The sequence below is a fragment of the Rousettus aegyptiacus genome, unplaced genomic scaffold, assembly GCF_014176215.1.
Source record: "Rousettus aegyptiacus isolate mRouAeg1 unplaced genomic scaffold, mRouAeg1.p scaffold_m13_p_11, whole genome shotgun sequence".
NCBI classification, from domain to species: Eukaryota; Metazoa; Chordata; class Mammalia; order Chiroptera; family Pteropodidae; genus Rousettus; species Rousettus aegyptiacus.
In genome coordinates this window covers 3,833,732-3,974,253 of record NW_023416286.1, presented here as the reverse complement: position 1 = coordinate 3,974,253, position 140,522 = coordinate 3,833,732, and the positions used below count along the sequence as shown (strand labels likewise).

The 140,522-nt window shown below is 55.6% G+C and overlaps 2 protein-coding genes, 1 long non-coding RNA gene and 1 pseudogene across 4 annotated transcripts; 2 read left to right on the top strand and 2 right to left on the bottom strand.

Moving 5' to 3' along the window:
• Window positions 1-31,560: 31,560 nt before the first annotated feature.
• B3GLCT (beta 3-glucosyltransferase) lies at window positions 31,561-89,370 on the bottom strand. The gene is made up of 15 exons (XM_036228420.1): window positions 89,238-89,370; window positions 79,301-79,350; window positions 74,767-74,806; window positions 72,009-72,118; window positions 60,483-60,559; window positions 59,838-59,949; window positions 55,872-56,008; window positions 52,048-52,111; window positions 47,972-48,091; window positions 47,350-47,419; window positions 43,826-43,939; window positions 41,913-42,012; window positions 39,265-39,384; window positions 35,275-35,419; window positions 31,561-32,006 (listed from the first exon to the last, which is right to left on the bottom strand). Exons 1-15 carry the CDS (start codon window positions 89,299-89,301, stop codon window positions 31,839-31,841), a joined length of 1,491 nt encoding a protein of 496 aa, XP_036084313.1. The 5' UTR covers window positions 89,302-89,370; the 3' UTR covers window positions 31,561-31,838.
• Window positions 50,664-50,782, top strand: LOC118609441 (annotated as a pseudogene).
• A 5,063-nt stretch (window positions 89,371-94,433) lies between the features above and the next one.
• On the bottom strand, window positions 94,434-98,210 carry LOC118609339. The gene is made up of 2 exons (XR_004953296.1): window positions 97,699-98,210; window positions 94,434-97,469 (listed from the first exon to the last, which is right to left on the bottom strand). It is a non-coding gene; the product is annotated as an uncharacterized LOC118609339 (long non-coding RNA).
• A 9,160-nt stretch (window positions 98,211-107,370) lies between these two features.
• Window positions 107,371-130,365, top strand: HSPH1 (heat shock protein family H (Hsp110) member 1). Of its 2 annotated transcripts, XM_016151870.2 has the most exons (18): window positions 107,373-107,756; window positions 110,114-110,171; window positions 112,041-112,181; window positions 112,851-112,973; window positions 114,555-114,654; window positions 115,751-115,884; window positions 116,266-116,510; window positions 117,121-117,349; window positions 118,716-118,822; window positions 119,050-119,183; window positions 120,793-121,001; window positions 122,486-122,617; window positions 124,899-125,036; window positions 125,825-125,950; window positions 127,041-127,148; window positions 127,232-127,351; window positions 128,220-128,381; window positions 129,478-130,365. In XM_016151870.2, exons 1-18 carry the CDS (start codon window positions 107,650-107,652, stop codon window positions 129,682-129,684), a joined length of 2,580 nt encoding a protein of 859 aa, XP_016007356.2. In that variant the 5' UTR covers window positions 107,373-107,649; the 3' UTR covers window positions 129,685-130,365. The 2 variants fall into 2 exon arrangements, with proteins under 2 accessions (XP_016007357.2, XP_016007356.2); XM_016151871.2 differs by lacking the exon at window positions 122,486-122,617 and having other exon boundaries at window positions 107,371-107,756.
• The last annotated feature ends 10,157 nt before the right edge of the window (window positions 130,366-140,522 follow it).

Here is a 140,522-nt window from a genome sequence, read left to right as displayed (position 1 = left end):
ATGAATGTCAACCCCACCCTGCCTCTTCCAGGACACAGGAATGCGCGTGGGGCCACACGGGGTCGCCGGCACACTGGGTCCTCGTGAAGGAAGGCTTAACCGAAAATCGAGTCCTGTCCCCCTCTCTAGGAGTTTCCCACGGGGAGGCACAGAGTCTGGAAAGGGCCGGGCCGGCTCTTGGACCCACTGGCGACGCTGCACATCTCCGTCCCCGGCCTGAGCAGCGCCCGGTCAGGGGACACTGTCACGGTGTTGAGGCGTGTTTACCTTTATCCCCCGTTGCTGTCATGTGTGAACCTCACAGCACTGAGGAAGGGCCACCAGATTCTCCAGGGGGGAGACGACGGGGCAGAATCCAGCAGCGGGGTTTCTCCCGGACTGAGGCAGGGACGGACGTTGCCGGTCCCGCCGTGGCCGAGTGCAAGGCCGAGCTGGTGCCACGTCTCTGGGGGCTGGCGGGCCCCGGCGGGAGATGTGGCAGGCAGGCCCCAGGTTGCCCCCGGCTATTCCAGCCTCGACTCAGGCGTGTGCCTCAGAGAGCAGCGCGGATGCGCGTCAGGGTGGCCTCGGGGTGGCTCACGGACGCAGGGCCGGGAGCAGACGCGTGGATTCAATACAGGGCATTGCCTCAAGCGCTCGCGGGGCTGACCAAGCAGTCTCCGCAAAGCGGTGCCCACGTCTGTCACCGGAGCCCGGAGCCCACGGGCTGCTAGGAAGGAGGGCCATGCGCAGGCTGGAATCCCACACGGCCAGCCGGCCCACGTGGCTTCTCGCCTCTGCCCTCAGTGACAAGAGGATCCCGCAGAGGCCAGAGTCCCTCATCAAGCGCCTCAACACACACTCACGACCCAGGAGTCAGAAACGGGAAGCAGCCCCAGGGAGCAGGGAGAGCAGCCGGGGCCGGGCTGCGCCGACCGGTCAGAAACAACGTGCGTGCACCGCGGAAGGGCGGCCCCCTCCCTCCCTCCCCGTCCCCCGGTGGCTCCTGCCCACCGGAAACACCCGCGAGGGGCCCCGGCAGCTGCAGGCCGGCCCGGCCAGGGGCAAGGCCGTCGCGCGGCACAGCAAGGCACCAGCGCGGACGACGACGCAGGCACCGAGCGGTCTGCTCTGCGGAGGGGAGGGCGGCCCAGCCACGACGGACGTCGCGTCCAGTGCCGGCCAGAGCACAGGCCGAGTTAGAATCATTTGGGTTTAAAGGAGATGAAGGAATGGGACCATTGTGCTGACATGCAGGCGGGGACACCCGCAGAAACGGGTGTGTTCAGAGCGCCTCAGACCAGCTCCCCAGAAACTCTTCATTTACCGTGTGGACTTCTCGTCGTCAGTCGGCAGAAGAAACAGCACCGCGGCCGCCATGCCGCACTTGTCACGGGAAGTCACCCCACTAACGCCAAGGGCCTTACTGAGTTCCCTGTCCCCCCGTCAGATCTGTGTAGAAAACCAAAGTCAAAAATGGCCCGAAGACACCACGGGCCGAGGCAGGCCGGAAGCCCGTGGGCCGTTTGGGCTCAGAAACGCGCCCCTGAGACTCCTGAGCAGACTCCTGATGCCGAGTGAGCCGTGTGCTCTAACGTCGCTGGGGCGTCGAGTCCCTCCCCCCCGACAGCCGCCCCAGCAGTCTCCACAGTGCCTCGCGTGGGACTAAGTTCCCTCCCTGGCCAGGACCGCGAGACTGCCTTTCCGTCAGCGCCCGGCCGCGGGCCGCGTCCCGTGCTGCAGACAGAGCCTGTGACTGTCCTGGGCCCCGTGTGGGACCTCCACGCGCACCTCCCAGCAAGGGGCCGCGCCCGGTCCATGCGCAGGAACTCCCAGATGGGAGGCCCAGCCTGCAGGCCCTTCTGGGAGACGCTTCCATCCCTACTAGAGCCCAGGAAACCCATTTCTCGGACCCCGAAAGCACTGGTTCGTCCCCTCCCTCTGGTACCCACCTGTCAGCACCAGCCTCATAACCCGACAAAGCCGATCACCCAGCTCGTCCAGGGAGAGGCAAAGGCCCAGCCTGAAAACCTGTGCGTTTCACGGAACTGTTTTCTGAACGCTGTCTCACGCCTCAGAGGCCGTGCGGCTTCAGGGTTGAGGGCTGAAGGTCTAGCCCAGGCCAGCGGGGACACTCAAGGACTTGGGGCCTGAGTGAGCAGAGGTGGGAGCTGAACTCTACCAGTCACCAGTAGGGTGACCGTGGTCAAGTCAGCGGTTTGCTGAGGAAACGTCTCTTCATCTGTGAAAGGGGCACATTAGCCGTCTCACGGGGGAGTAGCTGGTCCAGTCGGACACTGAGCGGCGCTCGGCTCATCGTGGTGTTGACACAGCCCCCCACCCCCCCGCGTGTGAGCGCAGAGTTAGAGATTGCATTCCTTCGAGAGCATGGTACATACGTGCCGTCAAATGGGAAACAGTTCTACGTAAGCAGGGTTTTATCACCTAGCACATAGGTATCCTTTCCTTGTGGCGATGTCTAAAGTCATGATCAAATATAATACTTCAAGGAAAGTCATAAATAATCTCTCAAGAAATGCCACCAAGAAGTAAAGAGACAAGAAGGAAAATCTCCTTATTCTCAGCAAAAAGATGATTTAGTGCCTGAAAGTATTAGAGTGGCCTTTTCAACAGTAGCATCACGGCTCCAAACAGCTGTCAGTGAGCGTTGACAAAAGTCTATTCGTTCCTCGCATCTATGAGTGTGTTTCTATCTTTTTCATTTATTCTGTCCTTTAGATTCCGCAGATGAGGAGATAATATGGTATTTGTCTTTCTCTGTCTGACTTTTTTCACTTAGCGCAGTATAAACTGACGGCCGCCGAATGGGAGGGAGTTTGCGGGACGGGGGTGAAAAGGCGACGGGATTAAGAAGCACGACTGGCAGTTACGAGGCAGTCACGGGGTGTGAAGTACAGCACAGGGAATGCGGCCACTGACGCGGCAGCAACTCCGCGCGCTGCCGGGTGGGGGCGGGGCTCCCGGGAGGGTCGCTTCCTGAGTCGCGTGAAAGTCTCACCGCCGCGCCGCACACCTGAAACTAATATAATATTGTATGTTGGCTATATTTTAGTAAGTACCTTTTCCAAAGCCAATGTGCTTTGTGTTGCACGCTAGTGAGTGGTGGTTCGTGGGTGGGGATGGCAAGAAGGGGTTGACAGAAGACTACCCTAAAGGTCCCTGACAAAAAGGCGTTTGGCTTCGATTACTGGCACCCAGAGGCAGGGACAGCCCCTCCCCTGGAAAGATAACTGCCCTGAAAACCAGGACCGTGGGCAGCTTTGGCTGTGACCGTGACCAGGGCAAGGAATCCCCTGGAAAGTGACGCCCGGTTAGCGCAGGGCCCTGAACTGTGCTCGCTGCTGGTTTCTGAGGCGCCCCGGGAGCAGGGGGCCTCGCCTGGAGGAGGAGAGAGGGCCACGGGGTCCGCACGCGGGAGGGGAGATGAGGAGTCTCCGCGGCTCCGATGCTTCCCAGCCTGGCCCCAGGTCCTTGTGTCTGGGGAAGGTGGGGCAGAAGGAGAGGGCGTGGTCAAGAGCCAGTGAAGACTCAATGATCTTTCCTGCTCAAATCTCGATGAGGTATCCAGGGAGGCCTCAGGACGGGGGCTCTGTGCAGTTCGTGAATACAAAAAGTAAATGTGCAGGTGACAGGTCCTTTTCTTACTAGGACCAAGAACAGACACAGCAACCCGAGTATTGGTGACACAGTGATTGTGTGGAAGGAACTAGAAGTCATTGGATATGTTGTGTTTATCTAAGAAATTTGACTCAAAGGAAACTGAACTTTCTGGAGCTGCCTTTGTGAACTCTGAGCCTGTGTCCTCGTCCAGGGTGCCTGTCAGGATGTGCCAGGTGCTCTAACAGCCCCCAAATCTCCATGGCTGAAAACCATAGAAGTTTATTTCTTGCTCTCATTGGAGCCCAGTGGGGGTCTGTGGAGGGGGCTCTCTGCTCCACATAGTCACGAAGGCGTCTGGGCCCCTTGTAGCACGTGGCTCACGCACCGCTGAGACCTCAGAGTCCTCTGCTGAACCTTTGACTCCTGAGGCAAGAAAGACGGGGATGGGGCGGGGCGGGGGCGGGGGGGGGTGTAAGGGCCAGGCTCAGGGGCACTTTCTGTCACTCCCCATGCTCATGGGTACGAGGTAGGACGAAGAGACTCAGGTGCTCAGAGACCCTGGTTTCTTCTCCACTTTTATCTCAAAAATGAACTTGAAGTCGAGTCTTAGTTGGGGCCGCATTCCTGCCCGCTGCGTCTCTGCAGACCGACCTGCTGTCAGCTGGGACCCACGCTGCTGGACGTGGGTCCCCAGGAGGCTGGTGGTCCCTGATGGGCCCTGAAGTGAGAAGCGGCTGTGGGAACGCTTGCCCCCCTCAGCTACCCGCTGAACATCGGGGCAGAGCAGTATGGACCCCTCGTTGCCTGATCGTCACGTTTTTCAAGAAAAGTCAGAAATCTGGACTTTTACTTGAAAGCTCATAATGTTGTATGGGCTCAAACAAAACGCCCGTGGGCTGAGTTTAGCATTCAACCATTCTCTGTCTGCAGCTTAGATTCTGTAATGTGCCTCCAGGGACTCCAAATTCCTCCCCGCCACGGCCTCCAGAGGCCAGAGGGGCTCAGCCTCCAGCACCCCGAGTAGCTGGCGTCCTGGGGTACAGGGGAAGTGCTCCCAGAGGAAGCGCCTCGGATAAACCTGACCTTGAAACAAGCCGTCAGGTGCTAATGATGACCCTCGAGGTGCATGCGTCCGGAGTGTCCCAGGGTGAGGCTGGACGTGGGCAAGGCAGAAGCCCTTCCTCCAGGGGACCGCAAGCCCCCTCCCTACCTCCTGGTCCCGGCGTGCTTTGCCGAAGCGCCCCCATCCCGGGTCTGGCTCGCCCCGCTTCACTCTGAGCGGCGGCGCAGCTCTGCGCCTCTGTGACGTCAGCACGTACTCACGCACGACTACAGGAAGCCGGTCCCCACGGGGTTCCACGTGGTGTTACGCATCTGCGATACCGGGGCCGGCCATCGTGACTTGTCGCCCCAACTTAAATCTCGGTTGAAAACACGTAATGTTTGATCAAGTCGAGAGGGGATCTCCCCACCCGGAAAGGAAAAGGCTAGAAACTGCTGCAGCCCTGGATGGGGTTAGACGGCTGCGGCGGGTGTGGCAACCCCCCCTGACTCATGCTCGCAAGGCGGAGCCGGGTGGCGCCCCGCAGACGCGCAGGCTCGGCACGGGCGTGCGCACGCGCACGGTGTCGGCTCCGCGCGCTGCAGGCGCCTGGAAGCGGCGGGCCTTGGCCTGAGCGCGCGAGTCCAGCTTGCTCTCTAATCGGCACCTCCACCGAGAGGGAGCGGACCCTCTCAGGGCAGCAGCTGGGAGAGGAAAAGCAGCAAGAAAATGCAAAATGCTCGAAGAATTACGCAGGCAAAAAAAGAGGGGGGACAGCTCGACAGCCATCCCTCCCCCCACCCTCTGCCAGATGTAGAGAGACGTGAGCGTCTAATGTGTGGCGGGCGCGCCGCTGCCCAGCAGCACGGGGACCGCCCGTGAGCTCAGGGCCCCCTACATCGGGGCCAACGCCGACTTCTAAACACGTAAAGTGGCCGCAGAGACTCTCCAGCCACGCAGACAGTGGTGCCGTCGGGGAAAGGCGTGGGCGAGGACGGTCACCGACAGCCCGAGCGGTTTCGGCCCGAGTATGTCCGTGATGGCCGTGCGGGTGCAGTCAGGTGGGTGCACAGCCCTGTGCGCTCAGCCCTGTCCTCACCACCGCGCCAGACGGTCAAGACGCTGCCGCAGCCTGCGCAGGTCCACGAAGGGATGCGCCCCGGCTGCTCCTCCGCGCTGTCTGCATCCAGGAGTAAGGAAGCGATGTGTGGCCGTGAGACGCCCCTCCCTGCCCGCAGACTCCTTTCTCGCGCATGGGGACCAGCCTCGACCCGCTGTGATCCCTCCACTACTGAGGCACTTGCCTGTCACCCCGGGGACTGCTGAGAAGCAGGCCGTGGCCTGGACACTGTCCCGCGTGTGGAGCATCCTGCGTTCGTAAAGAAAAGCCCAAAGGGTGTGTGCGACGAAACGCCACCCGCTAACCGTCCTGCAGCCCGCAGCACGGAAGAGCTGCAGGCGCGCGCCACCCCGACCGCCCCCCCACGCCCCCTCTGCCCCCGCGTGCCGGCTGCCGCCGAGAGCGACGCGTAAGCCCAAGCAAAGATCGAAAATTCAGATTTACTGTCGTGATGATGACAAAGCCCCGCGCTGCCACATGTACCCTCGTGAGGCACGGCCCGCGGGGACAGCCCCCCCCCCCCTCGGCCTGGGCACCAGTTAATGGCCAGCGCCCTGCGCTGGGAGGGACGCAGTCGGTGCCATTTTCTGTTCTTTTTAGTTTTAAAAGTTGCGTGTGTTTAAAAGGAAAGCAAGTTTGCGATGATCTGTTGATAAATTTTCGGCCTAAATTGCTGAAACTGCTTCCTGGATACGCTCTGGAGTGTAACTTTGGACATCTAGTGGACCGTTTTCGAAGTTTTTTCTAACTCCTTTCGTTGATAAATAAAGGATTGTGCCTTTGGAAACAGTCCCGATGGGTTGGGTTTGTGATTACTTCCCGGCTTTGAAATAGACACACGGAGTGGATGGCAACCCACTGACGAAATCCTGAGCCATGGGTCCCCATGGGTAACGTGTGCCGACAATGACGAGTTACCCCCTGCAGACGCGGGACGGCGACGCTCTTCTTTCAGACGCGATGCCGACTGAGACGTGAGTGGGCGACGAGCGTCGCCGCCAGTCAGCAGCTGCCACAGCAGCCGCGCAATGGGCGGTCGTCCCCGCTGCTGGGCGGGGTGGTGGAGCTTTGGGGACCCGGGCGATTTCGGAAGCTCTCCGTGGAGCACTGCTGAGACGTGGGGGGAGACGGCGGCTCACGTGAAGAAGCCGGGCAGACCCTGACGTGTCCCGTGAGCACGATGCGCGTGCCGGGGACCCGCCCGCGCCGTGCACCTGCTGCCGCGATGCGCCGTTCCCGGGCCCTTCTTGCGGAGAGCACGGGGCCCGCGTGTGGTAGGGGACGGTAAGGCCAGCCCGGACCGGTGGCACGCCGCAGACCGTCCGTGCGCCTTCTGCCTCGCGGGGACGAGCGGGCGGGAACAGACGGAGGAGCTTTCCAGACCGAAGGAAGTGTGTGTAATGACCCCGAGCACCACGCGTGCTCCTGGACAGGCGGCGGGCGGGGCCGGGGGGACACGAGACGCAGGCGGGACACTTGGTGACACGCGAAGGGGCCTGTGGACCGGGCGTGACCTCGGCCCCAACTTCCTGATTGTCAGAGTGTCGCCTGGTGGCCCAGCGAGGCGTCTGCTGGAAGTCAGCCTGGACACACGGCAGGGGTCCTGCGGGGCGTGTGGCCAGCAGGGGACAGCATGCTGGCGGCCCTTGCAGCTCTTCTCTCGGTTCCTGACCTTTGAGAACGAGACAAAGGACCAGAGGGAAATAAAATCGTTCCGCGGAATCCTGGGATTACGCCTGATTCTTTCAACGTTCTGTTAAATTGTGCTCTGCTTTCCAGATACTCTACCCTGGACACACGTTTTATAATTGAGGGACATTGTCATAAAGTGGCTGCCCAGTTTATACCCTGCCACCCGGAGTTCCCATTATTCCAACTGCTGCTTTTCCTTTTAGTTGGTCAGTTTTTGCCTCATATATGTCGAAGCTATACTATTAGATGCATTCAAATTAAGAAAAGTTGCGTCTTCCTGCTAAATGTCCCTTTCATAGTTACGAAATGTTTTCTTTCCCCCTAGTAATATTTTGCCTCCACATTTACTTCGTTGATATTAAAATAGCAAACAAGATTTTTGTTTTCTTGGCGAATATGTACATGACGTTTTTTCTATCCTTTTATTTTCAATTTATTACAGTTCTTTGCGTTGAAAGTGTGTTTCTTTTAAGCAGTATAAAGTTGGATGTTAATTTTTAACCCAGTAAAACTATCTTTTTCTTTTAATGGAACTTTTTAGTCAATTTACATTGAAGGTAATTACTGATATAGTTCGATATAGGTCTTTTTAGTTTTATTCGTCCTGTTCTTGTTCATATCTTCTTCCTTTTCTGATTTTTTGGGGGAGTTAATCAAGTATTGTAGTGTTCCATTTTATCTCTCTGCTAGACTTTCGGTTTTACTTTTTATTACATTTCAATGACTGCCGTAGCAATTGCGACATCCGTCCTCACTCAAGCTCCACCCACCGTAAATTAGCATTCGCCTCTTCACGAATAGCTCAGCACGTTTGTAACACTGGACTCCATTGACCTGCCTCTGCGCTTTGTGTCTGGCCATCATGTTTCGTGTCTGCGTAGGCTTTGCCTCCCACGAGACGGTGGGGGTCCTGGTGCTTTAAACAGTAAATACTCTTCTACATTCGGCCCGTATTTACCCTCTGCCATTCTGTTTCCTTCACAGGCCATACCTCTCAGCCAGAAGAATTTCCTTTAGTGTTTCTTAACTATAGGTCTGCTGGCAGTGACTTATCTAGATCTTTAAATATTAGTTTCAGGGATCCATTTTGCTTTCTTTTCTAATGACTATTTCCACTGGATTAAGAATTTTAGCTTGACAGAGATTTTGTTTTATTTCCTTTCTTTTTTATCACCTTAAAGTTATTGCATTATCGTCTGAATTCCAAAGTTTCTGTTGAAAAGTCTGCTATCAATCTAATTGGAGTTAATGTGTCTTCTTTTTTTTTTTTTCGTTTTCCCCTCTGGCTGCTGTGAAGACTTTTTTCCTCCATCATCTTTGGTGTTCAGTGTTTGGGATGCATCTAAGTTTGACTCTTTTTTTTTTTTTCCTGCTTGAGAGTCACTGAGATTCTTAAATCTGTGGATTGAGGCCTTTCGCCGATTTGGAAAATTCACTATTACTTTTGCCCTGTTCTCCGTCTCCTCTAGGACTTGGGCTGCATGTGTCAGATCCTGTGTCAATGGTCTTCACACTCTTTACAAATCGTTTTTATTTTAAATTTATTTTTCACTCTGTGCTTAAAGTTGCATAATTTCTATTGATCTGATTTTAAGTTCACCAGCCCTGTCTTTTTGTTTGTTTGGTGGGCTGTTAGACACACCCAACGAGTTATCTGAAATTTTTAGTTTATAAGGTCCATTTGGGATACATGGCTAGGTAGATGGAAAGATTGGTAGATTCCAGTTTTCGTTGAATTTCTCTGTGTTTTCATCAGTTTTGTTGACGTGTTTCCCCTGTTTTCTTTAACATATTTACAGTAGTCGCTATAAAACCTGGTCCATTAACTACAACATGTGAGTCATCTGTTTATCTGCCTCTACTGGTTCTTTGAGCCCCATTTGGTCACATTCCCTGATTATGGTCACATTCCCTGCTTTTTAAAAATGTACTGTAATTTTTTTCCCTCTATGCCAGAAATTGCGTGTTAAAGCTGTGTGAAGACGGAAATAGATGGCGTTTTCCCAAGAGGCGGTCCGCGCTTTCTCCACCGGGCGGGCCGGGCAAGGCGTGGGCCCCCGGGACCCAGTCGGCAGTTGAACTGGGTGGGATGAGGCTGTCGGTTTTGCTAGGCTCAGCCCTGTGGATTCAGTGTCTCGGGTGTGAGGTGTGTGCTTGGTTTATCGCAGGCCCCTCTCTCGGGCGTCACCTGAACTTCTGAGGCAGTGAGACCGTGAGACTTTATCTTGCCTTTGAAGCCCAGCCTACACCCCTCACCACCGCACTCTGTACAATTTCCCGAGCATAGAAAACCATCCTTGCACACAGGAGTTTCCTAGATGTGACTCTTGCACGGGTCTTCAAAGCTCTGCCGTCTCGTTTTGTCCTAGCAGGACCCCTCCGCGGTGGCGAGTCCAGTTCTCAGCCCACCACACACCTGCCAGGTGCCTCGAGGAGGAAAAGGCTGTGGGTTGTGCTCACGTGGAAGGGGATCCGTCTACTCGGAAGCGCAGTTCTTCTCCACCTTTTCTTAGTCACAGTATTCACATTCGTTTACAAAATGTGATATTTTGTCATTCGTCCCGTTTCTCGTTTGTCATGGTGGGGGCCGTGGGCCGCTGCCAGCTTCTAGATCCTCGCCGAAGCAAAAGCCGGGCATGCATTCGCCCTATGATCAGAGCAGAGGAAATAATTCTCAAACAAGATTATTACTTTACAGAAAACACTCAAGATACATCATGTTCAAAAATTACTCCAAACATTGCAGCGTGGAAGATTAGTTTTGATAGCATCACCATTTCTAAACACGACGTGGCTTCTTCGTCCCTTTGTGGCTCCCTGGGACATGATGTAATCATCCTCTCTTTCGTCACCACTATTAAGTTGAAGACTGAACGCCCGCTCTCCAGGCTCCTCAGCAAGTAGCAGCGGCCACGGCACGGTTCCGACAGGCCTCCCTCTTGGTGTGAACACAGACGTGGTACCCGTGTTGGCAGCAGCCATTTCTGATCACGAAGCATGAGAACAAAAGCCCACACAGGATGTCGGGGAAAGGAGACAAAGAGGCCGGGTCGCCGATGGCGTTTTTGAGCCGCAAGCCCAACGCCAGAATACCTGTCGTACACACAGCAGGTTGGTTAAGCTTTTGTTTAAAAAGGCATTAAAAGGAGAGTTCCAGATTCCTACCACAGAAAAATTATACTGTTTTCAACTAAACAGAGAACTGTATCAGCAAACGTTAAAAAATGAACACTTGCTACATGACCGTCCCATTTCAAATAATACAATAATGAATAACCTGTATGTCTAAATATAACCATTTTCCCTGTTCCCTGCCTGGGTATTGACAGGGACAGGGCCGCTTCGGTCTGCAGGTCAAGGCCAAGGCCGCTCACAGGTGGGGACGGACCTAAGGCCCCCCGGAGGCCCGCAAGCACAGTGGAACCCCTCACCCCGCCAGTCCTCGTGTTTTGAAAGCCCACCGCGAAGACCGTTCTGTGGACGTAGGGAATTATCTGGAAGTGCTCCTGGTTAAGGCGGGTATCTCAGCCAGAAGGTGTAGCATGAATAACCATGTCCCAGGTTCGCGCTGGCCGACAGGCAGCCGCTGAAGGACGAGCAGGCGGAGAGGGAGAACATGGAGGCAGTCCGCACAGAGGGGTCTGGAAGGTAGTTTGGGAATGAGTGCAGCATGCTCAGGGAAGCCAGTGTGTCCGCCTGCTCAGGCTGTCAAAACAGAACAGCACAGCCTTAAACAACCGAAGTTCACTCACCCGCTCACTGTTCTGTTCCGGAGGCTGCAAGTCCAAGATCAAGGCACCAGCAAATTCAGGGGCCAGCGAGGCCCCCTTCCTGGCTCGTAGAGGGCAGCCTCCCACTGTGCGCGCAGGGCCTTCCTCGGTGCTTGTGGGGGAGGGACAGGGCGAGGGGGAGAGAGAGCCACAGAGAGACAGAGGCAGAGCGTGGGTCTCTTCCGTGAGGACACCTGCACTTCGGACCCGGGCTCCAGCCGATGACCGCACTTAACCCTGGTTACTTCCTGAGGGGCTCGTGCCGGGGGTTAGGGCTTCAGTGGGGAGCACTGGGAAGACCTGAACATTCTGTCCATAAGAGCAGGGAGCAGAATGAGGTTGAGCAGAAGGGGCAAGAGAAATACACGGGGAAGCCGTGTCGCATGGTATGTGACAGGTAGTGGCCCGACCGCTCCGCACACCCTCAGTTCAAGGGAGCAGAGCGGCTGGGTGGCCTCTGCAGTCAGACGCCAGAGGAGACGTGGAAGGAGGCAGCTGGCTGTTAGGTCTGGGAAGCGGGTCCCGGCCTCTGTCACCGCCCCTGTCCCTGCCCCTGCCACCGCCCCTGCCACCGTCCCTGCCCCTGTCCCTGCCCCTGCCCCTGCCCCTGCCCCTGCCACCGCCCCTGCCACCGTCCCTGCCCCTGCCCCTGCCACCGCCCCTGCCCCTGCCCCTGCCACCGTCCCTGCCACCGTCTCTGGGCGCTGCGACCGTCGCTTCTCTCCGCGGGCCCCCCGCGCCCCTTCCGGGGAGCCCTCCTCCTCCCCCACGCGCCTCCGTTTCGCCGAGAAGTCGTAGGACGAGGGGTCCCGCAGCCCCCCGCAGCGAGTCCACGGCCTCCGGCCCCGCAGGGGCCCCCCCCCCCGCGGCCTGGAGCAAGCGGCGACCGCTCACGCTGACGACTCACACCCTTCGCTCTTCCGTCCAGTGACCGTCTCTTCCGGCCGCCTGTGCCCCCGCCCTACGCAACAGTCCCTTCGGCGTGCTCAGACGCTCCGGTGCCTCCCGTCCCAGGAGAGACTCTCCTCCGACTCCGCAGCCCGCCCCGGCCTTCCGCTCGCCTCTCTGTCATCGTCCACGGCACACCGTCTGGGAGGATGTGTTCATTTCGTGACCCAGTGGCCTCACCCACTGCGCCTGGCTTTGGTCCCTGAGTCTCCAGATGAAACTGCACTTGGCAGGTCCCCCAGGAACTTACATGACTTCGAATCCAGTGGTCTTTTCTCTGAAACGTACCTTATTCCATTAATTTGGTAGCCTTTTACGTCAACTGCTGTTTCAAACACTTTCTGCCTCGGTTTCCCTGACAACGTATCTTCTCGATTTTCCTCCATATCGGGCAGATTGGCTGTGTAAACCAAAGATCAGAGAACATTTTCTGTTAAGGACCAAGTAGTAAATGTTTTAGGCTATGCAGGCCACAGAGGACACTTTCCTATGATCTTCTCTGTTTTTTTTTTTTTTTTAATGGTTTAAAAATGTAAGAAGGCATCTTAGCTCATGGGTGACACGAACCCAGACGACAGGCCGGAGTCGGCCCGCGGGCTGCCATCTGCCAATGCCTGGCTCGAAAAACAGAGGTTTAGTTTTTGCTCATGTCCTATGGGAACCAAGGGTCAGCTGAGGGCCCTGCTCCTCGTGGTGACCAAGACCCAGGCCGGCCGAACAGCCACCATCTCGAACATGGCAGTCACTGTGCCCGAGTGGAAAAGACTCCGGAATGTTCCATGTCGGCAGTGGCTGCTCACAGCTCCTTGGCTGGCAGTAGTCACACGGCCCTCCCCGCCGTGAGGGAGCCAGGGAGTCCAGCCCGCCGCGGACACGCTGGGCAGAAGCACGTTGCTGGGAGACCGCACGGGGCGTCTGCTCTTCCCGCACGTCGGACGGGTGGGCGCTGGCGGCTTCGGATCAGACCGCCCCTTCGGGGTGCTCGCAGGGCTGTGACAGAGCCTCGGAAGACAGGGACTGCGCCTGCCCCTGGAGCGCGGGGCGGATCTGTCTGCCGTCCGCTACCCCGGAGACGATGCCTTTCCGACGCAGTGGAGGGCCGGCTGGGCTGGGGATCCCGAAGCTCCGAGTCCCCCGGCGTGATGCGGGCCCCCGCGTGGGCAGCACGTCCTGACTTCACACGGATTCTGTGAAACGCTCTGTACTTCCCGTGGCTTTGATTTCCTCTCAGTAACTCCTACAAGTTTAGCTCCCAAATCATGTACCTGCCAGATTTGCTGGGGAAACAAAGAGAAAACACGGCTTCTTTCTAGTCGACCGGGATCTCTCTGGAAACCCCGCTCTCCTGTTCATCGCCGTTCCCTCCCGCCCTCTCCACGCTCCCGCCGTCCTCAGCTCTGCCGCCGGCCTCGCTGCCAGCTTTCCCAGGATCCACAGCATCGCCCCGTGTATGTCGGCATTTGCGATATCTCTTTTCTTACCTTGATTTTAGATATTGCAAACGGGCTTGGGGAGAATGACAGCCGTCATTACTAGTTACTTTAAATTGCAGCAATAGTTCAAAGGGTTTGGATTTCGATAGAGTAAGTCGATGTCTGGTTCTATTAATTCAGCCACTTCCTACAAACAGGAGAGTTTGCTGGCTCTTGAGTCAACACATCAATGATGGAATAACTTCTTCGAAGTGAGCTAAGCAAATGTTTACGACGAAGGGGAAACGTGAGCCTCACGTTTCCGAATCCTCGACCTTGGGTAAGACCGATTCCCGGAGAGATGGGCTGACGTGCGCGAGAGCTCGAATTTTAATAGTATTCTCCATCAGTTACCTGGGGAAAAGCTAGACGAATTACTTTCTTGATTTTAAGGGCTTTTCCCCCATTATAGTGCTTATGCATGTGGAAGCTGCTGCAGCTCGTCTGTGAAGAAAAGCCAGCAAATGACCGAATCTAATGAATAATCAGTAGCAAACGAATATTAACTGGAAATTCAGAACCTGGTGATCTTGCTAAATCTGATTGCATTTTTTTTTCAAATGTATCATTTTATATATCCGAAATGGTGCCTAGTGTCACGGGGAAATAAACTCAATATATGTGGATTTCTGAAATGGATTCTTTGATTTCTGGTTGCTCTATCTAAACACAGTTGTGACTTGTTATTCTTGACCCTCACACCGATCACGGTCCCCTCGTAACTGTGAAAGTGGAAAGAGCTGAAAATTCAGCCTTGAGCCCCCTCATGCTACTGATTCTGCCAGCGTCGGAATCCCTGGCTGCCCCAGCCAGCCCGGGAGAGGCTCGCCAAGGAGCACTGAAGGAGGCCGCGCGTCCGCGACGAGATTGTCCCTTCTTCCATCCGCTCTGCAGACTTTCTCATCTGGTTTCGCCACTTAGAACTGCAAAGTCAGAACGTTTATTCTTTTCTGTATGTGTCGATGAAAAATGGTGGTTCCTTCCTAGGAAAGCTTGGCTTGACGCCAGATGTACTTTGAGAGCTCGTTCCTTGCCGATGATTGTGCCAGCTGCAGATTTTTTCTTATCGTTTCTTATCAGGTGATGTGTGTGCGTGCGCGCGTGTGTGTGTGTGTGTGTGTGTGAGATTTCACACGAATGACATATAATTCAATCTCAGGCTGACACAATGATTTAAACCCCTATCTCTGTTGACCCATTTTAAAATGAAAACATATAAATCGGCTGCTATGAAGTAATGAAGGAAACATCACTTATCAAACCGTTATCCTGCCACGATGAGGCCGGACGCTGAGCCCGGGCTGAGAGGGATAAAGCCGTCTTAGGACATATGTGGCATGTGGCAGCCCTGTGCCCAGGCGTTTGTGGCGCAGACCATCGTGCAGGAGACCCTCGCCTCCACGGCGAGAGCTCCCCGGGTACTACGGCCCATCTCCGCCTCCGAGTTCGCTTCGTTTTTTACGTCCCCAGTGCTCCCGGTGTCGGTGCCCGTGAGGCCATGAAGCAGTGCTTGGTTTCCATGGCGATACTGTCACACTGCAGGTCCTGGCGCAGTGGCACGTTTTAATGCCGCTCATTTCCATGTTTGGACGTATCGCTAAATCGTTCGGATTCTCTTTCGCCAGGTGGCTCTGTCCAGAGTGGGCTCCTTTTTCCAAAGGGTAGTTGCTTTTAAAGCTGCCCCATGAGAAGGAAGGCGACACCTCGCCCGTACTGAAACAGATACCCGAGGCCCGAGGCCCCGCACCACGTGACAGAGAGGTGCCAGTCAACACAGCGACTCGGGGCCACCACTCCTGGCGATCCGGCTAGAACTCCAGGCCGCAGACAAAGCTCACGGGGTTTCCTGGTTACTTCCTGCGGCTCCTTGATCGGCTTGCCCTCCTCTGCCTCTGGGGACAGCCCCGCCGCAGGCCTCACCAGGCCAGCCTCCTTCCTCAACCCGCCCCCACCCCCCGAGCCCCCGCCACCGCTCTGCCTGGGGCCCTCGTCCTGACTGGCCCTGCCGCCAGCACCCTTCCTGGTACCCGCTGTGGTCTCTGCCCAGCGTCCACCCGTCAGGATCTGTCTCTGCTTTGCAGATTTCGTCACCCTTCCCCTTGGCCAACAGTCAGGACCTTATCGTCGCCCAGGACGAAGACTTAACTCCTTTCGATATCCACCAAGTTCTTCACAAATCTGGACCTTCGTTCTCAAATCAGCACCATCTCCTCAATTTCACCACTTTTGAGACGTTCGTTTTCACGTTTTATCAAAATAACAAACACGTAGTTTTAAAAATCGAGTAATACGGAGGGCCTGTCGTTGAAAGCGGTGCTTCCCCCAGCCGCCTCCTCCCCAGTCCCGATCCCCAAGGCGAGGAGGCCCTTCCGGCGCTCGCCCCGAACTCTCCGGGTGTTTACCCGTGTGTCTTTAGATGAAAGACCTTGGCCGTCGGATTTTACGTAGCAACTTAGGGATCCCCGCGCTCGCTCTCTCCGCCTGCTCCCGATACGGTGGTGCCGCCCGCCCGTTCATCTCTCCCCGGTTACCTTCTCAGCCTCGGCTGCCATGGCTCAGTGTTCATGCCCGAGGGCAGCCACTCCAGGCGGTGTCGGGAGCCCCCAGAGCGAAACGCAGGCCCGGAGCCTCCCGCCCCGTGGGCTGGCCGGCCGCCCCGCGCCCCTTTCCCACGCGCCCCGCGCATCAGTCTTCACGTGCTGTCTGGCGACGGTCGTTACCCCTCTCGCTCTCTGTCTCCGGGTGGATTCTTAGGGGTTTCGGTATCGAGGACATTGCTGTGCCAGGTAAGCGTCGCCGGCCGCACGGCCAGCGCGTCCGGCCCCACGTCTTGCCTCCGGCGTTCGGGTCCCGAACCGCCGAGCTGCCTTCCGAGGCCCCCGAACTGAACTCCGCAGTTCGTCCAGCCGCGCGGCGCCCCCGCCGGCCCACGCGCCCCTTGCCCTGCAGGAGCCCCGTCCTGAGTGGCCCATCTTCCCGCTGCGCCCTGTCACTCCGGGCCCCCTGCTGCTGCTCTGAGTGGGCGCCCTCGCCCTCTGTCCACTGTCCCTTGTGGCCGGAACGTCGGTAACTCCCTGGGGAGTAGTGCACGGTGATGAGGAATGAAACGGCTCCCGTCTCGGTGGGTGTGACGCTTCCCGGCTCTTCCCACTCGGTCCACAGCGAGGCGGGTGTGGATGGCGAGGCGGGTGTGGACGGCGAGGCGGGTGTGAGGCGGGGGTGGGCGGGGAGGGGGGGTGGGCGGCACTCCAAGCTCTGACCTCTCGCTCCTGGCACAGTGGGGGCCTCGACGGACCCACCTGCCCCGCTCGCAGGAGGCCTGCGGTTCTCTCCATGGACTTCGATCCCCTCTTCGCCCCCGGCCGGTACGCGTCGCATGCCAGTGTCTCAGCGTGGGAGGTCTCTGTGTTCAGCTTTATTATGTTTCGGTCTTTATTTCTTGTGCTAGACATAGAATAGGACCTTTTTATTGGAAAATCGAAGTCGTTTTGCAGCCCCGGCAAACTTTAGAAAAAAAAAATTGGGGGTAATTTCTCCTCTCCAATTTCTATATTATCATGGAAACCCCATTCATTCATTGGATGTTGAAAGTAATGACTTCATTTATATGAAATTCTAGAAAAAGCACAAGTTATCATGACAAAAAGCAGACGAGTGGCCGCCTGGGGCCCGTTACGGCAGATGGGACTCACCGCGAGGAAACGTAACGAGCACTTGGAGAGAAAATACTGTCCAGTGTCACGGTCGTGCCGGGAGTTTCATAAACGCCTACGTTTGTCAAAGCCCGTCCAGTTGCACACTTACTGTTGGAAAATCTTATACCTCAAGGTGCCTCGTGGCACCTATATGTCAAGGAAATAACTTTTTATAAAAGGAGCTGGGTCAGAACAGAGCAAGACGTGTAATGAGACCGATGCGGGGTATATCAGTGCAAAGGAAAAGTAACCGTGACGTAGCCGCACGTTCGAATGTCCTCAAGCATCGAGGCGTGCCGACCCGGGCGGCGCCGTGCGCGAGCCGCGTCTTCATTCCTGCTGAGCGAAAGGCCGCGTGGGGTGCGGTTCGGTTTTTATGGTGTATCCGGAATGGACAGACCCAGACAGACAGACAGCAGCAGCTCTGCGGTCTCAGGGCTGGGGAGAGGGAGCGAGGACGGATTAGTGGGCGGCGACCATCTCTAGGGGGCGATGGGACCGTCCTCTGCTCTGGCGGAGCCGGTGGTCACGCGCCGGTGTGAATCGCCGAATGCCGCTGAATCTACACACTAACGTGGTTAGAATGGTGTGTTTTATGCGTGTTTTCCCACGAGTAAAAAAAAAAAAAAAAGTGTATGTATATATTTTTCTGCTTGCAGCACTCAAGGGGTGGCTTATGTTAGACCGAACCTTCCACCAAGGAAACCCTCTAAAAGCAGAATAAAATCTAGGGGGGGAAAAGCCTTTGAATCTAGTGATCAGAAACTGGCCGAGGCGGGCAGGGCGTGGGGGGCGAAGAGACTTGCAGACGGCGCCCGGCGCGGCTCGTCTCACGGCGTCCACGCCTTCCGGTGATCCCCTCCTCCGGGGTCTGGTCGTGAGCAGGCCGCTGTGTCGCCGTCGTCCGTGCGGCGGGCGCCGAGGACGGCCCCTGGCCGCCAGCTGCCCGGGAGGTCAGGCCCTCGGTCCAGCAGCCGTCGGGAACCGAGTGCTGCCAGCGAGCACCGACTGCGCGCGGATGGGGGGGCCTCGCCTCATCCAGCCTTGGGAGGACATGCTGGCTCTAGCTGACCCCCCGATGGCGGCCTCGAGAGAGAGCTGGAAGCAGCGGGCCCGGCTGAGCCGTGTCCACGCTCCGCCCCTCGGACCCGTGAGATGGTAGATGTCGTGCGAAGCCGGTAAGAGTCTGACGAGTTGTGACATGGCAATAGATAATTAACAGAGAGTGAAGGACGATGTACTAAAAACAAACAAACAAACAAACAAACAAACAAACGAGCCGAGCAGAAAGCAGCTGCCTAGAGAGTTTTCCAGCTGGGAGGCAAAAATTAAGCCGCCGCCCCTCCCCCTCCGGGCTCCGGCGGTCAGAAGCACAGATGAGTGGGCTGCTTGGCGTGCAGCCCCAGCCTCCCTGACGGCTCTGCCCACCTCTGCCAGGGGGCACGTGGAGCGTCAGCGGCCCCCCGCAGCATCCCAGAGGCAGCAGGGGGCCAGCGTCTCATTCCTGTCTCAGCCGGGCTGACGTGGTGACCAGGGAGTCACAGTAAGAGGAGAAACCGCGCGGGGGAAAGTTGACCACTCGCCTCATAGGTGGAAGCTGCCGACTGTGGCTGGCAATGCACCTAGTCCACGGGGGGCGGCCGCGTCGTCTGCTCGCCAAGGAAATAACCTCACAGAGTCAGGGTGCGGGTAGATCTCACGACCCGAAACACGGAGCACGGCTATTGTCTGTCCATCAAGGACAAGTCTGCAAGTGAACCTAGCATGCCTTAGCATGAGGTTGGGGAGCTTTGTGTGTGTGTTACATGTATAGATATTTGCTTTTTTCTGATTAAATTAGCCCTGTTTTCCAAGCAAGGTTATAGAATGAAATGATTTGGAAATGGATCGCAACAAGAGACTGTAAAAGCCTATTTCTTTTACAATTTTGAAGAAGAGATTACAAACTGATTGCTTACTGAAATTTAAGTATAAACTCCTCGAAAGCTCATTGGGAAAAGAAGGAGAAAAGGGGGAAACGTATTTTTCTGAACGAATTTTCCAGCAAACGATCTCTCCGAGGAGGCTGTTCAGACATCTGCGTGTTCTGCTGACTCTCCTGGCTGACCACCTCTCTTCCTAGCACTGGGGACGCGATACGACATTTCTGCCTCTTCATTCTGGGTCAGTGCAACTTTCCGCATCAGTGTGTCAGAACCAAATAACATCATTAGCTTCTGACAATAGGGCATTTTTCATCTTTCTGGAAGTGCTTTAACTTCTAAAGCGCTTTGTCAAATACTGATGTAAATTTCCAGGTTGTGCTTTCTTGGTTTTGTGAATTTCTCTCGGACTCATGTAGGCAGGTGCGTATGGATTTACTGCCCAGCTGATACGGTGGATTCAGTTCACCCGTCCTGCGAAGTCCTTTAAACCAGGGGCCCCCAACCCCTTGTCCGTGGACCGGAACTGGGCTGCACAGCGGTGATGAGCGGCAGGCGGGCCAGCTTCGTCCGCACGCGCAGCCGCCCCCCAGCGCCAGCGTCAGAGCCTCACAGGGGCACCGGCCCCTGGTGCCGGACGGGTTGGACGGCACTGATTCAGACCCACTGAAAGGCTGGCGTTGGAGCCGAGGGGGGCCTGCTTGGCACCGTCACGGAAGCGTGGGCTGACTTATCTGGAGCAGCAGCCTTCGAACCGTGCAAGCCAGGCGGCTACGACGTTGGACAGCGCCGTGTGCACATCCGCCTTGCACCGTTCTCTGAGCGTGGTCCTGTAGGCTCGGGTCCCCTCGGCCCCTCCCCCTCCGCCGTCTCCCCTCACGCTCCAAGGCAGGCCTCCCGTCCTCACATCCCTGACCTCACTGTGACGCCGTGCTCTGGGTGGACGCCCGGGGGGCAGACGAGGGGTCCCTTCAGAATCTGGTTATCAGCGGTGGGGAGTTGACTAAGTAACAATCCTAATGTAAATCAAGTGGTTTCCAGCTCTTCAACGGAATTGGAGGACGGCGTCATGGAGTTCTTAGCCGGGAGATCATTAAACATCATTGTGAATGAATAAGTTACTACGTAATCGCTGGCCTGTAACTCAGAGGGCTTCGAAGGACTAAGTGACTATTATAATAATCTTTCTATCTATTTATTTATGTGTTTATATCAATAAAAATTTAAACAGCAATAAGTAATATTCGTCCATGAATATATTAACAATTTTATAAAGCTCTACCAACCAATCTCATTAAGTTGCATTTCCAGTAAAGAACTGTCTTATATTTAATACTTACCAAAAACCTAACCATTGTTTTAATCAATTGTCTTTACAATAATTTTATTGATAAATCAACCCAGAGTTCTTTAACATTTCAAGCCTCAGAGTCATACTTCTTGTTGCCAAGAAGTATGATGAATTATTAACAAATGAGTTTTGAGAATTCTGAGCATGAGTTTAGGAGGAAAAACCATGATTTAAAGCTTCCAATTATTAAAGGAGACCTTGTTTCTATATTTTTTAAATTGCCATGGCATTTGGACTTTTCTGGATAAATCAAGAAGTATTTAGCAGTTTTATTTAAAAATGTTTACAATATACTGTAACTACCTCTTTTATGACCATTTGAACCGTCAAAGCATAACTTATAAAATGTTAAAAACATAATTATCATACAAATAGAAGTAAATGTCATACAAATTGATGAGCCAAGGTTTTAGTTGGAACTTTGAGAAAGAACAGGCATGAGACAAGGAAGTTTTAAAAAGGACGTGAGGAACGGGGTTGTAAGCAGTCTGTGGAAGGGGTGGTAAAGGTTGCCGGATCAGAAACAAAACCCTTAAGGTAGTCTGCTTCGGCAGACCGAGAAGAGGAATCTACATACCTTACCATTTTTCTACAAGCTAACCTCTAATTTTATAGAATTAGAAAATGCGTGGGCCCTGGTCCGTACAAAATTAAGTCAAACTAACTTTCCTTGCAGGATCAGATTATCCTCAAACCGGATTATTAGAAAATGCTTAGCAAGACATGAAAATTTCACAGTTATTTGCAAGTTTTGCATAATTCTCTTCAGTAAAACTGGTGATGAAACATTTCAAACGTCAACTTAAAAAGATAAGAAGAGAAACGTAACTTTTCAAACTTCTTTTAGAGGCTGAGTAAAAACGATAACGCTGTGATCGAAGGTTAAGGGTGAAATCGTTTTTAGCTGTTTTAAAGAACAGGTAGGTGATTTCCACCGCGGTTTTGCGTGTACTTTCTAAGATCGGGAAGTAATGGCAGCGCGAGGGTCAAGCGCAGAAGGCGTAGCGTAGACGGCACTCTAGCGGCTTCTCCGCGGTCCGCACCCGGTGTTCACCGGCGAGGCCCCTCCGGCGGTTGTCCCCGTCCGGGGCGCCGCAGGCCCAGTCCTCGTGGGATGCACCGTGCGCTCCGTCCACTTCGGGGAGGCGGGAAGCGGGGAACGCCGGCGGGGGTGGCTCTCGGGGCCGCGGGAGCGTAAGGCTGGAAGGAGCCCGAAGCTGGGTGAGGCCAAAACGATCGAGATGGACTCACTAAGCGAAACTCTGGATTCGGCGTTTTCTCCTGAGGGGTTAGGACGGCCGGTGGGTCGCCTGACTGAATCATGGACCAAGGTGGCCGGGTGGCGGAGGGCCTTGGTGTGCGGGGGGCGGGGGGGGAGACTGTTCAAAGATTAGGGTCCTAGGAGCTTCAGGGGAGTTTCCCGTGTGAACCTTACTCCCCTGCCGTGGGAGGGGCCGGAGGAGACGGCTTTTATCGTGACTGTGAGAAACATGTGGGCGGGGACCCGGAGCTCCGAGCCGCTCTTCTCCGTGCGTCAGGAGTCACGGCAGCAAGTGCCACTGCCGAACTGGGATCCAAATGCCGTGTGGTCATGGGAGCCCGGGGGCCGGGGCCGCGAGGTGGCCCGTAATTGCCGAAGCCGGCGGGGGCGCGTCGCAGTAGTGGTCACAGGGCAGCCCTGCCGGCCACGCCCCGCGGGAGTGGCGGGGTGGCCTCAGCGTCCTCGGGGAGAAGGAGACGGGCACCCCCGGACCCTCGCTGGCCTGCAATTGGCAGCGCTGTAGGTCCTGGGACACACGTCTGACTCGCGCCACCCTCAAGGAGGCCCCAGTCTTCCGGCCAGAATCCGAGGTGAAGGGAGGGGCGACCACCCCCCTGGGGGCAGCACCTCCCTGAACTGCAGGACATCGACACTGTGCGTCTCTCCTTCAGCCTTCTGCAGAGGGCCCGCGGCGACCGTGCCCTGGGGAAAGGGACACACGTGTACTTTTCAGAGGTTCGAGGACACTGGCTGCGAACTAATTCCTGGTTCACCCGTCAGAACAGGGGCTTACGGAGGCCGGCTGATCGGTATCCTGTTCAGATCAGTGTCACCGTGGGCCCAGCGGGTCCCCAAACCCAGCCAGTTCCAGAACGGTAATCGGCATGGACCTACGACGTGACTGTGAAATCTACATGCCGGCACCTGGCCAGTGGGGTGAGGGCTATGTGGGGGCGGCTGGGACTCCGCCCGCCGGTAAAAACAGCAGAGCAATGCGTTTCTGGAGGAATCAACGGGTGGTCACCCGCACATCCCCACTCGACGTGCGTGTTTGGGCAGAAGGCGGACGGGTCCTGGAGGGTGACAGTGGACTGCCAGCTGGGGCTCTGGTCACGCTGCTGTCCCAGGTGCGACGTTTTCGCCCGAGCCAGTTAGCACCCACCCCGGTGCGGTGTCTAGCGTGCAGCCCTGGATCTGGCCGGCGCCTGCTCTCCACGCCTGTTGGTAAGAAAAGCCGGACGCAGTTTGCTTCCCGCCGGCGAGCCAGCAGCACACCTCCGTGTCCTCCCCGGGGGCATACCCGCCCGCCACCTCTCCCTCACGGAGTGGCACGGCAGGGACCTCGACCGCCTTTCGCTTCCGTGAGGTGTCGTGCCGGCCCATCTCGCTGGCGACGCGGTGCTGACTGGGCCGGTGACCGGGACGCACCGACTGTCCTGGATACAGCGGTAAGACTCTACGCGGCAGAGGCTGGAAACCCAAGTGTACAGGGGCCTCGCGCCTCGGTGACGTTCTAGGGGTGCGGGAAATGCCAGGACACCCCTTCTGAGGAGACACATGTCAGTGCACCTGGCTCCTCCTCCAGCCAGACACGGGTCCACCAGCTCGCGATAGTCCCACCTATTTAGTGAGTGACCCAAAATGACTTCTGCGAGACCGTTCTACTTGAACGCTGTATCTCTAGATGTCTGGGCGTCGCCAGCCAATTCACTTTGAATTCTCTTTGCAAGAATGTTAGTCACAAGCAAAGGGCCTTGGAAAGACGGTGACAGGGACTCCTGGAGCCTGTGTACTGACATTCCTTACACATTATGTTACCGTCACGGGGTCCTACAGACAGGGACATCCCTCTCCTCTCGCCAGAACAGCTTTGCTTCCAGTCCGGGGTAAAAACGTAAGGCTTTCCAGTAGCCCCTGCGTGACGGCTCCCGAAGGTCCCTGATCTCTGGGTCCTCCCCCCGACACTTGCCGCTGTACCCCTGCCTTCCCCGCACGGCCCAGTGGGAGTCGAGGCGCAGGAAGCAGAGACAAAACATGGGTCTGGCTACTGCCGTGGCTACGAGTGATAACTTCCCCGGGAGCCTCGTGTCTTTCTGCCCGAACCGGGGCGGGCTAACTCATCGATTGCACAGAGAATAAATCTCAGAGCTTTCGCAGTCCCTGACCTCAGAGTTGAGCAGATTATCAATTATGTTGAGCATCTTTTTATGTGCTTATCGGCTGTTTATTTATAGTCTTTGGGAAGTGTGTGTTCAAATCTTTTGCCAAATTAATAATTGAATTGTCTTATCACTCATTTGTAGGAATTTTAATATATTCTGGATATAAATAATTTGTTCAACACAAGTATTTTGAATATCGTCTCCTCATCTGGCCTGGAAAAATAATGGAATAAAATATGAAGAGGGTTGACACTCAGTAGGATGTACAGAAGTCAGTTTCTTCTAATCATGTATCAAAGAGCGTAGCTGAAATCCAGACTGCACAGATTTTATCTGCCCAAGTCAAGGGACGAAGGAAGTTGAAAGAGGTTACAGTGCAACCGAACGAGGCTGAAACCCACACAGCATGATCCACCGGAGGCGGAACGCATCCCCTCCGTAGGTTTCCATGGCCTTTTCTGGTGGCGAGAGCCACCGTGGAAACCTTCTGTGTCTCCGCCGCTGAGCATCTTCGGTGTCCACCCAGAGATTCTGCCGTTGCCAGCAGTAAGGAGGACCGGCAGGCTGCAGGAGGCGCCCCGACCACAGACGCGCACGCCGGTGCCCCGCGAGCCCCGCGAGGCGATGACCGCGTGTCGGCGGCCACGTCGCGAGCCGTCGCGGAGACGCCAGCCTCTTGTCCGTGGCGTCTAAACCTTCGGAGCGAAGACAGGGAGAAAACCGTCACTAAGCACAGCTCTAGGACGAGGCCAGTTACCGTCGAGTTGCACGTAAATCCACGCGGAATTGGTTTGGCAGAGAAAGCACTGGTCACACACCTGGCGTTGTCACACACGTGGCCCTAGGCGGTGGCGGACAGACGCACACCCAGGTCCATCCGACTTCCGGCCAGGTAAACCAGAGCCTAGGGCGGTGTGGCGGGCAGAGTCACGGCCCCCAGAGATGTCCACACCCCGATCCTCAGACGCTGTGACTCTGTTACTTTACTACACAAAAAGCGTGTAGATATGATTACGTTAAGATTTGAGGCTGGGAGAAAGCCCTGGATTCTTCGGGTCGGTCCAGCGTAATCATGGGGCTTTTACAGGAGGGAGGAGGAGGTCCAGAGGTAGGAAGAGGTCTGCCGGTGGCGTAACTGCTGCCTTCGGGGACGGAAGCGGCCAGGAGCCACGGGACGCAGGTGGCCCCCGGGAGCCACGCGGGATCGGGTTCTCCCCTGGGGGCTCCACGAGTACGACCGCCCTGCCAACGCCTGGATTCGCGGCCCGGGGCGAGATCTGTCTCAGACTCCGACCTCCGAGACCGAGAGAGTATACCCATGCCGTATGCCGGCGCCCAGCGTGGTGACCGGCCACGGCAGCGCGCGGCGGCCACCTCGGACGGCACGTGGCGCCCCGGGCGCACGCCCTTCCCGGTTGGCAGCGGAAGCTCCAGGTGCAGCGCGCTTTAGAGAAAAGGGCCCCAAAGTCTCGAGTATGTGTGCGAAGAGCTTCACGGTCCGGTTGCCCTCTGTGAACAGGACATCTAATTTTTTAATCAGCCCTCTGGGTCCTTGGAAAAGCCGCCGGCTGAACGACGCCCGGGCCACCTGTGTGAACGACGCCCGGGGCACCTGTGTGAACGACGCCCGGGCCACCTGTGCTGCACCGGAGGACATGCCACTAGCTGGATAGGCACGTGACTCGCGCCTGTGTGAGCTCGCGGGTGCCGCGTGCCCCTTCCCGTCGGGGTCTCGCCGGCGGCTTCAGGCGGCTTCACGTGGGAGAGGTGGGGCGTCCTCTGCTCTCTGTTTGTTTTTGTCAATAATAAGCTATTTACTAACAACACACAAGGCTTGTGAGATATGCAGCTCTTGCTAATTTTCTGTTCGACTAGGGAAATCTATCAGAATCAGGCAGATATGGAGCACATGGCGTGAATGATTTTTAAGCACGAGGCATGGTCTAGGTACAGACGCGCGTGTGCCCTGCCTGGAGTTGTGACTCACATCCCTCTCTCAGTGCATTTACCCCTCGCGACCCTTTAGGCGGGAACTGTTTTCACGCCCACTTCGCGGCCGAGGAAGCGGAGATGCAGAGAGGCGGAGTCACGCGCCCGGACCGCGCAGGAAGCCGCAGAGCCAGGTCCGCAGGGTCCCGGCGCCGCGACTCCGGCTCGGTCTTCACTGTCCAACCGAACCCTGCAAGTCCCGCTTCCAGGGAGCAGCTCGCGACCTCTGGCCGTCGGCTGAAGTAACTTCCGTTGGGATTCTGCTCAAGCGCCCACCCGCGCAGGACTGGCGGTGCGTTTCTGTCACAGTCTGCTCGGGCTTGGACTTCAGACCTGGACCGTCAGGGCGTCGGCAGGATCGGTTTCCCTCTGGGGCGGCCCCCCCAGGCTCGTAAACAGCCCCCTTCTGAGTCCCTACGCGGCCTTTCCGTGCGGGGGTGCGTGTATAAGGACACCAGTTCTGTTGGGTTGGGGTCCCACTTTTACGACCTCATCAGCCTTAATCACCGCCCTGAAGGCCCCGTCTCCAAACACGGTCACAGTGAGCCGAGGGCTTCCACCCGCAAATTTAGTAGGGCGGCGGTTCAGTCCGTAACGACGTCTTACGCTGTTGCTGTTACGCAGCTATAAAAGTGAAACTAAGTCACGAGGTACGTACAAACATTTCCAAGCCAGTAAAACCAACTGCGTTAATTCGGTGTGATGGATTTTTCCCCCTAAAATTTAATTGCTGGCATAAAGTTTAACAGCCGCAGAATGGAACCTCAGCGCTGGTTCTACGTAGATTCCGTCTGCATTCTGACTTCTGTACCTGTTGTCCAAGATTCTCGTTCTCCAAAGTATGTAGGAGAAGACGCTGTTAATCATCTCCAGACTTGGATCAAAGGGGCCCAGGGGGACAGAGACAGGAGAATAAAGGGAGAACGGAGGAAGCGGGGGGCATAAGAGAGGCGGGCTTGGCAGTAGAGGGGTTAGCATTTCGTTTCCACTCTCTTCCCGGTAACACCTCTGACAAGAAAAAAGGCGAAAGTTCCTCGACCCACCCACTCGATATGGCTCAAAATCATTGCCTCAGTGTGCGGTCTTAGCTGAGTCGTCCTGCGCCTCACGCTTTTGCTTAATCTCTTATAAAAAGTAATCGAAGGTGTGGAAACGACATACTGGTGAGACTCTAAAAAAAAACAAAGGTGCGAAATAGAAAATAACCAAAATAACCAATAATAAAGAATTCCTTGGAATTCTTTATGCCACCACAGGGCCTTCTGGCCCCTTTCCTCAGTCGGCGGCGTTTTATTATTTTTACATCCCAGAGCAAAGCGCATCAATATTTACGGAACGAGCCAGTTACCTTTTGCACTCATAAAAATATTATCTTAAAATTACCTTATTTCAGAGTTTTCCTATATTTGAAATTGATTATACTCATGGGACAAAACTGTCCAGACTGATAGAGCAGATAACTAATTCCCTGTCATTAAAGGACCTCGAAGTCGTGAGACGAAGGTCTGCTCGTAGCGGGGCACAGAGGTGGAAGTCACGCCTGGGGGTCTGCGGGTCCCCTGTTCGGGTGGTAGAATCGCGACATTTTCAAGTTCAAGCTGCGCCATTCCATGGCAGGTCTCAGGCCCGAGACACGAGGTGAGCCCCGGGTCGCAGCGCGAGGCCAGCGCTGGGGCCGCCTGCCCGGCGCTCAGGGCGACTCCATGCGCAGGAGCAGCCGCGGCCGGTCCCCGCCAAGAGGGCGGCAGCACCGGGCAGAGGAGTGACAGGAAGGGAGAGCGGTGAGCAGACGCTCTGGATTGAGACATGTCTGGAGCCGACCGGCAGGCCGGCGTGCAAGGAAGCCCCGCGTACCACAGGGCGGCCTCAGAACGTGCCTCGTGAGCGGATGACAGAGCCACACGCTCTTCTTGGTGAGGGCGAAAGGGCTCAGGGACAGGTGAACGAACTCTGGAGCCAGACTGCGCGGGGTGGGAACCTCGCTCCGCCCACCGGCTGGCTGTGTGACCTGCAGCTGGCTACCGAGTCTCTCTGTGCCTCCGCAGCCGCCGGTGCGCTGGGGGAGCCGTGAGCCCGGCCCCGAGGGCTGCTGGGAGGGCTGGGCTGCTGCGTGACACCGAGCAGCGCCCAGCAGGGCGAGCCGTCCTTGTGTCGGGACGAGCCAGTCCCTCTCAGCGGAGAGCGCCCGCCCGCCGTGATGAGACGCCGATTCATGGCGCCCGCAATCTCGCCCTCTGCCCACGCCCGCCCCCGCCCGGCGGTGGCTCCTGTCAAAGCAGGTCCCTCCGCTGAGCCCCGGGCTCCACTTCCCCGGGACGGCCGATCGTCACCCACCTCCTCCCTCTGCACTGACCGCTCTCGTCGCAGACATGCCCGAGGCTTCCATCCTCACACACAAACTCCCTCGGGCCCCGCGTCCCCCTCCCCCACCACGCTGCTTTCCCTGGTCTTTAAAATAGTTCATAAAAACAACTATAGATAGAACTATAGAGCCCCAACGTTGTTCAGAATTTCTCTCCGCAGTTTCAACACCCATTCTTCCCCATTTTGCTCCACTCACTGGGAGTCAAGGCCACTTCCATGTTGCTGAAGTCACGCGGTCACTTCCCTGTCCTCCCTCAAGGGGCCTCTGGGCACCACGGGGCACGCTCGGGCACGCGCCTCTCCCGGCGTCCCCGCCGCCTCGCTGGCTCCCCTGGCCCCCTCCCTGCTCGCGCTTGTGCAGCCCAGCGTTTCGCAGTGCTGACGACTCCGGCCCCAACTTCCCTACGGAGCTCGACCTCACGCTGCCACCACCAACCCTGATGACCTCGCCGCGGTCTGGACACGGGCTCGCCCTTCTCAGACTCGCCAGCCTCGCTCGCACCTCAGAGGCTCCGCTGCGGCGGGCGCCTCTGCCGAGGACGCCCAGAGCATCGCCTGACTCTTCCTGTCCAGCTGGGTCTTCGCTCTGTCCAGAGTGGTCCCCGACCCCACCCGCGTCTCCACCACGGGACCCTCTCCTTAGCGCCTTTATAGCAGCTCCCATGATCACAAGCCATCTCGTTCGTTAATTTTAGTTTATTTTACGTCCCTTACTCCCTCCAGGAATTTAAGTGTCTTTAAAGTGAAAATATGTTCTAAACGACTGAAAGCCAGAAACAAAGCCTTCACTTTCGCCACAGGAAGAAAACGCATTTTGCAGGCGATGTGTTTGCAGAATGCTTGACCTGAAACCAGGAGCCCTGTGTGCCGGGCGTCCAGGGACGCCAGCGGTGGCCTGGTGGACAGGACGGACGAGGGGCATCCTAGACTGTCCGGCACGCCGTCGCTGCCTGATACCGAAGAGCTGCTGAATGGATCCACTCATTTTCCTTCCCAGAAATTACATCTCTGATCATAAATGGAAGACAGGAGAAGTATTCTCACAAATGTCTGCCCTGCTGTTAGTTTTTGAGGGAAAATGCATAAACACGGATAACGGACGTGGCTGTGGAAGCCCAGAGATATTCAGTGACGGTACGGACCTGGGTGTCCCCTGCGGGCTGGCTTCCTGTCGTTTCATGCCCCGGTCTGTGAAGGCTGTGTTCGAGCCCGGGTTTCTGACTTGACACAAACATCCCGCACAGTCAGACAGCCTGCGTCGGCTGCAGCAGAAGTGGCTTAAAAGCAAAAGCAGCATCGCGGCCACCCCACACGCAACTCCTCGGTGTCGGCAGCCCGAGGGCAGAAAGCGCCCTCGGAAGTAAATTCCTATTAAAAAGGCGAAGGAAATGCGAATGGGACAGTGTCTGCCCTGGAAATTTCAGATTCAAGACTTAGTTCTTAAGATGTGAACTACACGGCGGTCACTTCCGAAATGGCATCTCCCATCCATCATGTGACCAGACCACGGTTTTACAGACTTTGCATAAACGTGTCTTCAGCGTCTCACAGTTTCCTCGTAAAAGGATATAGCTTTCTATCAGTCTTTCTCTCTGGAAACCGTTTACTGAGCTGCCTGCTTTTTCCCCGAGTTCACTAATTCCTTTCCCCCACACCCCTCCGCATGCCCACTGGACCAACGGATCCATTTAAGGGATCAGAACCTGTCACTGGTCACTATGCTCGCAGACGCCTGGGAGCCCGGGGCGGGAGCCCGGGGCGGCAGACGGCGCCGTGGGAACCGAGGACGCTCCGCGTGTGTCCTCGTGCACAGACGCTGGTCCGATCCTGAAAGACGAACCTGTTTTCTCGGGGTGACGACTGGGGGGCAGGCATAGGAGGAACTGAAGCCTGTCCTCCCCCAGGCGGCCGGCCAGGCCGGCCGGGAGCAGTGTTGGAGGTGAGTGATGTGACAGTGCCCGGTGGTGGCCGTGACAGCCATGTCGACATCATCGGCAACAGCCTGTCGGGCTCTGCCAGTCCTGAGGGTGCCTCCCACCCAGCAGGTGGTCCCTGGCCCTGCCTCGGACACACCGCGAAATCCACGCGCAGAAACACGGTCACAGCGTTTTCACAAGCCTCTGGAAACTCCCCAGTCCTGCATTTTCTAACTGGAAAAATGGTAAAGACTGTCGCATCGTCGCCTGGGAAAGGGGTCCCACCCAAACTACGCGAAAAACGCACCGTTAAAAAGCACACACTTTGGTGCTGTTGGCCAAACAATTTTAAACCCGTGCTTGGCTATAACGGCATGGCAAGCAGAGTTAATGAACCGCAGTTTGTATTTTCAAAGGGAAAAAAAGGAGGAAAGTATTTTACTGTACCAAAACTAGTTTGACATATCAACATCAAATTTTATGCAAATACCTTTAGGAAACTGAATTATAGTATTAAAACATGAAAAGACAGTACTTTTTACAAATTAATAATGAATGTGTTCAATTACTGTATGTTGAAGGTACGATTTGAAAGTGAGAGCTGTTTTGGAATAGTGTGTTCAAATCCCATTCTTTAAGAACTCAGGAAAATTGCCACATCACGGCGCTCCCCTGGTTCGTGGGTCGGTGCCCTGGGGGTCTGTTCGGAGTCAGGAGAGTCGCAGAGAAAAATAAGACAAAATATCAGGTCTGAGATAGTTTAACTCACTTCCTGAGACTTACATAGAGCTCACGGAGACTGGAAAAAAAACAGCTGGTTTTTAATTTTTAAATAGCGAAGGCGCGTTTCCGCAGCACCCAGCCCACCATGGGCTGGAGCAGGCGAAGAGCTGGACCACAAACGAGCCTCCGGCGAGGTGAGACTCTCCCCCGCACAAAAGGCCTTGTTTATGAGGCACCGAGAGAAACATAGATAAACCATAACGACCCTGACTGTGGACTGCGGGGGATACTCCCCAGCCAGACTGTCACGCTTTATGAGTCATCCTTTACGGCGTTACTCCTGCCGAGCGACCGGGATGCACTCTCCATCATCCACAACGTGGTTGAAGTCCCTGCCACTGTGATACGGCGCGAGTCCCCTCCGCGCGCCCGCCCCCACCCCCTTCCTCCCCTCCCCGCCCCTCTGCGGAGCAACGGCTCGGGACACGGCTCCATCTCATGCGCAGCTGACACTCCTTAGAATGAAGAGCCGGAACGGGAAGGCGACTCCTGGTGCCGTTTATTTCCCCGTGACAGTGACGAAGCTGGTGTGTCACGGCTTCACAAACACACAGGAGTCTGCAGTGCAGTAAGGCGTGAGGCCGAAGCAAGTGACTTTTCCCAGAAAAACAAAACCTGTTCCCCGCGATGGCCTGTCTTCCCCCTCAAAACACGGCACAGGCCGAGCCCCCGGAGCTGCGTGGCCCAGGCGGGCGGCACGCGGCACGCGGGCCCGGCCCAGGGGTGCCCCGGGGTGCCCCGGCCCCCGGCTTCATAACTCGTCTTTACGGCCCTTCCGCGTCTCCGGCCCGGCTTCGTCCTCCTCGCCGGGCGCCAGCCACGTGACGTAAGCCTTCACGGGGTCGATGTTCCAGTGCTTGTGGAACGACACGGGCACCTGGTGGGACAGGTAGGCCTCGGGGTAGTCCACGGGCCGGGCCTGCGGGGAGAGCAGAGCGTCAGGCCCCGTCTGGCCAGAGCGGCGGCGGGGCGCGTGACGCGGGGCCATCGCTTGAGACGGGACGCGGAGAGCGAGGAGGACCCTCCTCCCACCGGAACCTGCCCCTCCTGCAGGCTTTCCGCTTTTGCGCCTCCAGGGACTTTAACACCCCCAGCCTGGCGCCTTTCGCCTCTGAGAGGCACCGTCACGCCTCCGGGGACCTGAACCACGGGGGGACGAGCGTAAAAGGCTTCCCCCGGAAAGTCACTGAGTTGCTGTCGTGACCGGCAGAATGGCAGAAACGGCGGCCATCTCCCGGGCTGTCTACAGGAACTCTGGCCAGGTGGGCCGTGCGGGGTGGCGCAGGCCTCCCCGGGTCCCTCCGCCCGTCCCCTGCCGCCATGTCACTAGGAGGGTGCCCTCCAGAGGCGGGACTGTGGCACTCGGCAGGGAGCAGGGGGAAGCGACTCACACGCTCCTCCCACTGAAATGACTCGTTTGGTCCCAGAGGGTGGGACGTTCCGAGTGACGTGGGTGGACGCTGTGCGCAGGGGCCTCAGAAGTGTCTGCGTCGCCCTCACGTCAAAATTCTCGACACTTAAGGCGTGACATGCAAGCGGAATCAGACGCGGCCGCGATCGACAAGCGCGAGGAGGCCCCCAAGGTGTGGAACGGCCAGCAGACCCTGCCTCGTGGGCTCTACACAAAGCGTCCGGGCTCTCAGCGCTCACCTCGTTTATAAACTCACAGCTCAGACGCATTACGGTCACTCGCTGCGCTGTCGATCCTAAAAGCCTCGACTTTAGTAAAACTAGATAGGATACACTTTAAAAAAACAAGTCTTCTCTCGGCTCATATTTTATTACATTCTGCTTAAATTCTTGATATGCGTATTTAAATAACTTTCTGCAGGGGTTCACAGAATACCTTCATTAAATTTTATTTCCCCCGATCCTTGAAACGACCTCGCAAGACAGGGTACCGTGGCTCATCCCCCACTTACCGAGGAGACACCAGAGCTCGCAGGAGTCACAGGCCCCTGGGCAGCATGGCTCGCAGACGCCGGAGTCGGGCGAGGGCAGGCGGCCAGCTGCCGCCCCAGTGTCCGGCCGGGACACCTGCGGCTGGCCCTCAGCCCCAGGCTCGGCGCGTCAGCGTGGCTTTGGGCACCCTGGCCTCCTTGGGAGGCCTCGGCCAGGGGCGGCACACCTCTCCTCAGGTGAGGGTTCAGACACCACCACCCGCGAGGAAGCCTTCCAAACAGTGTAGGGAGCTTCGTATGGCCATTGTGTGGCATTCTAGGTGCCCATGGGGTTAAAAACTTAAGAAGACAATTTTAAAGGAAAAGACAGTGAGACGGAGTTACAAAGGGCAGTAGAATAAAGTCTCACTGCACTGGGACCGTTCTGGCTCTTCGCTGAGGGAACTCATGTTATGGGTCCCATGTTATGGTCAGCAAGGCCCCTGAGGTTGCCGCCAGGAGAAACGTATCCGGTTCCCTTCTCGGGAAATGCCATAATGGCCCCAGAGAAAGGGAAGCGTCACACACTGCCGCACCCATCGGTGGCGAATAGTTTTAAAAAGGCAGCGAGCCACACGCCCTAGAAACTTCGTTTTTAAACAGGGGCACGCAGGGGAGGCGCTCCGTCCTCCGAGGCCCCTCCGGAGCCCATCACGTCAGCGTGACCCTCCCTGACTCGCAGGGAAGGCAGGTGCCCCAGCGGCTCTGCACCTGGGACGGCTCCGCCGCCCGCGCTGTCCCTGACCCCCCGGAAGCCGCCATCCTTCGCCCTGTGCCGCCTGCCTCCTCCTCGGTGCGAGCTGCTGCGCCGTGTGGGTGAGCGCGCGCCCCTTACGAACGGCAGGAGCGCCCGACCGCCGCACGCCGCGTGGGGGGCTCGGGTGGGAGTCACCGCCGCGCCTGCTGGGGCAGGGGCCTGAAGCCAAGTTTACGATTTTGGAGAAGTTTAAAATTTATTATGTGAATCAGAGAAATCGAGAGTTTGAAAATGCGGGAAACAAAACTTTTTTAACGTTCCCTTCAAAGCACGTTTAAAGATTATTTTTTTTTAAACCAATGCATTCTTTTCCTAAGAATACATAAGCAGGCTGCCAACCAAATCTAAGACTGCCATCCTAACAGTGATGAATTACTCCCCTTAGACACCAGAAGCTTCCACCCCCTTCCCCTGTGATGGAGCAAGGCAGAGGGCAAGCAGGCATGAGTAACTCGCTTTCTCCGGCTTCGTAACAACACCGTGCTTCCGACGGCTGCGAGCACCTGGGCTACTACAAGATGGACCGGTTCCCTCTGACCGTGCCCGGAGGATGCTGCTCATGCACTCATCGTCAAAGGTCTATTTTCATCCTCCCTTGCGGCCCGTAGGGTGCGGACGTGGACTCTGCCCTTCTCACAGTGCAAACGCCTCCGCTGCCACGTTCACGCCCTTTTCCAAAGCGCTATTTCTGTCACGCCCAAGTCTCTGCAGCGCTACGATAGCTACCACTGCTGGTTACTAACAGCATGAAAACTGCATCTTCGACATGAAGGAGGCACTAAAAATACACATGTATTCATTTCAGCTTTCAAGAAACTTTGAGTGTTTTGCAGAAGAGCGTTAAATGGGTATGGGCTCTAGTTATTTTTAGTGCAAGTATATCTGCTTTTATTCTTAGAAATATCGGAATGTTCGCTGACCTGATTCCTAAAAAAATTATTAAAAACAGCGTAGAAGAATCTCCTTCTCCATCCCCGCACTGCGACATGCTGAAGCTGTGAGCACTGAGCGCCCCGGTAAGCATCCTCTCCTCTCTTTTCTGTGACCCCCGGAATATATGCTTATTGAGATACTTTGAAATTTAATGAAGTTCAGCCACTCAGTTTGACAGCATCCAAACTGGGGAAAGCCCGATAAAAAGGCAGTCAGGGGACGTCTGAAGACGGAGGGAAGTGTGGAGTCGCACAGACTTGGTGGCCCGCAGGACAGCGTGAGGTCCGTCCTGTCCGTTCCTAGAGGGCGTCTAGTAATTTTTAAAAGCCATCAGTTTTTTAACTCCTGAGAAAGGGGGTAAAAAAGGCAGCGTTTCCCTGATCCCGCACGGCGAGGACGCCCGTCAAACACCACTTCGTTTTCTGCATGTTTCCGCCTTCCAGCGGCAAGCTGTCCGTGTTCCGCACCAACCCCCTGGGCAGGGCAGGGACGGCCGCGGAGCCCGGCCGCGGGCAGGGCGAGAAGCGGGGACCCCCGGCGCAGCGCCGGCCGCTCACCTGGTGGAAGAGGGGGCTGTGCGTCACGGGGACGCCCAGCCCGCTGGAGCACATGCCCAGCACCATGTCGTCCGGGGCGTCGTTGCTGTGGCACCGGCACTGGCCGCCGAGCAGCCTCCTGACGGCTTCTCTGCTGAAGACCATCCTGCGGGAGGCAGGGCGGGCGCGTTAGAGCCCTTAGAGCCGCTCCTCCTCGGGTGGCTAACCCCCCCCCCCCCGCCCTCGAGGGCGGTGCCCTTCACTGTGACCCCGCCCCGTTGGTCCAGGCCCTGGGGACGCGCCCCGAGCTCTCTGCACAGGGCAGTGACTCCCCTCGGCGACGCTGGCCGAGCTCACGCACCTGCTGCTCTCGGCGCGTCCGCGTCAGGGATGCGGCTGGAGACTGGACCGAGCTCAGCTCCCGCCCCCCATGAGACCGGCAAGACGTCGGCACAGACACGTGCGCCTCGCACGGACGCGAGAGACCAGCTCTAACCAGAAAGCCACGCCCTGTCCAAGCCTAGAAGCTTCCACGCGGCGATTTACCGCATGGAGCTCTGACGGCGCGTGGCCCCCGTGCTGGGTCCCTCCTGCAGGGACTCGCTCTGCTCCTGCCTGTCCCGTGCCCCTCGCCCGCCGGTCCTGGCCTCGCTCCGAGGGCGAGGGGCACAGCACTGGGGCAGGCCATCTGCCGCCGGCACGGGGGGTCCGGGGCAGAGGCGGGATGGTGGCAGCCGCGGCCGCAGCAGGGCCTCGGAGCCGGTCCCGGGTCCAGCTCGCATGCGGCGCCCTGACCGACAGCGGCAGCCATGCTGTCCCCACGACGGGCTCCAGAAAACGGCGCTTGTCTCAGGGGCAGTAGCAGCCGCCTGTGGTGAAGCCACCTGCTCTAGGGACAGCCACCTGCCCCTTTCACCCCTCCTGCCCTCTCCACGTCTGCACCAAGTTCCTGCGATAAACGCCCCCGTCTTCAACACACATGTTGGTTGCCGGTTCCCACTCCGGTCCGAGTGAGTGGACCTCCTCACGTCGTGAATAACCCCATCACTGATAGGGCCGAAAGGACCGAGATGGTCCACAAGTTCATCCCCAATGAGCCATGGCTCCCTTAAAGGCAAAACTCCAAAACCTACCCAGACATTCCCCTCGCCAAGTACAGGGCCTCGCGCACAGCACTGGGCAGAGCCGCACACGCGGTGAGTGACAATGACGGGGCCCCCCCGAGGCAGACGGGTCCCCCCGAGGCAGCAGCGGCCTGTGGCTCGGTCGGATGGCAGGGGACAGAGCCCGGCACACTCGCTGAGGCAGAGGCGCTGACCTCGCGCTCGGCTGGGCTCAGTGCAGGGCAGTTTGACCAGCGCGCGTGGCCAGGCGCCCCGCCCTTGCTAGGACACCCCGACACCCCGACGGAACGCGGCCAGGCAGGACCGAGCGGCAGCCCTTCGCCTGGGGCCACACAGGAGCGCGGCTGCGCCCGAGGCCCCGGCGGAAACCGCAGGCGTGACCGCCACCAGCGGCCTCCTCAGAAGCCTGGTGCCCTCCCGTGACCCTGGTGTGACTGTGTCCTTCTCCGGCTCGTCTAAGGGACCCCCCCCCGCCCCCAGGGAAGGGCCTGGCGAGGGGACACGCGGCGGCTGCAGACGGGCGCCCCCAGCCCCCCGACACCACCCCAGAAAAGCCCCTCGGCACACGGCGCATCCGGCAGAGCTGCGGTCTCGTTCGTCAACGCAATTTAACAGAAACGCTTGTTTCCTTTGCCAGCATCTGGGAGAGCAAGAAAGAGGAGGAAGGCCGCTTACTTCAGCCTACTCTCGAGAAAATTAACTTTCAGGGAAGATAAAACGCAAGCATGAAATATCTACTGGTTAATGAGCACTTTTCTCTGAGCCTGCTCTCACAGGACGCCAACCGTCCGCACAAATGAAGTTCGCACGGGCCTTCGACAGCTCGGGTCTGTCCGCGCGCCGATGGGGTCTTTCGAGATGAAGTTGGCCCCAAAATGGAGACCTGCTGCTCACGTCAGAGTACGTCTGCTCCGCCTGCCAACGTTTAAACGTTAAAAAGATGCCAAACGGCTCTGCGACTTCCTGTCATATGCAGTATACTAATTTTAAAAATAAGTATGAATGGGAGGCAGGGACTTGCCCGAGGATGCGGCACCAAGTCCAGGACACACACGGGCAGTGCCTTGGACGCGGGCCCGCCGGCCCCCAGCACGGGCAGGGCCGGGGGGCGGCCCCTGTGGGCACCACGGGCCCGGCCGGTCCCGAGGAGAATGCGACCTCCTGACCACGGCTCCCTACCCAGACAGCCATGAATCAGTACATTTGAGAAAGAAAAGAGAAATCGGACCAACTGTCCCCAGAGTTCCCAGGAGTGAGCACGAAGCAGAAACAGACGCCTGGAGTCAGACAGCACACGGGTCTCCCCCAGACCGCACGGACCTCAGCGGGCGTGCCCGGAGCCCGCGCCCCCCACTTCGCTCTGCCCCCGGGCCAGACGGGCCGGGGCCGCCGCCCCGACCGGGGACCATGCGAGGGCGCAAACACGTGTCACCGCGACCACATGCGTGTCGTGCCCGTACGGACGGACGGAAGCCCGCGGACAGCCCCGTACGGACGGACGGGAGCCCGCGGACAGCCCCGTACGGACGGACGGGAGCCTGCGGACAGCCCCGTACGGACGGACGGGAGCCCGCGGACAGCCCCGTAAGGACGGACGGGAGCCCGCGGACATAAGGACGGACGGGAGCCCGCGGACAGCCCCGTACGGACGGACGGGAGCCCGCGGACAGCCCTCGGCCTTCGCCACGAGCCGCACTCCAGTGCGCCGCGCCCACCCGGTCCCGTCCGGGTTTTGCTGTTCAAAGCCGTGCTTAGGACCCGCTCGCGGCCGTCAGCTGACCCTGACGTGCAGAGGGCCATCGGCGGCGTCCGCGTGACACCGGAAACACCGCCGGACGCTGCGGCTGCAGCTCTCCTCGCAGGCCGACACGGGGCAGGCTCCTCGAGGACGTTCCTGCTGCTCCAAACACGTCGCCCTGGCCACTCGGGGCTCTTCCCCACAGAGCGCTCGGCACCCCCGGCCTCATCCCGGCGACCCCCGCAGGCCTGGCGCTCCCTATCTCCCGTTGCTGGCGACCTCAGGTCAGCGCAGCAGACCGGTACCCCGCCGGGCCTGGTCACCACTGTGAGAGCCACCTCCACGCCACGCCGCACAGGCCACCGAGCTGGCAAGGCCAAACCGGAGCGCCCAGAGCGCCACCCTCGAGCACCCGCAGCTGGAAGCCCAGGGCACAGCGGGGGAAAGCACATGGCCCAGCCCCTCGAGGCTCAGGGGCCACTGCTCAGCACGGCCGGCACCCCGCACGCAGCCGGCGCCCCACAGGCAGCCGGCACCCCTCACGCGGCTGCGGGAGGAATTCCAGGGCGCTGAGCACAGGCCCCCGGGGCCCCACAGCGCCGGCTGCAGGGTGACAGGGAGGACTGGGCGCCCCACTGACCACCCACATAAAGCGGGTCACAACCCCTCCCGATGAGAGGTCGGGCCGCTTCTCTTTAAAAACATTTGACTTTTAATTGTCATTTGAAACCTGTGACACCAGTCTCACTGAATTGCTGAGTCTAAACTTCTGCACTGGCCTTTCCGCAGCTGTGACTTATGAGCACAGGATAATTAAAGTCTAAAGACTTAGTTTCTGAAAACGTAATCTATGTCCCACTTGCTTTTTTCATTTAAACAGACGGTCAAACCTAACGGGCTGCCCAGCGGCGACCAGACTCACAGGGACGTCTGTCTGCACCAGGCGCCCTGCCGCGGTCTGGGTCGTCTCTTCAAGGGGAAGAACGTCACCTGCTGGGTTACCTGCTGGCGGCTCTGTTCGCCTCGGGCAGATTCACGGTCACCGTCCTCCTGGACGAGCCGCTGCCAGGCGCACGTGCGTGCACAGGGACCCGCTCCCAAGCGCCACCCCCACCCGGCCGGCATTGTGCCCGGGGAGCCCCTCATTACCCGCCTCCGCCCGTGACGTAGCTGTAGCCGCCGGTGCCCAGGCCGTAGCCGTAGCGTTCTCCCAGGAGCACGGGGCCGTCCGCGTCGTAGCAGCTGAGCAGGCGCCGGAGCCGCGGGATGCTAGGGGCCCGGGGGGGACAGAAGTGGCAGCTCGTGAGCGCAGCACGGCCCCCACGCCCGCTGGTCACACGGGAGGGCACGGGGCTGCGATCACGCGGAGGTGGGATTCCAGGCAGTTACAGAGGCAGGTTTGTAAAGAGGACTGGTGAACACCTGACGTCACTGGAAACGGGAATTGAAAGTCAAGGGGCCTCCTGCTGGGTTTAAGGGGCCCTGCCGGCCTGGCAGCCCAGGGTGGGCTGCAGGGTGTGAGGGCAAGGTGGTGAGGCCCCAGCGCTCCAAGGCCCACCTCCCCAGGCCCCCAGGGAGCCTCAGCCACAGGGCCCACCTCCCCAGGCCCCCAGGGAGCCTCAGCCACGGGGCCCGCCTCCCCAGGCCCCCAGGGAGACTCAGCCACGGGGCCCGCCTCCCCAGGCCCCCAGGGAGCGTCAACTAATTGCCACATCACCCCAGATGCACTTGGTGTCTGTCTGAATTCTAGACGGTCGAGGAGCTTTGAGGGTACGGACGAGGCCCCCGTTAGGTGCATGTGGAGTCGGGCTTGAAATCTAACAGCTCTGCAGGGGAGGCCGGGAGTGCGGGGGTTCCTTCCTGACACCCCCCAGTCACGGAGAATGAGGCCCCCAAGGAAACAGCAGCCTCTGGTCGGCAACAGCCTCTAAAAGCCCAAACCGTCGGGGGCAAGGTTACGTCCACCTCTTGACCAGAGAAGAGGGGGAAAGTAGCCCTCCTCCCCGCCTGTTGTGCAATCGTCAACTCGACCGCGACCTCGCATTTCTGGGGTTGAGGCGCCGGAGCGGGGTCCCTTCAGGGTGTCTCCGCCCGCGGCGTCCACCGCCTGCCTATGAGTCACAGCAGCGTTTTAAAGCTGAAGAAACAACCCGAGTCTAAAAACTATCGCACGCTTCACATTCGCTCCCAGCTGGGGCTGCGACCAGCAGGTCCCCAGCTCTGTCCAGGCGGCCGGACGGCAAACCCTGCAGTTGCTCAGCCTCGCGACTTCAGAGCAGGTAGGGGGTTCCTGGTGATCAAGGACAGTGTCCGTCTGGAAAGTTAAAGCTGACAGGGTTCAAACTCAGAGACGCACTTAAGACATCGCCGAGCAGCCGGAGGTTTTTGCCAGCGAAATGGGGAAAAAAGAAAGCTCCGCGAACAGCCGGCGGGACTTCCAGGCGGAGTCGATGTCCCGAAGGCGGTTGCCCCACGCGACGCAGCCCCAGACGCCGTCCCGCCGCACGAGACGCCGCCGATGACGTGTCCTCCGAGCTGGCCGCGCTGCGTGGACGCGCACAGTCACGCCCGGGGCTCACCGAGCGTCTCGCATCTGTTTATCGTTCTCATCGAATTTGGAAACTATCTCTTTAAACATCTGGCACGTGCCCCTTCTCTTTGGGGGACTCCAGTGGCATATGCTCGAAGCCACCAGGAATTGCCCCACAGCTCAGGGACACTCCGTTCATTGGTTCAGAACTATTTCTTCTCTGTGTTTCATTTGGACAGTTACTGTGGCGGTGTGTCCTCAAGGTCGGTGGCACTTTCTTCTGCGAAGTCTGTTTGTGTTAATCCCATCCGGCAGGTTTGCCACCTCGGACCATGCAGTTTTCATCTCTAGAAGTTCGATTTCAAGCCTGTGTACGCCTTGCAAGGCTCTTTTTTGAAGGTAAGGAATAGAATTAGGATAACTCTCGGTAACAGCTTAATAACCGCTAATTCTATGGGACGGTTTCATTCCACTGTTTTCTCGTGGTCGTGGGTGAATTTTCCTGCTGCTTTGCATGCCTGGTGACCTTCCAAGCATCGTGACTCTCACCCTGTCGGGTGCTGGATATTTCGGTAGTTCTGCAAAGCCTCTCGAGCTTTGTTCTCAGAGGCGGGCTCAGGAACAGTCTGGCCTTTCAGGTCTTGCTTTTAGGATCCATCAGGCAGGACGGGAGCCGTGCTCAGCCCGGGGCGAGCTGTGCGCCACCACCGTAGGGGGCCCCTCCTCGGGCTCCGCCCACCGCCCCTGCCGCTGGGCTGTCCCGTCCCGGGCTGGCGGGAGCGAGCAGGCCCCATGCTCGGCCCCATGTGTGTCAGGCACCGTCAACTCCCGTCTCTGGCTGGGCCCCTCCCCAGCCTCCGGGGACCCTGTCTCTCATATCGGTCTATGCCTAGGGGCGCCTCCACGGTCCCCTGCTCCTTCTGCCCCCTCCGTCCTGCACGTCGATGGCTCCCGTCTCTCGGCCTCCCGGCTCCATCTCTCCTACTCCAGGAGCTGGCCCGGCGGCCTCCCTGAGCAGTGACGGGGACACCGCGGGGCGGTCAGCTGGGCCAGCTGAGGGACTCGCCTCGCTTGCCTCATGCGTCCTCATAATTCACTGTCCTTTCTTGCCTAAAGCCCTCTTGTTGCCCTTTTGGGGGGCTGTTTCAGGCGTGAGGGTAATCCAGTCCCCGTCGCCCCACCATGGCCGGAGCAGAAGGACCCATCAGTGTCGAAATGTGGGTATGCGTAGAATCTCGAGCCACCCTAGGGCGAGAAGGGCGCCCACCTTATTAACGTGTCGTCATCCACGATGACTAACCACGCTATCTTGTCGTGGCTGAGATTCAGAAACCTCTCCAAAATGGCGAACGTCTTTCCACAATGACCTAAGAAAAGCGAGAAGAAAACTTGCGATGTATTATTTTCTTTAAAATACATTGAACTCATTTTAAAACATTTTTGTAAGCTCTAAAGTGTTAAAAGCAGAAGCTTAAATGCACCTGCAATGCACTTTAATAGTCTGAAGTTTTGGAAATTAGCTGTTTTTAACGTTCGCAGACGTAGTGAACCAGGGGGAGCTTCAGGGATGGCAGAGCCTAAGCCATTCGCGCCGCTCGCGACGGAATGGAGGCGGAGAGAGGGGAGGGGACGGCAGGAGGTGGCACAGCTCACACGAAGCAGAGACGGGACTTGCACCTTAGCTCCAGGCAGGCGAGAAAGTTGCGGGCCTCAGAGAAACCACGAAGCCTGACGGTTCCACAGAGCGTGAGAACCGCACGCGTCACGGCCGGCGAGAAACGGCGGTGCGCGGCGGCGGGCCACGCCGTCCTCCATCCCTTCCGGCGGCACCTGCTGCGCGGGTACCGCGTGCCCGGGCCACGTCGTCCGCCGTGAGGGCGCCCGGCTGACCACGTCGGCCGCGCCTCGTGGCCAGCGGATGCACGTGGGCGCTTTCGTGGCGGGGCCAAGAGAAGGATAAAGGCGGGGGAGCACCCCACTTGGTAAAGAGGAACACGCCCCTCGTTTCGACAGAGTATTTGGTGACACAGTAGAGAATGAGCTAATGTTAACTAATTCATATCAAGCCGCTCCGTTGGACCTTTATTTTCGTTATTCTTGATCTCTTTCTGTGTTTTTAACCATGATGGCATGTATTTTTGAAAGCCATCGCAAGTTCCTTTTGGAATAAAGGAGACTATAATTATGAGCGATAATAAGGTCAGGCTAAAAATGAATTAAGACGCTAAATAAGAGATGCCTGTTTCAATAAACGATTACTGAAGCCGACCTGAACTGAAGTCTACAGAGCAAGATTAACCGAAAAAAAAAAAAAAAAGCGGAAGAAAAAAATTCATCTGAAATTGTCTTTCTGGAACAGCGACAGACTCGGCACCTGATTCCGCATCACCCTTTATAATCAGGGATCACGGGTGCCATTACCGCCAAGATGAGTGACTGCGGAGCCAGGCAGTCAGCTCACGGCCGCTTTATTCCTCAAAGGCTCTGGGGGACCAGGATCAACGTGTCAGGACACCGGATACAAACGAGGGTGAGCGAAGGGCCTCGGAAGGCGTGCTGGGAAAACTCCTCCCTTCATTCGCTGGAATTAAAATCCCGCTTTTGTCAGGAAGCCTGCGTGCGCTTCCAACGACTTGCTACTTAAACGTTAGCCAATCTGACCACACACACACGTGTGCAGTGGAGCTCATGCGACAGAGCCAGTGTGGCATGTGGCTGAGGGCCACACAGAGGTGCGCACAAAATGAGCCCGGCCATGCGCTCCCCGGGGACCGTCCCCTGCCTGCCGCCTCCCCCGGCGTGTGACGGGCCCGCACACAGCCGTTGGGTGACCATCCTGGCTGGTCAAAGTGCTCCAGTCAAACGAGGGGACGCTTCCTGCGGGAAGACGGTAAGTTGGCGCCGAGCACGGGCTGGGCCCGCGGCGCGTGCTGAAGGCGTCAAATGTCGGAGCCGAGGTGCTCGGCGGTGCCCGCGTGGCCCGCAAAAACCTACAGCCTCGCTTCCCCTCGGACGCAGCTCTCGAGCCGAAGTAACCGGCCCACATCCGCGGGCAAGGATGTGGGAAGGGAGGAAGGAAAAAGGATGGTTCCCATAAACATCTGGCTTCGCGCCTCGTTGCACTTATGGTACGTGCAGGATGGACATGCCGGGTGACGGGGGCAGGAGCGAGGGACTCACCTCTGTCTGTGTTGGGGACCCCCAGGTCCACCGTGGGAATGGAACTGTCTGCGTGGTCGCTGTAATACTCAATGCGACTTGCCTGGCCCGCCCACGTCTGCTTGACAATGGGGACTGAAAAAATGAGACAGGCGACAGTCACCAGCACAGTACGGAGAGAAGCTCGGGGCGCAAGGGGGCAGCGCGAGCGCCTGTGAAGGAAGGGGACCGGTCCCTGTTCTCCGTCAGGCGTCCAAGCCTCAGGGCGCGCTTTCCCCCCGGGAAATGCCAAGGCGCGGAAACAGACCCTCTTTTCGAGGCATCTGCAAGATGCTCCAAAGCCGAGACTCTCCCTTCCTGGTGATAAACTCACGTGCTTCCATATGATGAGAAATGTTCCGATTATACTGATTGTGTTCAATCAGCACCTAATCAACGGACGGTCTGATTATACTGTTGCATTTAAATTAATTTCCACTAATGTTCCCCTCTTCTCAATAGGCTCCGTTTAAAATTCACAACTGGAATTTTAAAATGCCTTTTGATGGGTGAGGGATAAAATTACTTCCAAAAATTGGAAATTCTGTGTATTTCTGACTGAGATGCAAATGCGCCTCCCTTACAATGTGGGCCAGGCTGGCTTCTCAGATGACACTGTCCTCACCCAGATTCCAGCCCAACCCTATGAAGGGCGTGACCCCACAGCACACGCGCTGACTGACACTACCGTTACGCTTTGGGAAAATGTGAAAGAAATGAGCCCTTGGGAACCACTGCGGATTTTAAAACTCTATTGTTAACAGATCAATTGTTTTAATACAAGAAACATGAACAATGGAAAGCTTTCCTGGTTTCCTGTTTCCTGGTGAGATGCTCAAAAGTGGAGTTGTACATCCACCTGCAGAATCTGCCTGATCGCTAGTTGATATTAACTCATATGACCGACCATCCGAGTAATTACTTTCTTCTCTACTTTTTAAGTTACTGTCTGTGCATCTCTAAATTTTAAAGAGAAGGAAGTGTTTCTGTTGTTGTTTAAATAGAAAGGTCACCTGTCTAGATGTTATACTCTGTTCAAAGTCTCGATTCCAACGAATCAACTCTTCAGACCAATATTTTGAAACTTTATCAGGATATTTATTTATCTTTTCCTTTGTCCCAGTCCAAGTAAAAATAAATTCTATGCAAAAACTGCCTGTGCAAGGCCAAATTGGTGGTTAGCTCTATAAGTCAACCAACTCCGAGACAGCCCTTATATAAAATACAGGAGTGCTCCATCTTATAGTCTTTTAAGAAAGAAAAAGACCGATGACTTCTGGATATTTGCTATAATAATCTCTAAATTACCTATTCTACTAAATATTATTTTCACACATTCAAATATAATTCTCTACAGTCATAAAAAGGCAGATATAAGGATTTCTCTATGTCAAAACAGAGACAGATGTAGGAAATAATGACAAGGTTGCTGAGGGGAAACACTCCTTACTACTTCCAGATTCCAATGTGACAAAAATCTTCTCCTTGTTTTCCATAACAGCAGGTTAAGGCTTGATTTTCAGCCAGGGTTGATTCTAAATTACTTAACACTTTTAAAACATCGGTCCCTTTTATGAGCATTGTTTGAATTCTAAATTGAATTAATTCTATTATTTATAAAATATTTTATATTGTGTTGAAGCACTGCACTCCTAAAGGTATTAAACTTTGAGAAAATATTTCACAATAGGTTAACGTGATCTGGTATCTCATTTCCAATAAAGAGAAGCATAGTTCCCACCACGTAATAAAATAGTGAATGCCTCTTTCAGGGTTTGCCGCAAGATAACTTAAAATTGGAGCGAAGTAAAAATTGGACTATAAAAAAAGCCTACTGCATGGAAGGCAAATCTTCTACACAGCTTGGCAGAATCAATGCAGGTAAATTTACCTGCAAAACACAGATTATAGATGAACGTGACACTTGAACACTGCGCCACTACCAGATGGTCGAATGTGAACGCCTTGGTTTTCAGGAATATGCTTTTTTCGACAGATGGACCTGTCATCCCAGTTTGCAAGTCAGTGACCACAGAATCCAACCCTGGCGTCTGTCTGGTCTCAGGAGAGGGGAAGACGCACCCGCGGGATTCCCGATTTTAGGGAGGGGGGGGCGCACGTCAGCCAGAAAAGGGCCGAATGCTACTTATCGGGTGTTAGGTTTGTAAGACATGGAGGAGGTCGCAGCCTCACTGTGACTGGAGGACACAGGACTTGGAGCCGGGAGCCCCCAGCCGCCCCGCGCCACGGACCACGGGCACGGGGCCAACTGTGTCCCGCCCCGAACCCAGCTCTCTCCATAACGTCACGAGAAAACGGTGATGGTCACGTCACCAGAGTCGCCAGCACGAAACTAGGCGACAGCACGTATGCGAAAAACCCCAGAAAAAGCAAAAAAGGAAGCAGCGAGAAGAAATACTGGATAATTCTCTGTACCAAATGGTAGCTTTGGACGAGAATGCCACGGCAGGGCAGAGCCCGGGGGCCGGGGACGCAACCTATTTTAGGTAAACATATGGGTTTACAGGTGACACACTTTTGAGGTATTGCTGATCATAACCAGATTTTAGTTGATGTCAGTGTCTTAGACAACCTTTTAATTCCAAATTATACTATTCTTTTATTTGGCAAATACGTTTCCCTTTAAATTATAATGTGTAAGTATTACATGATCACATAAATCATATAAATGAATTTCACCTATAGCTTCAATCCCACGAAAATGACAACGGGTTAGACATTTCTCCTATGTAAATACCACGCTCTAGGTGAACTCGACAGTCTTTCCATGGGAAAAAAAAAACATTAAATATATGCTAAAGTTAGAAATGCAAAAGACTGTCTAATTTTCAGCTTCAGAAACGTGCTTTTGAAAGAAGGTGAAAGGAGAAATTATGTCTGTATATATTTAAAATAGGCTTTTTTTTTTTTTAACGTTATTACCATAACTTAGTAGAATTCCGTAGTGGCAGCAAAAACTTGAATAAAAACAGCAGCCATCTGCCTTCCAGGATTTCCTTAAGCAGGGTCCACTGCTAAGATACCTTCTTCCTTTTCTCTCATATCTACTCATGAGCAAAGACAAATCTCTATTTAAAAGTCCCAATGTGTGCATTTGAAATAAATGTGCAAATCATTCTTTCTTGTCATTCTGTCACCTTGAAACCCCCTCTCATAATTCTCATGCAGTTTGGAGACTGAGTGTGGACATAATAAGACATTGTTTTGCAAAATGGATCGTTATTCACGTATTGTCTCCGGGACTGCAACAGCTGAGTGTTTAAAACGCTGCTTTTGACGATATTTAGAAGGGCTTGGACCACCCGGGTCTCAGTATACAAGTGTCCTTTCTGAAGGCGTATGACAGGAATCTGATTAAATAACGACTTTCACTTCGACAACAGACATGTCGTTTTCCCTTTCTTGAGTTTCTATCTGGTCTGTACTTTTTTTAAAGGCAATATGGATTTTAGAAGTTCAGTAAAAACGAATAGCCCAAAACATACTTCGATCACCATGAAATTTCTTGCATGTTTTCACTGCAACAAAAATATCCTCCTTCTTCACTGGATTTCCCTAAAAAACAAGGAAAAACAGACACGCGCGTGAGTCCATATTACTGTAACTTCACACCTGCGTTAGGTCTCGCGGGCCCGAGAGGCCAAGGGCGCCAGCGTCAGGGTCACCAGACCTGGCTCCAGGAGGGAGTTCAGGGGAAGGGCAGCTGAGCCCACAACCCCGCCTCTGCCGTCCGCCGATGGGACCTGACCCCGGCCGCGCCCTGCTGGGGGATGGCACAGAGATTCCGAGGGCACAGGCTGCACCGTCGACAAGAGACGATGCCGGACGCGGAAGAGCTGCGGCCAGCGCCATCGAGATCCAGGGTGGGGGGGTGGGCAGTGGCAGCTCCTCACGGCCCCGCTCGCCGTGCGCGACGCTGCCCCTCTGTCCTCCGCGCAGAGTGACGAGGGGCTCACCTCCCGGGGCTGAGCTCAGTCCAGACGCGACACACGGTCTCGCCGGGCTGGCGCAGCAAACGCCGGCCCTCTCGGCGTGGGACGTGCTGGACGGTACTCGCACGCGGGCGAGCCCCTCCGGGGGGCAGGGGGGCTTCCTCCGGGTACTCACGCAAAGGGGCAGGGAGGAGCGGCCCGTGGTGGCACAGCGGGCGTCCACGCTGTCCGTACACAGCTCGGGCACCGCGGTGAGGGCAGGCCCGTCCCCTCTGTCCCAGACGTAGAGGGCGATCTGTCAGGTGACAGGAGACCGGCAGTGAGTGGGTGCACTCGCCCAGCCCCGCGAGCGTGCGGGGTGTGGCACGTCAGGCAAGGCGTGAGGTCGAAGTGCGTCCGTCTGTCGTCCTCGGCGGGCTTCCTGACTCACAGGAGCCGTAACTCCACGTGGACCCGTCTGACATTGTCAACAACAGACAATTAACTACGAATCAATATCTGGCCTCGGGACGCCTCCCCGCTGTCCTAAGCAACGGCAGGGAGCCTGTGTTAGGGGCTCGAACGTCGCGAGGAAGACGAGCAGAGCATCGCCGTGGCCCTGGCGTCCTGCGGCCCCGCGACGCCCATCCGGACTGAGCCACCTGCCGCAATCATCTAGAACGTCGGATAAAAGGTTTTTAAAATCACTGCACACAGATGGCACAAAGCTGTGGCACCTGTGGGGACGAAGACGCAAGCGTGAGGACCCGGGACGAGGGCGGAGTCCCCGGCGGGCCTCGGCGGAGCCCGGGGGACGCTAAGCTTCCGACAGGTTAGCAGGACGCAGCCCCTGAGCCCCAGTGGGCGGGGCCCGGGCGACTGCACCGACGGCTGGGGCTCCCAGTCATCTCCGGAGCCCCCCGGGGTTTTGTGACCAGGAGCCCGGCCTCCCCAGCTGTGCCGCCTGCGTGGTCCGGACACCTCCAGCAGAGGGGCTCACGCGGCCCCACGTCAGGACAAGCTCTGGCCGCAGAAGCAGGTGCAAGTCCTTACGGAGGACGCAGAGCCTCACGGCAGGACTCTAGAGGATTCGAGATAAAATGCCAAAGGCGCAGGAGCGCTCGGCGGAAAACACCAGACCCCGAAGAGGCGAGGGCCAGGCGAGCCCAGGGGACGAGGCCTCGTCGGACCCACACGCTCAGGCACCGGAATTACCAAACACGGGCCATCCAATTACCCTGCTTCATATATTTACAAAGAAACAGAAGACTTTAAAACATGAGCAAAAGATTTTTAAAGATTATACAAAACAGGAAAGGAGCAAATTTGAGAAAGAAATGACCAGAACGTCTAGAAATGAAAAAAACATAATCATTAAAATGAAAATGAAAATGAAAACATACTAATTAAAAAGAAAAACTTCACGGTGAGGAGAAAACACTATATTACACACAAGCTGAATAAAATGTCAGGGAAAAGATGAAGCCCCGAAATTATCTAAAATGTAGCCCGGCAAGATGATAAACAAGAAAGGAAGCTTCAGACTGGCAGCAGCAGGTAAATTCCAGAAGGGAATAAGGGAGAATGGGTATGAGGAAACAGTGGGAAAGACAATGGCTGACAATTTCCAAAAATTGCTTTGCAACCCCGTTACAGAAAGGGCCAGCGAGTCCTCAGCAGGATTAGAAAAAAGAGTGTACGGTCCAGACATCTCACAGTGACCATGCAGGACGCAAAAGACAGAGACATAACCGTAAAACAGACAGGGAGAGGGCACGTTCCCTACAAGGGAGCCACCTCCACCACGCTGGCCGCCCGGCTCCTCGGCGGCCGCAGAAGCCAGCACGGCACACACCACCACCGGGCGGCCGGGTGGCCGGCAGCCAACAACTGTTCACACAGCGCAGCAAGCCGTCACGGACAAAGCCGAGATCAGCGCTTTTAAAGAAAAAACAGCATCGACCGCCTCACCAAAGTAAATGCTAAAGCACGTGCTTTAGGAAGAATGAACACGATCCCCCCAAATCAGAAGCGAGATGGAACAGTGAGCAAAGACACGGGCAGATTCGTGGTTAAGCTAACGCAAACGTTAAATGCATAAAATAATGACAATATTTAAGTTGCAGAGTTAAAAAAGACACCAGAAATACTGGACGACAAGAGCTAAATTATTGGGACAGAGTTAAATTACTCCAAGGCCCGTGAATTTTTAGGACACCGATTAATTAGCCATTTTTAGTTCAGAATGCATGTTAAAATATTTTAAATAACCAATACGTACAGATCTAAAGATTGAACCTCCAAAATAGCAGAGGAGGGAAAAAAACGGAATAAAGAAAAATCTAAAAGCAAAGTTTTAAAAAGAAAAAAATGGGGGGAAAAGGATAAAGTATTGTATTGAACTATATTAGTAATCACGATCAATGTAAATGTAGATCTGCTGTCTGGTTTAAAGATAAAGACTGTCCGAGTGAGACAGATAACCAAGCAGTGTCCTCGTAAATGAGACATAGCCTCGAAGATGAGACCACAAAAGGGTGGAAGGAAAAGATGAAAAAGTTATGGAAATAGCCACGAAAGTGGGAGGCACGAAGGGAGGAAGCGACTCTATAAAGCACAATATTAATGGTCCTTTAATCAATTAACCTATTAGATTCTATCTGTTTTCCTTAATCTCATAGAGAATATGACACCCCCCCAAATCGGAGCATATATATCTTTTTCCCCATTTATGAAAAGTAAACGTGACCTAAGCTATGTACGCCTAAAAATGTTTTGAATCGTTGTTATTTATATAGACCATAATCATCGTGCTAGGAATCAGTGACGACGCACGCAAATATGCTGGCTCACAGGGAAAAATGCATTTTTAAAGTGAGTCATGGGCCGTCTGCGGCCACGCCACCCTGAACACGGCCGATCCCGTCTGATCTCGGAAGCTAAGCAGGGCCGGGCCTGGCTAGTCCTTGGATGGGAGACCACCTAGGAAGACCAGGTGCTGTGGGTGTGAAAAATAAAAATAACAGTAAAACTACGGTTTACGAGCCTCCACCCTAGAGGAACCCTGGCAGGTGGCAATCATGGCACGCGTCCAGAATGCTCACGGAGGCAGCGACTGGACCAGCGAAACTGAGCAAATGGCCGGCAGCCGCCAGGAAGCCCATCGCCGAAGCAGGGCTACAGGGAGTGAAAAAAAGTCCGGCAGATTTCGGATCGGAACGGCACTCAAGGCACAGTTTATACGGAGCCCAGAGGGCGCAGAGCCGCATAACACGCTACTCAGAGATACAGGCACCTGCCGTAAAACATGAGAAAAGGGACAGAGAAAATTCAGGAAAGCGTTTACTCCGGCGAGAGCGAGGGGGACCCGCCTAGCAGAGCCGCTGAAGTGGCCTCACGGCGACCGGCGGCGACTGCATCACATTCTGCCCTGTCTGGTCAAAACACGCCATCGCGTGTAATCCGCGTGTAACAGGTCCCCCAACCTGGGATCTCAACCGGGGCGACTTTTGCCTACAGACGTCCAGGCGGACCCTGCCTTTCCGCAAGCCACTCTCCTTCGTGTGGAAGAGAAGACTGATTTTCTCACTCGTGGGCTTCTCCTCCGCCGAGCCACTTCCTCGTTTAGAAACAGTCGAGGAGTGAGCGTCTCTCTCGCAGGTGGCCCTTGCTCCCAGCAGGCTGCCGGCGTGGACCTGTCTGCGCAGACCCCGGCGTCCTGAGACAGATTCAGGCTGCAAGGCAGGTCTGCTGTAGGCATGTGACGTGCCCATCACAAAGGGCCTTCTTAGTGATGACCAGGAAAAATTAGCAATGGCACGCCTGCCACCTGCCCCCAGGACGATCGATCACAGACGCCCCTAAGTGCCAGGGGTGCTGGGGGGGTGCTGGGGTGGCATGCCACGCTGCCTGCTTGGGACCAACTGGCTCAGCTCTGCCCCAAGGGTCCCCACAGGGACGTGGCGAAGGCCTCACGGACAACCAGGCACCAAACAAGACCACAGGCACTTTTAGTGACATTTCTGCATCTACCTCTGGACCCACCCCCTAGCTTTAAAAGCAGACTCAAGAATCACAAGGTGCAGAATTGTCCAGGGAGCCTTCTCACTCAATGACCAAAAGGGTTTGGAAGGGAAAGGGCCCCCCCAACGCCATGGACCCTGAAGACGCAAGGGGTGGGGGACACACTGTTAGGGGCGCCGGCCACCTGTCATGCCAGAAGACGTGAACTTCTGGCCACTAAGACTTTTAACCGAGCAAACTGTGACGTACCTCATGTTTTAAGTCTATCGTAAAGTCGGATTTCAGGGACTCTCTCTTCAACCGCTTGGTGAGCCTGGAAAACAAAATCGGAGGGTTTTTCACAAACTAGAAGAAACATCAAACAAAAATGACACATTCTTGGGACTCCACGTTTGAAAGCAGGCAAAAAACTTTAAAATAAAAATAAGAGTTTGAGTCCCTTGAGGCAGAGGACTGTGCAAATGCAATTATGTGTCGACCAGGACATGAACACAAGGCTTGTTATTAACGCTGAGTTCACTGTTATCACAGCCGACAAAAATGTAAAATGTAACAAATACAGTACAATACGACACAAAACAGTACATCGAATGTCCTTTTTATAAAAGCCATGAGGTTCGTTGACTCCTGATAATCCTTACACTAAATAACGTCAGAGAAAGAAAAAGGCAGACACGCAAAAAAGCTTGCATGACAGAAACAAACCTGCTTGTCACTCTCCTTTTAACGACCCAAATGAGCTGCAGTTTGTGGAGTTTGGGGGGAAGAGAGTGTCTGGTTTCGAGGAAGAATAAGTTTCCTTTCACATCATTTTCTGGCCTAAAGCATTTTCAGGGGCCCCTTGCAGTGCAGAACCAAGCTCCAGGGCTCCGGGCGTGACGGCCCCGTCCCCCTGCATGTCCGCAGCCCCTTGGCACCTCCTGCCCCCTGCAGAGCCCACTGCCGTCGCCCGCCACCCCGTACCCCTGCACCCCGCCTTCACTTGGCAAACTCTCCTCAAGGCCAAACTCCAGGGCGCCTTCCCTGTGAGACCTTTCCCGACCTGCCCGCCAGAACAGGCGGGAACTCTCTTTGCTCCCAAAGAGGAGCACGGCCCCGATCGCTTTGTCGCGTGATTACAACCCGCCGTGTGCGCATCCTTCTCCGTGCTGTGACCACTGTCCACTGCGCCGGCCCAGTGAGCACGCGGTGAGCGGCCCGCACAGGGGGCGGCGTGGTCCCTGAGCGAGGGAGAATGGGGGTGCTCGCCAGGCCTTATGGCCCCCTGTCATTACAGGGCTAGAGACGAGGCCGTCGGACCCAGTTACAGACCTGATAACACATGGAGTGACTATGAAGAAATAATAGTGATTGAAAAGGTAGAGGTGAGTTTCCAAAATCTTTACTGAGTTTTTAGACAGCGTGAGCCATAAAGATTTCTTGAAAAATGTCCTTCTTACTAGAGGAAAGATAGGGAAGGAGGGCGCAGGATCTAACTGACATTGGGGTAGGAAGCTCTCGTCGCACGGCTGGCAGGAAGGCCGCCTGGAGTCAGGCCCTGCGGGAGCCGCCGCGCGTCACCCCGGGCGCGCCTATGCTCGGGGCCCCCCGCCCCCCGCAGATTCGCGAGTCAGCGGGGGAGGGCGCGTGTGAGAGCGCGTTCTGGCGTGCACCCCAACCCGCAACCAGCAAAGACCGGGCCAGGCTGCGCTCATCGGGAGCCGGGAGTCGTAACTCCACGAGATCGAGGTAGCTTGGGGGTCTGGGCTCATGCTAAGCGCCTCCAAAATCTGATCGGACGATGCTCAGACTGCAGCGACAGAGAAGTGTCGCCGGGCTCACCGCCGCCGGCGGGGGGCCCAGAGCGGGGGGCCGAGAGCGGGGGGCCCAGAGCGGGGGGCCCAGAGCGGGGGACCCAGAGCGGGGGGCCCAGAGCGGGGGGCCCAGAGCGGGGCGCCCAGAGCGGGGGGCACAGTGCGACGGCGGCGACGTCCCCGGTGACGGCCATGCCCCGCGCACCCCTCCCTCGGAGACGCAAACCCCGCGAGCCGCCACCTGCGCCGGCCGCCTTCGCCTTCGGGGTTCCCTCTCGCTCGCGTCCTGGGAATTTCCCTTCGGGGTGAACCTCAGCGGGGGGCAGTGCGGACCACGGCGGAGCGTCCCGCAGGCGGACGGCGGCCGACGTGGGGACAGAGAAATGGGCGGCGTGTCGGGCGGCTGCGTCTCGCGGCCCGCGGCCCGCTGGTCCCCTCGGCGCCGCGGACCCCACGTGGGGGCGTCGCCCCCACCTGACCCCCCAAGCCCGGCGGACGTGCGGGGCGCCCCCTCCCCGCAAGCCGCCCCCGGCTGCACCGCGCGGGCGTGTTTCAAACTGTCGGCGACGCCGGAACAGTCGGGGCCGGACACCGCCACTGCTCCGCAAACGCCTCCCCGGTAGGTTTCGGTCCCTGCCGGACCGGACGCGACGTCTGACAGTGGGCGCCAAGGGCGCCGCGCCATGCGCACGGGGTCTCCGGGGGCCTAAAGCACGGGGTCTGGGGGAGGGCTGCAGCACGGGGTCTCGGGGGGCCTGTAGCACGGGGTCTGGGGGGGCTGTAGCACGGGGTCTCTGGGGGCCTGTAGCACGGGGTCTCTGGGGGCCTGTAGCACGGGGTCTGTGGGGGCTGCAGCACGGGGTCTCCGGGGGCCTGCTGCACGGGGGGCGGGGCAGGGATTGGGGGGAAGGGGGCGCTGCCAGCTTCCGCTTTAGCCCCGGGGGAACGTCACAGGCAGGTGACACCGCACCGTCCCTCTCCCAAGGGGCTCAGGTGGCGCTCCAGGGACAGGGAATCAGACTGATGGGGGGGCCGCAGTCACGGGACCCCCCGGAGGCGGCGCCCGCACAGGGCCAGGCGGGGGCGAGCGCGGCCGCACGAGGGGACGCGGCGGCCACCGGGGCCGAGGGGACAGGGACGGAGCTCGGCCTGCGGCGCGACGCTCACGGCTCCTCAGGCGTCCAGGCCGAGCACGGGCGGCCGCGCGGGCCGCAGACGCCAGGCCAGACGCTGGGGGGGGTCGTGGGGGCGCCTGGTCTCCGAGCGATAGCAGGCGCTGCTCCCCAGATTCACGCCACGGAAACGGTGGTCTTGGGGCTGCGGCCTCCGCCACCACCAGGAAGCCACTGGCTCAGCCCCAAAATGACCCCCCCCCGTCGTGACCTCTCAAGCCAAGTGGACCCCACGCGTGTCTGCGTCCGCGCACAGCTCGGCCCCCCGGAGCCTCGCGCGCTGTCCCCCCGCAGCGAGGGGCGACTCGGCAGGGGAGGCGTGGATCCGAGGGCCACACCGTAAGGAACCTGCGACTGTCCGGGGCCGTTTCGCGGCCACCAGTGGGTGACGAGGCACCTGCCACGTCTACACCTACAACCGGCTCCGCATTTTCAGGACCCAAACCCTGGGGACAGCGCCCGTAACTAAGGAACAGGCACCCTCTCATCTCCGAAGACACAAAGCCACGCTGCCTCATCAACTCCCCGACCCCCCGAAGGACAAAGACACAATAATTAACCCCGAGTATCCAGATCGAGGGCTCTGCCAGCTGCCACGTTTCTCCCGCATGCCTCTTAATCATTTTCACCTTCACATCCAAAGAAACGTCACTGCAAATCCACTCACCAGCGGCTGGGCACGCGGATCCCCAGCGCCCCCGACAGCCGACCCTCCCTCCTGGCCCTCCCTCCTGGCCCTCGATTCAATGCGTGTGCCCACTCGTCACCCGTTCCCATCCCCAGGAATGTCACTGATTCGTTTTTCTTCCTGGCGATCAAGGCACAGCTGTCGCTAACGAGGTGCAGTCACAGCAGTGACCGCAGCCCCAAGGGGGAGTTCTCAGAGCACTCCCGCGCCCTCCCTTGGTCTCGAGGTTTATTATTCACCTTGTTTTGCAGAGACTGAGCATGAGTCTGAGGGGACTGGCAGGTGACCCAGCGGGAACTGGGATCCCCCAGGAATCCCCGGAGCTGAAAACCCACTGGAGGGCCGTCCATTACCTATAACGCTCAGCAAAGTGAAAGCTGATCCACAGGCCGAAAAAAAACAAAACTAAAAAATTCTTACTTGTTTACAAGTGGAAGACTAAGGGCCCAGCCAGCTGCAAAGTCTGGATATTTAAAAACCGAAGGATTTTCAGAAAAGGCGTAATGGTGAATTATTGTAGATTCTTCATCATGTAATGCTTTTCCTAAAAACCATTCCTGTTAAATAAAGATACAAAATGTCATTTTCTTTCACATAAGACCAAAAACAGTCGTATCATTAATTTAAATATTCTGGGTGATAATTAGTTGAGATTACATATTTTTTAAATTTTTAACAAAAATATAATTTATACCCATGATGACAAACAGAGCATAATCTTGGTCTATAAAGAGAGTAATTCAATATCACATCAGGATGGACAAAAACGTTGGCCGTCATTACGCCATAAATATATAAAAGTACTTTACAGAGCATTCCCTATCGCAATACGATTAAGGCAAAGAAAGGTTTCCTTTATGCCCCCTGGGGTTTGCTAAGAATATGAAAAATTCCTTCCGGAATCTGTGCCTATTTTATTTCATTCGTTCATTCATTCAAGGAACATTTATTACTAATGATTATCAGCGTTTAACATTTACCCCACACCAGGCAGCTGACTTTTCAGTAGAAACACCAGAACCTGAAAGACAGTGTGTCCACGTTTACAGCGGCAGAAGACAGTCTCTGCCAGGCGAAAACGGGACATCGAGAGAGACCACCTCGGATGGGACACCCTGGACGTTTCCGAGCAGGCGAATGGCTGTCGTCTGAATGAGAGAGAGCCCGGATCGCCGGGGTGGCAAGAAACCAGGAGACCAGTTAGGAGGCTCTGCTGACGGTCCAGCCGAGAGAAGGCAGCGGCCCGGACCGCGGGGCCGATGCTCGATCTGGAGAGGTGAATGTGCTTTCGGAGGCTGGCTCGGCTGCCAACGCGGGGTCAAGGGACAGAGAGGGATCGGTCACGAGCCCTAGGGCTTTTGTGTGAGCGCCTGGGTGCATGGTGACACCTGAGACGGGGAAGACCGGCGACGGAAGGGTTTAAAGGGCCATCAAGAGTTCAGTGCTGAACGCTGAACTTGAGGTTCCTGTTGGCCAGATCCGTGGAGGCGCTAAGCAGGTGCTTTGATGGAGGAGGAGGGCGCGCATGGCTCGTCCCCTCTCAGGTGCTTCGTGCTCTGCTTAAATGTGACCTGTCAGCGAGCTGTTCCCCAAACACCCCACGGAGAATGGGAAGCCCGTCCCTCATCCGCCCCTTATCACCCGCATCCTGCTTCCTCTTCTCTGTAGCACGTACGGCTACCTGACGCATTATCTGCAGTGTGGCTTACGGCTTACCTCCCTGGCAACAGCAACGTCCCCTGCTCGTGGGCAGTGGTGTGGTCCCCTCCGCTCCCCGCTCGGCCCTCAGAATACGTAACGTACTGGGTGCTCACGAGTGTCGGTTAAATGAGGGAGCTTTAAAAGGGAGCCACCCGTAAGAGAGACACTAAAGCGTGCAATTTAAATCCAGTGCCCTAAGTCCTAAAAGTCCTACGTACTTCCTCTCTTCTCCAGCCATCACCACCTCCCTCCCTATTCCCCATCAGAAGACAAAAGTAAGAAGGATGGTACCATTTCTTACGAGCGAGCCCCCTTCTGCTTGTCCCAGAGTCTCTCTCAGTCACCACGGGGCAAGGGGAGTGGCCCTGGCCCAAGCGGGACATTCGACATCCTTTTTTAAACCAGTAAGATAGCACTTTATCAAACTCCTAAACATTAACCAATAAGAAAACCGTCACATTTAACATAGCATGTCCATATAGCTTATTTAAAGAAATAAACATTTTGGTGAATTTTAGCATCTTCCTTACTAATATTCACTGTTATAATTGCCTGTACCACACATAATTTTATGCCAAACATGTTTCTATGTTTTAACTCCTGACGGCAGTGTTCGGCTATCATCTAATATAAAAGATTGCTTTTCAACATTTCGGGTACTATGTTGCAAACTAAGAGAGAGATTAATATAGAATCTATGAAATCCTTAATGATTTTCTTAATGGCTTCATAATGAAGACAATTATCATCAAGATAAAGTGTAACAGAACAACCTAGATGAGGCTCTACTAGGACCTGAGAATTACTCTTTACCAGTACCAGGGTTTCTCCTCTAGTAAAAACAGAAAAGTCTAGATGTTTTGGCAAATGCACACTCATATTAAAAGCATTCAGCGGGAAAAAAAAGAAAGACTTCGTCAAGATACGGAAATTTATAGAACTCACCTAAAGGGGCAATTTAACAAAGATTCATTACTTTAATAAAGATTAAACTTTTCCATTTAAAATTAACAGCATAAATTTGCATTGGTAAGAATGATGGATATTAAAGGAAAAGAATCAAACCAAATGACTGATCCTTGAACACACTATTACATCGTCCCGTTTTTAATATAGTCTATTTGTGTCACTATCAAAGCCGGGTAGTTTTTAAATTTTTTTTTCTAAAAATTCAAATAGTAGGGGGCAAAAAAAACCACACAGGTTTGACCGAACTTCAACATCACGGAATTTTTATTCCCAAATGCTAGTTTCAGAAAGAAAAAGCATCTTAGGTTTCTTTGTCGCATGGCAGAGTTTAGGAAAGGGGGGGACATCTCCTTTTGCCTGTTCCTGCTTTTCATGAACTTGCTTTGAACTTCTGAATTTATCATTCCAATTTCCATCAAAATGCAGAGTGAGTCACCGTCCTCTGTACAGAACTAGAGTGACAGGTAATAGAAAAATCATCTCCAGGTGAAATGAACACGAGGAGGCGAGTAAAACTCCTACGTCCTCAAGACCGGGGAGTTTCTCCCAAGTCAAAGGGAAACATAAAAGCCTAACAAATGTTTTACATAAACCATGGCAAGAAATACATAGATGCTGGTGGGCGCCGTCCGAGAAGAGGGGATGAGGCAATCATAATTCTTCTCTACTCTGCGGGAATTATTTTTTTAACCTAACAAGTCTCCCATTCACTTATATCTTCCCAGAAAGGAGCCGTCATTCTTGTTCCGAGTTTAAAGCACCTTGTCAAGCGATCGGGGTAAAACCCTAACTTCTCCAAGAGAACAGAAAAGGCGGATCTTACTCTCACAGCGAACCCCCAACCCCCCCAGACAGCCCCCCAGCCTCCTGAGGTGCTGACCCAAGCCCGGCCACGAGGCTGTCATTACACGGCTCTTCAGTTGCCCACGAATATTTTATCGACCACCTACTACGTGTTTGACACTCTCATCAGATTTAGAGGTAAACAAGATCCAGTGGCTACATCACATCTGCACAAAATAAAAATTGAAAACATGAAGGTAGCTGAGAGTCTCCGGGCCCCCTCGGATAGTGCTCCCTCTGCTTAGAAGGCTCTCTTCCCCTCCCGTTAACTCCTACTCATCCTACGAGACTCGGAGTAAACGCCACGTCCGTTCCTGACCGTCCCAGGTTGCATCTGAAGCCCGGCTGCGTGCTTCTAACAGGACCCTGTGTTCCATCATTGAAAGATGCCTCGCTTTCCACTGTAATTGTATCTTTGGTCCCATCCTCTCCCTGCTCCCCATTGTGTCCACATGTCAGGATCCGTGTCCGTTTGTCCGAGCCCCTGCCGTCACAGTGCTTGATGAATAAATAGCTGGTGCTTACAAAATATGTCTTATGTAAGATAACGTGTGGTCAGCCTTCGTGAAGAGAAAGAACCAATTTAAACGTATTTCTGAACTCTGGGTCACAGTTTTTTTTAACTCTGAAATTGCGGGCACACATAAATGGATTTTCTTCCAGCTCGCTGTAAGTTCCAGAACTTAAAGAGGAAGCTACAGAACTTAAAAGAGAATTATTTAACATCGCTATCCAGATAGACAACTATTATTCTGTTCTTTTTCATTTTATGTTAAGTGTTTTTATTAGATCGGAAACACTCTCAATGAAAATTAAATCTTCTTTTAAGCATTTTTCCCAAAAGATAAATCCTGGTATCGAAATTGTACTCACCTTTGAAGGGTCATATCTTCTGAGTGTTTCTAAGAGTTTCGGAACCTGTATTCTCGTCTCTTCTTCACAGAAGAAGATCCATGATGAATTTCTGCTATACGTTACAGAGAAGCTGTCCAAAGGAAACAGGGTATAGTAATCATTTTATAAAGTGAGTTCATAATAAGGTTGAAAACTGATAGGCAGGAAATGGATGAAGGACATATAAAAGAGCAAGAAATCTATATTTTTCCCCAATCTTTTTCTTCAATTAATAGTTTCAGCTTATAGGAAAGCCATATACTAATGGTTTAGAAAATGGCTATAGAGTTCTTAAAGTTAATTCTCTCTGTAATGGCACCAGCTCAGAGGACAGATAATTTTCAAATACACAGACATTTTTATCTTTTAAGAAAGACGCACATTTAATAAGCTGCTCATAATTAGGAGCTGGTCATCAAGAAATTTGGTTAACATTGTAATTATAAAAAACCGAGTTCAAATTTACTTCATTTACTGACTCTTAGGATGAAACACACCCTCTTGATAAGAAAATTAGGGAGCTTACAAGTGGAAGCGTCAAGAGTTGACACAGTGTGAGTTAAAGGTACTGTGGTAACAGTACTACGGTAACAGTACTGAGGTAACAGGGGGAGTTAAACGTACTGTGGTAACAGCGGGAGTATGGTCCACGCGCCTTCCTGCTTGGACAGCTCGTGGAGGAGCAGGACCTGGGGCAGTTCCTAAAGGAATGGCATCAAAGAACAGAAACACATAAAAATACAATACGTATATTTTTTAAAAGACAATATCGAAACGCAGGAACTTTCAGAGCCCCGACATCTTACTCTTCTCACTGCTCTCTCCTCTTCTCTTGGGGAGCTACTGGAAAGGAAGGATTGAGGCTGGACCCACACGGCCTCCCCGGCACCCAGACCCCGAGAGCTGCGGGCCTCCTCCGGGAAGGGTCCTCAGTGACTCTCGAGCTGACCCGAGATTTGCATATTTGTGAGGGTGACAGGGAGGGAGGAGCCTGGGGCAGTAGTCAGAGAAAACGCGGAGGCATCAGAAGTCTCCCGTCTGGACACACCCAGGTAGCTCGTGGAGAATAACACACTTTGGCTAAACCGGAGGATATACTATCCAATCTACCTCAGGGGAAAAAAGCATTGTTTTAAAGTACCCTAAAAACACTCGCACGCCATAGTAATGAAGAGTTTAGGGTAGAAATACGAGAAATATAGTCCTTAAGTATTCAAGCAATGACAGTAATTGCATAACGATGAATTTCTAAATTTATAAGCATAGGAGGAACGAAGGTTCAGAAATGAGACGACCGTGGTCGAATAAACGTGCACACATACACATGAAGAGACGGCAATTAATAATTTTAAGGCTACGAGTGTTAGCTTTGAAGTAAAACCTTATTCAATACATTTCACGTTGTCACAAGCCAAAAGTCAGACACCTAACATGCTCGACCCCCCGACCAATGTATGTTCCGTGTTTTATACCATTTCCTGGTAACTGCTACCAACGGAAGACTTGAAGAACAGATGTCTAAGTATTTGAAATATTATGCACGGATATAGATTCCATCCCCATCTGAAAGTTCTTAATTTTCATTGTCTTTTGAAAAAATTTCTATATATGCACATACAAACATCTACACGCACATACAGGTACACGAGGGATTATACAAGAGTACGGTTCACGTGTGGAAAAAAAACTAATGATGTTAACATCTGCTTAAAACTTTCAAATAACTATGAGAGCATGCTAACATGACAGAGCTGGAAAAGAAACATGGCAGGTCTAAAAAACGTTTTATAAGACGGTACAGAGCAAATGAGCTACTGTGTAGCAATTAAAATTATAATAAATAAATGGAAACGCCTTTATGTTACATGGGAAAACACAGGATTTCAACTGTGTAAAACGAACTCGCACACGAGGAGAGACCGGAAAGGAACCGGAAAAAAGAAAATATCTGTGTCATGATGACAGACGTCGCTGCGTTAAAAACCCTTTAACGCAGTGAAAACGTGGTTTAGTTTTTTAAATGTCTTGAGGATAAACGAACACACCTCAACACTTCTCTCCTGAGCAAGTGCCGTGCTTCCTAGTCAGAGGGGACAGGCCCCTCGCCAGAAGAGGCAAAGGCGTTGGGACGACCCCTGCCACCAGGGACCGCGCCAGGCAAAGGTTCAGTCAGCACGAGGCGCAGCCACACTCCGGCCCGAAATAAATTCTGTGCGTGGCCAGCGGACTGTGCCCATCCCCAGCTCCATTGCGCTCTGTCCTTTGCGTCACATTTGTGGACTTCGTATTCGCTTCGGTTGGTGACCACGAAGACGGCAATCACGCTCTCTGACCCCACCAGCTCCACGCAGAAACACGCCGAAAACGGCCGTGCCGTCGATGGCTGGCTGTGTCCACGGAGGGCGGATGACTGCGCCTCAGGCATGGTCAGTTCTCCCTCGACACCCAGAGCCCCGTCTGGGTTAACTCTTGATGAAGCCGAGGTCGGTTCAATTACAAATAAATTTGTACCGACTTATCCTCAAAAGGCCCCAAGAGTATGTGTGTATAAATACGCTCCGTGTGTGAATAAATACACAAGATCCAAACAGATACGCGCACACTTAGATGTATTCGCACTTCTGAGATACCTTAATTTAAGAAGAGGTCACGGTACAATGTTCCATCAAATGATCTCATCCCATTCTCACACATGGAATTATAATAATCCACGTCCTTTCTCTCTAACACCACAGATGCCTAGATGGTACCATGTCACCAGCTGAAGGCCCTTTTAGATGCAAAGCGTCTTTTACATGTCATTGGATGAACGAGAGTTTTCGAGGGAAATGTCAAGGGGAAAGTAAGAAAATGTCACGTCAACAGAGCTGTGTTGGAAAAAAAGCCCTGGTGAAGACACTCGGGCGTGGGCCCTGTCGGCCGTCCGTGTCCACGGTGCCCGGTCCCAGACCCGCTCCTAACCTGAAAGGCAGGTTAGCAAGGAGCTGACCCCGCCGCACAGCGAGCATCGCGGGAGATCGCGAAGGACCAAATGCGGTACGTGGCAGGGAGCAGGAAATTCGTGCAAGACGCGGCCACAGCGGTCGGGACTTCGGCGCCGACCCGACCCGCCTCCCTTGCCCTGAGTCGATGTTCATCTCCGCCGTCGGCATCGAGCACGGGGCTGAGCGCTGCCTTCGAACGGCTCTGTAGCAGACCGAGGCGTGCACTCGCGTTCCGAGCCACACGTCCAAAGCCGACACTCCCGTTCCGTATCCGGCTCTCTCACACGTGTGCGTCGGGGGACCGGGTGCGACCCCGAAACCAAGCACCTGAGAAAGCTTCCAGGATGCAGAACGCCCGTCCTTCTCGACACGGAGAGAAAACCATGAAAAACGTAGAGCCGCAAATACTAGCGGTATAAATGGAAGAGCCTGCATCGGCACACGGATGAAGAGATCGACATTGAAATGATCACAAGTTCATTTCCCTGTCATTATTAGGGAAATCTGGTTTTGAACCACCCTAGTTTCTCTGCCTCTGTCTGGAAAGAATCCAGCTCGTCGACGCCACGCTGCTGGCCTTTCCCCAGCGTTCGTAACCTGTCCGTTCTCTAAGTTAAAACAAGGCCTAGCAGAGCATGAGCTCATGGTCTAACTCAGTCTCTCTCGGACCAAGAACGAAATCAGAACGCGAAACCCGAGGCGTTTTTTGTCCCAGCTGAAAGCCGGGCTCCAGTTCAGCTGCTGTTTCCAACTCTAACTCTACATTTTCTTAGTCACTGAACTGAGCTGTTCGACTGGCAAATAAATTAGGACGAAAATCAACATCTGTTTACTATTATCGTGTCTTTCATGAGATATAGGTATGTCTTACAAGGATGATAACGGAGACGTATAATATACTGTTTGAAACATGTACCAGACAGATTTATGAGCCTTTAAAAACCCGGTATTATTTATGGACTGGTAGTAACGTATCTTCCAGGAATCAGGGCCTCTGTTTAAAATTTAGGGGGAAAAAAAAAAAATCCAGCTATCTATCTGTCATTAACTGTCCTGTCTTAACTAGAGAAAAATATGACCTCATTATCTACAAAATTTATTTTTATACGCTATTTGCTGTGAAATGCATTACTATGTACATTTTTATAGCCCGTATAAATCTGTTTTAACTCATCGCTCATCCGTCGTGGGAGGCGGCAAGGCCTAGCTCGGAAGGGCTGATTTCTGGAGCCAGGATGGTCACCACGTCGCTGCGGGGCCCACGTGAGCTGGAGCCAGCCAGTCCCTCGCCTGTCTGCCTCCGTCGGCTCCTGTCCCACGGGGGGACCACGGCAGCCGCGGGGCCCGAGCGAGTTAACGCACGCCTCCGCTTGCCACGTGCCATGCATGTGGACGTCACCGTGGTTACTGAGGTGACGGTGTGTTCGCTGGGCAATGACTACGCGGCAGGCCGTCCCGAGAACACGGTAAACGGCTGCGAAAAGACAGGCCGAGTCCCTGCCTTCCCGGACTCAGGTTCTGATGAAGCAACCAAATCTAGAAGATGATGTCAGGGATAAATGGTAAAAAAATAAGGTAAGATTAAGCCAGGTGAGGGGTGGAGTGCACAGGACACTGGACTAACAGGGCACACGGCTGCGCCGGTCTGCGGCCGGGTCGCTACGGCCCCAGCCGCGTGTCAGGGGCAGCGGGGCAGACAGAGGCGGCGCAGGGCTGGCCGGGGCTGAGGCGCGGGCCTGGCCACACTGTGCGCCCGTGCGGTGATCAGGGGCGGGTCACTCGGGACGAGCCTCAGCCCCCTTTCTGCAACATGGCCACGAGAACGGTAACCAGTCACGGCCTCGCAAGCTCACACCTGCGCCCCGCCGCGTCCAGACGGGGCGCTGAGCACGATGAAAGAATAAGGGCGACGTGCGCACAGTGGGTCAGCGTGGGCCGCAGCCGCCGCTCGAGTCTGTCCCCAGCCGGGCCCCGGCCGCACACGCCGGACGGCCCGGGGCCCCTCCGTCCTGCCGGCTCGCACGGCCCTCGCAGCTGCCCCGGGCGGGACCCGGCACCCCCTCACTGTTCCTCCAGGCTCAGTGCAAACGTCCTAACATGAAAGGGAGCTCTGAAGGGACCGGCTCCTTTGGGTCCCTGGCTCCGGCCTTGGCATCCTGGGTGGCAACGTCCAGCTGGCCACACTCGATGGCAGGCCACCCTCCCCCGGGCCCGGGGCACCAGCGTCTGGCCTCCGGGGCTCCCAGTGGGGCGAGCCCCCGCCCCCAGCGGAACCACACGGGGTGGGGGTCTCTGGTACGGAGGACAGGCTCAAACGCCGGGCGGCCAGGGAGGGACAAGTGTCTGTGACATGCCCTCGCACACGGCGTGAAGAAGCATCGAGCTACCCGGGTCCCCAGGAGGGGGCGGGTCCGGCTGTTGTCCTCCCTCGGGCATCGGAGAAGCAGATGCCCACATGCTCACCCAGCAGCCACATCACACGGCCTCCGGGGTGACAAAGGCGTGCGGTGATGCCGAGCACCTGTCCGTTGCTATGGAAACGAACTTTTAGGAAGTAATTAGGCACCAACTGCTCTCACCTAGAAGGAAAAGTTCAATGACAGCAAATGGAGTCTAATGTAACTCGCACAGTCTCCCAGCCAATTAAAAACTCTCCAAACACAGAAAACCATCTGTTAAGAAAGGACAGTTAATGACCATGGAAGGCCATCTTTCTCAGCCCTCATCACACTGTCACCTATGAAAGGCTTTGCTCTGGCTTTCCTGTTATTTTATGACAATGAGGGTTTTGTTTGTTTGTTTTGTTTTGGAAACGAATGAGCCACGGCCTAACTCAAGAAAATAGTGAGTTCCACAACTTTCTGTGAGCGAGCAAGAAGAATCATTTCTTTGTAAGGCTGAGAGTCTGCCAAGTTTTAAATAAAGTTGATACCACACTAAAAAAAAAAAAAAAAAAGGGCAATAACATTGGGAGAGTCCGTTCCCTTCAAAAGCCATTTAGTTGCGGGTGGTGAGTGTGCAGACTTCTGAGCAGCTCCATTTGGCCTGAAGCAAACAAATGTGGCGCAGCATCCGCCAGGAAATGCGGGCGACGGCTGCACCGAGCCCCACAGCAAAACCTGATGGGCGTGTCCCAGCGCCGAACGTTTCCTGTGTTTGCAGGATGCCTGAAAACGGAACCGCAACTTCGCAGAACCTACTACGAAACGAAAACAAACCAACCAACAAACCAACAAAAAACGCACCAGGACGCTTTATCTTCTCTCCTTCCCCGTTCAAATCCGTCCACGTTTGGCAACTTCTTTGGGGAACAAACGTGGTTCCTACACTCCCCTGCGGCTGCGGTGACAATTCTCTCGGTCTAGGACCTCCCTGGTTGCGGGGCCCCAAGATCCAGAAGGTGAAGAAGGCTCCCGTGACCACCTCGCCATCGCGACGGCACCTCCAGACGCTCTGCCAGAGTCTGAGCCGTCAAGGGACGAGACAGACTTTCCGTGCAACATCCACTCCAGAAGGAATAGTTTTATGTTAAAAAAAAAAAAAAAAATAGAAGGCAAGTCGTGATCGACACACAGACGCTCTGCGCATAGTAGGCATCTAAAACGAGACGCCTGACTGTCTCGGAGGTCACCCCGCGAACTAACCGTCCTGTGGGGCTCCGTGAGGCCCGCGCTTGGCTTTGTGTTCCACACACCGCTAGTGTGATGTCACACGACCCTCCCGTCTGCCGCGCAGGGAGAAAAACTCAGGGGAAAACGGCACTTCTTCAAAATCTGCACCCGCGTGTCTACGGGTTTGTATTTAGGACATTTGTCGCCGACTCTGCTTTCCGTCCATCCCGACATAACAAGGTCCCGTCCCTCTGCCTACACGTGCTTTACGCACCCCCACGCTGTGCCCCCGCGAATGCCAGTCCCCACTGGCACCCCGAAAGTAAGCCCCTGCCACGCTGCCTTCGTCCCCCGGGCCCGGGCCCCAAACCGGCGCCCTCCAGCTCACACCTCCATCTGTCCGTCCCACCTGCCTTGACAAAGGCCGCGCCCCGCGCCCCGCCGGGCGTCACCACACAGCTGCTGAGCATCAGCTCCCGCCAGTCACGTCGCTCTGCTGCCGGAGCGGCCTCCGGCGGGCGCCGTGCGCGAGGCCCGTGCGCTGCCCACACGAGCAGGTCCCTGCCGCCCCCGCGGGTGTCCACGGAGCACTGCTGGGCGGCCACACAACACACGGCGCATCTCGGGCCCGGACGTCGGCCTCGTGACCAGCTGCACCTCGTGAGCAGCGCCACGAGCAGGGAGAGTGTCTGCGTCTCTCACACGGCCGCGCTTGTCCATGCCCTCGAGCAAAACAGGCCCAGGTGACGGCCGCCCAGCAGCGGACACGTGACCACGGAAGCCATCAGTCTCGCACCTCTGCTTCCTTGGCAGATTCGGTAGTCAAGGGCAACCGACCAAAGTAACGACTAGATAAACGGCGGCTCTAGACACCTGGGGGTCTGGGGGGGACACATATTTGGGGGCTACCAGATAAATTTTCAAGTGGCACAACTGACTGCGGGTCCCCCTCGCGAAGCCGCTTTCGTGAAGGCTCACGGCGGGCGAATCGAGGGAGAAGCCCCAAACCGCGACCTGACAAGGTCACCGTTCAGGTCCCAGGGGACACGCGGGTCCCACGGAGCCTGAGCGTTAGAGGCCCGGCGCACTCTCGCCGAACCACAGGCCTGCCCCCTCCTCCAGGAAGCCAGCGAGCTCCTCCCCACGGGGCCGGGGACCTGGTGGCGTCCTCCGCCTCGGAACCTCGGCTCCCGCGGCTGACAGGGCCCAGGGGACCGCGCCCCGCATGACTCATGCGCCTCGGCGCCTGGCTCCGAGGTGCGTCCCGCGCGGCCATCTCCCTGGAGTCCGTCGCTGCCCCGGGCGCGGTCAGCGTCCCGGCCCCCAAAGCGCCGCGCGCGGGATAAATTCGACTTTTAGTCACACAGGTGGCGTGAAAAAACCCCAAAGGGGAAAGAGGAACCGGGACCAAGTGTAGCTGCTCAGCCCGCGGTCTCTCTGGCCACGTCGACAGCCGAGTGACCTTTAGCCCCAGCACAACACGACCTGAGTCGCAACGGGACCCTCAACCTCGTGGGAGGAGCGAGGCCAAGGGTTCGTTTTCGTAAAACGACAGCAGGTCCTTGGATAATGTGCTTCGCTCAGTGTTTGTTATGACTTTGATGAGAAAAGTCCATTCCGGGTCGGGGCCTCTGTCCGCGGGGCCTCTGCCTGTGGGGCCTCTGTCCGTGTGTCCTCTGTCCGTGGGGCCTCTGTCCGTGTGTCCTCTGTCCGCGGGGCCTCTGTCCGTGTGTCCTCTGTCCGTGGGGCCTCTGTCTGTGTGTCGTCTGTCCGTGGGGCCTCTGTCCGTGGGGCCTCTGACCGTGGGGCCTCTGTCCGTGGGGCCTCTGACCGTGGGGCCTCTGCCCGTGGGGCCTCTGTCCGTGTGTCCTCTGTCCGTGTGTCCTCTGTCCGCGGGGCCTCTGCCCGCGGGGCTTCTGTCCGCGGGGCCTCTGTCCGTGTGTCCTCTGTCCATGTGTCCTCTGCCCACGGGGCCTCTGCCCGCGGGGCCTCTGTCCATGTGTCCTCTGCCCGTGGGGCCTCTGCCCGTGGGGCCTCTGTCCGCGGGGCCTCTGTCCGCGGGGCCTCTGTCCATGGGGCCTCTGCCCGCGGGGCCTCTGTCCGCGGGGCCTCTGCCCACGGGGCCTCTGTCCGCGGGGCCTCTGTCCGTGTGTCCTCTGTCCGCGGGGCCTCTGTCCGTGTGTCCTCTGTCCGCGGGGCCCCTGTCCGTGCGTCCTCTGTCCCTGTGGAGTGTGCGAGTTCTCCCGGTATCGGCGTGGGTTTCCTCCGGGGACTCCGGTTCCCCCCACGTCCCAGATACGTGCACGTGCGGGGACCTGGCCTGGCCCCATTGTCCCTATCTGAGCGGGCGCGGACAGGCATGGGAGGCCCTGGGATGGGAGGGCGCCCTGTCCGGGTGGGTCCCGCCTGGCGCCCTGAGCGGCCCGGTCGGGGACGGGCTCCCGCCGCCGCGGCCCTGACCGGCGAGCGTGCACTAGGAGATGGTCATCTCACTTCTTCTTCGTCTGTCTCGGATGGATGCGGAGCTCACGTTTCCTTCCGTGTTTAACACCAGACGTGATCGGGGTCTTCGTTTAGAAGCTGAGTGATGCTTCTGTCACCCGGAATAGGCCGTGGGGCTTGATTAACTCCCGTTTCTGTCAATGAGCCTTGGGGGACGCTGGGTTCATTACATGTCATTTCACTTGAAGCCAGTTTCCAAGACCTATGGACAGATCGAGGCCTCGCGGCAGCTTCCGTCCTCGGACAGAACCGCAGAATCGGGCCAACCGCGTTAGCATGAAAGAGAGGTTTCCTTCTCGCTTCAGTCCAAGTTCCGCTTATCATCACAGAAATTAAATGGGGGGGGGCCGGGAGAGGGGTTTGCTTAATGATAGTAATTAAGTCTTTAAATGCAAAACCAATATTGCCACCTAGTGGCAACCGGAGTCACCCACAAGGCAGCCTGCTGAAGGTCGGGGACAATAAAAACCAAAGGGCACAGGACGGAGCCCAAGGAAAGGCAAGCGCTTCACGCAGCCCAGCGTCCTCGAAGCTTTAAAAGCTCAGAACATGCTGTGGCTGGCGTGTTTGGCTCACGCTAGGTGCCCGGAGGCCTGGGAGGGGTACGGAGCAGGGCCCCCAGCTGCTGGGCCGTGGCCCGGGCTCCCCCGGCCGGTTGGGAACCGGCCTGCAGGGCAGGAGGTGAGTGGCAGGCGGGCAAGGGAAGCTGCTTCTGCGTTCGCAGCCGCTCCCCAGCACCAGCATCGCCGCCTCAGCTCCGCCTCAGGTCCTCGGGCCTCAGGTTCCCATGGGAGCCCCGGGCCTGGTGCCGAGAAGCTTGAGGACCGCAGGATTAAAGGAGAAAAGGCACGCAGGGGTGCCCGCGTAGGTCACGCCGCGGGCACTGCGGTACCAGCAAGACCAGGGCGGGGCGGAGGGGCCAGATCCACACCGGTGACGAGGTGTGGCCAGCCACGTGCTCCCGGCTCGTGGGCGGATGGACCCGGCGGACACTGTGCTCGGCGAAGAAAGCCCGTCACCCAAGACGAGTGCGTGTGACGCCGCGCGTGAGGATCCCACGTTGTATGCTTTCTACCACGATTAGAAATGACGACCGCGGTGCACGGGCACTCTGGGTGGGGACCCCGCCCGAGGCGAGGCCCGGGCTGCAGCTGCAGGCAGGGCCTGGCCGCAGGGGAGCGGGGCTGGGAAGCAGGGACTGAGCTCGCGAGCTGCCTGCCTCCGGCCGCGGGACACACGGGGCCGCGCCGGCCAGCCCACGTCCTCCGCGGCTGCACACGGCGACGAGCTCCGCGTCCAGGGGCCTGTGCCCACCCCGGCTTTAAAGCGCCCAGGCTCCCCAGCTGGGTCCTCCAGAAAAAGGGGGGACCCCGCCCCAGCAGCATCTCCCAAGCTTGGTGTCCCTCAGGGGACGAAAAGGAGGCCCACCTTGTACAGTGCATTGTTCCCCACCAGAAGGGCCCCCGGCCTCCTCCCCGCTGTGAGCCGAGTCCTAGGAGCAGATCCGGCCCCCAGGTCCCCGGAAGCCAGTCTCCGGAGACAGTGGGAAAGGCAGGCAGAGAGCCACGCCCGTGTGCACGAGCAGTCCAGAAGGGGGGGACGAGCCGTGCGGGAGTATGGGGACACCGTGCCCCAGCCTCGCTGGCCACGGCCGTCGGCACGGGCGTGCGGGGGACACTCCGGCCTCCGCCTCGGACACACTCCGCCTCTGTGGGACACAGGGGCCCTCCGGGAGCGCGGGCACACGCGTGAGTGACATGTGACGGACCTGACGGCCGCTGAGCACGGCCTGGGGTGACGGCCGGGCCCAGCGAGACACTCTGCATCGGCGCCGGGCGGCCCCCCATGGCAGCCGCTGGTGCCCGCTCCACCGGAGCCCCCGCGAGGCGGGGCCGCAACCGGGCTACAGACCAGAACCTCTCGGAGCTGGTGTCCAAAGGGGAATTTCAGACTCACCCAGCTGCTCCGGGGTCCACCCAAAAAGCCACATGCCCATTACAGGCAGTTCCGACACCCAAACCCACCCCACACCGGAGCAGGTACGACAGGCCCGGGGGCGGCCGGGGCCCTGTCCTTCCTGCGAGGACGCGGGGCTGGATGAGTCCTGTGTGGCCAGGACTCACCTTGGGCCTCCATCCCGCAGCGTCTCGGCCCTCGGCATCGTGAGGGCGGCTGCTGCTTCCACTGGAGGTCCAACCCGGCTGCCACCACCAGCAGGACAACAGCGAAGGGTCACACACACACACTGCCTGTCACCGTTCTCGCTGACACGGCCCACGTCTGTCCCGAGGGCAGTGTGGCAGCCCGGGGGGTGGTTATTTTATTTTACTTTACTTTACTTTATTTTATTTTATTTCATTTATTTTATTCATTTTATTTTATTTTATTCATTTTATTTTATTTTACTTATTTTATTTTATTTTATTTATTTTATTTTGTTTATTTTTTGCTTGGCTCAGGAAGAACACACCGGGGTGATAGCTTGAGAAGGTTGACCTTCCTTTGCCCTAAACCTCCAGCGTTCAAGCCAGTTCCTGCCTATTTTAAAATTGTTTTGAAAGGTGCCTGTACGTGTCTCTCTCTCTCTCCACCATCCATCTCAGATAATATATTATAAAGCAGATCAAAAGTTCAGTTAATGGTGCCCAATTAACAAGCAGGTTAAGAGACTCACAGAGGAAGCATCGCACTGAGGCTAATGGACACGTTATTTCAACATGAAAACTGCCTTAGGACACATTTCCGAAATTCCGAACATTAACTATCTCTGCTTTTTTAAGCCCCGCTTTTAAAAAGCTATTTCTTCCGCTCCTTTTTAAATCGTACTTTGCGACAAAACCATGACGGTCCTAGACGAGTGAATGACTCTCCTAAGTTAAAAAGTACACGATGATTTAGAACGCGATGCTTTGCGTGTTAGGAATTTCACGAGTGCGTTTTAAACCACAAATAGTCGCTATTGAACAAGCAAAACAAGTCGGAAGAGTTCTCTACACGGAACTGCTTCTCCCCAGACCGAGTGCCGAGCAGACATGCCGCCCGTCCCGACGTACCTGGGCAAGAGCCGCGGACTGCTTTAAGATGCTGTTTTTTGACTGTTCTGCTCTCTGTGCGTGAAAGGCATTACTCTGACTCTGGATGACAAAGACGATTTCTTTTAAATCTAGAACCAAAAAGAAAAAAAAAATGTTCAGATATTTATATTGCAATGAGAACTGAACCGAGCTTGAAAACAAGTCAAAAAAACAAAAACAAAAAAAAACAATAAAAACAGCTCTGAAGGCAAGACTTCGGAAAATAAACTTAGGGAAAAGAGTCGATTTGTATGCAATTCCAGTCACAAAGTCTCTCTTTTGAAGCCGATCTCCGAAACCTCCTTCCCAGAAGTCTGCAAGTCGACGGGCTCGATGACCTAGAAATCTGAGTGACGTGGGCAAGTGTGACAATGCCCGGAACATTCGCCCCCCGCGGCTGAAAGCCTCGTTCACAAACGGCCTTTCCGCAGCTCGCAGAGAGCCCCGCACCGTGCCGTGACCCGTCCCGGGCTGGGCTGTGTGCCCCAACATGCCCCACGCTGGGGGTCCTGACCCCCGGGACCTCGACCGTGACCTTCCGTGGACCCGGGTCTGTGCAGAGCTGACAGACACGGTGAGGTCGTGGGTGGGGGCTCAGACACACAGGGAAGACACAGAGACACAGGAGCGAGGCCCACGAAGACGCCGACCCGGCCTCCGGCCTCCGGGGCTCTGTGGCCTGGGCCGCAGTCTCCGTTTCTGCAGCCTCCGAGAATGTTCTGGGCGGCCCTTTGCGGGGACTGCATGTGTCCCAGCGTTCCCAAGAGCGGCGACCGCGCGACTCAGGCACCCCGGCCCCGCCGCGCGAGGCCCCCAGCCAGACCGAGTGCACTGTCCAGGACATCCACGACCCCACAGCGGCAGGGTTCAGCAGCACCTGGGCCCCTGGGTGGCAGCCCCACCGGACCGGGAGGGCCGTCAGGGGCCGTCCAGAGTGCAGATGGGCACCCAGGCCCCGCCGCGGAGAAGCGTGCCCGGCCTCCCCCAGTTCTGAGCTTGTAAGACATGTAGAAACAGCCGGGCGTGGGCAGACGCCACACCGATGGTGGCCTCCAGCCGGGTCTACGGCAGTGAGCGAGGGGACCGTCCCCCACCACGAGCGTCCCCTTCGACCGCCTCACTCTGGGACACGCGCTCCGTTTGAACCTCATTCCATCATCTTCTGTTGCCCTCAAGCCCGGCTCTGCAGTTCCGTTCGCGTATGCCCTCGCTCAGACATCCACACCACAAGCCACCCGGCTCCTAAAAGTCATCCAAAATGCTCGCAGTAAAATATTGTAAGAGGAAACACTTATCGACCCGCCGGGTGTGACCTCGCTCCGTCCGGTCGGAGTTCATACGAGCGTGAAGGTTCCACAGGGCCAGCTCGACACATCGGAGCCCCAGGCAAGGCGTAAACGGGGTCTTCTTCTTCAACTAAAGGGGCGTCTCCCACCCAGCACCTCTGGGACACTGACCCCGACCGGCGGATGAGGAGAGGAGGTTTGAAGACTCACCGGAACGAAGTGAAACGCCAGGGAATAACTTCTGCGATGTCAAGCGAAGTTAGGGACGCACTAAAGGACCCAGAAATCCTGCTGCTTCTCACCGTCCTGGAGAAACTCTCCCACGTGCGTAAAGGGGTCTGTGACAAGCACGCCCCCCGCAGCACGGTGTGCGAGGAAGAATCGGAAAGCAACTGGATACCCGCTCACGTCCAGGTGGCCCCCCGCTCCCAAGGCCACGTCCCGACGACGGCCGTCGGTCGGTTCAATAAGCCCGTCGCACGAGGAGACCCACCCGCTCCGCAGAAGAAACACGCGGACGAGCACCACACCGGGGTCGGCGGCACGTGGGGGCCACACAGAGGCGCTCGCGGCGAGAAGAAGGACAGCGAGGCCACGTGTCTCCTCAAACGAGGCCGTTGGGAGCCGGCGGGACCCGCACCCCGCTGCGAGCCGGGCCCCAGGCGCCCGCCCAGCACAGGACCCCAGCACAGGGCCCCAGCACACCGGACCCTCCTGCCTCGCTGGTCCTCGGACCCAGTGCCCAGGACGGGGAGGCCTATGTGGGAAGACGGGCCTTTTCCCTCTGCCCAGGCCGACCTTCCATGTCCCCACGGCCTGCGCCGAGATGACCCACGGTGACGATGACACCCCCTGGGGAGAGGCCACGCCCCCCACACACACACAGACATGTGGCCTTCCCCTCCCCGTCCACACGCTGGGCGCGTTCCCCACCGGGCGCAGGAGAGACTGACTCTCGGTCACAGCCCTGACGACACAGCACACGGGGGGAGCCGCCCCCCCATCCCGGGGCGAGACGTGCCGCGGCGTGCGGGCGGGCCGACGGCAGGGCCGGGGCGCCTGGGGCCTGCGGGGGCCCTGGGCAGAGGCGGGCGAAGCGAAGGCCACAGCGTGTCCACCGCTCCCGCCAGCGTGGCCTGTCCCCGAGGCGGCGCCCCACCCGCCCATCTCTGTCACCCCCAGAGGGCCCGCCTGGCACGTCCCCCACCCTCCAGGACACCCACCCGGCGAAGGATGGCGCCGGGGACTAAATCCGGCACGCGAGACGGGTGTCCTGCGTCCTCACGGGGGGGGGGGGGGGGCGCCGGCCTGGGCCAGGGCCAGGTATTTGGACAACGGCATTCACGCCACAAATAAAAGCGGAGAGAAAAATGCACTTCGCTGAAACATAATTCACGAGAAATACACCTGGGCACATTTTTTAAGTTCAAAAAAATAAAGTCATTACTTACCTATGCCATGCTCCCTTGATATATCACTTTCCTCCAAATTCTGCATTTTAAAGAAAAGAGAAAAAAGATAAATCTCACCACCTAAGGAAGCGTTATGTTCGGTACACATCAGCATTTTGGGGGCAAGAAGGTGGACAGGAACGCCCGGAAATGTCTGCCTAAGAACCCGGACCGCCGTGACGGCAGAAGAGCAGCCGCGACATCCTCCCGACTTGGGACGGACGCCTCCCATGGGGCCGCCCCTCGCGCGGACTCCGACAGCCACCCGACCAAGCCGCGGCTCCTTCCTCCCACGGGACGCGGAGCCAACACGCGACTGGCCCCCGTTCTCGGGGGGTTAGTTTAAAAGCCTGTGTGATCCTAAAAACAGCACCGTGGGAGGCAGCAGCATTTATTTGAGATCCGTACGAACAGCTACTCGGGAAGCGCTGACTCGCTCGGGCAGAAGGCCCAGCGCGCGGATCAGGAGCCGCGGGGGAGGGTGTGCGTGAGCCGGGGGAGGGGACGGTGGCGTCCGGGGAAGGAAGGCCCTGTTCCCAGTGCCGGCAGCGTGACGTGGCGAGGCTCATCCTGAAGGCTTTTACTTTTCACCCAGGAGCCGTCAGCCCGGTAGCCAGAGATCTGCTCTCTCGTTATCTCTGCAAACAGTTTGTTTGGAAACAAGGGGGCTCGGCCCGTCCGAACACGGCTTTGCTGGTCCAGGCCCAGGAGTCGGGGGGCCTCGGCCGCGCAGGGCGGGGCAGGCCCCCCCCCCCCCGGGCAGCTCGGCTCCGCTCTAAAGCCGCCCTGTACCTGTTCTGACCCCCGCTTGTAAACTCCGCGGGAGACACCCCCGTGAAGACGAGCCCTCCTGAGTGTCGTCTTCATCACCTTTGGGTTTCACGACTGCCTCCACGCTGTTCCCTCCCACCTGAGAAGCGGCGCTGGGCCCTGCGGGGGTCGACCGGGGTGCGAGAGCGCCCGTGAGCCGGGAAGGGGCGTCTCGGGCGGCAGCGCTCCCGACCCAGAAGCCCGGCCGTGGGCCCCGATCCCGGGCAGTCCCGGGAGGAGCAGACAAAGCGCCAGGCGTCCGCGGCCGAACCCGCCACCTCCGTTGTCCCCGCCGGCCGACGAGGAAGGAATTTTCCCTTAACCGCCCTTCCGCGCTTCCAACCGCCACGTGCTGTAATGATGACAGCCGGACAGCAGCGATTAACAGCCTTCCGGTCTCTTGACGGGCTGCAGCGGGAACTGTGGTGGCGGTGACCTTTTTCTGACACACCGGGAACAGCCGAGGAGCCGAGACGCGGCCGCACAGAGAGGCAGCTTCCCAGGACGCCAGGGGGACAGGGACGACAGACGGAGGGGACAGAGCGCCACACGGCAGCATGTCCACCGTGGGCGGCACGGTCTAAAATTATCTTTGTCTCAAGAACAGAAATACCACTCAGTCGAGAAGGGCCCCGTAGTTACGTGCTGCTTTGTCACACCCCAGGGTCAAGTGACACTCCACGTCCTCCTGATAAAACAGGTATTTTCTAGAAGAGCCAAAAAAAGAAAAACCTAGTAGAAAGCTCAACGACTGTTGGCAAAGATAACGAGAGGGCAGACAGTATGGCCACAGGACGGGAAATGCTAAACTTCCTTTAGGAACCGGCGTCACCTTGTTACGTCATCCGCACCAACGGCAATGCCTTCCTTCTGCGGCTGTCACTGTCCCCTCTCCTTCTCACGGCCCCGCGCCTTCACCCCCTAATCGGAACACCGTTTGGGCTTCTGCCGGAATCGGTGTGTCCCAAAGAGCTACTCTCATTGACCTCAGACAAACAGGGTAACGTATCGACAAGCCAGTCACAAATGGACGACCACAGTGCGGCACCCAGAATGGACAGAAAGCAGAAGAGAGGGTGCCAGGGGCCGGGGGAGGAGGTGGGTGGTGACTTTGCAGGCGCAGAGGTCCCGTTCTGCAAGGCGACAGGGGTTACGTGGACGGACCGCGGTGACGGTCGCGTGACAACGTGTGTGTCCTTAACACCACTCGACTGCCCTCTCGAAAAAAACAATGCGCTGAAGATGATCCGATCCAACGCTCGCCTTTCACGAACGAGACGGCAGAGGCTCGGGAAAGGGGACGCGTTTGCCCTCGGCGGCCACAGTCATCGGAGCCACCGGCCGAAGGCTAACGCTGAGCTCTCCCTCCCGACATGCACGTCCGGCCGTCCTCCGGCAGTGCCCAGAAGGCCCGCAGCACGAGATGGGCACGTGTTTCGAATAAGCCAAAAACGACACCCCCACCGACAGCTGCCTCATCAGCCGACAGGCAGGAAGTCCCCCGACCTCGCTGCACGCAGGCCAAGCGGCTCAGAGGAGCCGGCACCCCCGGATCTCCGTGACTCCAGAAGAAACGCAACCAGAATGACGCCTTTCTCCTGGCCACCAAGCCCCAGCATGCCGACTGGCCGTTTCCATGAGGCGCGCGCGCACACACACAAACGCGCACATACGCATATGTGCACGCATATACGCGCACACGTGCACATGCATTCTCACACGTGCGCACAGGTGTGAACACACAGGCAGTCTGCACAATAGCCCTGTCACCCGTCTCGCCCAGGCAGCCACGGCCCGAGGGGTTCGGGGAGCTCCAGAGCCGGTCAGTGTTGGGGCAGGGCTGGGACCCCGTGGTCTGGCTCCAGTGTCCAGCTCTAAGTCCGTGGCATGGAGCAGCGGTCCCCAACCTTTGTGGCACCAGGGACCGGTGCTCCTATGAGAATCTGAGGCCCGATGAGCTGAGGCCGGGACGCTGGCGCTGGGGAGCGGCTGCGAACACCTGCCTCTCACCTCCCGTGCAGCCCGGTGCCTAACAGGCCACGGACTGGTACCGGTCCACGGCCCGGGGGCCGGAGACCCCTGGCGCAGAGGACACAGTGTCACACGCCACCACAAACCAGAAGGCCGGGCAAAGCTGCAGGTTGGACAGGGCGCGGCCAGGGCCGAGGCGGCGCCCAGGGCCTGGCGCACAAGCCACGGGGGGCAGGCGCCCTGAACGGTCAGATCCCGGGACGGCACAGGGACCGGCGGCCCCGAGCGAAGCCTGCGCTGGAGGCCAGGCCCCGGCAGGACGACGGGGCACCGGCAACACTCAGGACGTGACGTGAGGCCCCCTGACGCCAGCCAGTATTGGGGGGGGGGGCCAGCCCTGCCTGGGCGTGTGACCAATCCGGAAGCGGGGCGAGGACGCAGGTGGCCACTTCTGAGCAGCGACGGCCGGGCAGGTCCCGATCGAGGCCGAGTGACACACCGGTGACCACCCGAAGCCACCTGGTGACCGTTCGGAGCCGCGACTCCCGTCCCCGGCCACCCACATGCTAGAGGACCTCGGACAGAGCCCCCCTTCCGTCCCCCCGGCCCGGGCGTGGTCTGCGGGACGCGTGTGTGGCCGCCTCGACTCACGGTGCGAAGGGCTTTCCAGCCCTGTGGCTCCTGTCGAGGGCACGGAAAACGCCACAAAGATGCAGTCCCCCCTTCTCTATTTACATCTATCGACGTGCTCAAAGCCAAGGAGACAGACAGCCCCTCGTCTGAAAAGGTCAGCTAAAGCCTGCGTTCGAGAGAACGTGCTACAATTTCTGATTCATTATACAACATTTTAGTTTCCCATTAATAACGCTTGGGTAGCACTTTAAATTCTTCATAAATAACCCTCGTGATTGCCACACACACACACACACACACACACACACACACAAACATGTACGCACACGCACGCATAAACATGCACGCACATGCACGTTAGAATGCGTACGGATGTGTAATATAAAATTGCTGTGTGAGGAATTCAAGGATTCAGAAAATTTGTATTCTGACTTCACCTTTTAACAGTCACATGACCTCAGGCGAACCCCTGAGCTTCTCTGAGGGGCGATTTTCTTGGCTTTATGTAGGAAGCTCTGCTTTGCTGGGCAGTAACAGACCAGGGAAAATCGAACTCAATGAGATGTCCAAAAGTGCTTAATGAACCACAAAAGATCTTAAAACCATAAGAAATTATTATTTCCCCTGTGTGTGAATCCCATAGTACAGTTAGCACAGATGATACTCTATCGACAAAAGAAACATCCTCTTAAAAATGCTTTTGCACTAATTATGGGGTTAAAAAAAAAAAAAAACGGAGTCAGTTGAGCCCTAATTGATACGACAACAACAACTCCTATTTTAAAATGTTTCTCCTTCTCACAGACTGAGCTGATCTGGTGCAAAGCCCACACGGTAAAATTTAGACGGGTCTGGAGAGCTCCCAGGGAGATGATGAAAAAGGAACCAGTAAGTCCGTTTCAACTGCTGAGGGATTTTTTTTTTCTTTCTTTTTAAAGCCAGTCCATCTGTAGGTTGCTGCTAGGGATTCAAAATCCACGTTGACCAACATGCCATTAACTCATTTGAAAAAGAAAAGAAACTTGAGAACTATCGTAAGATGATATTATTACAACTCCCATTAAAGACAACGCAAACGAATCTCACACGGAAAAACAGATTTGAGCGTCAGAATCGGTACCTTAGACTGCGTGGCCTCTTTCTTTACTTCTTCGGAAGCCAAAGCAAAAGCTGGGGGGAAAAAAGAAACATTTTTTATGTTAAAATTAGACATTAAGATTCATTCTCACGTTGAACACTTTGGCTAAAATGAGAAAAGAAAAAAAAAACATACTTTAACGAGACACAGTTTGCTCAGTTCTAAAAGCAGCCGCACTGTCCTGAGTCGCGGGACCTAAAATTATGGATCAGTGTGAAGCCCACACTACATCAAAGACGTGAGAGTCTGTGTACCCCTGTCGTCCCCAGGCATAAACCATAAAACAGATGCACCCAGAACACAGCTTCTTAGAAACCTCGATTCGGGTGCCAAACCACGCCCGAGGCCGACAGCTCTTCTGGAAGGAGGGGTCACTGAGCCACCTTCCAGCCGGAAAGCAGGGGAGCGGGCCGTGCGGGCTCAGCCACCAGCAGCCGCACGCAGCCCACCGTCCTCGGCTCCGTTGCACATTACGTTTTGGGGAAGAAAGCTGCAAGTTGTTCTGAAAGAATTTACATTGGCTACAGGTTGCGGGAAGGGGCTGGGGGAGCAGGGAACGGTGAAGGGGGCCAGTCCTGGCACAGGGCACAGTCTGTAAGGGACAGGTGGGTACTACTTTGATCGGCAGGTGTGCTGGCTCCCGGTGGCCAGCTCCTAGACACCTGGGGGTGGACGCACGGCGGCCTGGGCTGTCTGTGGGAGCTGGCCAGGGGTGGTTACAACCGGTTAACCACGCCTGTCTCTCTCTCTCCCCCTCCTGCCGTCTAATTGAATTTAAGACATCGCAGAGATTATCCTTCTTGTCACTTCTTAAGCAAAGGAGAATTCCTGAGAACCCGAGGGAAGAGGGACAAACCCTCGCTCTCGCCACCACTGCCAGAGCCTGGCAGCGACACAGCGAAATCTGGAGCAAGCTTCCGGTCTCGGGGGGTCCCACGTGCAGTGTAGACACCGTCACCTGCGTGTGGGGTCCAGCGGCAGCGGCTACGGAGGCCAGGCGGCCAGGAGAGCGGGCGGAGTCGAAGCCACTCTCCGTTTAGAAAGATTTCGTGTTCCGAGTCAGTGCCCAGAGGAAGAGACAGAGAGACAGAGACAGCGAGATCTCCCTAGAGACACATTTAGTCTCTACCTTAAATAATAATAATAAAAATAATAATAATAATAACGATAAAACAGTAACACTTTGAAAATATAAAGCAAAAGGAGAAAGCGAACAGGAAGTCGAACTGGACAATAAAAATCACCTTAACTTTAGACACTTCTCAAAAGCACCTCTCGGAGTGTGCTTGCCTCGGCCAGCATTTCCAGGACAAAGGGGCAATGGCACAGAGCAGCATGCAGTGCGAGGAGCCAGGCAGCTCCACGGGGCAGGCCCGGGGCACGGGGCGTGAGGGCGGCGGCCCCAGGGGCCAGGGCGGCCCGCCCCGAGGCCGGCGAGGCCCTCCCACCGGGAGGCCGCTGCCCGCCCCACCCCCGTGGCCCACTCCGATTCCCTCCCCACTAACACCTGCTCAAGGAACACCACGGAGGGCACCTTCGCACCCAGAAGCCGGTGACGGAAGAGGGTCAGTCATTTCCACTTTCAGGGTGACATTTCCGAAGCCAGAATGAAAGCGAAATATAAGCCGGACGGACCCCTCATGGGGGGGTCCAGATGACAGCGGGTTCGACAAGCAGCGGCCACCTCCTGAGACCACCCGCAGGAAGGGCGCATCCCGGCCCCACCCTTCTGACCGCCCCCCACCCACCCCCAGCTGGTGGACATGACGCAGGGCTGTTTGTTTATTGCTTGTCTTATGCAGGAGTTTATCGCGAGCTCCAGGAGGCAAGAATGTGGTTTTCCTGATCATTTATCCCCGAACCTGGCACGTGGCCAGCACACAGAAGGCGGTCAGCAAACGTTTACCGGGTGAGTGAGTGAGTGAGTGAATGAATGAACGAACCCAAGTCCCCACGGTGGCCCTGGCTGTCCACTCCTGTACACGCGGCAGCGTCGACTCGAAAGAACGCAGCAGTCGTGCCCTAACTCTTCCCTTACTGTCACTAGGATTCTCGCTTGCTGTGCGCGCAAACACACACACACACACACACACACACACACCAAACCGCAAATCATTCACGAAGCTCTAAGAAGAAAGGAAGAGATTTAACACCAAACCCCATTTCGCCGTTTAAATTCTGCTTCTGGGTACCTAACTTCTGGATTATCTTATTTTATTTACCTCCAACCTGGCCGGTACATTTACACCCCTCAAGAAGACATCAAAAATGGATTAATAAAGATCATACGGGGAGGTCACGACACATGAACATCACACGGCACCACAGAATTCCAGGAAAAAATGCTAACATTCTGACGACTGGCGGAAAGAAAAACTGGCCAGTCTAACACGCGACTTTGGTGCCAAAACCCATGTCCGCCAACCCCACTGACAGCCAGTGCCCACGTGGGGGTCGACGCCCCCGGGCTGCAGCCTGCTTCCTCTCCCGTTAAGAAAGATCACCCTCCCCACTTAACACGCCCAGGGACCTGGTGGCCAGCCACCAGCGCGTGGTCTCATGCCACGTTTCTGCAAGGCCAGCTGGCGAACTGAAATGGAAACACGTGTCAACACAGAAGTCCCCGGCCCGTTACGGTGAAGACTCCCTCTGCTGAAGGAGAAGTGTCTTCCTCTGGCGCCGGCTCTGAACATGACTAACGCGTCACCTTTCACGAATAAGTAGCTAAAATTCCTTGACGCTGTTACTGTCCCAAGTGGGAATGGCATAGAGGGAGGATGCTCCCTGCCGGTCTCACTCAAGACCTCGCGCCTTCTCTCAGACAGGGCTTAGCCAAGGACAGGGCAAGTTACAGTCGAGCTCTCGCCAAAAATACACAGGCCTGCAGTTTAAAACAAAAAACAAAAAACAAAAAAAAAACCTCTCACTTCTCCCCGTCACTGTGCTGTGAAATTAAGAATCCCTTTCCGAGGGCAGAAATAAATTATAAGAAATTTAAAGCTCTATCATAAGAACTGCATCGGAGTTCCTCGGAGGCACAGGAGCCAATCCGAAGGCAAGACCGTCCCCATTAGATGAACATGACGGGAAAGACACTCGTCGGCTTCATCTTCCATAACCTAAGTAAAACGGAGGAAGCCACCCAGGCACCGCAAGCACGCGACAGCGCCCGAGAGCCTGATCCCAGGGTGATGGCTCACGCTCGGCATTTCCACCAACGACATCTGCGCTGGGAGGAGATGAAGGAGAAACTACGCAGAGAGGAGGAAAGCAAGAAAAGGCAGCAAGGGGGTAAGAAATTACCTGTCACCTCCTCTCCCTGACGAGGGCACCCCCCCTGTAGTGGGCGCCCCCCACCCCGCCCCGCCCCGGGGATCCAGGTACGCTGCCTGGCTCCCCGGGAAAGAGCATTCTGGAAAGCGAGGCCTGAATGTGCGGCAGGAGAAATATCGCAAGCTAAAAGTCATGCTCGTAGGTGCCAAAGTGCTGTTTCAAAGTCGTTTTCCCTTTTCTATCTTTGACGTGAATTCCTGTGAAATTGCTACAGGGAACCAGGGCAGGCAATAGAAATAAGACCTCCTCATGACAACTTTACATGATTTAAGCCGACGGATGTGTTAGCACATCTGTCCCCGGATAGAAATCGCGACTTTACGACAGACTTGAGACTAAAGATTGACAGGCTTGCCTACGCCCCGGAGGGCAAGAAAACCGGAAAGGGGTTCACTGCCCTGCGTTTAAGCGGCACTGATCAAAAGCTGTTTCTTGTCCCTGGGAGGGAGGACGGGACCCCATCCCCACGCAGGAAAGACGGCACAACCTCCCAGCCCCTCGCTGCCGAGCTCCTGTTCCCGGATCTGCCCTCCCAGCCCTCCTAGGAACGTCTATCACAGAAACAAGGCAAGAGGCAAAAAAAAAAACAAAAAAACAAAAACGCTAAGACCCTAAACGACCCCACCTCTGGGGGGGCCGCCAGGATTGCAGGAACGCGTGAGGGTTAGCCAGGCTGAGCTGGGCGTGCGTGGCAAGCCCCGGAGGTGGTGGCGGCCTTGCGGCCAGCGGCAAACATGGTCACAGGTCGCACACCGTCAGTCTTGGCCGAGCCCAGGTACACGCGCACCCTGCACTCGAGCCAGCAGCGGGGAGAAGACCCGGGCCCCTGGCTCCGTCAGCCAAACAGCTCACGGCGCACACCCGGGGCTCACAGTGCACACCCAGGGCCCACAGCACACCCAGGCTCACAGCACACCCGGGGCTCACGGTGCACACCCAGGGCTCACAGCGCACACCCAAGGCTCACGGCGCGCACCCGGGGCTCACAGAGCACACCCGGGGCTCACGGCACGTACCCGGGGCTCACAGAGCACACCCAGGGCTCACAGCGCACACCCGGAGCTGGCAGCCGGTGCCCCCGCGGAGCTCAGCGTCACACGCTCCTCCTGACACACTGTGGGAGGCAGCCGTTGGGGCCTGACTTCCTTTCCTGTGACCTACTTACAACACATGTCACCCGGCACAGCTGTGCCCCATGGCCCGGCTCCTGGAGCTTCCCAGGTTTCCTCCGAGTCTGTGGAGGGGACCTTGGGCCCCAGGACGCACGGCAGCCACAGTGCATGGTCAGAGGTTCCAGCTCCCCGCTCTGAAGATAATCCATGGCCACAGAGCGGGGGGAACAGGGTGCAGGGCTGTCCTCAGACAAACCCACTGTCCCCGGGCTGGGACCCGCTGGGTCGCAGCTTCATGCCCGACCACAGAATGGCGGGAGCCGTCGCTGTGGCTGGGGACAGAGGCAGCGCAGCCAGCGGCTGAGGACCGGATGGTCCGGCGTGTGTCGTGGTCCTGGCACAGGACCTGGCGCTCGCTAAGTGCTCCGGGAGTTAGCAACTGTTGTCGCTATCGTTATGAATTCATATTTTCAACTGTTCAATGGAAAAATCAAAGAGCGGCCGTGTGTGCATCTGAGCCACACGTGGTGCCGGGGACGAGGGACAAGGGACGAGGGGCGAGCAGCTCCCCCGGACACCACGGTCTGACGCAAAACAGGTTCCTGGGCGAGCGCCTGCTCCGAGGGCCGTCCTCCCGGTGGCCCCGCTGAGGGCACACCTGTGGGCAGAGAGAGGCCTGTCACCACGCTTACGAAGTGACCCGGCCAAGAGACGGGCTGTGAGGAGGCCTGGCCTCCACCCAAGCATGACAGTGAGCACACGAACGTGACTCCGCCAACCGCGACACACCCTGTGCCCTCTGAAACACGTCCTGTTTCGCCGAAGAGGTGGACGCGAAGACGGAGTTTGTCACACGGATTTTTCCGCACTGGGCGACAAAGTTTGCCGGGACCAAAACGGTCCAAGTGCCACGTTTACATATTTACAGAGGCAGACAGTAAACGGGAGGCGGGAAGAAACAGGAAATAAACATCTGTTTAAAGAGGAAAACTTGCTCCTTTGAGTCGTATCTGACTTAAAGGACACGAGACCCCACACGCCGCTCAGGACGTGGAGAGGAGGGGCCTCCACCCAGCTCGGAGTTTGGGGAGAGCTTCGAAACAGCACCATGGCCAACGCGGTCCACGGGCTGCGTCCCAGGTGAAAGGCGGGGAGCCCCGGGCCACACAGCGTCCTCCAGGACGCACAGAAGCATGATACCGAGAGTCCACGCGACCGGGAACCGCCAGGCCAACTTCATGAAGACAACGTGCGCTCCGCTCCGGGGCATCCGGTTTTTTGCAATACACAAAGGTGGGTTTTAAAAGCAGCCATCGGTGCTGCTGAGTCACCCCACGGTCTGTGACGACCTGGCGCCTGACTCCTGTAGGAACTGACCTTCTGCTGTCACGACCCACTCCCGAATGCTAGACACACTTGCCGCACACACTGCGTCCCCCGACAGCGCCTGAAAACCTGTCAGGCGATGCTGGAGCCAGAGAGAGACTGCTTAGTGTGAACCACGGGGGTCTGGTTCCCTTCCCAGGTGGAACACCTGCCCGCCTGCCGACTCTTGGGCCCTGACCCCACACCCTGCTCTCTCCGGAACGGCCCCTAACATCACTTTCAAGACAAAGCTACCAGCAAGCGTCTTTCCATTCTTCAGATGTGCACGAAAATCACCCAGCGCCCCCCGGTTTACACCTGGGCCTAGAGCGGCCTGGGCAGGGAGGGTCCTCGCCTCTGCCAACACACACGACTCACCTGGGGCCTTGTTACAAATGCAAATCCACAGGCCTCATCTGGGGTCTTTTGAATCAGAAAAATCCGGAGCCGGAACCCAGATAACAAGGGGAGCTTAACGGGGCCCCTTAAAGACACAGCGGTGATTCTCACGTGTGGGACCGGCCAACACACACTGGGGTGAACAGCCAGACAGACTCTCGAGGGGACTGAACATGGCGATTTTCACAGCAGGCCTTGGTTATTTAGTTCCCTCACCTTCCTCCCTTCCTCTTATAAATGAAAAGCGAGCTCCCGCATCTCTCCTCAAGGATCTGGACGAGATAAATCCAGCGCGATGTGTAAGGAGCCTTGAGCTCCTCGCGGGAAGCGACAATGTAAACTAAAACATATCGCCTTTACGGATCATAAAGTATTCTTTCAGGAGTGAAAATAAGTCACAGCCCTTGGAGAAAACGGCCCTGCTACACTCGAGACACACTCAGATCTTATTTAATCATACTTTCACATGCTTTTTTCCTAAAGCTGTAGCTTTACATCATACAGATAAGGACCTTCTCCCCCAACTCCTTCCAAATCTTTGGCGCACGTACCTTGTGAATAAAGGCTTAAATGAATTTATTTTGTCCATCGAGGCTTTGTCATTTAAAAAAAACAAGATCTACTCACATTGTCCCCAAACCTCTCTCCAGCCGACCTCTTCTGAGCTCCAGACCCAGCTGATGGCCCTGCTGGCATGTACCCGAATGCTTCGCATGCACCCCAAACTCAACTTGTCCAAGCTGAGCTCATCACCCTCACCCCCCCTCACGCACGAAAATGAAAAGTAAATTTTAGGAAAAAAATCCGGGTACTTAATGCAACAGAACGATACACTTAAAATGATTAAAATGACAAATGTTATGTATATATGTATAAACTAGGACAACATTTTTCTGTTTAAATGCAGGTCAGCCACCTTGCAAAGCTGCACCGAGACCCAGCCAAAACCCCCACAGAGCTCGCCCACGACCCTGTTTGCAAGGGCCACTGAGAGCCGCTCACTGGACATACCGCCGCCCCCACCCCCAGGCCCCCACCGCCCACGCACCCCCCGAAACCATCAGTCTGCCAACGCTGCTGCCGGAACAGACCACAGAGCTGGGCTTAAACGAGCAGAAATGTGCTTCCCACAGCTCCGGGGGCCGGCAATCCAAGGCGCAGACGGCCGCAGGGTGGGCTTCTGCTCAGACCTCTCTCCTGTCTTCTCTCTGTGCTGCGGGGTCTCGTGTCTGTTGGCATGCCTCTTCTCATGGGGACAAAGTCCTGATGGATTAAGGCCCCGCCCTCAGGACCTCATTTGACCTCAATCACCTCCCTAAAGGCCCCGCCTGCAAACGCGGTCTCATTGGGGTCAGGGCTTCTTCGGCCTGTGGCTTTCAGCCCACAGCAGTCCTGCACATGGACGCGGTTTTTCGGTCAGGAAGAGAGGGCGCTAAGGGTGACGGCGGGCAGGTGGCGGTTCTCACCTCACATGAGAAAGCGGGGGAGGCACACAGCGGCTGACCGATGGGCGCGGGTCAACCTTCTGATTCTAGAGCCGGCCCCAGACTTCGGAACTGCAGCGAATGCTGTCTGTATAATCATATGGGTTTAAAATAAACTTTCCATGTTGACTTTTCTCCTAACGTACATGCTACGGTGTGTAGGGAAAGTACAACATCCGCCGTCGGGCCAACCGACCTGATAAGGGAATGTCGCATGTGTTTCTAAACTGCCGGGCATGCTCACGCGCCTCAGACCTCCCATCACACTCTCTGGTTCGGCTGGACTGCAAGAACCTCGATTTGCAGATTTATACAGCGGGTCCCACATCGTTTTACATCCTGGTGCACCCCCCCCCCAAACATCAAATCAGAGTTCAATGACATGAACTCATGGTTTATTTCAGACCTGGAAGAATACAGCCTCCTGCCCGTACCAACCCCTGAAAGCCGCTTCGCAAAGTCACGTGTCTCAGGGGACTTTTCCTACATTTCACATCTTATTTATTGTGCTTTTCTAACTTCGCCATGCTGAGAGAGACGTCTCTAAAAATGTGTTGACATTTCGGTTCATCCCGAGTGTCCTTTCGTGTCTTCCAGAGCTGGGACAGCGTGGATATTCCCCCGAGGGCAGTGAAAAGTAGATGCACCTAGCAATACACACGGGCCAGTCGGCCCATACCTTGACCATAGTATGTACAGACATTATGTCCCCAGGACAGCATCATAAAGTGCAGGGCTATAAATAGGATCCCGATTTCAGCTGCCACCCACCCCGTTGGGGTAGGTGCAAAACTCCAGGCAGCAAGCCAACCTGTGCAGCGAGCAGTCACCTGGGCCCCCGCCCCTGCCGGCCCCGCCCCCTTCCCCGGCCGCACCTCCGCCCCGCCCCCGCAGCGCACGTCCTCCGCCAAGTTCAGCGGCTCGCCGCAGTCCCTTACAGCCTTCGCTGCCCAAGGTGGCTGCACGTTTTTAATTACACTGTTGCTTAATCATGCCTGGGAACAATTAACTACCAATTAATCCCACTCGATTTTCCCACGCTTACGGAGCACCTATAGGACGGGGTGTGCAAACGAGGTCCTCACCCCGACAGCTTACATCCGAACGGACACGAGCAGGAAAGGTCCCCGTGGGCTACCAAACAGCGACAGGCGACATCACCACGTCTCTTCCCAAATTGCACCATTCCGCTATTTCTAAACGTCTGAAATCACGGCCTCTCAAGCCGGAAACGCGAAAGTCTGGGTGAGACAGTAACCCTGGGAACACTGCAAAGGGACTCGTTTTCACCCCAAGCTTTCAAACTTGAACAAATCTCATCGTGGAAGTGAATTACAACGATTCTAAAAAACTTTTATGACATTTTAGGATAAAGGGGAGAAAATGCTCTTAGAAGAATGGAGGGAAAAAGGAAAGGAGCAGAGCGGCAGCGGGGGAGGGACGCGCATTGTTCCCGGGAGGGCTCCCCAGTCTCCCCTAGAAAGACCCCAGGCTCGGAGGCTTCCGCGGGGCCGCGCGCGCCGGGCGCAGGGACACCGGTCCCCCTCCCGGGCCCGGGACTCCGTAGAAGGGGCCCCGGTGCCCAGTCGGCGTCGCCGTAGCCTCGTAGCCTTGGGGATCACGGCATGTCCGTCAGGCCCCGCAGGGAGCCCCAGGGGGGCCGGCGGACACAGGGCGCAATCTCCGGGCCCCGCGGGCGATGCGGGGCGCCCGGGAGGGCGGGGAGGTGCGGGGAGGTGCGGGGCGATGCGGGGAGCTGCCGGGCGGTGCAGGGCGCGCGGGACGCAGGAGACGTACGGGGAGGTGCGGGAGGTGCGGGGAGGTGCGGGAAGGTGGCGGGGGCGCAGGACGGGGTACAGGAGGTGCGGGCCGGGGCGGGGACGTGCGGAGGGCGGCGCGCGGGGCGGGCAGGGGGCGGGCCCGCGTCCCTCCTTCCAAAGTTTCTTGCGATTGCACGTCGCCTCGCGCTTCCTGGGGGTGACGCCTCGGCTCCCGCGCGGGGCGGGAGGGGGCGGGAAGCCGCGAGGCGGGCGGGCGCGGCGGGGGCCGCGCCGCCGAGCGGGGGCGGCGGAGAGGGGGCGCGGGGCGCCGCGAGGGGGCGCTGCTGCGGGCGCGGGGCCGGCGGCGGGGCGGGCCGCGGCCCTGGGGCCGTGCTGCCGGCCCGGCGCCGCCCTGCGCGCGCGGGGAGCCCGCGCCCCGCCCTGGCTCCCGGCCGCCGCCACTTACCCAGCGAGCAGGTGAGCAGCGGGAGCAGCGCCGGCGGCGCGCGGCGGCGGGCGGGCGGCCGCATCCCGGGCGCGGGGCGAAGGCGCGCGCGAGCGGAGCAGCGCCGCGGCCGCCCCTGCCGCGCGGTGACCCGTCTCCGCGGCGCCCGCCCCCCCGCCGGCCCCGCCCGCGCCCCCTGGCGGCCGGCAGCGGGAGCGCCCGCGTGCGCGCCTCCGGCGCCCGGCCCAGCAGAGGCGGCCGCTCCGCCCCAGGCACCGCGCGCTGCTGCGGGGTGACCTGCGCCGCGCCGGCCGCCAGCCTCCACTCCTCCCTTCCCCGCTGTCCCCCACCTAGGCCGCGTCCTGCACCCTGATGCCGCCCCCCCTCTCCTGGACCTCCAGCAATAGGTCCCTGGTCCCCTTCTTGTCCCCAAAGTGATGGGGGGCGGGGGAAAGGGGAAGGGAAAGGGCCTCGCTCTGCTCCCTGTTGCCATCTGCTGTGAAAACCAGCAACTCAACTCTGAACACGGTTGGCACCAGGGCTTCCGCTTGGGTGAAGGTGTTTCTTAATTGGCTCAACGAATTTACTTAAGGTTCGTTTTTAATGGAATGCGGCCAATCGCTCAGGCCTGGAATTTGGCTTTCGAAAGAGGCGTGTGTGCGAATGTAACGTCGTACAAATGTAACTTTAAGCGTTCGCCAGAATGGAAGAGGAAGGGCGTCATTCAAAACGCCTGATAAAAATGAATTAAATCGGAATGCGAGCAGAGGAGCTTTGTTTGGAAACGGTGGGGCTGTCGGGGTCTCCCTGGCAGGGGACTGGCCCCCTTAGATCTGTGGTGGACTGACAAGGAAAGGATCACAGACCCAGGACTACAAACCCCACAAACTCCACGAACAAGTCTGCACCCCGGGCCCAGACTCACCTCTGCCTTAGGAAGCAGGCAGGCCCAGGTGCCCGCTCGTCACCCACCTGAGCTTAGGCCACCACCTCCTGCAGGTCCTGTCCGTTTTCCTTCACACTCGGTCGCATTTTTCGGATGCCCACTCTGTGCCCAGGACTATGCTAAGCTGTCCGGGAACACCAGTACCTCCCACGTGGACACGCAGCATTCACCCACTTGCTGAATATCGAGGAGATGCCGTGCCAGGGCTCGAGGGACGGCGGGGTGACTCCAGCAAGATGTGGGGTAGCTAGAGAAGCAGACGCCGAATAAATGTTTGTTGGCTTGAGCCCTATAGACACAAGTGCCGTTAGGGGTTAACCTCAGAGACACCAGGACAGTATTGTCATTTGTCCGTGTAGCAGTTGCTGCGAGTTTTTTTTTTTTTTAAGAAGGATGTCTGGAGACAATGAGTTTTCTCTCTCCAGTTTATATTGACACCTTAGAACTGGGAACGAAAGATTGTGCATGTTATATATCCATTTCACGTGAATGAAAAGGTTTCCATTTCGTCCCATTCGGCCTAGGTTTGTGGCTACGCGGCAATGCCGTTGGTCGGTAGGAGAGGGGAAAGAAATGTAAGAATCCTTCCTTTCACTTTTTAGTGAGGCTTCTCAAATTTGTGGCTGACCGTTCTGATCCCTTTTATCCTTCTAAACCGTACCTGCCTGGTTCAGAGTTCTAGAAGGCTCTCAATTTCCAAAGCTGTTTGGCTTTCTTCCAAGAAAATACATACGCCTCGCATAGTTTAGATAATGAATACGGAAGCAAGGTGGGTTCAGATAGACACAGACCCCCGACAGTTAAACGGCCAGCTTGCCAAGCGTGTTCAGATAGCCGCTCCGCGTTTGGTAACCAGCAACTCTGGGCGCCTGATCAACCTTTTCGTCGAAATGCATCGTGTCAGGGAACTGCCGTGTGCCGGGGCCCGCGGACAGCAGAGAGCACACTCTCTGCTTAATAAACTCGCCCCGGCATTTTCCCCGTCCACACAGACACAGACAAATGGCACACGCTACAAAGCGCCATAACTCACATTTTAAAAAGGATTACCTTTCACTGACTCTGGTCCTGTGATTAATGGACTTGCGGGGAGTTCTCTCTCCCTGCCACGAGGCCAGAGTCTCCTGGAACAGAGGTGTTGGCAAGGACGCTAACAGGTGCAGGCGGCTCTACGGGTGCAGCCAGAGCCCACCGGGTGCAGCCAGAACCCACCGTCCCGTTAGGGCAGCAGTAATGCTGCTTTTGACAGCACAGGTGGTTGGGGACACCAGGGAGCTCGCCAAGGGGAAGACAGATCTGTCACGACCGTGGGAGCCTGTCAGAAAGGCGGAAGGGCCTTTTGTGCAGGGTCTTGAGGAGACCCAGGAGGACCCTGGGCTGGGAGGAGGAAGACCCCGGGGCAGAGGCACCGCTCGCGGTGGGTCGGGGACTTGGAGAAGGTGGCGCAGGCGGCTCACCCAGCCCCTCCTGGCCTGCCGCCTCTCCCGTGTGCCTTGCGAGAGGCTCCCTGGGAATCCAGCCTGACCAAGGGACAGATTCCAACTCCCCACTCCCCGGGGGCCCTCACGCGGGAGTGGCCTTAGGAATCACGAGTGGCCCCAGGGAACACTTTCCAAACCTAAAATCAGGCCAAGGGTCCACCATGGCTCTAGGGCTTAGGGTCATCGTGAGCGTCACACCCCGATTTAACCCCCTGCTGACCACACCCCACCCCCAGAATCGGGGGGAGCAGCCAGTCAGGGCAACCGGTGACCTAACCTTTCAGAAAGCAAGAGGACCTTTGCTCGCTGTGGGAGAGCGTGAGATGGGAAGAAAAGAGACCCAGTGAAACCTGTGTCAGGGTCCCTGCGGTAGCCGCAGCCTCCCCCTGCAGGAGGAAGACCTGGTGGCCTCCCCGATGCCCTCGAGGGCCCGGTCTCTCCATGATCGCAGAGCCGTCCACAAAGGACAGACGAGACCCACACTGTCGGGCCAGACCTTCACCCGGGATTAACCACGGGATTTTCACAGACTCAGCCAGAAAGGGGATCCAGGAACCATGACCGGGCGTGCCATCCGGGCAGGCCCCGGGATAAGGCCAGAAAGGCAAAGCCACCGCTCACCCTTCCGTTCTTGAGAAGACAGAGTGGTGTGGAGGCTTCTCTAGGAGAGCGAGCTATCGCCTAGGGCCGCCCGATGGGACAGAGACTGTCCTTGGCGGTCTTGTTCTCCTTTCTAGAACCACGTACCCTCCCGTTCTCAGGAAAGATTGCCGCCGAGACTCGCTGCCCACAGGTGTATCACGGGAGCCGCGGGCCCCGCACCCGCGAAACGAGTCGGCGTTTTGCTGCCATTGCGAGTGAGGAGCTGTTCGTCCGACAACAGCTGCTCTCCGGTGGAAGGTCTCGGTCCACACACTCGATGAAATGAGGAAACGTTGTTCGTTCCTCCGGCAACACACCGGTCGGAGAGCTAAGTGCAGGTGTGAGGCCCTCACGTGACCTACCGAGGCCGGGGGAGAGAAGTGCATTTTCCAGGGGAGATCAGAGTCCAGCAGAGAGAACCGAGACGTGCCTCCATACGGTGAGTCCCCTTGGAGGCGCAGGAAGGAAGTGTCACTCACGGATGGTGACGCATCCGCCTGGGGGCCTGGAGCAGGGCTCACACGCGGGGCGGTGAATGGGGCCTTCAGGGGCAGGTGGACGGGGGTGGGAGGGGGAGGCATTCCAACAGGGGGAGCAGGGCCGGCGGTGAGCAGTGCCCTGGACGTCGGGAGCTGTGAGGTCACAGCCAGACGCGTTCGGTGGACTGGCCCGGGGCCCCTGGAATGAGCCTCGGTTGAGCATGGCCGTGAGGACAGTGGACAAGCGGGAAAGAGGTCGGCAGGGATGATGGTCCACCACGAGGCTGTGGCTCGTAAGTCCTGCCTTGTGTCTCACTGCTGCACCCCCACACCCCGTGCGTGGGTGCCGGGCGCTGGCTTAAATGAACGAGCTGTGCCGTGAGAAAACCGATCCGGTGGTATGTTCTGGAAAGGCGGGGGAGGGGCAGGAAAAGAAGAAAGACGGTTTAAAGAAAATCCACGAGGAAAGGAGACGGTGGGGGGGGGGTTGGGATGAGCCAAACGCTTGCTGTCGCTCTCGTTCCCGCCCCGAGGAGGGGTAAACTGAGTCTCGGGCCGGTCCAGTACCAACAGCCGGACGTCCGCCTTTCGCAGCAGCTGCCTCGCACGAAACCACGCTCTGTGGTGGCAGGGGCGGCAGGGGCGGAGGGGGAGGCCCCGCAGAGGCCAGCTGGGCGCTGCCCGTGGGGCCGGCGCGGCCGCGTGCCAGGGGCGCGGGCTGGTGGGGGAGGGCGAGAGACCGGCGCCACCGCCACCGCCACGACGTCGCGAGACCCTCGCGACAGCGGCGGGACCGCGGCGACGGCTCGCGCTCCCGAAGCTCCTCGTTCGTCCGCCAGGATCGCGGCCGTGCGCTCCCCGCGCGCGACCTCGTGTTAAACGACGTTCGCTTTGACTTGCGACACCGCTTCCGTCGGAGTTCAGAGCGGTCGGGGCGGGAGCCCGAGGACAGCGCCTCTCCCGTGGGGGCCGCCGTCCTCCCAGCCCCGCGAGCTCGGAACTTCCTATGACAACGCGGAAACGTCATTTGCCCTGTGCGTCTGTGCTGCGTTTCCGCAGCGATGGGTGACAGTGTGGCACCGCCTCGCACTGAGCGAGGCAGGCCGCCGCGGTGGCACCACCACCAGCAAAGTCAGGGGCCCTTCGGGGGTGCTCGTGGAAGCAGCGCACATCACTAGTTCTACTGAATCCCACCCCGGAGCGCACATCTCTTGCAAATTGTGCGTGGCGAACCGAGGTTTAGCACAGAAGGACTTTCCTGGGTGCAGCAAACCGTGATGTCTCCAGAAACAGCACTGGCGTGAGTGTGTGAGCGGCCACCCGGACTGGCTGGGCTTTGTTTTTCTGGGTTTGTTTTTGTTTTTGTTTTTGTTTTTTCACGAACACCATTTTTGGTTGATAGAAACGCTGGTAGCAAGACTACGGTTCTCCAGCACTAAGACGGGACAAATAGTTTCTCAGAAATAAACAGGGAACCCATCACGTCGAGGAAAACGACTGGCGTGACGTGCTGCTAACAATAAAATTCAAGCTTTCGCGTGAAAATTGAGTTTTGGAAAACTCATCTATCTCTGCAGCCGTAAGCCCCAAAGCTTCCCAACCCTTGACAGCTTTTCGACGAGATCGATGGCGGTGTTGACAAATGCCTTTTTATTTTTTATTTTTTTAGCTTGTATAACAAAACGAGTCCACATTTGAAAGAACTACCTACGTCTGTGAAACGAAACGTGTGACATATGTGACCTATGTGCGATGTCACCAAAAGAACGAACAGTGGATGTTTACACAACACAGTACGAAAGTTCGCTGATGTGGCCCCAGATTCCACCTTACAGCTCACCCTGAAGAACCCCGCCCCGGTCCCCCCCTCGTCTGCTCCCAAAAGACGCAGGACACCAGGAGGCAGGGACGAGGTTGAGAACGTAGCCCTCGAGGACTCACAAAATACCTGGAAAGAGAAGACAAAATTTCAGGTGACGTCACCTTACCTTGCACAGCGCTTTGCCACACAAATAATTCTTGAACGAGGAGGTCGTCAGGGGAGAGATCCCGGGGACTCTGACAACTTCGAGGGACCTTGGAAGAAAGAAAACCCTGGCTCGGATCGTGGAGGACGGTTCCGGGAAGAAGGTGAGATCTGAGTAGAGGGTGTGACATGAGGGAAGGACCCAAACTGGTAGAAATTGGAAAAAATAAAATAAAACAAAGACACAAAGTCGGCGAGGTACGAGGGATGTCTGCAGAAGGTGGGCAGACCAGTGTGGCCGCAGGTTGTCATGTCGGAAAAGGTGTTGCTGGCACACGAAGGTGACATCGGCTGAGAAGACAGGACAGGAGCCAGCCAGGAGCGGGGCGCTGGACCCCGCAAGGTCTCGGGTCCCTGGGAGGAGAGGGCCGAGCCGGCCAGGGACGGAGGCCACGGGGCCCTGGGGGCTTCTCACTCGTGGACAGGAGAACTGCCGGGCTTAGAGACAGATACGGACACCATCGTTTCCACTGAAGAAGCTAGAACCGAACTCTGATTTATGCCTCTTTTTCTCTAACGATGTATTTCCTTTATAGTCCCCTCCCCCCACAACCCGAATCCCAATAGCCGTGGTGTGATAACGCCTCACACAGACGAAAAACACGCTTTGCAGAAAGAGCGTCTCAGGAGCGCCGAGTCACGCGGACGTCGGCCGCCTCTCGCCGACGGTCGGTCATCGCGGTCTTCGGCTCGCGGCAGCGGGCGAGGCCGGCGCTTGTGTCCCCCGCTTTGTACACGGACGTCTGCTGTCGGAGGGGCAGAAGACAGGAAGGAAGGAACCCTCAAACCTCGAGAAGCGGGTCCCACCCATGCTCAGGAAATCGCCCGGGCGTTGGTCAAGAATAAGGAGAAATGAAAGTGGGCGGCGGGGGTAGCGAGAGAGGCACTCTGCGGGCGAAGCGCTTGTAGCATCTCCGGGCAATGGGAATCCACACCTTCTTCCTCCCATGAGGCCCGCGAGGTTACAGACCCTCCTCTGTTTAAGTGTGTGAGGTTAAATGCCCAGCCTGCAGAGTGCTAGAACAGAGTCAGGAAGTCGAGGCCCACGGCTGAGGCCTTGAGAGGCAGGCTCACCGAGGGGCACTACCTCCCGCAGCCAGTGGGGCCCCGCTGTGTGGCCGAGGCCGACGCTGGTCCGAGACCGAGACTCCGGGGGCCGAGTGCAGAATGCAAGCACGAGAGGGTGGAGCCCGTTGCAGGCGTCCAGGCATGGCCTTTAAGGGGTCGGACAAGGACTGGGCTGCGGTTAGAAGGTCAACGTGAGGGTTATGGTGAAGGACAATTCAAATGATTTAGAATGAACCAGGAAGATTCAACACGACTCCGAAGCCTGGAGGCCCCGTAGCCGGGGGAGCCCAGGAAAGGAGCACGTAGGTTTAAAAGGTTTCGGGGTTCTCTGTTTGACGACTTGCAACTGAGGGGAGGGCGGGCCATCCCCAAGGGTCACCTTCCCTATGGACAGACACAGGAACTGGAACTTAGGGAGGGGTCAGTGTCGGAAATGCAGACTCAAAGTGAGCCATGAAAGACTTGGAACAAAACTTCCACAGGGTCATGGAGAGAGAGAGAGAGAGAGAGAGAGAGAGAGAGAGAGAGAGAGACTTAGGAGGAGGAGGAGGAGGAGGGGAAGGAGGGAGGAAGGGAGGCAAATGGCAGAACCCCAGGTTGGGGCAGCATTTTGGGAGCTATTTGGTTTTCCCTCTTGACGCCGAATGCTTGGTGTCTTTTCCAAACCTACTTATCCAACTCCGATGCCAGCGGGGTCTGGGGACTTGGCCTTGGCTTCCTGGCCCCCGGGCCTTGCTCCCTGGCCCTCCCCGTGTCCTCTTCCCAAACCCCCAGAATGCTGGAGCGACCCAGTACACTTCTGTTCTTTTCTTTCTTTTCTCCTTAAACCAGCTGCAGGGATTTCTCTTGCTTGCGGCCCAGATGCATGACCAGGCCAAAAAGGCCGCCAGCGTCATCGAGGCCCGCGGGTTGTTCAGGAAGGCGCCGGATTGCATGGTTTGCTCATGTGTGATTTTAGACAGACAGCTGGTGACGGGAATAAAATGTCACCGGGAGTGGACAAGAGAGAGTTCAAGGATAATGCTGATCTACCCAGTGCCTGAGACGGGAAGGACCCACTGGCTTCCGGCGGGCAAACGTCCGAGGCCGTCTCTCACCTGGGGTCGCGTTCTACACGAGAAACGGGGCAGGAGAGGTTCCGATTCTCTTTGCTTCTCCCGCCTCCGCCCTCGGCTCCGTGACTATGGAGAGACCGGCACAGACTGCCCAGCGGGGGCACTGGACGGGTCCGATGGCCCAGAACTCGCCGCCACCGAGTCCTCCCCCCTACTCCCCGCTCCCTCACACAGGCGGGAGCGCGAAGTTCGTCCCCACGGGGACGCGGAGGCGTCATGGTCTTTGCACCTCCGAGCAAACACCGCCAACCCTCCCTTCTGCCAGCACGATCCCCATTCTCCTGTCGGGCAAAGTCACCATCCTCCCGGAGGGCTCCGGGGTCGGATATCGCTTATTCAGGCGCGGGGTGACCCGAGTCCTCCACAGCACAGCTCAGGTCACGTGACCCCTCTGTCCATCCTCCTTACCCGGGCTCCCTAACCGGCGGGCTCTGCACCACAGCTCCCTATATCTATGTATAAATGATGTGTGTGTCGCGGTACCGACAATGTGCATCTAGGGCGCACAAAAATAGAACAATTAGAGTGCGTGATAAAAAAACAGACAAGTCCTAACATTCGTGCTTGTCCCCATCGCCCGCCCCTCCCCCCGGCCCCCAGCCCAGGGGGCACCACCTCCGCCTCCGCACACAATCCCATCCGTCGCATTGTTATAATTCTGCTGCTAAGTCCGGTGTAACCTGCCTTTGCCTCCATCCGCGCGGTGCCTGATACAAAACGGGTACCTGTACGTATCCGTCGCATTAACCTCTATGACATTAGGAAGCGTTTCTCATAAACACTTTCGAGTTCCCACGGATTCTCGGTCGTGACGGAGGGCGGCGATTGGCGCATTGACGGACTTCTCTGAACAAGGCCAGCGGATTGCCGTTCCGTCGAGGCTGTCCTGACTCTTGTCTCGGTGAGGTTTTCTCTGCTGCCAAGCCTGGATTTATGCCTTCGGGCACAGAGGAATGACAGTCCGATCCCAGGTCTGGGGCTGGGTTCTGAAAGGAAGTGTTTGGGCATCACCGTCTCACTGGGTCATTAGTTCGCAAATGTGAAACTCTCCCCGAGGAAGCCAAAACACCAGTGATTCAGACAGGTCTTGAATGGACAGTTAAAAAACGAAGAACAGTAGGAATATACTTTAAATAGCCACCATTCCTGGATTTCTGAAAATTCTCTTCCGTTTGAGAATGCATTCAGGGCTCGGTGCTTCTTCTTGTATTATCCGAATGTGAAATGTGTTTAAAAAAAAAAAATAGAATCTTTAAAAAATACCGTGACGTCGTGGTCCTCTGCTCACTCCAGGGGCGTAAGTCATGCTGCCGATGGCGTGGTTAAGTGTGGGAGTTCTACGCGGAGCCCCCACCTGGAGGGGATACCAGGATTCGGGGGAGCGGTCAGAGCGCTGCGTCTGCTTGGGGAACCCCCCCGGCAGGGAACTAGCTGATGGCAGGTGCGTGCCGGTCACGGGGTTGTTGAGGGCTTGAGCTGGCGTTGGGCGAACAGGCCACCGTTCGGCCTCCCCGCTGGGGGTTTGTTCCCGGAGGGACGCGCCACACGCAGGGACCGGCGGGCAGCGGGCGGTCACAGCGTGGGGGTTCTGCTCAGCCACGCCCCTTCGGCGCTCCTCACGGTTCCTACCGCAGGCCAGGCCGCCTTTTCTGTTCTGTCTGGTTTCGTTTCAGTCAGTCGCCCTCCGTGTGAACCTGAGCTCCGTGAGGGCAAGGATTTCTCCGTGCCGTTTCCTGCCGAAGACCGGCCACCGCCTGGCCCCGTGCTGGGCTCGTGGCGGACGCCGGGTGAATATTTGCCGAGCGGATCGATGGATGTGTGTGGGTCCGGGAGGAGGGAGCCCAGATGCCCCTCGGGTCGGCCGCTCCCCTAGGCGGCAGGGTCTCCTCCGCCTCGGGCGGACGCCCCCACTGGGGCTGCAAGCAAAGCCTCATCGGTGGCGGCTCCTGCAGGGCAGGGCCTGGGGACACGGGCGCCATCCGAGTGTCATCGACCCCAACAGCGCACAGAAGTCTCTCTGCGCCTGTCTCCTCTCTCTCTTCCTTTCTTTTCAGCATAAGTAAAACAGAACACAGCGTTTTTAAATTCTTAGGTAAAATCAAAAGGAAGCCACGAAATGCACGTAGCGTAAAAGGGGTCACTGCCGGGCGTGGGCGGTGACCGCACGATGACCGGAGTCACGTCGCACACTGGTTCAAAGGTCAAGAGCAGGGCCTGGCTTCCCCGGGCTCTAGCTGCCTCTCTGTTACATGCTCTGGATGTCACCTCATCTCCCGGAACCTAGTGCCAGCGCCCGGCCACCCGGCGCGGTTAATCCCGCGTCTCCCAGGCCTGTCCCCCACCCACACCCCACACACCCCCCGCCACCTCCGCGGCCCGGACGGCTGCGAGGTTCATCTCTGCGGGCCGCTCGCACCCCTGCGGGGCCCACGGCCGCCCCTCTGGGGAGACTTAGCAGCTTGGGCTCCAGTAACAGAGAAATGGCCACCCGAGAGCTGAGGGCCCCCGACGCGGGGGAGCCCCTTGGAGCGAGGCCTGGCCCTCTGCGGGGAGCCCGCAGACCCTCCGCACCCCTTCCCCAGGGGAGGGCAGGACCTGCCGTGTGAGAGCAGGTGCAGGACAGTCCCCACCTACCCTCCCGAAGCCTCGCCAGGCCTGGCCAGTGCCAGACGCTCACTTGTGGCCTCAGGGGACCGGAAATTCCGTCTGTTCCCTGGGGACTTTCCAGTTAGGGATGCGGCTTAGGTTATGCCGGGAGAATGGGAAGGGGCTGCCAAAAAGCACTTTGCTCCGCCACCCAGCCTCCCAGCCTTGCCCGCACCCAGGCCGCCACCTCCGACACTGCCAGCCCACGGCACCCCCTCCACGGCCCCCTCCATGCCCCCCCACAGCCCCCTCCACGGCCCCCTCCACGGCCCCCTCCACGGCCCCCTCCACGGCCCCGCCCCTCCGGACGCTCAGGCCAGGACCTGGGCCTTCAGCGCCGGGCTCCACCACTGACCGGTGTCCTCGGGGAAGTGGCAGAACCGGCTGAGCCTTACTGCCCCACGCCCGGAGGGGCCCACGAGGGAAGCTCAGCTCCGCGACACAGAGCAGGGCCCAGCCGAGGGACGGACCGAGAAAGACGGCAAGTTGCGAGGCGGTGGCGGGGAGTTTGATGGGTCTGGCGTAGACCCTGCCGTCCCCAGGCGTGGCTGAGCCTGGACGGGAGGCACCCCGAAACTCCCAGGGCCCCTCCGTGTGTCCCGTTTCCTCGGCCGTTTGGTGGTTCTGTCGCCTGCAAATGCGACGGCCCCAGCTGAAATTGAAACGCCGCTTCTCTGTGCCCTGGCTGGGCGGCTCCGTGCAAGATTTTCATGAGCGTCTGGCTCCCCTGGGTGGCAAAGAGAATGAAGTCACATTTCCAGGATTCCGGTTCTCTGCGTAAGCATTTGCACTCCCGCGGCGTTTTGACACCGGACCCCTCCTGTCCCGGCTCCTTGGCTTTACTCGTAGCTGGTGAACGCCTGGCTCCTGCCAGTGTCTCCGCGAGCCAGTCAAATCCCCCCACTGGTCCTGTTTGCGGAGGCCCCTGGGCTTGGGTCACTGACACAGTGCGTGGCCTGAGACGGGGCGGGGAGGGCGAGTCACCCTCCAGAAGCAGTCAGGACACAGAGCACGCCCTTTTGAGAATGACCCTGCGAACCCGCCCAGACCCCCCCTTGAACTGGGCCAGTCCATGTCCCTCCCAATCAGGAAACTGCAGAAATTCAGGCCCCGGGCATTTTCATTGTGAAATTTGCAAGGACGCATTTGCAAACGAGATGGATTGATGGGCCTGTTGGTTTTATTTTCTCGCGATCAATGATCAATTTCAATTTCGCAGCGTCCCCGAGGTCCTGGGGGTCCTTGCCCAACCCTTGGCACTGGGACAACCGGGAGGAGGCGGTGCTCACGGTGCTCGTCCCCGTGGACAGGAAACACCACGATGCTCGCTGCTCGTCCTTCCAGGGACAGCCTGTCTCCTGTGCGTTTGGGCCCCGGCAGGAGGATGAGTCCCCTCCCTCCAGCCTCCACGCCTCAGCTTGGGAGTCAACCACCTGGTCCCCCGCCCCACCCGCCGGCCCCGGCTGGGCCCCGGGTCCCACTTCTGTGCACGGGGCAGTCACCACGGGGCTCCCACTGGGTCGCGATGTGTCCACGGGGTGTGTTCCCAACGAGACGGAGAAGCTCGAGGAGGAGTCTTCGCCTCGTTTTTCTTTACGCCGAGCGCTTCCTGGCACGAAGCTTGGCCCAGAGTTTATTCAACGGAAGTATAAACTAGAAGGGCAGGAGGAGTTAGGATAGCAGTGCTGCCTCGACGCCTTCCGGCGCTGCGGGGAGAATTCACGTAAACGACCTGGAGACGGGGAAGGCACAGGGTGGGCATGCTTGGTGGCCGCGTGCTGGCAGACCCGCCTGTGACGGGGAAAACGCCGCGGCTCAGAGCCACAGCGAAGGCTGAGATGCGGCACAGCTGCCTCTCTGGCCGCTGGGCTCCTGGCTGAGCCTACACCCCCCCTGTGGCACCCCCGTCACCCCTCTCTCTGTCCCTCGCCCCAGCAGGGAGGCAAACATTTTCGTTGTTGTCATCGATAATGATCTTGGGATCGGCTGTAATACTTCTTACGTGATGGCTTTCCACCAGAGGGATTCCGCAGATATTTGCTGGATGACTGGGTGGACTTGGGGACATTCCAGGGCTGGACAAAGGTGGCCGACTAGCCCATCCGTTGCCGCCTGGCATGATATTATTCCTTTAGAAAATGTACTAAGCAGAAACATAATATCAGAAACTCTGGAGAAAGAGCTCTAAGGATAGCGTAGCAGAAATCAAAGGAAAGAAAGTGAAGTTAATCTCTCTAGGACAGTGACAAAGCTGAAGTCTGTGGAATGTTCTTAAGACTCTCTTGCAACAGGAAAGAGGAGTTTTAACCTCCCTGCTAAAATCGAATTCTCTGATTTAGAACCATCTGCAAAGATAGCGACAGGTCGGACTAACCTTCGAGGTAGGTGCATCACCGCCGAGCTGAGCAGTTGGGTGCTAAGAGCAGCCGCCGGAAGCTGAGGACAAGGGAGCGGGTCTGTGTGGGTCCCCTGGAAGGGGACCACGAGGGGAATGAGGCTACCCAGAGCCGCCTCAGGCGACCGGGAGCTTCCTCGAGGCCATGCCAAGCATGGCTGTCGTCTACCCGGCTTCCCGTCGGTGGCAGGCACTCCGCTCATGTTATAGTATTTAATTCATTGGCCCCCACGCTACCACGAGGCGGTAGGCGTTCCTATCCACCTGCCACAGGTGAGATTTCAGACAGGTTAGGCCACCGCGCGGGGAAGGCTGAGGACAGCAGGGTCTACGCCAGACCCATCGAACTCCAGACACAGAAGCTGGCACGTCACCGTCACCGCCTCAGACCCCGCAGCCTGCTGGCCGGCCTGAACCTCGTCGCGTCCACCGCCGTGCCCCCAGTGCAGACTGGGGTTCTCATCCGTCACAGGCGAAGCCAGGGCCACTCCGTATGAGCTGAGAGCACAGTGGACTAGCTAGAAAGAACATGCGAAGCCGAAAGCCGACGGGCATCTTCCTCATGCCATCTGTCAGGACTTACTTAAAAGCACGAAGGCTTGGTTTATCACGATGGATTTCCTGGGCACCCATCGCTACTGAAGACCGTCAATGAGGTCCCTGGAGCCCAGGCTGGAAACAGCCCAAGGCCCCTCAATGCCACAGTCCCCTCCCCTATTGCTGCCGAGCACCCCCACACCCCCCCCCCATATGCAGACACACTTTACTGTGTCCCAGGAAGAACTGTGATCTGTTCAAGGACAAAGGTGACCCCCAAGGACACGTCGTAGGTCACGGTAGTAAGGACGGGGCTTCCTGCACTCTCGAGAAACAGAAAACTCGCGTCCGTTCACCACAGGGCCACGGTAACAAGCCCGGAGTGCCCCGGGTCCGCCCCAGGAGCTGCCCTCGCCCCGGGGAGAAGCAGCCACCCCCCCACCTGTCGTGGCTCGTCCTCATGGGGGCCCCCTGCACTGCCTTGCAGCAGCTGCTGCCTTCGGTGGCCGGTCGGGCCTCGCCGCCCCAGGAAAGGCCAAAGAGAAGTCACGTGGGATCCGGACACACACCTACTGAGGGCGCAGGGACCAGAAGGTGTGCGTCCTGCAACATCTCGGAGACACACCCAATAGCAACCCCGGAGGCTGGCGACAGGTATAGACAGGCGGGGTCAGGCGTGAAAGACAGACTTCCCTGACTTTTTCTCTCAGGCTGACCCTGCTCCCTTCCTTCGGGAACAATTCAATGTTCTTGTCAAATAGCTAACAGTGGTTGACAACCGGCCGGCACCTCAGAAAAGAGCCTCTGCCCGCAGGAAATGAAGTGCAATTACCTCTCCATGCAGCCTGTAGACCTCCTGTCTTTTAATGAAATAACTCACAACCTTCCTCGGGAAAAACAGACTTATGATTTCACGACTTAAATAGCTGGCTTCACCGTCATTAGTCAGCTTTATCTGCTCCCTGACAGTCACCATGCTTGTCCTCTCAGAGGGGGCAGCGTGGGTCTCCCCCAGGGCTGACTGTTGTCCAACACGTCCACCCTGCACCTTCTGTCCGCGGGTACAGACAGCCGCTGGGAGGCACGTGCAGTGACTTCGGAGTGCCTTGATATTCAGAATTGCCAAGAAATACCCTTTTTGCCATTTCTCTTTTATGTTGGGGAATTACGTATAGCGACTTTAATTCGCGTGACTGTGAGTTCTCACGTCTCTCTTCCACCCCGCTCAAACTGTCCACCACTAGACAGCTGGCCCTTTGTGACCATATCCACCCTCTCCGACAGCTGACTTTGCCAGCAAGCAGCCAGCTCTCTTAAAGTGTCTGGAAGGAGGGATTTCATTTCAGGTGGCGTACCTGGGGTAAGATCAGTCCGACTTGCCCAATGAAAACAAATTCTGAAGATGCTATTTATTCTACCACATCCCCTTTCTCAGGGGACTGTGAGTTCGTGTGGGCTCCAATAACTTAATGTGCCGGCCGATGACGGCGTCCATCACAACACTAACATCTCTGGAGCTCAGACACGTCCTGGTTTCAGGATCTATCTGACATAAAAAAAATACACCAACACTTGGGTGGCCGCTTCCCCCACTGAAATGAGGGTGTTTCCTTTCCATGGGGCAAATGTGAAGAGCATGGCCTGAAATGCCTCGTTTTCATGCGTAAGGACTTTGAGTTACCCCATCACAGTTCAGGACGGAGAAGAAACAGGACGCTCCCTCTTCCTCCCCCTCCTTTTTTTCTCATGCATGCTGAAGAGACAGAGACAAAAGGAATCTATTTCTGGGGCACACGGATTTCGTTTTCAGGATGAAAAAACAAAATATTATGTAGGGCAACAATGATCCCGGTTATCCAAACACTAAATTTCTTTATTTTATTTTTTTCCTACTGTAATAGAACTGTTAAGGTAACCGTAAATGCAAGAATTACTTAGTAATTTTCCGTAACCGTGCAGGCATTCTTGTTATCAGTTCAAAAGTAAGGACACTAGGCGAAGAAAAACGATGAGTCACACGCTCATCCGAAGGAAATCATTCGTAATCACAAAAACACTTCTCGACCTTGACCGGAATGAACTCCTCGCAACGCGCAGGGCACATCACAGCAGCGAGCACATTCTGCAGCCAAGTGAGAGACACACTTGTCGAGAGCTGTCCGATTCACTCAAACCTACGTCATCTCTCGGCCTCTGTGGGTCAGAATTCAAACATTATTCTATCTCAAAAACATGTCTCCAAATTATGCCCCTTCTGTGCCAGTTAAGCTTAAATAAAATCTTATAGATATTACAGCAGTGGTTCTCAAAGGACATGTTTTGTTGTTTGACGCTGCTGGCATCTGGGGTGACGCTAACTACCCTACGGCGCACGGGACAGTATCCCACAAAAAAATTATCCGGCCTAGTATGACAATGGTGCCAAACACTGAGAAACCCTGATAAATGTCTTCTTTCCCAATAAATCTGCGATATAGTTTCATCATTCAACCATTCCTCAAATATTTATTGGGCAGCTGTAAGGCACTGTGAAGAAAAAACCTCACAATTCTTAGAAAGGAAGTTAGTAAATAAGTAAGCAAGATGACTGCGGATTGTGGTATCACAAGAGAGTAACCAGAAGGGGCTTTAGATAATACAGTCAGGGAAGACTCAGCTTCTTGAGGAAATTAGGATGTTTTTGGTAGCAAATAACAACCCCCCCCCCAACTCAAAGTGGCATAAACAGTAAAGAAATGTATGGTTCACATGACAAGTCCAGCGGTAGGGTGGGTCTTAGGACTGGCTGAACCCTGGGCTCCAACTTCTGTGTAACTCTGGATGCCAGCTTCCTCTTCAGGAAGGCGGAAAGGTGGGAAGGTGCCCCCTAATGCCGGCCGCCACATGCCCACCTGTTCCAGTAAATAGTCAAGGTGGATGGATGAAATCAAGAGGCTGTGAAAAGCCACAACTTGGCAGCCACAGCAGTTTGAGCAGAGACAGAAGTTCTGGTACAGTACTGGCTTTTCCTGAATGATACTACTACTATTACTACGATTCGTTGAATACCCACTACCAGATATTTTATTTATGTCCAGTCTTTCTAATCCCCCAGCAAGATGGGTATTGTCTCCATGTTACAGATGCGGAAACTGAGGCCCACAGAAGCATTTGAAGAAGATTGCATAGATATCACCTAATAATGACTTTTTCAGTCATTCCATGCACCCTATGAGGTGGAACCCAGGAAGGCCTAGTAGTGATCTTAAGGTCACACAGCTGACAAATAAGTGTACATAGTCAAGGTTTCAGCCCCTGAAATGTAACTCAGGAGGTCTGGTGCTCTTACGAGCTGGACTATAGAGGATATTAGGATTGCCCCAGGATTTGAACCCGATCAAAATCTGTCTTGCTCCAAAGACGGAGAACTGTTCCTTTCTCATAAAACGTGGGAGGTGGGTCAAAAAAACCCTCTAAGTTCGATCTCCATTCAAAACTGTTATGAATCTATGGATTTTAATGTAAGGTTTTGATATGCAAAATAAGTGTGTGTGGTGGTGGAAGTTATGCAAAGTACACAAAAAAATTAGAGCTAACTCTATTTTCAAATTCAAGAATACAATCACCTTTAGATAGTTACTATCATCCCCATTTTTAAGGTGAAGTGAGGCACTTAAAAGTGAAGCCGCTTGTCTAAGAGCCAGGTAAGGCACTTACTTGACTTTGGGTTAACAACTGCCTTATCCAGTTACACGCGGTTGAAATGCGCTTTGCATTTCCATGTGACTGAGGGAGAGTGTGCATGGAGGTTTGGGGTCTTTTTTTTTTTTTTTTTTAAAGATACAGAACGGTATAAAAGAACAACCAGCAACAGGGTTCTACCTTTTTTATTTTTTAAATGCTCGACTCTTTGCTGAGAAGTTAACGGGGACACGCTTTTCAGGGAAAGACACAAAAGGTGTTTCAGATCAAACAAGAAGTAAAACGCCATCTAATGATCTGTGGCTTGGAGGGGCAGGATGGGAACGCGGCGTGCTCAAGTCACAGGTAGAAGCAGAAAGCGATGTCGCAGATAGACTTTCAAATCACGCCACGTTCAAAAATGCAGTCTTAAAAATAAAAAAAAGTAAAAAAAGACCCCAAACCAAAGCAACAAAAAAACCCTGACATTTCACAAAAGATCCTGCCTTATGATAAATATAAAGACATCTAACACAAGCGCGGTGCTTATTATTTGCGGTCTAAACGGAAATCCTCCTAAATCGTAGTCCACCAGTTGCGGAGTAACCTAGATAATAATAGAAACGAGCACCTAACAAACGCGCACACAGAACCACGCAGCACCTTGGCAACGCGCGCAAAGGCGCCGAAGGGAAATCGGGGTCTCGCGAGAGTCCTCCAGACAAAGCCGGATCCCGCCACGCACCGCGGCCAGGACTACATGTCCCAGCATGCAAGACGCACAGCGCCGGCCGCGGAACTACGATTCCCGAAATGCTCTCCTCACAGCGGGGCGACCGCCTCGGCGTCGGCGTGTCTGGCCGCCAGCTCTGTGTCTCGCTAGAGTGTCGGGGTCGGACAGCACCACCTATAAGAGCACGACGAGTTTTCCAGTCGTTCTTCATTGCCCGTTGGGTTAGGACAGTGGAGCGCCCGGGGCTGGGGCGGGCGGGGCGTGGGCGGGCGGCCCGGCCGGTGGGGCCAATAGCGCCGGCGCGGCGCTCCTGTCGCCATGGCAACGGCGGACGTCCCCTCGGGGACCGGGCCCGCATTGGGCAGAGAAAGCTCGAGAAGAAGGAAGCGGAAGTGGCACGTGGAGGGGCCGGCGGAGGCGCCGGTGAGTAAATGCCGCAGATTCTGGAAAGTTCTGATCAGTGCGATACATAAGGCTGAGGAGTTGGGACCTCCCATTTTGGGTCGGTAGCCGGGCGCCGGGCGGGAGCGCGCGGGGCGCATCCAGCCACTCCGCGGAGCTGCGCAGCGGCTGCTCCGGGTCGCCTCCTCTGCGAGCCGCCGCGGTCCCCGGGCAGCCGGGGCGCCCGACTGACAGACAGGAGCGGCCGGACCCCGCGGGAGCCGCGCGCGGCCGGGGCGGGAAGCAGCGGACCGAGAGCCGGCCATGTCGGTGGTAGGGCTGGACGTGGGCTCGCAGAGCTGCTACATCGCGGTGGCCCGGGCCGGGGGCATCGAGACCATCGCCAACGAGTTCAGCGACCGGTGCACCCCGTAAGTGGACCCTGCGGGGGCGCTGGGCGGGGCGGGGCGGTGGGCGAAGGGGGGGCGGCGTGGGGGGCGCCGCGCACCCCCGGGGCTCGGGGCACGGCTGCCGGCCGCGCACCACGGTGCCCGCGACCTGCAGAGAGGTGTCTCCGGGGTTCACGGCGCCACGCGAGTCGAGTCGCCTGGGGTCGGCGCTGGGCGCTGGGCTGCGGCCGCGCCCACGACTTGGCTCTTTGCAGGGCAGGCGGCCGCCCGCGCCTTCCGAGGCCGCCCCCGTTCCCCACCCGCCGCCCCCGGCCGGTCCCCCTCCCTCCGAGCGCGTCTTCGCGCACCGCAGAGCCCGGCTGCCGAGCCTTTGCTTCCGCATTGTGAATCTCGAAATGAACTGGAAGCTTCTAGAGCCTGGCTGCCGCTGCTCGTCCAGCGCGCAGGCGGACTGCTGTTAGCGACCGGAGTCGCTCCGTGGGCAGATGGCTCTGTCTCTCCTTACCTGCTCTCCTGGGGCTCAGTTCCCGGGCTCGCTGTGAAAGGTGGACACGTCCTTTTTGCATTTAAGAGGAACCCAAGACAGCGTTGTAATTTTTTTTTTAAAACAAATTTTATTTTGCGCAGTGTATCTAGAGGAGAGAAAATAAAAATTGTTGCCTTACATGTCATAACTCTTCGAGGGGAGTGGGTGTTGTCATTGAATCAGATGGGTGGGCAAAGGGGAACGTTTTAAAAAGCAGCTCTTTCGGCGGGCTTGTTTTCCGAGGATGATGTATGCAAACATGCGAGCATGTGCTTGGGTGAAAACAGTCGGTGACTTCTCAGGGAAATTAACGTAGGTGTTTTATTTTTAAATGCCGGAATCCCAAGATAGAGAGCATAGAATGAAACATTTGAGCCCAAAGGTAAAACGAGTGGGCTTGTGTCACCAAAAAAAAAAAAAAAAAAATGGTTCTTTGAGTGAAAATGAACGTTATGAAAGTGGAAAAATCAGAAAATAAGCGAACACTTGGCAGCATTCGGAGCATGGGGAAGGCTCGTTTTATTCCCTGAGCACCCTACCTACTGTGGATCTGCAGCCCGTTTCCAGCCCTGCGAAGGGCTCTGTCATTGGAATGGAGTGGGAAAGGAGACTTTCTGGCTTCCGTGCCACGGCGCACTTTACATCTTTGTTCTCTTTGATCCAATAAAAGAAAGAAAAGCTGATCCCCAAGGGTAGGAGGCGTGGGTGGCTGCAGTGACCTGGAGGCGGCCTGCCTCTGAAACACGCAAACCCGGGGCTGGGCTGGACTGCCCTTTGGTATTTCTGATAAAACAGACCCGTCAGCGCAGTTGCACCGGGTACTGTTAATTTCTGTGTGATAGATTAATTTGATCCTCTCCTTGGGAGGTGAGTAGATTGTTTCTACAAGCACACAGTTACTCTGGGCCCTGGCCATACTCTGGGGAGAGACCCTAAAGGCCCGGCGTTTGCTCACACGTTCTCTCTCTGGCTTTTGGAACGCCGTCCTGCACTTTCCCAGACAATCTGGGTCTAGGGCGTCTCTGTTAGACCAAACTGAAACCTGACTCAGCCTGGCACTTAGTGCCTGCAGCACGTTCCGTTCCCTGCATCCTCACACTGCTGCCCACCCCCGATCTGAGGCCCAGTCCTCCTGTGCTACCTTGCGTTGCGGCAAGACTGTCTCGCGGTTACAAGCCGCTGTGGGGCTCTTCGGGGCTGACTCAGTGTCAGGTTCACGCCTTTCCCTCAGCGGGCACACTCGGTTCTGTTCTGCTCTGGTCCTCTGCATCCCTCTTCCTCGGCTGTCGGAAGTGCAGTCTTCCTCATTCCTGCGTTTAAACCCCAGGAGCACAGCGTAGGCCCACTCGTGTGGGTTCCTGGGAAAACTTCGGATCCTGAAGAGGCAGATGGTATACCAGGGCAGGAGGAGGAGTGCCGGCGATGTGTAGATTTATACAGAGTTGGTGACTGGGTAGAGTCACACACTACCTTTTGTTAATCATGTGTCTAGGGCCAGGTTAATAATATACTTTATTAAAAGCATTTTCATAGTTAATGCCCACTTCCAAATAATTGGAGGCCTGGAGAATTACACTGGTACTTGAGGTATCGGAAAATGTCCCCTGAGCTGTGAGCAGACTTGGGGGAGAGGGTAGGACTTCCCCCTGCCCCATCGGGTTCTCAGTAGCAGTTAAGCGACTCCCTCTGAGCATTTGACCAAAGCTTTAGACTCTAGAACTCTGCTCCACCTGGCCCTCCCCGCCCCACACCGTGAGTAGGAAATTTATATTAGATTTTTTCTCTTGTCAGTTAATGATGTCTCCGTTTATGCTTTTTAACTTTTTTGGAACGTGTTTTGTATATCTTCTAGGTCAGTCATATCATTTGGATCAAAAAACAGAACCATTGGAGTTGCGGCCAAAAATCAGGTATGTTCTTTAGGAGAATTCTGGTCAGTTTTTAAGGAGGAAGTTTTAAAAGTAAAATTTCAAGGACATACAGGACTGTGAAATATTTCTATTTGTTAGTTTTAGTTATGTGATGCAGGTATTTTTTAGCCTTTTAGATGGCGTTTTCCTTCTGTTCTTGTTTTATCGAAGATCTGCTTTCACTTTCTAATCTGCCAACCTTAATTTTTAGTGACTTCACCATCTCCTAATTTATGTGATTTATGCGACTTTTCACATGACACTTATTTAAGAGTTAAAGATTCTTTCTTGAAGTTCTGTGTTTATAAACGTTTTCAGGTTCCTTAACAACTAAAGCAGCAGGGCGGGGACAGCTTCTTGTCCGGTGTCTGTGGTAGCCATTAGCTACCTGCGGCCTTTCAGCACTTGAGAAACATGCCTCCTCCGCATTGAAATGTGAAGTGTGAAATACGCATGAGGTCTTGAACATTTAAATGAAATAAAGTAGCTCATCAGTATTTTACATTGAGTACATGCTGAAATGATAGTATTTTAGATATAGGTTAAATAAGGTATTGAAATTACTTTCACCTGTTACTACTTAGCGTGACCAGAACATTTACTTATGTAGCTCCTGTTTAGGGCTCACATTATAATTCTGTTGAACTCTTGGGTTGAAGGGGAAAAAATAGGAAAACCCTTTTGAGATGCTTTTTAAATAGAAAGACTGCAAAAATGCTTTTAAGTAGAGGAAATAAGCATTGCTTAAAAAAAAAAAAAACTAAACCGTGGAGTATTATATTATGGCTAGTTGGAAGAGATACAAGGCAAAAAAAAAAAAAAAAAAAACTAGGTATGCACACTCAAAATGACAGACTCAAGGAGATAGACGCCTTAGTACAGTCGGTCTCTCTGAATGTGGCTGTTTGCATTGTCGGCATCCTAGGCCTTTGATTCTGTTGTGTTCTCATGGTTATGTGGGGGCTGTCAGGTGAGGCTAACTCTAGCCCGTAGACTGCTAGACAGTCTTCATCTCATTTTTAGAATCACAAGGAATTTTAGTTTGCAAACACACTTAAATTCCATACCATTTGAAAACGGTACTGCTAAGCTGTATTCCCTTTAAAAGAAAAAGGTCAGAGAAAAAAGTAAATGGTGACTTCTAAACTCATAACTTTAGAAGTCCTTGTTTTCAATCTTTTATTTTAATAGTTTCTGTATTTTAAATAAGATTTTCACTGCTGATGTGTTTGAGTGAAATTATGCTATAAAGTGGGAGCTTTTTAGTTCAGAGCCTAATCATCAAAAATAGATACATGCAGTTGAAAGTATTGAGTCATTTTGAAATGTTTTGAGTTATTCTTGCCTCTTCTGCTTTTCGGTATAGATAATCAGCATTCCTGCTATTGGTAAGAAAGGTAGCAATCTGTGTATTTGTGGTCAGGTTCATTGTGACCACTTAACAGTTCTTTAGGCTTTAGCGATTAACTTCCTTTAAAAAATGTGATTTAACAGTAGTGCTTTTAGATCACTTATTCATTTAATGGGTATAAAACTTACAAGTTTAGTGGAGAAAAAGGAATGAAATATAAGCGATGCAATACTTTCACGATAGTTTCACTATCTTCGAGTTTATCTTGCAGCCTTTGACATCTTTTAAAGTCTGTAGTAATAGTATCGCCTCTTGTCCCTGCTCATGGCCTACATTCTGGGATTTCTGTAGGGAAAGGGGAAAGAATAAAGTGCCTCACTGATGGGGAAATCAAGGCTCCAGGGAAAGTTGCTTATTCCCCCGGGGTTTGATGTGTACAAGTAATTTTGTAATGGCCGTTAAGTACTGATAGGTGTTGAAATTAGAAAATCGTTTCAGATCTCTAATTTCTTTTGCAGCAAGTCACTCATGCAAACAACACCGTGTCTAACTTCAAGAGGTTTCATGGCCGAGCATTCAGTGACCCGTTCATTCAAAAGGAGAAGGAAAACTTGAGTTATGATTTGGTTCCGATGAAAAATGGAGGAGTTGGAATAAAGGTAACGTACTGGAGCCAGCTTAGATTCCTTAATGGGAAATGAAGTCGTGTGTAGGAAATGAAACTTAATGAAACTTACCTCTTCTTTATTCCCTTCTTCCCTATTTAGCTTCTTTTAACTGTAGGTATATTTTTAAACTGAAAATTGTTCGAATGGCATATACTGCTATAAGTTAGTGCTTCTTGTAACTTCCTGGCAATTGTAAAAGTTTAGATTTACTTAGTGGCGTTCAAAGAGATGGGAATCGTGTTGTCATCTCAAACAAAAGTCTGTTCCTGTGCTGCCCGGTGACAGTTGTTTGGAGAGCAATCCTGTAATACAACCAGAAATCTTTTTTTAAACCAGCAGAGGCATTCCCGTCGTGCGATCCACACGAAATAATATTTATCCCAGTGATTCATCTCTTTAGTTAGCCTGGAAATTTACTACCTTCTATACTGTTGTGACTGTGCTTCAGGTCGGAGACACCCGCCTCCGCAATTTCTCTTCATCTATGGAAAAGTTCTTCCTTTTTCTCTTGGCTTCCCTTTCCCTGTTCTACCTTCTTCCCTAAACACTTATAACAATAAAGGTTTTCTGGAAGAGAATATGTAATCATCCTTGGAAGTTAGCGTTCGTACGTAGCTTTAAGTACCACAGTGTTTCAGACACATTTTTCCCTCGCTGTAGGTGATGTACTTGGACGAAGAACACCTGTTTAGTGTGGAGCAGATAACAGCCATGCTGTTGACTAAGTTAAAAGAAACTGCTGAAAACAACCTCAAGAAGCCAGTCACGGATTGTGTCATTTCAGTAAGTAGCACTCGGCAAGGCAGAGCGTTTTATTTTAACTGGCCTGCTGTATGTTACTCCTTAGCACCGGCGTGTGGAAGCCGTTCTGTCGCCAGAGGTCTGAACTCTACGGACTGTAGTCACGTGGTGTGAGGGGCCTTTCGGAGCAGGTTCGGGTGCTGTTTTCAGTCAGAAGTTGTGAAACTCTTGACTGGAGGGAGACGCAAGTCAGAATTTCCTCTCGGGCTTTTTGAAAATGCAGACTGTTCACATTAGAAGTTGTCAAATGTAACCCACCGGTAGTAACAAAATACAGGTTTTCGGCATGGGCCAGCCAGCCCGCTGCCTTCAGTGGACAGTTGTCAGGATATCAGGGAACGTGTGGAATGGAGGAAAAGCATCCTTTATTTGGACACCATAAAGGTAGTTGTAAAGTCTGCTGTCCCAGGTGACTAGGGTCACTTCTCAGTCTGCTGAGCTCCAGGACTGTCTGGGATGGACTCCCAACGCCTTGATCTCTACATCGCAGCCTGGGGCGGGGCGCTGCCCCAACCAGGGAGAGCCTTTACGGCAGCGTGTCCTGGGATGTGCAAGAACGGGCCGAGGGGTGACAGTCCGCCTCTTGCCCGGGGAAGAGCAAGGTGATTGCTGGAAGGATGGCTGCCCTTTGCTTGGGGAAAGTGTGTATTAAGTTCCAGTGCAATTAAAGAGCTGGGTTATGAATCAGTGGCCCGCCCTTCCTTTTTTTTCATTTTAACCTGATGAAAGCGGTGTTCTGATTTGAAAAGTAAGCAGAGACCCACCTTTGCTCTTGCCTCTCTCCTGAAGCTTCTACAAATGCGTAAAGCAGAATGGGAAAGCCGCTGCACTGTTAGGGACCTTACAGCGTGGCGACTCCTGGGTGTATGCTCAGAGCATCCTGGTTAAAATGCTGTCCTGGAAAGCGACCAAAGGAATTAATTGGCTGGAAGCTCCAGGCAGTCAGCATCGTAAGAAACTCCTCCCTTGAGCTGTTCTGCTCTTCTTCCTCTTAGGGAAATCAGCAGGCTTTGCCAGGACAATGCTTTTGTCGTCTTAACAGGTCTGCCGAATTAGAAGGTACCCCTGTATCGCAGCGCTTGAACTCTGTGAAGAGCAAAATTAAAGGGCATGTGCAAGAATGAGCTTTGTATTATCCTTAAGTCCCATGTGTACTCTACCTGCAACTAATTATATTTAACATTAAATGTTGATAGCATTTAATTTCCAAATGTCAGTTGAAATTTAAGACAAATTTGCAAATGACATTTCATCCACGTAAATTTAGGGCTTTCTATTAGATTTAAGTAACTGCTGCTATGTCTTAACAAATATTCCTGATTTTTATTTCAGGTTAAAATTTTATTATAATAAGATTTCTTTGATACTGTGAACTTAGGGCAATCTTTTCAAAAGTAGTTACTGTTCTGAAAGTTAAGGAACTTACTAAGGATCTAATTCTGTTGTATGATTTGGCAAGGCGCATATTTAATTGGACTATTAGGAATTTGTTACAAGTGGTTATGGGAAATTTATGTGCTTTTGAGTTCCAGATAAGTTAAAGTCTTCTCTTCCTTGTTGTAGGTCCCCTCCTTCTTCACAGATGCTGAGAGGCGGTCTGTGTTAGATGCTGCACAAATTGTTGGCCTTAACTGCTTAAGACTTATGAATGACATGACAGCCGGTAAGGATCTGTTTTGTGAAGTAAGTGTATTATCAAAACTAGAGTTAAGACACGCCAGGTACTACTCTTAAACATATTTTCATATGGATTAGAAATAGTTTATTAAAAACCAAAAACTGTTAGTTCAAAAGCAGGAATCCAGCTTTTTTTAGATGACTTATGTTTCATGAAAAATTGGTACTTTTTCAGATTTATAAACCTGTTTTCATTAGAAAATTCTTAATATATATTCTGTAACAGTTTGAAATAAGTGTGTTGGATTTAGTTTTTTATTATGTTTTCATAAGTTTTCCTAATACCTTATGATTCTGGGTTTCACAACTACCTTGACGGTGGTTACTGATTTGAGTTAAACGTTTTTGTCCTTATATATATCTCCCAAATATATGCAGTTAGGCCTTGGGCATCCCCCTCTGTCAAGTATTGACATAAGCTGCACCATTTGCCAGGCACCGGGTTTTGTGTGGACGCGGCGGAGGGCCCAGGGTCACTGCTGTCACCTGGAGCACTTACCGGGTTGTTATGGTTACGGGTGAACAGCAAGTCCGCTCTAATTTAGTGTGCTCAGGCAAGGCAAATAAGACTTTTTTCCAGCATATTAAGTTTTAACTAAAGTTTTGATGAAGATATTTTCTTTGGTATACATGCTTAGAAATATAGTGGCTTCAGAGTTCTGAAGAAGGTAACACAGACTCTTTGAGGGAGATTAGTTATTACCTCAGATCTAAAAGTAATTGGTCGGAACTGCAGTTGATGCAGCCGTGCATTAAATTCGTAACTTTTCGGGTGTGCAGTCCGATGTTGCTTGTGGCTACGATGTTGCTTGTGGCTACGTGTCGCCGTATTTGCGCCACGTACGTCGTTGTCTGCACATGTCTCTATGTATTGAGAAGGGGTAGAGGAGTGCCCTAAAGTCAGAAAGGGGAGAGGTAATCAGTGCCAAGAAAAAGAGTACAGAGTCAGTATAAAGACAGTGTGTTCAGCTTCGTTCGAAGGACAGTCACGTTGTCTGCATACTGATTACATTGGTAACAATGAAATCCCTAAGAGAACGTGAACTAAAGAATTGAAACATGTTTGTTTATTTTTTTTCTAGTTGCTTTGAATTACGGAATTTATAAGCAGGATCTCCCGGGCCTGGACGAGAAACCTCGGGTAGTGGTTTTCGTGGATATGGGACACTCTGCCTTTCAAGTGTCTGCCTGTGCCTTTAATAAGGGGAAATTGAAGGTAAAGTCATAAGTTTGAGTTAAGGGATCAAACACATAAACTGTTATTTTGTCATTAAGCTGCCAACCTTTTTGACTGTGGTCTTGGTGAAGAACAAAGAACCGCCCCTAGGGCGACTTCATAAAGCTGTGTCTAGTAGTTGTGCCGAAGGGAGATGTTTTTAAGATCATCTTCCACATAATTATTAAAAATCGAAAATACCGAGAGATTTAGTTTGTTTGAAACTTGTAGTCACATTTCTTCTAACTGACTTGGATTTCATGTTATCTAAATAGAAGTCTTGAGCCTATTAGTCTTTACTTGTTTTTGAGTAGTAATAATTAAGATTTTAGTTAAAAATATGACTCAAAAGTAACCAATTATTTGTTTTAACTAAATTAGGTCCTGGGAACAGCTTTTGATCCTTTCTTAGGAGGTAAAAACTTCGACGAAAAGTTAGTGGACCATTTTTGCGCAGAATTTAAAACTAAGTACAAGTTGGATGCAAAATCCAAGGTCCGCGCCCTGCTGCGCCTGCACCAGGAGTGCGAGAAGCTGAAGAAGCTGATGAGCTCCAACAGCACGGACCTGCCGCTCAGCATCGAGTGCTTCATGGATGACACAGATGTGTCGGCGAAGATGAGCAGGTGCGTCTCGAACTCGGCCAGGTCGCGCGGAAAGCGCTTCCTGCTGCATGGGCGCCCGGGGTCGGGTGGAGCCGCGGGGTGTGCGGCCTGGCCCCCGTTTCAGGGCTGTGCGTGCCAGAAAGACCGTCGGCACCATGGGAACGGGGGCCCCCCCTCTGCCAGGCAGGATTTTAGAGCTTCGCTAAGCGCCCTCGTGACGAAGGCTCTGATGTTCCCCACTTTCTAGTGTTGTTGGGCCAGTAATGGAGTATCAGGTTTGTGGACTAGTTAGTTCACAAACATTTCAAAGTGAATGGAAAAAAATACCCAGGGTGGGGAATTGGATCCCATAAAGTGTTTATGAGTAAAATGGCAATCTTTATATAAAAGTGATCTTTTCAGTGATACCAGGAGACCTAATTTTCTCCCTATCCCCTTTCTGCACCTCTTCCGTCTATTTTTTAAACAACGTAACAGATTACAGTTAAACGTGCCCCGTGTGGAATCCAGAGTATCTGAGGGGAAAGGAATGAAATTCATGGAGTTGGTTTGTTTAAAAACAGTAGGACAGGATGTTGGCCTGTAGGTAGCTTTTCTAAAGGTTTACGAAGTGTCCACCTTACTTGTCAAGGGCGCAGTTCGAAGAGCTGTGTGCCGAACTCCTGCAAAAGATCGACGCCCCCCTTCGTTGGCTGATGGAGCAGACTCAGCTCAAAGCAGACGACGTGAGTGCCGTCGAGATCGTTGGAGGCGCTACACGAATTCCAGCCGTGAAAGAAAAAATTGCCAAATTCTTTGGAAAAGATGTTAGCACGACGCTGAATGCGGACGAAGCCGTGGCCAGAGGGTGCGCCCTGCAGGTACCACCTCCCTTTGCTCGGTGCTCAGGCCCCAGGCCATTTCTCCCCGGTTCGTTGTAGCAGGCAGAGCCCTTGAGACTGAGGTGGCACAGGGGAGCCACCTCTGCGTAAACCCAGGAGCCTGTGGGGAGAGGAGGGTCTTCAAATGTAGAAGACCCAGGCAATTTCAGAATTAAAGCCCCGCAGGGCTGGGGCCTCTCAGACTGGGGGCTAGAAACAGGCGAGGTTCTGGGGGTGGGCTCACAGGAACCCACTGCAAGGCACGCACTAGCCACGTGGTGGCAGCAGTTGTTACGATGCCCGCAGGGTTTGGAATGAGGTCTGGCCCGGCAAGGACTGGACAGGAGGACTCGGGGGAGGGGGTGGCGGGGGGGGGGGGGTGGAGCAGTCTGCAGGGTTCAGCATGTTAATTTTAACCTTACAGAGTAAGAAGGCAGCTCAGAGGCATGAAGTTTGGCAAAGCAAAAACGCCAAATCTACATGTTAATGATTAAAAAAAAATCGATAGTCTGTATTTAGCATAGCATAGTCAAATAAATGTTTCAAGTTAACGTGCTTGAATTTTGATCTGGTTAGCACAGTTTTTAAATACAAAGCAAGAGATTCTGTGGACAAAGTCGTGTAGACAGGCGGCCCTGTAAAAAAGTTGTGACGGGCAGGATGTGCAGACACTGAACATCGCTGGTTATCCGTTGTGTCATCGTGACCCGTCGTGGGGTCTTTGCCTTTTCCTCGAAAATGGAGTAATTCCCAAAAACGTTGAAGATGATAGTTTTATAGTTTCTTAGAAGTGCGGCTTTTGGCCTATTGAAGGCTGCGTGGTGATCGGAGGGTAATGCACTTTAGTTTGGTCACAGCTTTGGTCATTTTTATGTTGCCAGTGTAAATTCACCTTTCCGTTGTGTGTTATCCACCTCAAATTTGAATTTACCATTGCTTCCATTTATAAAATTACTTGAAAGTTAGAACATTCTGGTTTTCACCCATTTTCAGTTTCCTAGACATTCGAAAGGCGATACGGACAGAGCTTTTTGTGGATATACTCACTTTCAGAAGTAATGCAGGTTGTACTGGAAATCACCGTCAGCAGGGCACGTCTACAAAGACTAGTATCATTTCTTCAGCCCCTATGAGACTTACTATTAATTAGCAGTTGCTATTCAAAGATTCAGTGTATCATTTGTCATACCTAGTGATTGGTCCAGTATTTAGATGAGAAATCATTTATCCTTAAGACGATGTATCTTGCAAGCAGTTTTGAGTTTGAATTTAAACCTACCTATTCCATTTGAATAGTTTTATGTTCAGAGGTGAGTGAAATTATTTATGTGCTCATGATGATCCTTCCTTCATTCCTTTTTTGAAGTGCGCAATCCTGTCCCCAGCATTTAAAGTTAGAGAGTTTTCCGTCACGGATGCAGTTCCTTTTCCAATATCACTGGTCTGGAGCCACGATTCGGAAGATACTGAAGGGTAAGTAGCAGAGAATAACCATCAGGTAACATATGTTAATGTAACGAAGAAAAATTCATGAATGGTGTCGCAGGAGTCTGGTTCACCTACTGGGACCCTCCAGCAGCCAGCCCGGGAAAGCAGTTCTCGCTTGGTGCTGCGCCCGGTGGGGTGGGCCCGCTGCGGGTTTCGGAGGCGTCTTCTGTTGGCGAGGCACAGTGAGCGCTGACTGCCTTTGCTTCCTGCAGCGTTCACGAAGTGTTCGGTCGAAACCACGCCGCTCCCTTTTCCAAAGTCCTCACCTTCCTGAGAAGCGGCCCTTTCGAGCTGGAGGCCTTCTATTCTGACCCTCAGAGCGTCCCATATCCAGAAGCGAAAATAGGTAAGGCAATTAGTCGAGTGTATTTACTCTTTTAAAGATTTAGCTTGCTCAGTGTGCAAACTCGCGACGTCTTACTAGCAGCACTGAGCACACGTAACTGCACGTGGAGTCATTTCTGATGCAGAATGATGGCGAGTGCGAAGTCCCGCCTGGTGAGCGGTCTGCGGAAGCGGGGCGACTTGGCATGCGCCATCACTTCCGAGCATCCGCATCTAGAGGCTGCGGTGTCTTTTCCTCCCCTGGCGTCATCCGCATTTAAAGGCTAAGCACCTACTTTTAACGTTGACCTTTCCTCTAGGAGAAACGTTATTTACAGACTGATTTCCAAGCTGAAACTTGGCTTGGACCATCGAAGCTACTTTTCAAGTGCACCTTTGCATTTTAAAAGTGCGTCTCTTTTGGGTACATTTTTCTTTGAGAGCCCGGCCACAGTTCCCACATGCTATGGCCACATCACAGTGACCGGAAGTCTATGAAGCTCCGGGCATCTCCCTGAGCAGCCGTGTCTCCCGGGTCGAGTGAAGTGGGTTGATTCTGCCGGGTCTCGCCAGGACTCACTGCTGCCCACAGCTTGGCATGACAAGGTTGCTGGAAGGAAGAGGTCTAGCCTGCTCTGGCCAGTCGTGTTTTTCTTCCTGCTCACGACTAAAAATACTCTGGCACAGAGGTTTTTTGTTTTCTGTGTTTTCTCAGTAGTTTTAGGAATAAATTAGTTTGAGAAATCGTTGACTATAGACTGAAACGTTGGCAGGTTGGGTTCTGTGGATTATTTCCCCGTCGTGCAGAGGATAAATCCAAGCTCTTCTGTACAAAACACATAATCTCTGCTGCAGGCCTTGTGGGTACCCCACGGTCGGTGCTGTTTCCTGGACTGCGACCCGATCAGCGACGGGCAGCCCCAGCACCTTCCACCGTGCAGGCGGGCGGGCCCGTCCGTTTCCCTGGGGTTGTGTAGACAGCGCCTAAAACACACAGCCGTTAGGTCCCACACGGTGCTCTCCACGCACAGGGTCACAGCACTGTCGGCGGTAGCTGACGCAGCCCCTGGTTCCGCAGTGACCCTGTGATGACGTGTGCCTCGTGGGCACGTGCCCGCTCAGTCCCCGGAGGCATGGGCAGCGGGTCACACAGCCAAAGTTTGAGCCCAGGTCGCGTGGGTCAGAGTCACTCCTGCTCAGAATGCTCCAGAACTGCCCTCTTCTGCCTAACAATTTCGGGCTTTGAGGTTCCAGTTCAATTCTATTGAAAATACAGGAAACTTCACTCAGGAAAAAACCTACTCCTGGAAAGACCCTGCAGGGCTTGCTAACGGGTTTTCACTTCTAGCTGTGCTCACCCGTCCGGAGAAGCGGGCGAGAGGGGACAGTGACTGCCGGTCGCCAGCGTGTCACGCAGTGTTGTGTCGTAAGTGTTAGTTGGGGGAGGTGTCGCAAACCCCAGGTATCATAAGCGTCCCAGAGGTATCTATTGTAAGAGAGAACGGCGCACGTGACAGTTGGCAGAGAAAACGGGGAGACTGGAATGACGGTCCTTCCGAGCTTTTTATCTTAACCTTCGTTTTACGGAGATGGAGATTCAGGTCTAAAATGGTGGATTTCCTTTCGCCCAGGCCGCTTCGTAGTTCAGAATGTTTCCGCACAGAAGGACGGAGAAAAATCCAGAGTGAAGGTGAAAGTGCGAGTCAACAGCCACGGCATTTTCACCGTCTCGACGGCGTCGATGGTGGAGAAGGTGCCCGCCGAGGACAGCGAGCCGCCTTCCGTGGACGCGGACCTGGAGGGTCAGAGCCAGGGAGCCCCAGAGAACCCGGACTCCGAGGTAGGTTTGCGGTGAGCTTTCAAGTGCAAACGTACAGTTGGCTTAATCCTAAGATGTAAGGGAAGGGTGGAGAAGGGTGGAGATTGGTTAAAATAGGTTTCAACCATTAATTTTGATTAAGAACTGTGGGTCATGATAACAGCAATTGCTCTATGATGGTAATATACAGCCTGGACTGCGGTGAATTGCGATTAAATTGTGTGTAGCTTACTATGAACTTTCAAACATAACACAATTTAGTTGGAGTAGGTAGAGTTTCTTTGATTACTTTTTTTAAGACGTAGATCACACCTGAAAAAGTCAAACGTTGACCAATGATTTAAGAGAAAAAAAAAAAGACGGTAAGCTATTTAGTGAAACATGTACCTGATACTAAAGCTTTTTTTAAGGGTATAAAGCAAAATCGGCTTTGGTATTTTGGAATTTGCCAGCTGGAACTGAGGTGGTTTGTGACGCTGTGGGAGGAAGGGGGGGACGCCTCTTCGTGGGCAGCGGAGGTTCCCGTTCGTGTTGTTAGCGTAGACGCCCTCTCGCACGAGTGCTGCTTTCACAAGATCGGCAGAGGAACTTTAAGCAACTTAGAAAAGTCTGCCGTTGCCGTTTATTTCTGGATAACGAGAAGCCACAAATCAAGAGGCAGGCAGCATAGCGTTCCATTCACGGTATAGGGACATGTGCCATGCCGTGGTCAGAGGCCTCGTCGTTTCTAGAACATGGAAGGACCATTAACCTGAGCCTCGGCGTTGGTCTCACCTAGAGAAAGTCCAGTCTAGTGAGCCGAGTGGCCAGTGCCGGGTACTTTTCCTCATTGGCTGCGGACACCGTCATCACGACGCCTGTCACGTCAGTCTCTCAGCGCCTCCTGGGTGTGCATCAGGAGGGCCTGGCTTCCGAACATTTGAGCGTCTAAGCGTCTCGAAGCTCCGACAGAGAAACACGAGCGCCCTCAGGCCAGGCAGAGGGGCTGAGGCTGTTGGCACGCGGCACGGGCTCCTTACGCCAAGGCCTCCTGAGGGTAACTAGCCTGTCACAGTCGGGGCAACGGGTCTCGCGTGTCCGAGCTGTCGTGCTGCCCCCCGAAGAACTAACCGAAGGTTGGCCGTTTCGTGGGGAGGTGTCCGGATGCAGGGGCGGCTCCTGCGGTCAGGCTGCGGAAGCTTGTTTCTGGAACCCGCCCGGAGGAGCGGGCCCGTCGCCTTCGGCTCCGAGAGTTAGCGTCTGCACGAAGCTGGGCGGAAGTCCCCTGGGCGCCATCACGACAGTCACAATGCCTACTGCTCGCTATTTAACTGTGCAGCTGCTGTCACGCAAACCATTTTTTAACATTTCTAAGTCGTTTTCAAATAGTTTGTGTTCATTTTGCTTTTTCTGCTACCTGTTAAGATTTCAGAAACTGAGCTTACTGTCTCTGGTGCCCTGTAACCTGTGCGTTTATCCAAGTACACCTACTTTCTACATCCTTTGTGCCTGGGCTTTCATTTCAGAAAAGTATCCAGCAAGACAGCAGTGACGCTGGAACACAGCCCCAGGTACAAACTGATGGTCAGCAGACCTCACAGTCTCCCCCTTCACCTGAACTTACCTCAGAAGAAAACAAAACCCCAGATGCTGACAAAGTGAGTGATTCTTCTAGTTCATTCCATTGGACAGTGTTGCAACATGTGGTCATTGATGATGTTATTAAATCTGCAGTTTGAAGAGCAAGCACCAAGTTACCTTATTCTTTGTAGGATTTTTTTCTGTTAATTTTCTGTGTTTCCGCTAAAGCTGGTGGAAGGGACTTGAGCTCAGCTAAGGGGACTGATATCTTGCTTTAGACCTGAAGGCCCCTTCAGCAGCTGCCACTCCAGGCAGCGGGGTACAGGAGCTCGGCGTCCGTTGTCTCCCGTGCCGGGGGCGCCTGCCGGTGCCGGCCACACGCACAGGTGCCACCCGAGTTCGGCTGTGGGAGCCTCGGGAACTGTTGTCTCCTCAAGCCGCCTGGCAAGTTTGAATAAGTTAGTGAGGTTGATCTGAAGTAACCTGATTGCATTCCAAAGTCACCCTGCCTTCGCCCTGCTTCCGCGGGACTGGTTGGAAGCTAAAGTAAATAGTCGCGTCCTTTTAAAGATGCTGATTTCTAATCAGACCTTTGAACTCGTTGCGGGACGGAGTCGGGAGGTTGGGGTGGGGTCCGCGTCCCCGTCACTGTGCTCCGCAGAGCCTCCCCGTGCCAGCTGCACGTACATTGGCGACCTGCCAACAGCGCTTGGGTGTCCCGCGGTCCGAGGGCCGAGTTCTTCATCCTCAGATGACTCAGGACCAGTTCACTGGGGTCAAAACACGGTTTCCACCGGGTAGCAGTCTCCCGTCTGTGGCGTCCCCACGCCCTGGTTGATGCCGGGGGTCCTGCTGGGGCCGCAGGGTGTGGCATGGGCCTCCGGCAGTGACGTGAGCCGATGGTCTCGGGCCCCTCGGGAACACGCCGTTGCTAGGCTCCTGGCCTCCCAGCTGGAGCTGGGAGCACCCGCGTCAGGCCCTGTGGCACGGCCTCGCACGCCCCGGGAGCATGGCGCATCGAGTCGGGTTGCGACGTGCTGGTTGTGTCAGTAGTTGGCACAGGGCGGTGCTGCCAGACAGTCTTGTCCCAACTTAACCGCCTGGGACCCACTGTCCTTTGTTTTCCACGGAGCCGTTGCTCCCCTGTGTTTTGCTGCGAGGAGGTGTCTCATCCACCTGTTACGGCCCGCGCCCCCGGAGTGCACGGGCTGTCGGAGGGCTCTCCTTGCACCAGAGGGAAGCCGTCAGGGCCTGCAGGCTGACGGACGGGGCCAGGGCTAGCGACGCGGCTCGCAGCACTTTGTAGACACGGGGCGTTGGGGACCGCTGAGGCGGAGGTGTTGGGGGTGCGTCCCCGTCCCCTCTCCGTCTTTGTGGCTTCAGGCGAGCCGTCCACCCTCTGTCAAGTCCGTTTCTTCTACGAAGTGCCTAGAATTTAAAATCCTTTCGCTCCCCGAAGTCACCCGGTGGCAGTGATGCTGGGACTCATGGGTGGCCTGTTCCTGTTGTAGGGTCCCAGCCAGCCGGCGCCCATGTGACACCCCCAGCCTGTCGTGTTCTAATCTGTTTCTACGCTGTTTTCCTGTCGCTTGTGTGTGTGGGAACCTGCAGAAATGGAAAGTCAGGGAAAAGGTTGGGAAACTAAAGGCCGAAGGAGACACTTTTTTATCCCTGTAGTGACTTTTTTGAAAAATATAAACTATTAGCCTTCCCTGCATCATCCCATTTGCTGTTTTCAGATTCTCTCTCTTGCCCTCGGGGAGTTACTAATAAGAACTGCAGTGACTCAAAGGCAGACGGCGGGAATGAGAGCATGTGCACGCACACACGTGCCCGCAGTCTCTAAATTCAGCAGGAAACTGTAAAAGGCACTCGTCGGTGTGACGCCGGTTGTAATTGAGGCAGGCGTACTGCCGGGCTAGCGGGACCCGGGCATTTGTCACAGAGAGCGATGGCCCTGACACATGGGTTCATCTGTCTTCAGTAACCGACTGTCACATCCTAGATTATAAAGATGTGGCAATTTAGCATTTTGACTTTTCAGAGTCACAAACATTGCTCAAAGGGGTTAGGGACATAAAGACCTGTGAAGCAAGGCTTCAGCAGGAGAGATTAAGTTCAAGTTTAATGTGAAAAGAGAAAAACATCCTGGTGAATTCTCAAAGGAGCCTGTGCCATGCCTAAGTGGCACTGCGGGCCCGCTCGAAAACGGGCAGACGGAAATGAGGGAGGTCTTGTTACTGTCCCAACGTCACAGATGTTACTTTTGCTTATGTCACCAGCAAATACGGTAGTGTGCTCTCCTTGTTTTTCAAGGATTAAGAACTTTTCCCTTTTCTTTTAACCTCCCTTCCCAAGGCAAATGAAAAGAAAGTCGACCAGCCTCCAGAAGCTAAAAAGCCCAAAATAAAGGTGGTGAACGTGGAGCTTCCTGTCGAAGCCAACTTGGTCTGGCAGTTGGGTAGAGACCTGCTCAACATGTACATCGAGACAGAGGCAAGAGCTGGGGTTCAGTGAAATGTTTTTGTCTTGGAATGTTTGGTTTGGCCTTGTTGCCTGCGTTTCTAGTAGATCAAAGGCTGTAAATTCTCCGTATCCCAAGCTTTGTACAGTCTTAGAGATAGGGCGAAGCCAAAGCGGACGGGCGTTTGTTGAGTAGAGTTTTGTTTATGCGTTTGCATCCTTGTTAAAGAGGTCTGTACCATTCCGCTTGGCATAGAGCCGGAGGCCCGGCTTCTCGGGAAGCCTTTGGGTGCCAGCGTGTCCTGGCCTGGAGCACGGTGCAGTCGGTACTTGGCGGCCACTCAGAGTCCTTCTGGGAAGGGCACTGTGCTTCTCTGTAGTCTAAGAGTGTGTGACGTCATTGAGATTGCTTCCTGTGCTCAGGTGGGAACATTGTGTTTAGATTTACCAATAAGTGTAAGTAAGTGGACTCTTAAGTAATTTTTCCAATTTTTCCTCGATTTTAAAATGTGGCGACAAAGCTATCTGGCCATCGCCCAGTGGCTAATACTAATCCCAGTATAAACCAACCATCTGAGTGTATAAAAGTAAACAAAATTGTATAAAAGCCATAGATTTTTTTTCTTACTTTTAAATCTGAATGTGAAAGCTGTGTGATTTTTTACGTACTGTTTAAAATGCCCACAGCTTATTTGTATTTAGAAAACGAGTACCTTCGTAGGGTTTGCTGGAAGAGTCCTGTGGGGTGTAAATTAGAACTGTTAGCGGGAACTTGGTGTTGTCCGCGTGGGAGGCAGTTGACACCGCCTGTGCTCCGCCAGGGGAAGATGATCATGCAGGACAAGCTGGAGAAGGAGCGGAACGACGCGAAGAACGCGGTGGAGGAGTGCGTGTACGAGTTCCGGGGCAAGCTGTGTGGCCCGTACGGGGAGTTCGTGGGCGAGCAGGTGAGCGCGGCGCCCGCTCCGTGCCGGCCTGGACACTCAGGCCGCCGCCAGGTTGGGTGGCGAGCATCGTGGAAACCGAGCAACTCGGGGTAGAGATCGTGTCAACAGAGCGGAGCGGGCGGCTCGCCAGCGCCGCGTCGCTGGGTCCCGTCCCGGTTCACTCGCGTGGCCTCTTGGTTTCACCATCCAGAGCTAAGAACCTATCAGACGTTTGTTCAGCCTGACGTTCTCCGTTAGGGGGGCTAGGAAAATAAGTGAGTAAAAATCCTTGATTTCAGCGTTCTCAATCTTTCTAGGACTCTGGCCCGTTGGTGATTCTCTGTCGTTGTTTTATCCTATGACAGAGGTTTACCCAGTCGTCCCAAAGTTTGCCAGGTCCCGTTATGTCCCTTAGCCCTTCTCTAAACTTCCAACGTCAGCTGGGAAAGATGGGACTTGGGAAAAATCACTAGATAGAAATCCGGGGTGGTCGAGGGACTGATTCTGAAGTTAAGAGAATTTAAACGTGGAGCCTATTTTTATCCTAAGCTCCGTGGACTACTTTGTAGCATATTTCAGTTCTCGGCTTTGCCGGGAGGTTTCCTGGGGTCGCTGTGGTTGGGGCTCCGAGGAGGGGCTGACCCAAACCAGGCTGGGCCCGAGGCTGGAGTAGGAGCGCACACTTCACGTGCGTTGCAGGGGGGGGTGCGTTTCCCTGTGGTCGCCAACTGAATGGTCCACTCCTCTCATTTCCAGTTCAGTATTTGGTAGTCGAGGCAGTGAGTAGGAAGTCACTGAGACCCCATCGTTCTGGAGAGGAGGGGGATTGTTGCTCTTCCATAACCACACTGCAGTGTGCAGAGGGTCTGAAATCGGGCTTCTAAGACCCAGTGTTTTAAGTCAGAGCTCTTTACCAGATGCTCCAGTGCACCTGTGCCAAGGGCCCCTCGTGTGAGGTCAAGTGAGGCCGACAGTCGCGTGTCGTGTTGCTTATTGAGCGTTTCTGAGGGGAGCTCAGTTCATCCAGCGCCTTCCGGAATAAGGTCAGCCACTCGGTGGGTGATGCTTCTGACGGGGCCTCTGAAGTGCTGGTCCCCTGTTTCTCACACAGGACCATGAGAACTTCTTGAGGCTGCTCACACAGACCGAGGACTGGCTCTACGAGGAGGGGGAGGACCAGGCCAAGCAGGCGTATGTGGACAAGCTGGAGGAGCTGATGGTAGGCCCTCCGCCCCTGGGAAGCGGCGCCTGTGCTTCGGTCTGCGACTGCGACAGCTACCAATCTGTTACGTTTTGTTTTAGAAAATTGGCACTCCGATTAAAGTTCGGTTTCAGGAAGCTGAGGAGCGGCCAAAAGCGTTGGAAGAATTAGGACAGCGGCTGCAGCACTACGCCAAGATGGCAGCCGACTTCAGAGACGGCGTGAGTCTGTGCATCGGGAGGGTGTCGGTCTGTTTTTGCTGGTTCTCTAAGGGTTTTTTTAGATAATTTTTTTATTTTCCAATTTCAGTAGACATACAATAGCACATTAGTTCTGGGTGTACAGCATAATGGCCAGAGAGTTCTGTACCTCACCAAGTGACCTCGACGCGCCTAGCAGCCACCTGACACCGCGTGTAGTTCCTATGATGTCACCGACTCACCCCCTGTGCTGCACTTCACGTCCCAGAACCGTTTTTATAACGGGTCCTTTAAGAGGACGCCTGGGACTCCAGCCACTCTTCGCCTCACTCAGCCACCATCCCCGCTGGATCGCACAGCCACAGTTACGGGGATTCGTCTTCCTGGTGCTGGAAGCCGGGGCTCGGGTCAGCTGTGGGGCCAGGACCCTTCGCTCTTCAGGAGGGGGGGTACCTCCACAGCCGAGACCTCTCTCCCCGTTCCCAACCGCCACATGCGGGTGTGGGACCAGCCCCTCCGCATCTCTGCCGCTCCTACCAATCTCATGGTGGCCTCTTCTGTGTGTTCACAGTTGTAGGACTTCTCTTGTGTAGACTTCAGGTGGTTCTCATCGGTGGTGGCTCTGTCGTTCAGTTGTAATGGTGACGTGGTCATGCGAGCAGGCTAGCACCGCCTTTACGTGCTCCACCATCTTGACCTGAAGCCCCACTTTACTCTAGGTTTTAATAAACTAAGTTGAGTAACCTTTAAGAAGAATAGATGTTCTTAAGTGAGAAATTAGCGTTTGAGACCAGAGGTAGATTTGAAGTTCATGGGAAATAGGGTCGTAGTAGTAGTTACTGCTGAGTGGTAAAGTCTCCGAATGACCATCCATACCTTTTCCATTAAGGATGAGAAATATAACCACATTGATGAGTCTGAAATGAAGAAGGTTGAGAAGTCCGTGAACGAAGCGATGGAGTGGATGAACGACGTCATGAACGCTCAGGCTAGGAAGAGTCTCGATCAGGACCCGGTCGTGCGTGCCCAGGAGATCAAAGCGAAAATTAAGGTGAGTGTCGCCCTCGGCTCACTGCCGCTCCCTGTCGGGGACGCAGAGCGCAGTCATTTGAACCTTAAACGTGGCCGTTGTTCATCTCATTCGGACTGAGACTAGGTTTCTTGGTTCACTGTCGACATCCTGGGTCATAGGAGCCCTTGGCAGTCCGGGTTAAGTTCCCGTTTCGCTTTATTCATTCAGTTCAGCAGGCAGACGTGTGTGTTAAGCCCCAACCCGCCACGTGCCTGCAGTTGTTCCGGGGCCTGAACTTCCATGTTCTCAGAAAGTCCCGTCCTGGAGGAGGCCATCTGCCTTTGTGAGGACGACTTAGCGATTAGCGTGTGTGGCGGTGCATGAGACGGGGTTCGCGTAGGTGGTAGAAATAGCCAGAGGGGTTCGGGCAGTGGTCCCCAACCTTCTTGGCACCAGGAACTGGTGCTCCTGTGGGAATCTGATGCCTGAGGACCTGAGGCGGAGCCGAGGCGGTGATGCTGGCGCTGGGGGGGTGGCTGCAGACGCAGATACAGCTTCGCTGGCTGGCCCACCGCTCACCGCCTGCTGTGCAGCCCCGTTCCAGCAGGCCGTGGGTGCTGGTCCACACCTCAGGGTTAGGGCCCCCTGGCTTTAGGGAGTTGGGGACAGTGGAGAAGACTGGGCCAGTATTTCATCAGGAAGGCCTTGCTGACTGCATGAGGCTTGAAGGAAGTGGGAAGGAAAACCAAGGAACTGCACTGTCTGGAGGAACTTGCAGGCGCAGTGAAGGTCAAGGACACGTGCCTTTGAAGCCAGTGGGTCGTAATGGTTCCAGCCCTTTGCTCGCTGCGTTTTCCCACCTTGAGGTTGTTACTCGATCCCTGAACCGTTTCCTCCCCCAGGTGGGGATTATGGTTCCTCCCTTTTAATGTCGGTGCGAGGTTTACATGTGCGGACTGGCACATCAGAGTGTTCTCTCTGGTCAGGCCTCACGTTACAGCTGCAGCGAGTCGGTGGACTTGTTGGAGACGTGTAGTCGGAGTGGACGGCGGGGTTCGGGCGTGCAGGGAGGGGCAGGAAGCGACCCGGCTGGGTCCGCGTTGGTGTGGTCACTAGATTCATGTCCCTGTCTTAGGAGTTGAACAGCACTTGTGAACCTGTCGTGACACAACCCAAACCGAAAATCGAATCACCCAAACTGGAAAGAACTCCAAATGGCCCAAATACTGACAAAAAGGAAGACAACCTAGATCAAGGCAAAAACGTGGGTGCTGACCCTCCACAGCAGAATGGCGAGTGTTACCCCAACGAGAAGAGCTCCGTCAGCATGGACTTGGACTAGGTGACCTGCGATGGGCTTCGTCCTTCACCTGACAACATGTTTTTGCCATAGTATGTGACTCTTCATAACACAGCGAGACTATTTATATTTTCTTTTTTAAGGATGTTTAGAAATTTTGTGTATTATATATGAAAAAAAGAAAAAGCTTGTCTGTAGTCTTTATGATCCTAAAAGGGAAAATTGCCTTGGTAACTTTCAGATTCCTGTGGAATTGTGAATTCATACTAAGCTTCTGTGCAGTGTTACCATTTGCATCACTGAGGATGAAATCGACTTCTGTCTTTTGGAGAAACTTAAACCAGCTGTACCGCTTGCTCAAGGGCCGGGGTCTCCCCTAAGCTTTCGTTCCCGCCAAGGTAGTTTTCTTGCATCTCGCCCCCCATTCCAGCATGTGTGCGGATGTGGATGAACAAGACCGTCTGATCGCATAAGGGCTTTCTGAGATTCTGTCCAGTAGAATGACTCTTTCCTTTGATATTAAAATTTTACCGAGTAATGCAAACGCTAGTGAAACGTGTTAGCAGCATGCAGAACAAAAACTTTTCAAACATATCTCGTCATACAGTGCATTTGTCATGTGAAGGCGTACAATGGAAGAGACGTGGATTCTGTTTGTAACTGGTGTCGTGAAGCCTTTTATGAGCTTTAAAATAAAGTTCATCTCATGGTGTCATTTCTAAACGGTTTTGTCACTGACTTAAAATGGGTCTGGGGAGGAGTCAGCGCAAAAACTATTGCAGCAGACGCGAAGGCGCCGCGTGGAACCCGAGGTCCTTTTTTGCTTTTCTTTATGCTCTTTTGTGCATGAAAACGAGTTAGAAAAGTAGCATATGTTTATTACAATTAAGAAGTTTTAAATATAAAGTCAAATCTAATTTATAACCCACCACCCAGAAAAAAGTGTTACTAACTCTTATTGCATATCTTTCAAGCCACTTCCCGCTAATGACAGACAGTGTGTGTCCGTGTGGCTGTCACGTTAGCGTTGTATAGGCCGCTTTTAAAACTGCACCAGGGCAGTAAGTAAATATAATCGGGGGTTACAGCTTCACTTCCGGGCTGAGGTCCAGTAAGTTAGAGACACACGACAAGATAGTTTTAACCAATTCCAGTATTGGCGCATTAGCTGTTTCTCAAGTTTTTGCTGTTCTAAGCACAGTGAACCTTTTTTTTTTTTTTTTTTACGATGAATCTTACCTGGTGGTTTTTGAAAGGTGACATTGACGTGTTGGTGGGGCGGGGAGACTCGCAGACCTGCAGACCTCGGCGGGTGCGCCACCCACCAGGGTGCAAGTTTGTGCCCCTCGGATGGGGCCGACCTGGCCTCTCCAGAGCCCGCTCACCTTTTAACGGTTGCCAGTCTGTTAGGCCTGCTGTTTAGCTACTACGCATCAGGTGTTTCACGTAGCTTAATACTTAAAACTACCCATGGGGTCAAGGAATTTACAAAATCACGGAAGCATTAGAGTTGGGGGCAGACCTGGGCACTCCAGCACTCCGCCTGGCCAGCCCACAGTGAGCACCTCGTCTCCGTCCGTCTGTGCGGTGTGTACACCAGCATTTCGCCTTTGGATTTTATGTGAAATGTTAAGCATCTTAACCATTTGTCAGTATTCAGACATCTTCCCACTAATTTAACAGTTTTATCATTTAGAAGTCTTGAGTTTTTGTGTGTAAGCTGTCACAGTTTTCCTCATGCTCTCTAATGCACACAACTTACATGCTCCGTGAGCTCACGCACCTGCTGAGGGTGAAGGTAGGTTTCTGAGTGTAATGGAGCAGCTCATAAAAATTGTTTAAATATGAATGGGAAAAGAATTTTTTTCTTCTACCCCGAAATAGTGCCTGATAGTAATGGGTGCCCATATCATTCCAGCCAAAACCAGTTTGTCTTTTATTAAAGACAAAATTTCCAGTATTCTCACTTTTCTGTAAAGAAGCAGTATTTCCAAAGGTGGCTACAGTTCGTGGACCTCGGGCTTGCCGTTTTGGATCTGGGAAGAAAAACGTCCCGCTATTTTAGGAGACTTGTTAATATTGACTTAACCGTGATGTAGGTATGGACCAATTTGGATCCATGCTAAATTTAACAGCTGCATTTTATATTTTCACATAAACTGTCACTTCGTGACAATACTGAAAAGGTCATTTTTTAATCGAATGGAATTGAACTTTGAGTCCAGTTCATTGTGGACGCGGGTTATGTCTGGGCGATGATTAACTTTCCTGGGCAAAGTCCCCGACTCATTGTCCTTGATTCCTCATCAAAAAGCAGTGTCCTGCTCTCAAGTTACTTTCTGAAAGGCCAAAGGGTACGTGACAGCTCACCGTGAGTGATGTGATGCTGTCAGCAGCATTCGAGATCTTTTTTGAGATAATTTAACCCCTTGTCTGTTTAGATCTAGATGTCTCATCTTGCTGTATGTAGTCGAGAGCTTTCCCTTCTCCAGGTGTGAAGAGGTGTGAGCAGGACGATGGGCCCGTCTGGCCTGGGCTGCTGGCCGTGTGGCCTTGGGTACTTCCAAAAGATGACTGGTTCGTTTGCAAATTGAGTATAAAGAACGTGAGTTCGTGTGACGTGTTTGAAAGCTCGAGGACAATGAGGTTTCCGGTCACTTCAGGGGTTTTCTTTTCTCAGGATTGCTGTGGAATAGTGCGGGCCCCCTGATTTCGGTCCTGCCTCGGGGCAGGTGGCAGTTGGTGTAGTGGAAAGCACGTTTTGAGGCAGGAGAAGATTCGGTTTCACGTTCAAGGACCCAGACTGTGCTCCCCCCACCCCCACACTCTGGTTTTCAGACAGATCACCTGACTTGTCTGAATCTCTCTTTTCTCCTGCAAATCTAGGTGACATGACCTTGGCCGAGTCTCTGATGTGGATTCCCCTGTGGCAAGGGTCCCTTGGCCTCAGCTCTGTTGGCATGTGGGGAGCGGGGTGGGGGTGGGGGGCCTGAGAGGGGCTGCCCTGTGCGTGTTTAACAGCACACCTGGCCTCTACCCACTAGATGCCACTAAGTAAACTTGGTCATGACAACCAGAGATGACCCCTGCACCTTGAATCCCTGCTCTAGGCAAAGTGACTTTGAACTTGAAAATTATACACAGGGAAGGAAGTCAATACCGTAAGGCCTCCGGTGACCCCGTGCCGCCAGGTGCTTGCCCCCGCTTTCACAGCAGCCCAGGGGAGGGCACCGGCTCCCGTTTACAAGTGGGGAGGCGGGGTGAAAGGCAGCCCAAGTTCAGATGACAATCAGAACAGATCTGACTGACTCCAATGTCTGTGTCCTCTGCTTGAGGGCAGATAAAAGTCAGCAAGCGCTTAGCCAGGCATGCAAACACATCCTCGTTGAGCTCTGCGGGAGGACTCCAATTCCGTTCCCACGTGACCCAGGAAATGCAACCACGGGTGAGGGGTGTGGACAAACAAGCGGGTCATGCGTGGACCCCGGTGGAGGGCGGGTCGCTGTCGTGCGCCCCAGTGCACCCCGAGTTCACGCACCCTCCTCAGCCCCCAGGGTCGCCCCCTCTCGCGGGGCGGCCAGAGCAGAGGCTCCACTGTGTTTGCTTTTTATAGCTTGGGGCTTGAATTCAACAGGCGCTCAGTCCGTGCTCGTTGAATGACTCGTGGGGGTTCAGAATGGACCCCCTCAGAGGCTGACGTTTAAGGAGCAGGCCAGAGGGGAGGCTGTCGGGGGAAAGAGAAGGACCGGGCTGGAGAGGCGGGCGGACAACCAGTGTGGGAGGGCGTCGTGGGAGCGGGGGACAGTGGGCCGGAGCCGAGGGGGCTGTGAGCCGCAGAGTGGCCAGAGGGACGAGGCCAGAAGCGCGGACCCGGCCATGCAGCTGCCTTCGCTGGGGCTGACGAGATCCGAGGAAACACCAGGCTCGGCGTCCCCCGTGGCCGCGAGGGCCGTGCTCGGTCAGCGGGGAGCAGGGATGGCCAGGGCTCGCGCCCGTGTGTGTCCCACGGCCGGGCCGGCGCTGGGAGCCGGGGGTCCTGCGGGCGGAAGGAGCCGGTGTTCACGTCGCACGCACTTGGTCTGGAATCCGTGTCTTTCGCCTGACCGAGGACACGCCCTAGGAATCCGGCGCCTGCTCCAGACCCCCCCCCCCCTCCCGCACCAGCAACGGAGAGGACCCGCCCCGGCCCTGCGGACCCCACCTGCCCCCACGCCGAGGCCTGCTACAGAGCTGCTGAGGACTGACCACCTGCCACCCAGCGTCCTGGCCCGAGGCGGACTCAGCCCCCACCGGCACGTGGTGCAGAGACCTCGGTGGAGGCCGAAGGTGGAAACCGGAGCCCCCGGGGGACCAGCCCTGGTTCCTCCCGCGGTGTCCAGGGGGTGACACTCGGGACTGGGGCCACCTCTGGCCGGCGTGACCACCCCGGACTGGCGCTCACAGAGACCATGACCCCGACATGCGCACTGCCTCCTCTGTGGGCTAATGACTCCCCACTTCCTTTCAAGGGGAGAGGTCGGGGTGTCACACCAGTTTGGGCCACCAAGCAGAGCCCTCGCTCCGTCTGAGACTCTCGTCCCACGGCTGGCGGGGGAAGAAGCCCTGAGCTTGTCGAACAGGCTCCCCGGCGATGGTGATGAGCCTGTCCTCGGAGGGCTGTGGCTTCCAGGGGGGAAGGAGTGTACCCCAGGGACGCTGCCCTCCACAACCCGCCCCCACCCCCGGCCGCTCCCCCTCCGGTGTACGTGCTCGTGCACACTCATCGCACATTGCATCGCACGCACCACACGCATGCACACGCACACGCATGCCACCAAGCCCCGCCTCACCTGTCTACCCCTCCCCCCTCCCCCCCCCCCAGGCATCCTGGCCAAAGCTCCCCATGGCGATGGCCGCCCTCCCGCCAGCCCCCTGGGGGCCCCGTCTCCTGCTGGATTAAAGTGTCACTTTATACGGATCCGTCCATTGTCCCCTCGTGTGACTTGAGGACAGAAAGTGTTTCTTCATCCCACGTGCGTTCCCAGAGCCTTGTGCAGAGCCCGACGTGCCCATGAAGTGGTAATTAAGTGACAGGTGAAGTGACCCCACGTCCCCGAGAAGGAGAACCTTGGTGTCCGCATTGGCTTCTGTGGCTGCCGTAACGATGACCACACACTGCGCGGGGAGGGGGGTGTTAAAACAGCGGAAATTCATTCTCTCTCAGACCCGGAGGCCCGGAGGCCCACAGCCAGCCGTTGGCAGGATCGTGCCCACTGGGGGGCTCCGGGGCAGAATCCCTGCCTCTTCCAGCTTCTGCGGGAGGGACAGTGAGGCCGTCCTGCCTGAAGCGACCCTGAGGGCCACAAGGTCAGCCATGGAGCTCCAGGCGAAGGACCCGAGAGGTGGCTTTGGACCACGGGGGAGGACCAGAGCAGACGGCGCCCGTTAGCGTGACCTCGGTCACACAGGACCTTAACCGGTGAGATCCGAGCTGTGATTGCATGATGCTCACAGAGGCAAGCCATTCATGCCACTGGCACACACGGTGGCCGAGGGCACCTCGGCCGGGGGAGGCCCCCAGTGTGGGGAGGACCCTCTCTGTGCCTGGGCGGGTTGTTTTTAGGCTGGTCCCCCACCCCGCCGCCCGCTGCAAACGCACAACATCGGTCGGTTTGTGTCCTCTTTGTCTCGGGGGAGGGTGTTCTGGAGAGTGGGGTACAGGTCCTTTCCGGCCAGAAGAAGCAGGAGCAGATATGGGAACAGGGGACAAGGGTGACTTGCCAGGTGGGTGGGGTTTCCGTGTGCGAACAAGTCCGGGGGGTGGGGGCCGAATCCCTTAGGTAACGAGTGATTTCCTCCTCGGTTTTTGATGTACCGACTACCAACTCGTACGGGACGCTTTCGTCCTGCGTGGTCAGCTCGTCCTCGTCACGATCATGGTCGTGGCCGGTGTGCGGGCACCCTGGAGAGCCGCTGCTGACAGCCGGAAGCCCGTTGCCACGGTCAGCTTCGCAAAACGGACATTCGAGAAAGGGAGCACCAAGGCTGGTTACTCATACCCATCGTTCTACAGATCGGTGGGGGGGGGGGGGGCAGAGAAGCCAGAGGTCACGCAGCTGAGCAACGGAGACTTGGCAGTGCACCCCGCAACCAGCCCCGCAAACCGCCTCTCTGGGATTTCACAGGTCCCAGGGACACCGTGTGAGGGCTCGGCTTCTTCTTCCCTGTGTCTTTTTTCTTGGAAGCAGTTTGCAGACTGTTTCCTGGGGGACCTTGCAGTGCAATTGGAAAAGGTAAAAATCATCGAAGCACCTAAAGTTCTCCTTCCACAAGCTCGAGGTCGCTCGTCAGGTCTACGGTCTCACCCTGGGAGAGCAGACGCCACGGGAGTTACGTGTTCTCGTTGAACTGAGCGCCTCCCCTCCCCCACACTCCTTCCCTCCCGTGCGTTCCTTCTCCAAACTGGGGGCCCGTCGGAATTAGTGGGCTCGCTTATCTTCTCTATCATGAAGGGCACACGGAAATCAGTGTGTTTCCAAACGGGCTGGGCGCGTGAGCCCCCCGAGCCACGTGCGAGCCCCCTGAGAGCCTCGCAGCACGGCGGCCGGAGCCGGGGACGCGTAGGGCAGCACCGTCCTGCAGGTGCGCGAGCCTCTGACGGGGCGGAGGGTGTCCTGGGTCCCTGCGCGCCCGCCCCCTCAGTTTCTCATTTCGAACACGCCTGGGGCTCCACGCAGCCGTAGGCAGCGAGGTTATGCGCTGTGATCAGCATTCAAGGCGGCCGCCAGGGAGCGACCGAGGCCACAGGACTCTGCCGGCGGAGCAGGTGTCCTGCTGTGAGTCTCAGCGTAACCGTAACCGGTGAGCGATGGCTCACGAAATGACCTTTTCCACCTGCGAAAGGGCAGGCGTGTCTTGCAAACGCGGGCATTTCGCAGGGCTGTACATCAAGGCCCCGTCCAGGGTCCCCTCAGAAGCTCCCGCTGCGCTTCCGCCCCCCATGGACTCGGGCGCTGACCCCGTCGCTCGCGGGGGCGCCCCGCGTTTAAGTGTGTTCCCAGCGGCGCGCGCGGCCGGGGCCGACGTTTCGGTGTGGATGCGGCATCTGTGCTGAACGCGGTGCTCAGCGTCCTCGTGGTCCAAGGCCATGGACAGCGAACGACCTTTCTGTGGTTTTCAACAGGAGGATAGGTCAAGCGAGGCCGCCACCTGCCCACGACAAGCCCTGCTGGCCTCGGCCGGGACGAACCCTGGCACCGGCCCTTCCCTCCCCCGCGGGGTGTGGCTCCTTCTCCCCCACGCACTTGGCAGGATGCCTCTGTCCAGCGTTGGTGAGCAGGTGTGCTCCGGGGATCGGCCAGGACCTTCGTGGGGCACACGTGGGTGGCTCCAGGAGACAGGCAAGAGGATGTCCCAGGGGCTACTCTGCCCGAATGTGCCCAGAAAAATAGAGATGAATGAACGAGCAGTAGGTATGCGGTGGGGGTGACCTGTCTGGCAGTCAGAGCGCAGCTTTGCTGGGTCGTCTCTGTCCTTGTGTGGTCAGCTTTGTCGTACGCAGTTCTGCGTCGGTAGGTACACCCTTAAGACACAACCCCAAGGCAACCAGCCCTGCAGACTGAAGCCTGGACTGCCCGCCTCCTACCAAACGCATCGCCTGGCGAACCGGCCACTCAATATATACCCAGAACACGCAGGGTAGATTAAAGAGACGTGAGTGAGGAGGCCCAGAGGACCTGCCCGCACAGGCGCGGGCTCGCGACGGCTCAGCCAGGTGGCCCGCTCAGGCCGGGCCCGCCCCAGCCCGCGGCACCCCCGGCACTGACTGCCAGACACCCCCACCGACTCGTTCCCCGGGGTAACATGTTCCCTTGCCAAACGCAGCGCCTCCAGTCCAGCCGAGGGCCCGAAGCTTCAACGTCTTCGATTTCACTAACGTTTGCGAAAGTGACCTTGCTTTTCCAAAAGGAGGCATCGGCTCCACCCCACCCCCCGCCACCCAAGGGTGGTGACTGTCCGTTTTCCTGTGTCCTTGCCAATGCTGAATACTTCTACGAAAGTGTTTTTCTCTAAACCCGTTCTTTAAGGGCTTTAAGAGAACCCTTCCTCACCGGCACGATTTAGTCTTACCGAAGCCTGGAGGTCAAGCCCTTTGGGTAGTGTCGCCGAGCTGGCTCCCAGGGGCCCCAATCCCCCGTCCCTAAGATGAACGCACTGCCCAGCTCGCCGCCGCTGCAGGCTTCGCCCTTCCTGCTGTGGCTCGTCAGGCCGCCTGTGGCCCCAACGGCGGCTTCCTCCTGCCAGGCCGTGCCCAGGGCTCACTCAGCCTGACTGAGCGGTACCTATGCACCCCACGCTCTTCCAGAAACCGTCAGCGGCCCGCTCTGCTGCAGGGGACCACTGAAGAGGCGGCTTGGAGGGGGGCTTGACTGGGAGAAAGTCAGGGTCGGCCCTCAAACCCCAAGGGACCCCCCACCCAGCTGGCAAGGCTGGGGCAGGGGCAGGTGGGGGCTGGTCAGCCTGGGCTCTGAGGAGGGAGAATGAGCAGCCAGAGGGCAGTTCCCGGGGAGGTCACGCTGGGGGCCGTGGGTGCCCAGCGACGCTTCCTCAGCAGCCCTGGGCCCAGGGTGGCCTGTCTGGAGAAGGGTGGCCCAGCCCCGGGGGCCCTACTGTCACCTCTGGCCCGCCAGCCATCAGGGACGGGCGCTGACTTCAACCTGACCACCCGAGTCCTCAGGAAGGGGAGGCGGGAAACACTTCCGTCTGGGCCTGGTGACAAAGGACGGCTTGTTGTTTGTCACAGAGCTGCCCCAGGCCTGGGCCTGAGGCAGGCGCCGGGCACACTGCAGTGCAGGTGGCCTCGCTGGCTGAGCGCCGGCCCGGCCTGGCTGTTGGCGCGAAGCCGGGCGTGAGGGCCCACGGCCCCTGGCGGCCCGGGGCGCCCCACGGTTGCCCCAGAGCCTCGGGCTTTGGGGAGAGCCGGGGAGAACCTGGTGTGGGCCGGAGGGCGGGGCCGGAGGCCCGGGAAGGTGCGGCCGGCCGTGGCCAGTAGCGGGAAGTCGCAGAAGACCCGTCCGTTCTCAGCGCCTCCGGCTTCGCTGGCTCCCGGCCCCTTCTCTCCGCTCCCCTCTCTGCTGAGGGCGACTTCCGACCTCAGAGGTCTTGTCCACGAGGTCTCCCCCATGTGGGAGACCCCCGTGTGGAAAGCCCCCCCCCCCCACCGTGTCCCGGCCTGACCTTCAGCCAGGGCCAGCCCCGGTAGATCCTTCTTGGAAGAATGAGGAGCTCACCTTGCGATTTCTGCAGTGTAGACACAGGAATCCTCGGTGGCTATACGGCCGCCGGCTTAGCACATCTGGAGCAGAAAGGGGGTTCCTCAGAACGAGTTACATAACCGTACGTCAAAAAAATGCAGCCGCCAGGACGATGTCACATTCTTGGCTTGTGACTTTGTGTTCGTTTTAACGGCCACGAAAATAAACCTTCAGGAGATGCCACCACCGCCTCCAGAGGAAAGTGGTAAGTCGTAAGCTGGGGCTCACGGCTCTCTGAGGGTGGCTGGCTGGCCGTCAGGAGGTGCGTGAATTCCCCTAATTTCATGCAGAAACGCCCGGTTTGCCGTGTTTCCCCTGTCAGGCCCCCCCCCCCCCCCCGCTGATGGCAGGTGGTGTCTGGCCGGGCAGGGGGAAGGGACAGGCTCGCTGGCTGGGGGAGCTTTGTGACGAGGCCCGAGGGCCTCAGCCGGGGCGAGAGCCCTTCTGTGGGCAGTGGCCGAGTGAAGGGGCGGCGGGCTCCCGGGGAGCTGGCCTTTGATGGACGGGGGCCCGGGGCTGAGGCCTGCGCCAGCCGGACTCTGAAGCCATCCCCTAGCTGTAGGAAACTCATCGTTCCAGTGGAACCTGAAACCAGGCCGACGGCCTGTGGCTGGGAAGCCATCCAGACCTGAGGCTCCCTCAGACCCTGGCCCGGAGTCCTTGCCGCGGGGGCCCTGCGGGCTGGCCGGGGCGCCCCGTTTCCTACCTTCTGCGTCCTCTGCGCCTCGGAGGGGCTGGGAGCGTTCAGCCTCTGGTTCATGTGGCCCGAGACTGCGTTTTAATGATAATTCCCCCATCACAGCGGAGGTTGCGGGAAGAAAAGGCGGGCATTGGGCCACGCAGAGGACACACTCTCGTGCCCGTGGTTCTGAGACAGACAGACAGACAGACAACGAGGCACAGAGTGAGAAACCAAAGCCCCAGTCACCCATGGCGGACTCCCCTCCGGGGCACCCCTAGGAAGGGGAGGCGGAGGAGGGGCAACTCCCTCTGGTCATCCCCAGAGAGGCCCCACCTGGAGCCCCACAGCCCAGCGCAGAGGTCGGGGCCTCTGTCCCTACGGCATCCGGCCACAGGTCGGCCAGAGAGGTCCTGCGCCCCCCTTGTCGGTTCCGCCTCTCTCTGCAGGGAGGTGCTGCTGCTGCAGCTCCCCCACCTCCCCGTGTGGCTGGCGACAAGCAGGCCGTTTGCAGGGAGCCCTCTCGGGGGCCGAAATGCTGGCGGAACCGAGACAATGAAACCCGAGCGCTGGCCAAGGGGCCTGGCTTCCCGGCTGCCCCCAGAGTGTCTGGTCACCTCCTGCGGGGCGCCCGGCCACCTCTGTGGCTCACACCTGCCCTCAGGAGCGCAAACCGCCTACTCCGCCCAAGAAGGAGGATTTCCAGATCAAACCCTCATGAAAGACGAGGAGCCAAGGTGGTTTCTTTAAGACCCGTGCCGCAGAGCTCCAAATGTCCCTGGTCGCCGTCCCTCCGACTTTCTCACTGGTGCAGTTCCTGCGTGGAGAGAATCGGCTTCTTCTCCCTCGTCCCCGGAGCATCCTGAGGGCGCGCCCGTGGTCACCTGAGATGGCCCCCCTGCTGCAAG

Bases quoted from the DNA above. Each gene is read 5' to 3' on its own strand.
- B3GLCT (XM_036228420.1), bottom strand. From the start codon at position 89,301: ATGCGGCCGCCCGCCCGCCGCCGCGCGCCGCCGGCGCTGCTCCCGCTG. The intron at 59,950-60,482 runs GTACGTTTAACT...TCCTTTGGACAG, and splicing joins ATACTCCCGCTGTTACCACA to CTTCTCTGTAACGTATAGCA. The intron at 35,420-39,264 runs GTAATGAGGGGC...TGCCTCCCGCAG, and splicing joins TACGTCACGGGCGGAGGCGG to GATGGTCTTCAGCAGAGAAG.
- HSPH1 (XM_016151870.2), top strand. From the start codon at position 107,650: ATGTCGGTGGTAGGGCTGGACGTGGGCTCGCAGAGCTGCTACATCGCG. The intron at 112,974-114,554 runs GTAAGTAGCACT...TCCTTGTTGTAG, and splicing joins TCACGGATTGTGTCATTTCA to GTCCCCTCCTTCTTCACAGA. The intron at 118,823-119,049 runs GTAAGTAGCAGA...TGCTTCCTGCAG, and splicing joins GATTCGGAAGATACTGAAGG to CGTTCACGAAGTGTTCGGTC.